The following is a 114,723-nucleotide window of genomic DNA, read 5'->3' on the forward strand; positions in this document are numbered from 1 at the left end:
AACTTCTTTACTTTTTTACTAGTACGAGCCTTTTTAAAATTCTACGCAAAATAACTTTACAGAAGATTCGTTGTATATAATAAAATCAGCTTCAGTATAATGAATTTTTAAATTGCATGTATCTGCATGGGTATGTTAAAGTTGGAATTTAGAAAATAGCATATTTCTTAACTATTTCACAGTTTCCTGTGGGCTAATTGCACACATATATTTCATTACATTTTTATAGAAATAAAATATTCGTAAATCAGTATTCTTTGAAAAATACAAAAATAATCGTTCTCTCAAATACAAAAAAATATGTACAAATAAAATACTTAAAGCCTGAATTAATAGAACAATAATTTAGCTTTAATTTTAAGTATGAATTTTTCAAAAATTTTTGCAATTTCTTACTGCATTTTCTATTCCAGTATAGTCAAATATCCGCAAATAATCTCAAGATTTTAATGTATTCTTAATGTTCTCCACAATATTTCAATGATTAATATTATAGGGATATTAATTCTTGTTGAGTAAAATTCAAATTTATTAAAACGTAATTGTTAATTATTTAGAAAATGTTGTTAAAAATCAGTTAAATTGTATACTGACGTCAACAACTCATTAATATTTTTAGATTTTTTAAGGCGGTAATGATTTGTATGTAGGAATAAAAATCAATTTTTATAAAGTTTTATTTGTGTGCTGATATGAATTTTGTCTATTTACAAATTTCCTTTGTATGTGATAAATTTATTGACCAACAAACGTTACTTAAATGAATGCTAATTATAATCGAGATAAATATAAAACGAAATTCATATGTAACTAAATGAAGAGTTGCCAAAATCGAAAATCAAATAAATAAAAAAATTATTTAATGGAAACCAATAAACAAAAATATATTTTGGTATTTTTCATAATAAATATGATTATATTATTAAGATATTAACAATAAAAAAAATTGTAAACAAAGATTAATTCAGCTTTTATTATAGATAAATTAAATTATACAATTGTAGAGGTAACGTTGTTCTTAATTAAATAGTTACCCAGTAGCTAAGAAGTAATGGTTAATGTAGGAATAAAATTTCGATTAAACGGTTTAAAATTATATAAAAAATGGTTTTTAATTTAAAATTTCTCAATTGACGAAGCTAATAATATTTATAAATATTTTCATAATTTTAAAATTTTTAAATTGCATATATTTCGGGGACCTAGCTTTTCCGATAAAATTTTATTCAATGGCGGCGTTACTTTTGGTCAACGTTTCGTTAGACTCATTTCTTAACGATTACGATATTCTTATAATGTCACCAGAAAAAAAGAATCCTTTTATATGCTTAATATCTTTGATAACACTTTTATCAATTTTGGGGAATACAGCAACATTTATTGTTAACATAAAAAGGTAATTAATAAAAAATATTTTTTTCAAATTAAGAAGAAGTTTTGCTAAAAAATTTCATGAATTCAAACTATTTTCATTTATGTTCTTTTTTCTTGTTTTAAAGGAAAATGCGAGGTTTTTACAGAACGTGTTTATTGTCTTTAGCATTTAGTGATTTAGTAACAACAGTCACCTCAGCAATTCCATTTATTGCACAATTGTCAGCAATAAGTACAGAAATTTGGGTAATATAACATAATATTAATTTAAATTTTCGTTCAGAAAGTACGTTTTAATTTATTTAGATTTTAGGAGAAATTTTGTGTGATGGAATCCCATTTGCATATACAGCCAGTTTACTTATTAATAGTATAACTTTAGCCAGTATTACACTTGTTCGATATATGGCAATTAAAAAAGTATTTAAAAATATTTTTTGGAACCCAGGAACATTTACTTGTATTGCTTTCATAATAGTTAATTATGGTTTGGCAATTATTTTATCAAGTCCAATAATTACAACATTTCACATTAAAAACTCCATTTTGATTATAACAAATCCAAATAATCGTAATGAAATTTGGGAAGAAAGAAAGGTGCAAATATGTACCCCAATTATAAATAAAGAGGTGATTAATTTTTTTATATTGAAAATTAATTTTTTGTTTAAAAATTTTAAAAATATTGTTTTTGGCTTCCTTTACGCAGATACTTAACGATTTATTCCTTTTTCTTTTCTTTTAGGAACCCAGCTTTATATTCTACTTTTTAATATACGGCATTGTCGTGTTACCAATAATATTAGTTTTTTTACTATTAAATTGTATAATAATTAAAGAAATGTGGAAAAAACAAATATGTTTTCGTAAATGTGCATCGTTATCAATAAAAAGTAAAAGTTTTTTAGGTTTTAATATAAAATCAAAACCAAATTCACCAGTTATATGTAAAAAAATTAAAGTATTACGTGCTGCAAATTCTAGAAATGAATTATCCATTAATCGTCCATTGACTTCAACACAACAAATCTATGAAAGTAACCAAGTATTCACACGTCACAATATACGTAATTCTTTTATAAAATTTTATAATAGTTCGAGTTACTTAAAAATAACATTAAATAAAAAAAATAATCGTCTAACATATCAAACTAAACTTTGTTTTATAATAATTGTATTGATGCTAGTTTTTTTAATTTGTCGATTTCCAAGATCAATTTTTCTTATGTTATATTTAGAACGCGTTAATATTACATTTGATGATTGGGCATTAAATTTTTCATTAGAGGTTTTATCATTAATTAGTTGTGTTTTAAATCCACTCTTGTATACATTTATGCCAGAAACATTAAAACTTTTAAATCATATGACAAACTATTTCAAACTTATAGCAATAAAATTAAAAAATTATTGTAAACTTCCAAAATTCATGAAAAATATATTTAATAAATGTAAAAAGGAGCACGATAGTGCCGTATTGAACGGAACAAATAAACATTTTTTAAAAGGCGAAAAGGAATTGTACACCATTTTGGAAGAATACTAAAGTAATCTAAAATGCTTTCGTTTCATAATAAATATTTTGCATGCTAAGGATCAGAAATAAAAACTGAAGAAAATTTAAATTAGTTCAACACATTTTTTTTACTGCTAAGAGTTATTGTTTTCTTATTGAAATTAAATAATCATAACGATTTTTGGAATTGTAAAATTTTTAAAATTCCAAATCTAATTTATTTTTAAATTTAAAATATGTGTACTTTACATTTAAAATATGTGTAATTATCCAACAATTTCATCAATCACTGATATCAAACAAAAATTTTAAAAATTGAATGAATATGAAACTTTAAAATTAAATATTAAGTAGAATAATTAAATTTTTGATATATTAACCATAACAATAATAAATAAATTAAGAAAATGAAACAAAACAATTTTATGGTTAATACACTGAGAGAAAAAATTTGTAATTGAACCGATAAATTGTCAATGAACAACGTTAACAAACAATCAAGTAAACTCCAACTAAGTTTGGCTTAATTTACAATTACTAGGAGTACTGGGTAGTGTTACTACTTACTACCTGGCGTGTTACCTAGTTTCTTCTTAAATTCAAGTGATTAATCCTGAATAAAAATGAATTGCAATTACAATTATAATTTTAAATTTGTTCAAATGTAATTCAAAAATTATCCAGTGTTGATAGAGAATTACAAACTTTTTTCTTTCAGTGCACAAGTAATTGAGTAATCATTTGAGCAGTATAGAAGTAAACGACAACTTAATTTATAACGTTCTATATTTAATATTGGTATGGATATTTTAGAAACGAATAAAATATTGTTCGAATAAGTTTAAAAACAAAAATAAATTTGGTTACAAGATTTTGATGGGCTATACAATTTTGGTAATTTTTGGTAATACACGATTTTTGCTCTATTAAGATTGTTGTGTTTCACTTAAAGGTCGTATATGGTATCAATCACCTAGAAATTCATATATTAAAAATATTTTTAATATAAAATAAATAAAACACACTTTTAAATTAGATTTTTATTTTTATTTGTTTTTTTGCTTATAATGTACTTTTATTTATTATATTCAATCCTTATTGTCTTTTTTTGTTGTTTTAAATTTTATTTCAAAATATAATTTACATCTTCATTACATTTATATTTATATAATTATTTAAAAATTTATGTAATATTTTATTTAATATTTTTAAGTGTAATATATATGAACTTTTCTCAAACAAGTTAGTTGTATTTATATAATATAGCAATTAATCAATGTATATGATAGTTTATAGTGTTAATATTAAATAATTTTATTAGAAATATCTCAAATGCATTAAATTTTATGATAACAAAGAAAAAAAAAATAAATATTTTTTTTATGTATTTTCTAAAGTAGGTAAGTGTAAATGTATATCCATTTCTGATTTAATTTCTTATTATAAATTTTAGTTCAAACTGTGAAAGTTTTGTTAATATTAAGTAGTATAATAATTATATCAAAAATGAAATATGAAAAAGATTTTGAGTAAAAATGATCAAAATAATGCATCCAATAAGTTTGAAAAATTTTTAAAAAAAGTTTTAATTTTCTTTCACATAATTTTAATACGAATTTGAAAATTTAATAAAATATAAAGGAAAAATTTAATAATCTTTAAAGATTTTATTAGAATAAATTTGAAATTTTTTCTAAATTTTCCCGTTTAAATTAAATTTAACTATTTTTTTAGTTAAATTTAGTTCACATAAGTTTTTTAAAGCAATTGCAGTGATTTTTTAAATATTTTGTACTTGCAGCATTTTTCAAAATATTCTTGCTTTTTTGATCTCTACTTTTTAATTTTATAATAATTTTCTATATAAAAAATAAAATAATAACTAACAATAATGAAAAAAGAAATATTTAAAATTGTGAGGAAAAATAAAAAAATTTTCAAAATAATTAAAAGTTAAAATTAATAATAGTATTAATATTTTATGGCTAAGTAAATTATAAACGTTAGTAATAAACTGGCCATAAACTATAGCCATCACTTTATTTAACATAAAATTTGTAAAATTCATGATAAATTTTTCATGGTAGATTTTTATTTATTGGGAAAATAAATTGAGTAAAACGAAAGAGTAACTTTCTTTTTTTGTTATTTACTATCTATTTAATCGTTTAGTTTACTATCTGTTAAAGAAGTCATTTATGAAATCTCATTTTAATTCTCATGAAAATTTAACAGTTCAAAAACAACAAATTGATAAAATCTTATTTAGTGTGTAAATCAAATAGTTAACAAAATTGCAAATTTTGGTAAAAATTTTCTCAATTATATTTTTAAACTTTCAAGCAGAAAACTTTTTTTGATTTATTTATTCTAATTTAGTTGATTGAATAAGAATGCCAAAAAGGAACTTAGAAAAACACATGAAAACTTTAAATTTTTTTTTTTTTAATTTCACTTTTAAAAACCATACTCACTTATATATCTTAATTTTAATATAAAGCCGAAAATGCTTTTAAGAAATTTTTGCTTGGATCATTGACGTTCGAGAAACTGTTCAAAAGACGCCAGCTTCTTATTTAAAGTCACTAATCAATTGTACTTAAGTTTTTAATGATCGAAAGCTCCTCGCTTCAAAATTTGGATAAATCTAAATATTTGTGTAATTTATTTGAATTACATATTTTGTATTAAACAGTCAATGAATGCTTTTTAATGTTTTTATCTTTTGATTTCGAAAATTTTCAATAATTTCTCGATATTGTTATAATATATTAACTTATTTAAAATTTTTCAATTATACTTAATAAATAATATAATAATTATAATTGTTGTATAACAGAAAAAACAAATATTTATACATCTTTAAAGATTTGAAAAAATAAATACAAAATTTTCTAATTTTTTTTTTTTAAATTCATTAAATTTTGCGTAAAGGTGTTGTACAATTTAAATGTGTTTATATATTAATTAGAGAATATTAATAAATTTTTTATCTTACAAATGCAAATTTTTTTTTAATAATTTTATAAGCATTTCATATATTACTGTGTATAAAATTTTATAATACAATATTTATTATAATTGAAGCAGTAAGTGGACAAAGGGGTTAACTTACATTTGCATCTTGACAATTTTTTTTATTAACAAATTGTAAAAATATTAATTTTTTTGTTACTTAACTCTTATGGGCACTGTCAATCTCATCTTCTATTAAGTTTTTAGGTATAAGAGTAATCACATTTGAAAGTATATGCATTTTCTGTCCGAAAAGCTTGATTTTTGCCAAAATGTTAGTTAGCCCCTCTGTCCACTTACCTCTCAAATTCATATCCTTCAAAAATTAATACTTAGAATCGAGTTTAATTTTAATTTAATTATAATATTTCAATATTGTCTATATAAAATAAAATTAAAATTATTTAAAACTATTAAAATTAGAAAAAAAACGTGAATAATATTTTAAAAATAATTTTTATTTATAATTAATTTATTAGAAAATTAAATTTTACAAAATAACCTTAAAATATTTAATTTTAAGAAAGTAAATAATATTTTACAATTAACTTATATAATAGCAATAAAAATATTTCATGTCTTATTTTAATGTTTTTTTTTTGTTTATATTTTTTAATAATTTAAAAATTATTTTAAATTAATTTTTTAAAACTAAAATGCTATATAATACATGAATAATGAATTTAAAAAAATGTTTTATTTCTTAATGTGTTTTTTTTTTAAATTTCTGCATTTTTAGTAAAAAAATTTTATGTATATATAGAAGCGAACTATTTTTGTTTTTAACAATTCATTTATTTTTTAATATAATTTTATTACAGAGGAAAAATATTAAGCATTGCGAGTATAATTTTCCATATTTTAAGAGAATATTGCAATTTAAGCATTTTTGTTTACTCTTTTCGTGTTTTAATATGTCATATAAATTTTATTCTCAATTTTTATTTATGAAGTTTTATGAAATATATAAAAAAATTTCAAAAACTAAATACAATAAATTACAAGTGAACATAATCAATTCGAGTTTTAAATATTAGGACGTATATAACACATGAACAATTCTGATATTTTCTAATATTTCTAGCACATTAAAAATTTTTGAACAAATTTAATATTTCTCACAAATTTAAAACGGACACTGACATTCTTGCTGATTTTAGTAAAGTTGTCTTGATTGAAAATTTGTGAATTTTGATATTAAAGTAAAAAATCGCGAAAAATTATTTTTATTTCAATAAATAAAAACAACCCTTGTTTATGAACCGAGGTGATTGTTTTCATGGACACACAAATTCGTTAGCGTTCCGAATTCTCTTAAGTTGGCGAATTTGCTAGCATTTGCTACTACGTATGGCGAATAATATCATGTATTATTTGACTATTTTTTTCATTGCAATGGCAGTATTTTTAGCAAATTAAAGTAAATAAATTTGCGTATCCGTTAGATCATAATTTTATTTGTTAGGATTTTCTTGATTTTGCAATTTCGCCATTAATAACCCTGAAGTGTCAAATGTAACAGATTCGCCAGGTTTTTATTGAATTCGCCATACTTTTATTGAATAAGCATTGATGACTTAACGTATTATTTAAAGTATATTATATTCTCATATCACATTTATTTTTATTAATTTGCAAACTTTTTTTATTATTGAATTAAATAATTTATTATTTGTGCAAATTTATTATTTTAAGGGGACATTTATGCTACCCCTGGCGGATTAATTTTTGCTTTGCCAGACCATTCTAATATATTATTATGCAAAATTAAAAAATATTAATTATTCATGTGATATTTGTAAAGGATTCAAGTGAGAAATCAGTTCGGTCATAATAAGCATAATTGAGGTCAAAGTAAGTAAACATTAATTAGTACACTATTTTTGGCTTAAAAATATTTCTATCATAATCTACTTTTACGAATATTGTCTATATTATTAGCTAAATTGTTTTTACAAATATACAAACATAAATACATACATATACATTTACTGATTCATACAAGTACACAAATACATAGTTTTGGTTAATAATTTTTTATAGTGGTATTATTTTTTTTTTTGTTTTTACAATAATAATTAATATATATGTAATATTTATGTGTTATGTAGGTAATATTTAAGCAGGTAAACATTTAATTAATATATTTCAAAAATTTTAATGAAATTTTGAAATATATTTTGGACAGAATTATTTTAGGATTTTTTTTTCTATATTATTTCAATAAATTACTCGTGCATACAGATTTAGATATACATACATAAATATATATAATCTTATTTATATATAAATATCAAATTGCATTTTAATTAATATCAAAACATGCTATTTTAAGTGTTTTAAGCTTCTTAATATTTGATTAATTAAATTTTGATTATTTATAATTTTTCTTAACACAGATTTTTACATTTTAAATTTAATCCTTATACACCATTTTGTTTTATTTTCTAAATGTTTGTATTTGTTTTTGTTTTTTTTCTTAAATAGCAATATAAATTTCATGTTATTATCTTAAATCGTGTTTTTTAATTAATTGTGTTTGAAAAAACACTTAAATTCTATAAAAATTTTATTGAAATTTGGAATATTTTGTTAAGTAGATGTAATTGTAATTTCAAAGGAATTAAAAGCGATTCTCCTGTATTCAAACTAATCATACACAATATGTCAAATTATTACACAAAAAACTCCAATACTTTTCAAAATAAATAAAACAGTGAGATTCTTTGTCGTAGTTTTAAAACGTTTTAGAGAAGCAAGATGCTTCCAACCATTGCTTTGAGTTTGAAATGAACGCTTAGCTTATAATTGAAACTTATACAGTTTGTTTATTTGGAAATTTTTGGTAAAATGAATTGTATAGCAATAAAGAAATAAATTTTGTGCTAAATTGTCAATTAACTACATAGTGGCACAAAACTTTTATTTCAGTAATCAAAAATTTCTTTTAAAAAAGTATTTTTATACATATTTTTCCGAAATTGTTATTTATTGAAGAAAAATTTCTCTAATACACATTTATTTAGGGAATGTAAGTCTACTTGCAAAACTTAAGAGAAAAAGTAAGGTAGCTCGGATCACAAAAGTTCAAGAGAGTTTTTTAATTTTCGTTACTACTGGAATTAGATTTCTGGAAATAGTGGTTAACTTTTGATTTCTTGCGCGGAGGTACGAACTTTATTGAAATTTTTGTCAATTCTAACAAAAATGTAAGGAATACCAGTGCTGAGAAGATTTAATGCCTTGATTATTTAAAATTAAGATGGACTGATTGTGTAATTATATATTTTAAAAATATCACATAAAATATTCGTATGTATGTCTAGAAGAAAGTTACAACACATGAATAAAACGATCAAAGAAAAAAATTGTTAATGATTGCTCAATTTATATTGCATTCACAGTATAAGGGTATGAGTAATTTTTATTACATAAGTACAACGAAATTTAATTGATTTTTGCATATGATTAGTAATGAATAGTACTTGTGTGATTATATATATATATAGTAATGTTGTAATAGAAATATTGCACCATGCACTTACTGCATATATAATTCATACATACAAAATTATCTCTTAAGCACACTTAAATATATATATTATAATATTCTTTGTCTTTGCTAAATTTTTGTGTCTTAATTGTAGACTTAATTTATTATAAAAAAAAAATATAAAAGAAATTTAATTATTTAATAATATAGATGGCAGTCTAATTACTTTTTTAAAATACTTCTTTACCCTCAAATTGTATTTTAAATTTAAATTTTGGTTTATCTCTTGTTTTCTCTTTTTGTGTTTGTATTGAATTAATAATCATAAGTTGATGGTGTCACTGATGTTGTATTTATGCAATCGCTATTAAAGTTATAATTAATTTTTATACTTTCATAAGGAATTGCTTTGTTTGCGATTACTTCATTTTTAACTAATCTGATTGTTACATAAACAATGTAAGAGTATTCTGGTATAAAATTATACAACTGTAATGTTTCTATATTCCTGTAAACAAAAAATAAAAAATTTTATTTAAAGTTTTTATTAAACTTATTAAAATTTTTAAAATCCGTACAAAAGAAGGTTAATTTTATTGTCTTTAAAGAATTATAAGAGCTTTAGAGAACAGAATAGAGAACAGCTAGTGTAAAGTAAATTCATAAATGATTACGGGATTTGTAATCAAAAGTGTTTTAATAATATTGTGATTTTAAAGAAATAAATTCATTTGGCTCTGTATACCTTATCTCCGATGTGTGAGTAAAGTATAATGATAAGAATTTTGAAGTTGAACGGTAAGTACGAGTTTTTTCGGTATTTTAGTTCTTAGCTAGATTTGACATACAGTATGTTTTTTATTGAAGAACTGCAAATTTGTAGTGTTCGATTTTGAAGTATTGTTTTGCAGCATATTCTATAGCCCATGCTGCACGTAAAATTTTGAAGTAAAATTTTGAATTATCTTTTTTTCATTTATGCCCTGAAATAATTGCGTTTTCAACAAATTTGTAATAAATTCACGTCCCATTTTTTTTTAATTCTTTATTTGAAATTGATTTAATAAACAAACAGCTGACTTTAATTTTGACATATTTACGCAACATAAAAGTGGTAGCGTCAAACTTTGTAGTATTTCAAATATTGTAGAAAAACTCTTTCCTGCATTAAATCCCTGAAATATTGTAAAAAGCTCAGAACTTGCAGCTCATCATGCAATACCGAAAAAGCCCGACTTTGCTGATTAGTTAAAGCTGAAACCCAGAATCAGTTTGACCTAAGCTATTATTTTCAATTAGATTAATAAGCTATATATTTCAATTAGATTAATTTGGATCACACTGATAAAATTGATAAGGTTTTAAAAATTTTTCGCTACGTAAAATCGTAATATTTTTTGTATATAAACAGGCACTTAAATGAAAATAAATAAATACTTTACCTACAAATTTTTAAAGAATGCTTTTTCTTCAAAAAAATATTATATGCATGTGCGGAAATTTTAAATTTATACAAACTCATTTCAAAACACTTAAGAATTAATAGCATCCGTTGCGTTGTGTATTTATTTTTGTGACAAATGATTTTATGGTTAACAATACTAATTTAAAAACTTACGTGTATTCACCGGGAACGCATTTCATATAATGAAACAGTGGATGGCGTTTGATATTATCTCGACTAAAATCCATACAGTAATTTGTTTCACTTGAACTACGTTGAATTTTCGGGAATTTCAAAACAATTGCACAATATCTGAAATTAAATTTTTATTTGTATATTTATAAGAAAATAATAAATATGTTTATAGTCTTTAAAAATATATGGTTTAGATTTTTTGCCCCTTGAATCTCGCGAAAATAGATTTGAATCATCTACAATTTTTTTTTATATAAAGGTTGTTTTGAAGAAGGAAAACAACGCTATTGGAATCTGGCCACATGGACTGAGTAAGAAAAATGAAATACTTTTAAATTAATATAGATATAATGCTCATTATACTTTATAGAGATTTACATATTTGATACAAATTTGTTAAAATTAATAGAGTAATAGAGTAGAGATATATATCAATTCCTATAGCAAACATTAACCAATATACTTACTCAATTTCTCGACTATCTGGTGAACCATACCAAGCAATTTTTGTTGTGTTATCACATGTCCTGGCCGAACGTATTTCTGTAATTGTTGTATCATTTGGCATTTGTGGTATGTAATCCCGAAAATTATCCGTTGATACGGCAACCTGGGATGACAAAATATTCTTTAAGAAACTTACTGAATTGAACTTTTTTTTAAGAATTAAAATTTTCTTTTTTTAAATTTTTACTTTAGAAATACTTACACCAACTTTATTTGCTTTTAAAATTTCATCAACATTGCTCGGTGTTATCCTTAAAATATATCGACCATTACGTTCTACACCATTTGATAATGTTACAAAAGTTGGTTTATAAATGTTAGTCTCTAATAAAAGTTTTGTACGATTACGTAAAATTTTTGCATCAACCTGACTACCACCACATGGTAGGATTAAATAAGTTAATTGGGTAACGCTTGAATAAGATGGAATCTGCATATATACAAAAAAAAAGTGTAAGTTTTTAAAAAAGGGACCAAGGTAAAATAATATTTGTAGGATTATCCTAATTCTAAAGAAAACTGAACTACCCAAAGGATATTTTTTCTATACAAAATAATTTTATTATTATACGTTTTGTTATAAAACTAATTTAAAAATTATGGAAATATACAGAAATTTTTTTACTTTACCTTAAAACTAAATACGGAATTCGATGTTATACCAGATATTTTCTCAATGGTTAATGAATTATCCTTGAGAACTATTGGATGGGTTTTATTAAACCAGACTACTGTTGATTTTAATAGGAATGGTAAGTTTCTATAACCTAAATGTATTCCAAATATATCAACATAATATTTCTGATTAACTTCCAACGCGCTAATAATCTGTTGTGTTTTTTTACCAGTACAAATTATATTTGTAAAATTTTTATCTGAAAATATTTTGAAATTTATTAATAAAAAATTATTGATTATTAGTTTTTGCAAAAATATTCTTAGTTTTACACAATATTCACAAAACGTACTTACAAATTTCTTTAATTTTTTTTCTTTGCTTAAACCAAATACCGTCAGGTGTCAAGTAACTACAATCACCGCGTACTCTATAATAGCGTTTCTGTAATGAATCTCCCACAGATTCACAAAAGTTTTCTCTTGGCTTTATATCGTTTACTATCATGCAATATTGAACATTATGAACATCCAGTTTGCTGTTTACAAAATTTATAATCAAACATTATTATTCAAGCTAAATTTTTGATATTTTTGAAAAAAATCACCTTTTACTCCATTTTAAAATCATTTGTTTTTTTTGAATACGATTTTGTGTTCGCAGTTTAACTTCAACACTTCGATTACGTAAAGACCATTGCTCGGACGGATGAGCATCAATAGCTTCAATTTTAACATTTAAACGTTTTTTAGTTTTTAATGTTGTTCTAAATGATAGAACAATATCGTAAATTCCTGGTATTGCACATGGTATAAAAATATCTCTTGAATCATTCTTAATAACTGATTTAGTAAATAGAAGAAAAAAATTAAAATGTCAAGTTTTAAAAATCACATTCGGTTTTCAACTTCATTAAAAATCTTAGATCTTAGGTATTATTAAATACAATATAATTTAAAATTATTCACTTACTTGAATTGTTATAGTAGAGAAACTTATCTACAAATATTGCCTTTTCTTGAATATCTTGTTGTGTTCTAATTGATATTTCCAATGGTGTGATTTCAGTTAAAAGTAAAGTAAACCTGAAAAGAAATAAAAGATTATTAACAACTGCATTGTCTATATATTTTATAAAAACTGACTATTTTGCACAGACAAAACTTTTAATCATATATAAATTTATTTAGTCTTGGTTTCCTACAAGTCAGGGAAAAAAACCCTTGATAAATTAAACATAAGAAAATTTAATAGTGATATCTCAGATGTGAATTTAGTGTAAAAGATATTGAGTAAATTTTTACTTCTTATTTGACCGCAAGTAGGGGATCTTTCCCCTACTTTATTTATACACTTTACCCATATTTTTATTTCAATTCTAAATATTAAAAAAAAACACGGCGAAACGTTTGTTTTATACAATAGGAATTATTACTGAGGTATAGAATAGACAACGCAAATATCTTATGTCTTTTCCAATAAATTGCAATGAATTCCAATTTTCCAATGAATTCCGATAAATTGCAGAGAAATAAAGTTTTGAAAATGTAACTAATAAATTCTTGATATTAAAGTTATAGTGCTTCATTAATTCAGAAAAAGTTGTCTGTTGACGAAAAATTTTACGTTCGGTCTAATACTTCCCGCATTTTTAGTAAACGTAGTATTCATGTTGAAATATGTTATAAAAATATTGTACAATTTCTGATTTATGCCAGTGTTATAAAAATTAAAGACCAAGAAAAATATAATACCAAATTTTCTTTTATAACAAAATTTACTTACACATTTATAAACATTATTAATATTATGTAATATTTATCCATTATAACTTGTCATTCTCAACACATCCTATATTTACATATAAATATTAGAATACGAGTAATAAAAGTTGAGTGTTTTTGTTTCTAAAGTTTAACTTGATTTTGCTTCATTTAAATGTAATTTTCACAGTAATCTTTCAACATGATGTTAAAAAGATTTTTCAATCTTTCAATCATATAAGAGCACATGTTTGTACCTATATTGTTGTCATATATAGAACGAGTCGAAAAGCATAAATTTACAGTAAGATCTTTGGAAATCAACTATGTATTACTATTAGAATATGAGAAAAATTAAATAATTTTTTCAATCCTTTAAAATGATAAAAGTGAAGCTCAAAAATGGTTGGACATTTTATATTTGATTGTTGCATATACACAGGCGAAAACTTAAGAAAAATTTAAAATGAAATTTTCACACATTGCAGAATATGGATTATTATAATTAAATATGGGATTTGCCAAATATAGTCAACAGAATAAATGAAATATTAAATTTAAAAATAGAATCAATAAAAGAATTTACAAAATTAACAAATTAAGTGATTAAATCGTAAGCTAATCAAATATTCAAAAATATTTTATAAAATAGAATGATAATTTTCCCAATCTGCAATTTCTTGAATATTTTAAAATTAAAAAGAAACTGCCTTTGGTTTATGCTAACATATATTTATTTCGTGTACTACACACGGATTTTATCAAAGCTGATTTTTCTCTACTTAAGAAAGCTGTTCAAGTAGTTTTCATGTCAAAAAGGAAATAAAATTATATTAAAAATTAAAAGTAGTTTGCAGCAAAAAATGTGAAGCTTTTTAAAAACAGGAAGTTTTATGGCAATATTTCAAAGCTCAAAGATTCCTTGCAACTCACACTTAGAAAAGGAATTTACTAATATTTTTTCTCTCATACTTTGGGCATCAATTTAGTTTAATTACTTAAAGTTACATAAGTTGCTGGTGCAATTAAACGTCAAGTCGGTAAACTCTCACAATTTTTTTTTGCAAATACAAGCTAGCAAATTTGATGGATTCAACTGTAGACATTCACACATTAGAATCTGACAGTAATTTTCTTCTATATTTCCTTATTGTTATTTAATGTTTTCATAATTTAAAAAAGTCTTTCCCTACGTTTCGGGAATACAGGATACCATAGAATGGGAGTGTAGATTGTAGAAGAGTTAAGAACATTTTTATCAACAAATTTCTTTTTTAATTTTTCCTCAGTTTTTATTTTTCATTTCTTTCTTGTTTTAGAAAGTGTCAATGTGTCATTCATAATTCTTGTTTGTTTTTATTTTTTAGCTTTCCTTATTGTTGTTGTTTTTATGGAAAATTAGAAAATAGAAAAAAAAATGGTTACTAAAATATTGAATATGCACGACAATTTTGTATGAAGTTTCTGTTAGAAACAAGTAAACTAAAATTTATTATATATATATATATATATATATATATATATTTATTGTATGTACATTGTGTATGATTGCGTATTCTGTATTATTTGGATGCTATACAAGTTTGATGGTACGTCATTTATTTATTCTATAAGTGTATGCAAAGATGCCGTAAAAGAAATTATTTTCGATTTATATGTATGATATGAGGAAGATTGAGAAAAGTAGAGTTGCGTTCAATTATTTGAATGTGAGCATTTACTGAAAAATTTTAATAAGTTCAAACGAATAGTTTTAATTAATTTACGAGAAAAATATTAATTTACGTAAATGTTAAGTAAAAAACTGTAGCAAATTTACAAACAAAATTGTAAAAGAAATTGGTTTTAGTTGTTAAATTTATTTATAAGCACACACATTTAAATATATAGACTCCGTCCTCCCAAACATTCTATTAGTATTTCGACTATTTACAAAATAAGAATTTTATGAGAACGAAGAAGGAATTTATTTCTCCGTCCTAATTTTTTAAAGTTATATTTCCTGTAAGTCCTAAAACTGTCGGTTTTCGACCTATCAAGTTAACGTCTGTCGCAACTGCGAAAATTTTAATTTTCGACTAACTATTTTTTCAAAACTATATAAATTTTCCAGTTTCCTTTAGAAGTTAAGGTTTAATTAGATAATATTGTGTATTTTAAATAATTTTGGCTGTGGAATTCGAAGATTATTTTAAAAACAGTTATGTACGTAGATGTCGTAATGTTTAAAGTAAATAAAATCTCGTTTATTTTAAAAATAGGTTTTGTATGATTTTTTATGCTTAGAGAGATTTTACAATCTAATGATGCTTTGATTCTAACTCAATCTAAAAGATTTTGAAATCAACTTGAATCTAAAAAAAATGTTTTAGTCGCAATTGCTCTTTTGAATTCTAAGTATGAATTGAATTTATATTCTAAATTTTTATTTAAGACAATTTTTTAAAATCTAATCGCATATTCTTGTCAGTTTTTCGTTTTAAATTGAATTATTCGTTTTCTTTTGAAGCCGCCTACATTACACTTTTCTTTTGCAACTTTTCTGAAACCTTTGATCCTTGATAAAAATTTAAAAAAACAATTAGTTTATGAGAAAATAAGTGAAGGATAATATGCACAAACCTTTGCTTTTTTAAAATTTTATAAAATTACACGTATTTCGTTACAAATTTTTGTAATATTTTTCAATTCCAAAATATATTTACTCGTAGATGTTTATTGTAAAAAACATTAGCACTCCAGGCTGGTTTTAAGTTTCTTTAGGAATTCCAAGTTAGTTTTTAAGTGAATTTTTAATAGGTTTTATTCTATGGCAAGTGGAACCAAATATTTCAATATCAGGTGACAGTGATTCAGGAAAAAATATTCCAAGACTCTAAACAAAATCATTGAATAAAAATTAAATGTAAAACGAGTTAAAAAATCGTTCATTTTCCATAAGTTGGTTGTACATACTTGTATTTCAGCAGTTTCAAATTTTTAAAATGAATTTATTTCGATGAATTTTCCCCATTCAAATTTTCTTCATATACAAAATACATACATTAATATTATAAAAGAGGGAAACCTTTTTTTTCTGTTTGTGAAAAATTGTTGCAGAATTTGTCGTGCTCTTTCCTATTGTCTTTTTCATTCATTCTTTTGTAAAATGTTGCTGTATATACGTACATGCATAGTGTGTTTCGTCAATCATTTTAATGATGCTTAAGTTAAGTGACAGTATGATAATAATTCATTAGGAAGTGAATACTTTGTATACAAAATTATTTTCATTTGAATGAAGTCAACATCTACAGCACCGCTCCAGAAAAAAAAGAAAAACAAACCATAAAAATAAAAATAAGAAAAAAAAGGTTATAATTTTGTTTTGCTCCTAATTTAATTTATTTTCCGTTTCCGTTTCAAGTAACAATGGATGGGGCATTGTTTTTCTTTTACAAAATTACAAATTCAAAATTCATAAGTTCCAAATATATTTTCTAATTCTGTTAGTCGTAATAAAGTACAAAAATAGCGTATACTTTTATGTAAATTGTAAATGAAATTGTTTTTTTTTATTTGATTTTAAAATTTAGTTACATTTTTCCAAGAATTTTAAAGGGTCTAACTTGTATTAGATAATTATGAATTTCAGTCCTATTTTCACTTGAATTATAAATTGTTAATTACGTTCATTAATGTTTTATGTTTTAGTTTATTTTAATAAATTAAAACAGTTTAATAAAATAAACAGTCTGGAATTAGAGATATTTTCGAATGTTTTAAATTTGACAATTAACAACCATTTAAAACAAATGAGATAAAAACTATTGTGTGGGTAAAATAGTATCACATTTATCTTAATTTTAATAGTAATTTTTTAATAGTATTTGTTTTATCACATTTTCCACCATACGGTATTGTGTTTGGCACGTTGCAAATATTTTTCCAATAACAGGAATACTAGAGTAATGGATGTATAACAGTACAAATATTTTTTTTTAAAAGAAGAATTAAGATTTTTAGATTTATTACGATGACTGCCAAATTAAGAACGATATGAATCATCAAAGTGAATCATCAAATGAAGATAAATTGTGCCGTTATCTTGCGTAATCGATCGAATCCTGACGGATTCTAAGTCTACCAAATCATTGAATAAAAATTAAAATTTAAATTCTATTATGTAACTACAATTTTATTATACAGGACTTTGTTTCATTCATTCCAAAAACAAAATCCAGCATAACATATCTAAAATCAGTCAAATATGATTTCACTGTTTTGAAGTAGAGCACAATCAAAATCTATATTTTTATTAATAGAAAATCTTCAAAGACAATTCAAAGATTCATTTAAAAAATAAAGAACTTAATTTTTTTGTTTTACCATAATTTAATTAATTCTTTTGAAGTATTTTTCAATAATTTTGTAAAACCAAAAATTCTGAAAATGTTATTACAACTGATATTTTTTCCCTATACTAAAAATTTCACTGAATACAACAACAACAAAAAAAAGAAAAGAAAAGTTTGTACAAAAACTTGTAAAACCGATTACAAGAATTTTATTTCATTTCTTTTCATCTTTAAAAACAAATAAACTCAAAAGTTTTCTCTTGTTTTTATTACTTAAAAAAATTCCTGATTATTAAAATAAAATCTTTCATTCATATTTTATTTGTTTTTCTTTTTTGTTTTTCATTTTCGAAATCCTTCATCTGCAGAATAATTCAATTTTTGTATTTTTCAACCATTTTTACCACCTGCAATAATGGTTACATTGAAAAAATACAAAAAAATTTATAGAAATAAATGTTCAATAATTCAATTTTTATAGAATGACTCATGCACATTTAGCACATACATACATACAAATATAATATAATATATTAATATGTACAAGAGAAAATCAATTTAATTCCATTCAAGTTTTTATCATTTAAAAATTTTTCAATATCTTATCGAATTATTATTATTTTTTTTTTGCTTTGTTTCAACATTGTAAAATGAAATTTTTCCTCAGGACATAAAATGTCCAGAAGTTTACTAAACGGGAATGATAACGATATAGAAATGGCATAATATAAAAAAAATAAGAAAAATAAAAAAAAATTCCAATAGAAATTCCAACAAACTTTCATTCTGTTTTTTGTTTTACTCTCTCTCTACTTTACCCCAACTTTTACACAACCCTCATATTTACAGATAACTATGTAAAAAAAAAATTTCAATTCTATTTTATATAAGGAAATCAAAGAATGAATAAAAAAAAATTCACTGACATTAAAAAAAAAGAATTGGAAATAAAAATAATAGAATTTTTCTTCAAGTTTATTATAAAAAAAAATGAAAGAAAAAGGACATAAAAAGGATATGAACAATTTCTATACGTTTACCTAAATCAGATACATTATAAAATTTTAGACTGACCATAGGTAATGAATTTTGTACTGAAAGTTTAATAAAAGTAGTGTTTTGCATGGTTTTTGTCATATACACGAGCATGTTATACGTATGATATAACATGGTCGTTTATATGTTATAAAAAAAGTAGGAGCACATACTACAATCTTTTTAATTATCTTAAAGATTACGAAATTTTTTATTCTTTCTAAGGTGAGGAGACCGCAGCTTCAATTTTTAATTAAAAAGTATTTACCAATTTATTGCTCTTTTATCATGTTTTTCTCACTGATTCAGTGAAAAGTGCCAAAATATGAATTGGAAACCCAAAATAAAGCATTATGAATCAGTAAATTTCTTTTTGTTAAACACAATAAAACCCGCTTAAAAGAATTTTAACTTGTCCACTCATATTTGTTTCTTATAAAATGGTTTCTTTCACAAGAGTAAGAAAACTTTGAAATTAATGTAAAATGATAAGTGCGTGCTCATTCAAAGTTTATTCAAAGCAGGAATATTCTTTTATATGAGGGTTGCTTATACGCGGTTTATTCGATGTAATACAAATTATGATGATTTTCCTATTAAAATAATGTAGATTACAAATACTTTAAAGTTTTGGTGTTGGTGCTAAACATTGATTATAAATGATTTAACAATTATTTGCACTTTTGATTTATCAAAATGCAACATATGTACATATGTAAATGTAAATTTTACAATTCGTCTGTTTGGAGTAGAACTATTCTAATTCAATTTTTCTCAAAAAAATATTTTTTAAGTAACATCCTATGCCAGTTGCCCCATATGTAGTTCGGCTTAAATATCATTCGCGCTTAATAATTCTGAAAATAATTTTAATTATATATGTAGGCATAGGATTTTCATCTAAAACTTCAATAAGTGTTCGTTATCGTTTAAAGCTGTTATCGAGAATTTAAATAGAAATTAAATGTGTTGAACGATATGCAAATTGTGATTGAAAATATTTCCACTTTAGACGCACGAATGGAACACTTAATTTTTCATTTTATAATTCAGTTATATTTACGAATGGACAATAGTGTTTCTATATCTATATTTTGTCTGACCTTTTGAAAGTATAATACAATATTTTTAAAATTTATGTTTTTTTTTTTGAGGTATAGATTAAATGGATTATAGATTAGGCCTAAATCAATACAATTTATTATTAATATTATATTAACAATATAAGTATAAGTAAATTTCATTACTCTACTTATTTAATATATATATGTACCTTAAAATTTTTACATTTCCCCCTTCAGATTATTAGATGATGTAAGTTCGACAAATGGCAGTTATAGATTATCATTATTTAAGTTCTGCATTAAGATATTTTTTTCGAGATATATTTGTGTTTTCAATGACGCATCATAATGTTACCTTCTTATTATAAAAAGTATATATGAGTATAATATGTACACAAGTAGCTATTTGTACTAGAAAATATTATAATTAAATTTCTTCCTTTATGTTTCCACACATTACAGCGCCTTTGTCTTTAATTATTCAACTATGCAATTTGAATTCATATACAAAATCATAATAATTATTAATCTGTCCCGCCTTCATATGTAATTAAAGATGGTATATTTCATATGATAGTATATTTCAAATGTAAGTAAGTGTATTACATAAAAACGATGCTATATATTATACTTTATTATAAATATATAAGTTATATTTGTGCAGGCATGTATAAGAAAACCGACACGAGACAGAAGACAAAATGATTACAAAACAAATTATATAAAAAATTTAACCTACGTATTAGACATTTATGTAGAGAAAAGCTAAGAAAAATTGAAGAAAAATTTGAGAAATTCCATAAGGAACTCTTTTTTAATATATTGAGAATGCTTTTCTGACAGGACAGTAAAAATGAAGGCGAGAAAATAAGGATCAAAAACAAAAATATGAAACTAAATAAAAAAAATACATGATTTGCGGAGTTTTTTTTTCCCATCTCTGATTTTTTCGTCTTCTCTTTTCAGTTTTGAGTGTTGATTTCATTTGTTATTTTTAAGTGTTAAAAGGTGTGGTCGCGTCTCAGGAAAACCACTTGATTATCTAAAAGTTTAAAATCTTCGTCCGATAATAACTTTTTCGTAAAGATATCGTTTTATATCGATATCTTTTTTCGTTTTTTACGGAAAGTAATATTTACAAGTTTAAAATTATTAAAAGACTGCAAATTGAAGTTGTTCTTAGATCAGTTCTAATAGCTATTAGTCATAATACTCACAATATAAAAAATAGAAAAAATTTTACGTTAGTGTTACAAAAAAAAGCGATAATAAAAATAATTTATTTTATTTTCATTAAAAGACTTTTATTGCTAGATTTGATTGATTGCTGAAAACGGGCAGCGCTTTGATAAAAAAAAATTTTTTAAATTTTAACAGAAGTTGCCAAACATTGCAAAGAGTTGGCAAACTTGCCCAAATCTTCTTCTATACAAAAAAAAAATTATTTTAATTTTTAAAAAATCACAATCTTTGTTATTAAAATCCACTCTTGTTAGATAATGATCATCTTCTACATTTTTTATAAAAAAAAATTATAAATACACGGTAGCACTAATTGTAGATGAAACAATTGATGATGGGCAAAAGAAATTTGAAGAGTTAAGAACAACACTAGAGAAGGCGATTTACTACAGAGAATATAATTTAGTACAGATCATATAGGATTTATAAATTGTAAAGAGAAAAAAAAATTGTTGGCGGTTAGTGAACGATGGGGATGGTATAGTAATTTAGTACTTTGAGTTAAAAAATGTGATATATTTGGGTGTTGTTTTTGATGGGTGGATTAATATTACATTTTTTCATTTTTCTAGAATTTTTTGCCGTTTCGTCTTTTAAATCTCTTGTTTTTTTTCCTTTTCGCTTGCTGGTGAATTCATCTTGAGGTTAGAAATTGTAGATACTTCCTCTTCTTATTGTTTTATGCTTTATATATAGTCCATCATCCATATTGTATCACATTTTTATTATGAGCATACGAATTTTATTTTAAGTACATTATGAATATTTTATTCCATTTAAGATGGCAATAATTGTCATCTTTGTCAATTTGAAATTCATAAAATGTTCATAGCATCTAATAGCCAAAAATTAATTAATCATTTACTAAATAGACGCAAATCAAAATGTGTACATATTATAAGATCTATGGTAATAGAGGGTAATTACATTATTTAGTACAAGTAATTTTGGATAAATTAACTTTAAAAATAGTTTAAAATAATTTTTGGAAAAAAAAATGGAAGACCGTTGTTAAACCGAATTGTTAAACTTTGCACTAATTTTTTACCAATCTTAGAGTAAATATGAGACACACGAAACTGGTAGATAAAAGATGTTTTCAAAGAAAATTTATAAACCTGTTTATGATCTTTTCAAATATCGTTCGCAAAATGGTTATATTCGATAATTTTTTTTATACAGATGCTTTAAAAATTTTTGGGGCCTAGGGCCTCTCATAATCCATTTTCAAAAATTTCTATGAACAAAAGTTGTAGGGCTCTCTGCTAATCACTTGTGTCGCACATTTTGGCTAAGTTTTTTCAGGCATTTCTTGCCTTATCCTGAAACTTGATTAAGACCTGAAGAATCTTGAAAATCTCGCAGGATTTTCAAAGAAGTTGCTAAACAAAATTTGCAGTGCACTATATCACTTGTACTCGTATGCTGAATGAATGTTTTACGTCTGTTCAAAAAATTTTTCTTTAAAAATTTTTTAAGTATATAAAAAGAAAAAACGCTCTTTTCTTCGGAATAAAATACATTTATTTTTCATAATATGTATATATTTAGTGCGCACGTTATCGAAGCTGATTTTTCTATCAAACATTCATACGCCTAAAAAAATTTTTGGTACGAGTATCTATTTTAGACCAGAAAAATTCCAATACCAAAGTTCTCAGGAGCTCTTCTCTCTAAATCATATCGAATGCTCTTTGTTCTAAGTCTCAAGGTCACTTAGATCTTGCTCAATTTTTTAGTTGTTCTTAATAAAAGGTAAGAAAAATAAAGGATAGGTTCCCATATCAAAAAACACATTATGCAAAATAAAATCAACCAACATGAAATATGCGGAACAGAATTTTATAAATAAATATTTGGATTATGTGACCAACAAAAGTACACAAATATTATTGCTATGTACGTTTATTGTTTTTGTACTCATTAATGGTTAACATTTCGGACACCACTAGCATGATGTTGTGTTAAAAAAAACTTCAACTATTTCATAAATTCAGAAGACAAAAATTTTACTTCGATAGCAAACATTCATTGACATTTCTCTTGATTATCATTATATTTATTGCTAAGTAATGGTATTTGTATTTGTGTGTATGTAGAATAGATAAAAATATTTTTATGTATTTAAGAAGATTTGTAATTTTGTTGTCCATTGTTTCAGTTTTTCCGGATTTTTTGTGTTTTATTTAATGACATATCCTTTTTATTGTTATTTCTATTTCTACTCCATCTTCATTTTTCTTTTTTGTTTTTCTATTATATTGTATATCCGCATTATTTAGGCGTTTCAAAGAATTTTTCTGCGTTTAATTTCCTACACACTAAAGAACAATAAAATCTCTGTTTTAATGTGAAAAAAAAAATGCTGTGTGTGTTGGTTTATATATGTATGTATGTATGTATGTATGTATGATATTTGTAGATATATGTAATTACGTATTATTGTGTGAGCAAAATAAAATAAATGGTTAACAGAGCAACAAAAATAAGTAGTTATATGTATATAAGGAAAGCGTATTAAGTCTTAAGAAGTTTGGTTTGTTTTCAGTGATTTATGAACTTTGATTTTCGAAGAGCTATTTCCAAAAAAAGAAAAAAAATAAGAAATCAACTAGAAAAGTTTTGTTTTGTGTTTTGTTTTGTTATAAGGACAGAAAATTCTTTGTTTTGCCTATTTTATTTTAAATTCTTTTTTTTAGGAATTGAGCCAAAATTTCATTCTTGATTGAGGAAATTGTTATAATGTATCTCTGAGCATAAGCACATCTACAAATATGTTAAAATGAATTTAAATGAAAATATATATGTATATATTTATATATGTATTCATATAAGGACATTCATTTAAAACAAATACAAAAAAAAACAGAAAAACCAATTTTTTGTCTCTTACTCTAGCCTCTGATTTTATATAAATTGACTTCTTAATGGTATTGTTGCCATTCAGAATGAAAAATGAACATATCCTGTAAATTATATGGGCAGTAAAAAATAAAAAATAAAAAATTAAATAAAAATCCAAAGAAAAAAAAACAAAATCAAGCAAAATGTCAAATAAAAGAATAATAAACTAGAAAGGATAAAAATAGAGAATACAAAAAAAAACGAGAAAATAAATCTGAAATTAAAAAATCCTTTTTTTTTTTATTTTACGAGTTGAAATTTTAAAATTTTCAGGGAAAATTACATATGTATGTACATATGTCCTTATTTGTGTCTGTTGTTCTTGTTCATTTCAGGTCATCACTGTTATACGACCCTAACCATTCTTAATTGGTATAGTCGCAAAAGATATTGAAATTCTCCTTCTATATTATAGTCTAAATTCTAAAACAATTTATTATAAATCATAGTACTTAATTGAAAACTTCATAATACTTAAATTAGTAGTTTAGAAAACAATGCAACAAAAACCTTCATCATAAGAATTATCAGATTATTCACTTTCTAAAATTTTTACAAACAGGCTATTCACGCACCATAAATATGACTAAAATGAGTAAACCTAAAAATAAATTTAATTGTTAAGTCAATTAAATTTCTCTATTTCTTTTTCTGATACATCCTTTAACATTTTAAATCGATTTGGCATAAACTGACATTGGTTATTGCCGTAACTTTTAAATAACAAGTGATGTAAAAATTATTAATTATCAAAATTTCTAATTTATTTCACTTTATAAAATTTTTATACAAAATATATAATATCTTCTTTGTTGCATTTTTTTCTAAATTTCTAAATAAGTTTAACAAAAAGCATTTTGGTTATAATAAATTGTTTTAGAATTCACCTGAATATTAAAGGAAACTGTTATTACCGTTACATAATTATGAACCTATACACCAATTAATAATTGTTAGGGCTTGTAATAGTATTTTTTTATCAACTAAAGTTGTATGCATGACTTCAAATATTTTGTTATTACGAATATTTAAAAATAATATTAAATACGATGAAAACATCAATAAACAAATTTGAGAATTTTCATACTTAATAAAATAAAATTTTGAAAACTATGTCATAATGTTTACCATGACGTATCAATAAATTATAAAAAAGTTTATTTAATGGTTGAATTGCTTTGGAAGAGTACAATACTATTAAAAATTTAATAAACATGAAAAAGACAAGGATTCACTCAAACAATAAAGTTTTCTTTACATATTTGACCAATAACTGGTCTGAAGATTTTTTCATTTTTAATACTTTTTTGACGCATACTTAAAAATTTAATACGCTTAATTAAGAGAAATTTATTAAAAAAGTTTTCTCACATTACTCAACGAAAAAAAAATTAGTAAATTTTTCGGAAACCATCCCTATTTCTCTATTTCATTTCCTCTAAATAAATTTTCCAGATAAAATTTTTTATTTTCTAAAATTTTAATTTATGCCTTTTTATTATATTTTTATTTTTTGTTTTAATTTATAAAATTTATTGAGACATTTTCCAGGAAAGTTTAAGGACATATAAAATACACACATATACACATATGTATATGAAAAGCAAATCAAATTAAAAAGTATAAAAGCCAACATGAAACAATGCCAAATTTTTAACAAAAGAAAAAAAGAAACAAAAAATATAAAAATAATAAAAGTTCTAAATTTTATGATCCTTCAGGACATTTAATTTTTTATTTCTACAGAAACAAAAATTTTCAAATTAAACAAAAAAAAACAAGACTCTAGAAGTAACAAAAAACATCCTTACAACTTTGAAACACCAAGATATCCTTTATGTTATGAAGAAACTTTATAGAGAACTGACCATATCAAGTGGATTTCTTACAAAATTATTTCCGCTAATTTTAATTAAGTCCAAATATACATTAGCGAATTAAAGTTAAGGACAATGTACGTGTACGAATAAAGAAGATGGTGCTTTCGAGAGAGATAAAACGTGTAAGGACTATTTCACGGTCTAAAAAAATTTTGGTTTTCCTTTTTTTCTTTTGAATTTCTCGAGCAAAACAGGAAAAGATTTTAATTTTGTAGTTGGTGTTTAATAAAAGATATTACATTTATATGAAATGAGACGCATACAAGACAGTAGGTTATTTACTCATTAGCTTGTATAACAGTAGAGTATTCAATTATAACGCTTTTTTTGGCTATTTTATTTGTGGAGCTAATTTCAAATAGAATTGAAAATTGATTACGTTTTATTTTATATTCAAAGAAGTTTAAAATTAAAAGTGTATTCAGATTTGTTCATTGAGATGTTTTTCAAGATTGAAAATTGATTACATAATTTTCAGACCTATTATTTAAGTATTTTGGTAAATAATTAGCACACTTCGGTTAGTATATTGGGTGTTATATTGAGAGATTGTTAATATACCACCACAGAAAAGCACAATTTTCAAATCAAATAAGAATTAGGAGTATTTAAAGCTCAAAAATAATGCAACAGGGTAAGTCACGTACTCTAATAATATCACAATCTGGTACGGTATATGGGCAGATAATATCTATTAGTTAATATAGAAATTCCGAGGTTGAAAATAGTAGTACATTGACTTTAAGAGGTTTACGTTAGAAAATTCCTTATTTATTAAACTCGAAGACATTCAAGGAGTATGATTTTATAACAACATAACCAATCGCTTTGCAACAAACAATTCTTTGTAACCGTATTATTTCAAGATTTTGAGATGTTAATTAGAGTATGCGGAAACAAATCTCGAATACTGAATAAATTACAGACACCATAATAAATAAAATTAATCAAAATACTTGAAATGCAGCCATGCGTTATATTTAAGAACTTTTATGGAACTAAATTCTTTATCAATATATTGAGTGAAGAAAATCATAATATACTTGAATAAAGGAGTCATTTACAAAGTTTCTATATAATAATATTCTATAAAAATTCAAAATGTTCTACTGGCATTGTATGGTACAAAATTTAACAAAAAAATTATCAACCGACCGAGAAAATTTTATATTACTGTTAATTTATTTTTTTTTTTAAATAAATTTTCACTTCCATTTATTGTCTTCTTTCAAATTCAGTTTAATAATCGGCTAAAGGATGTGTGTTTCTCAAATAAAAATGGCGAACAGGATATGATTTTAAGTTGCAAAAAAACAATGTTTTTATTCTTTAGCTTTTGAATTGTTTATTATTGCTTTTGTTTTTTTTACGAATTCATATTGCAAAGAGGAGTTTACATGATTTACAAATGTATGAAAAAATTTAATTCTTCAAGTTGATCTAAAGTGAGCGAAACTACAAAATGAAAAAGAAACACTGAAATCGTTTTGTGTACCAGGAATACCATAAACCATAGCTAGTAATTTAGTAATTGGAGACTTAATGGAAAATTTTAATAACTTTCCATCAGACAAGAGTAAAATTTATAAGGCTACTTTTTTTCAGTCACAAGATAACAACCCAATTTATTGTAAAATTTAAATGAAAAATACATGTATGTGTGCATGTATGTTTGAAAATAAGATTCTAAATTAATAAATTCAGCATTTTATTTCAGCATGTTTTTAATACAAAATTGTTAAAGAGAGAATTACTAACGATGAAGGAAATAAAAGTACTTTAAGAAATCCAGTGCTAGCATTGCCCATATATAGGCTGAATGAAGTTCTTATAGTTTATATAGATTAGGTAAAAAAATGAAAAAAAGAGCAACTTAATTAAAAAATCGTCTTATTAGTTAAAGTAACATACACAATTATTTGCTTTTTCAAATCTCTTTTAAGGAGTTAATTAATTGTTGGCAATTTTTTATTCGAGCAAATTGACAATACACCATTTTTTTACTTCTTTGAAAATTTAACTTGAATTTCTAATAAACCTAGGACCCATGGCATGATGTTTGCGGCTATAATTATTTTATTTATGCCACTTATATAAAAACGAAAAATCTTTCTATTTTAAAATAATTCACGGAAATTCACGAGAATTTCTCGAGAATTTAATCTTGTAATTGTCCGACATATTCTCGGAATTTTTTTTTAAAATTTCAAAATAGAAAGATTTTTTGTTGTTAAAAAATTGCGAAAATTCTCGCAAGAAATTGCAATAGTTATTCTCGAGAATTCCCGCGAATTTCGCGTGAATTTCCGTGATTTATTTGCATAAACTCTAAAGAAATCCCAAGAATATGTTCTCGGGAATTAACGGGGAGTTTTTGATAAAAACTATCTTAATGAAAAAACTACTTATTTCCGAGAACCTAAACTTGTGCAAATTTCTCGAGAATTTAACATGGGAAATTTTCTCACGAATTCTCAAACCAAATTTAGAAATACAAACATTTTTCCTTGTTTAAAAATTGTGAAGAGAATTCTCGAGAATTCAAATTTGAGAATTATTCTCGGGAATTCTTAACAGCAACATAAAAGTAAAAAATTTTGAATTTTCAAGAACATAAAATTAGAAAATATTTTTCGAAAGTTTAAATTCTCGAGAATTCAAATTTTGTAAATATTCTCGGGAATACTTGAGAAAATAATGGAAGCAAAAAAATTTCTTATTCCCGAGAAAATTTCCTAAATATGATTTCTCGAGAATTTTAATTTGTGAAAAATATTTTCTAAATTTAAATTCCCGAAAATTCCCGAGAATTTAAGCTTGTGCAAATTTCTCGAGAATTTAACATGGGAAAATTTCTCACGAATTCTCAAACCAAATTTAGAAACACAAAGATTTTTCCTTGTTTAAAAATTGTGAAGAGAATTCTCGAGAATTCATATTTGAGAATTATTCTCGGGAATCTGAGAAAAAGATAAAAGTAAAAAATTTGAATTTTCAAGAACTTAAATTTAGAAAATATTTTTCAAAAGTTTATATTCTAGAGAATTCAAATTTTGTAAATATTCTCGGGAATATGTACTTGAGAAAATAATGGAAGCAGAAAAATTTCTTATTCCCGAGAAAATTTCCCAAATATGAATTCTCGAGAATTTTAATTTGTGAAAAATATTTTCTAAATTTAAATTCCCGAAAATTCCCGAGAATTTAAGCTTGTGAAAATTTCTCGAGAATTTAACATGAGAAATTTTCTCACGAATTATCAAACCAAATTTAGAAACACAAAGATTTTTCCTTGTTTGAAAATTGTGAAGAGAATTCTCGAGAATCCAAATTTGAGAATTATTCTCGGGAATTCTTGAGAAAAAGATAAAAGTAAAAAATTTGAATTTTCAAAAATTTAAATTTAGAAAATATTTCTCACAAATTTAAAATCTCGAGAATTCAAATTTTGAAAATATTCTCGGGAATACTTGAGAAAAGAATGGAAGCAAAAAAATTTCTTATTTCCAAAAAATTTCCCAAATATGAATTCTCGAGAATTTTAATTTGTGAAATATATTTTCTAAATTTAAATTCCCGAAAATTCCCGAGAATTTAAGCTTGTGCAAATTTCTCGAGAATTTAACATGGGAAATTTTCTCACGAATTCTCAAACCAAATTTAGAAATACAAAGATTTTTCCTTGTTTAAAAATTGTGAAGAAAATTCTCGAGAATTCAAATTTGAGAATTATTCTCGGGAATTCTTGAGAAAATTTGAATTCTCAAACCAAATTTAGAACACAAAGATTTTTCCTTGTTTAAAAATTGTGAAGAGAATTCTCGAGAATTCAAATTTGAGAATTATTCTCGGGAATTCTTGAGAAAAAGATAAAAATAAAAAATTTGAATTTTCAAGAACTTAAATTTAGAAAATATTTTTCAAAAGCTTAAATTCTCGAGAATTCAAATTTTGTAAATATTCTCGGGAATACTTAAAAAAATAATGGAAGCAGAAAAATTTCCCAAATATGAATTCTCGATAATTTTAATTTGTGAAAAATATTTTCTAAATTTAAATTCCCGAAAATTCCCGAGAATTTAAGCTTGTGAAAATTTCACGAGAATTTAACATGAGAAATTTTCTCACGAATTATCAAACCAAATTTAGAAACACAAAGATTTTTCCTTGTTTGAAAATTGTGAAGAGAATTCTCGAGAATCCAAATTTGAGAATTATTCTCGGGAATTCTTGAGAAAAAGATAAAAGTAAAAAATTTGAATTTTCAAAAATTTAAATTTAGAAAATATTTTTCACAAATTTAAAATCTCGAGAATTTAAATTTTGAAAATATTCTCGGGAATACTTGAGAAAATAATGGAAGCAAAAAAATTTCTTATTTCCGAGAAAATTTCCCAAATATGAATTCTCGAGAATTTTAATTTGTGAAAAATATTTTCTAAATTTAATTTCCCGAAAATTCCCGAGAATTTAAGCTTGTGAAAATTTCTCGAGAATTTAACATGGTAAATTTTCTCACTAATTCTCAAACCAAATTTAGAAATACAAACATTTTTCCTTGTTTAAAAATTGTGAAGAAAATTCTCGAGAATTCAAATTTGAAAATTATTCTCGGGAATTCTTGAGAAAAAGATAAAAGTGAAAAAATGGATTCTAAAGAATTTAAATTTAGAAAATGTTTTTCACAATATAAAGTGTCGAGGGTTTTCGCAATTCCCGAGAAAAGTTTTAAATTTTCCATCATATTCCAGAATTTAAATTAATGAAAAATACACGAGAATTTAAACCTGGGAAATATTCTCGGGGATTAGGCCAAGATTAAATTCTCGAGAATTTTCGCAATTTTTCAACAACGAAAAATTTTTCTAATTCGAAATTTTGTTAGACAGTTTCCGAGAATTTGTTGGACACTTCTCGAAAAATTTGGACAAGATTAAATTCTCGGAAGCAAGATTTTATTTATTGCTATTGTTTTTTTCGAGAATTCCCGAGAATTCCGCGTGAAATTCCTTGAATTATTTGGATAAATTCTCGAAGAACCTAAACTTTTGCAAATTTCTCGAGAATTCAACATAGGAAATTTTCTCACAATTCTCAAACCAAATTTAGAAACACAACGATTTTTCCTTGTTTAAAAATTGTGAAGAGAATTCTCGAGGATTCAAATTTGAGTATTATTCTCGGGAATTCTTGAGAAAAAGATAAAAGTAAAAAAATGGATTCTAAAGAATTTAAATTTAGAAAATATTTCTCACAAATTTAAAATCTCGAGAATTCAAATTTTGAAAATATTCTCGGGAATACTTGAGAAAAGAATGGAAGCAAAAAAATTTCTTATTTCCAAAAAATTTCCCAAATATGAATTCTCGAGAATTTTAATTTGTGAAATATATTTTCTAAATTTAAATTCCCGAAAATTCCCGAGAATTTAAGCTTGTGCAAATTTCTCGAGAATTTAACATGGTAAATTTAATCACGAATTCTCAAACCAAATTTAGAAATATGTACAAAGATTTTTCCTTGTTTAAAAATTGTGAAGAGAATTCTCGAGAATTCAAATTTGAGAATTATTCTCGGTAATTCTTGAGAAAAAGATAAAAGTAAAAAAAGGATTGTAAAGAATTTAAATTTAGAAAATATTTCTCACAAATTTAAAATCTCGAGAATTCAAATTTTGAAAATATTCTCGGGAATACTTGAGAAAATAATGGAAGCAAAAAAATTTCTTATTCCCGAGAAAATTTCCTAAATATGAATTCTCGAGAATTTTAATTTGAGAAAAATATTTTCTAAATTTCAATTCCCGAAAATTCCCGAGAATTGAAGCCTGTGCAAATTTCTCGAGAATTTAAAATGGGAAATTTTCTCACGAATTCTCAAACCAAATTTAGAAACAACGATTTTTCCTTGTTTAAAAATTGTGAAGAGAATTCTCGAGAATTCAAATTTGAAAATTATTCTTGGGAATTCTTGAGAAAAAGATAAAAGTAAAAAAATGTTTTTCACAAGTTTAAAGAGTCGAGAATTCCGCGTTAAATTCCGTTAATTATTTGGATAAATTATCGAGAAATCCCAAGAATTATTTCTCGGGAATTCACGGGGAATATTCGATTGAAACTATCTTAATAAAAAACTACTTATTTCCGAGAACCTAAACTTGTGCAAATTTCTCGAGAATTCAACATGAGAAATTTTCTCGGTAATTCTCAAACAAAATTTAGAAACACAAAGAGTTTTTCTTGTTTAAAAATTGTGAAGAGAATTCTCGAGAATTCAAATTTGAGAATTATTCTCGGGAATTCTTGAGAAAAAGATAAAAATAAAAAATTTGAATTTTCAAGAACTTAAATTTAGAAAATATTTTTCAAAAGCTTAAATTCTCGAGAATTCAAATTTTGTAAATATTCTCGGTAATACTTGAGAAAATAATGGAAGCAGAAAAATTTCCCAAATATGAATTCTCGATAATTTTAATTTGTGAAAAATATTTTCTAAATTTAAATTCCCGAAAATTCCCGAGAATTTAAGCTTGTGAAAATTTCTCGAGAATTTAACATGAGAAATTTTCTCACGAATTATCAAACCAAATTTAGAAACACAAAGATTTTTCCTTGTTTGAAAATTGTGAAGAGAATTCTCGAGAATCCAAATTTGAGAATTATTCTCGGGAATTCTTGAGAAAAAGATAAAAGTAAAAAATTTGAATTTTCAAAAATTTAAATTTAGAAAATATTTCTCACAAATTTAAAATCTCGAGAATTCAAATTTTGAAAATATTCTCGGGAATACTTGAGAAAAGAATGGAAGCAAAAAAATTTCTTATTTCCAAAAAATTTCCCAAATATGAATTCTCGAGAATTTTAATTTGTGAAATATATTTTCTAAATTTAAATTCCCGAAAATTCCCGAGAATTTAAGCTTGTGCAAATTTCTCGAGAATTTAACATGGGAAATTTTCTCACGAATTCTCAAACCAAATTTAGAAATACAAAGATTTTTCCTTGTTTAAAAATTGTGAAGAAAATTCTCGAGAATTCAAATTTGAGAATTATTCTCGGGAATTCTTGAGAAAATTTGAATTTTCAAACCAAATTTAGAACACAAAGATTTTTCCTTGTTTAAAAATTGTGAAGAGAATTCTCGAGAATTCAAATTTGAGAATTATTCTCGGGAATTCTTGAGAAAAAGATAAAAATAAAAAATTTGAATTTTCAAGAACTTAAATTTAGAAAATATTTTTCAAAAGCTTAAATTCTCGAGAATTCAATTTTTGTAAATATTCTCGGGAATACTTAAAAAAATAATGGAAGCAGAAAAATTTCCCAAATATGAATTCTCGATAATTTTAATTTGTGAAAAATATTTTCTAAATTTAAATTCCCGAAAATTCCCGAGAATTTAAGCTTGTGAAAATTTCACGAGAATTTAACATGAGAAATTTTCTCACTAATTCTCAAACCAAATTTAGAAATACAAACATTTTTCCTTGTTTAAAAATTGTGAAGAAAATTCTCGAGAATTCAAATTTGAGAATTATTCTCGGGAATTCTTGAGAAAAAGATAAAAGTGAAAAAATGGATTCTAAAGAATTTAAATTTAGAAAATGTTTTTCACAATATAAAGAGTCGAGGGTTTTCGCAATTCCCGAGAAAAGTTTTAAATTTTCGATCATATTCCAGAATTTAAATTAATGAAAAATACACGAGAATTTAAACCTGGGAAATATTCTCGGGGATTAGGCCAAGATTAAATTCTCGAGAATTTTCGCAATTTTTCAACAACGAAAAATTTTTCTAATTCGAAATTTTGTTAGACAGTTTCCGAGAATTTGTTGGACACTTCTCGAAAAATTTGGACAAGATTAAATTCTCGGAAGCAAGATTTTATTTATTGCTATTGTTTTTTTCGAGAATTCCCGAGAATTCCGCGTGAAATTCCTTGAATTATTTGGATAAATTCTCGAAGAACCTAAACTTTTGCAAATTTCTCGAGAATTCAACATGGTAAATTTAATCACGAATTCTCAAACCAAATTTAGAAATATGTACAAAGATTTTTCCTTGTTTAAAAATTGTGAAGAGAATTCCCGAGAATTCAAATTTGAGAATTATTCTCGGGAATTCTTGAGAAAAAGATAAAAGTAAAAAAAGGATTGTAAAGAATTTAAATTTAGAAAATATTTCTCACAAATTTAAAATCTCGAGAATTCAAATTTTGAAAATATTCTCGGGAATACTTGAGAAAATAATGGAAGCAAAAAAATTTCTTATTCCCGAGAAAATTTCCTAAATATGAATTCTCGAGAATTTTAATTTGAGAAAAATATTTTCTAAATTTCAATTCCCGAAAATTCCCGAGAATTGAAGCCTGTGCAAATTTCTCGAGAATTTAAAATGGGAAATTTTCTCACGAATTCTCAAACCAAATTTAGAAACAACGATTTTTCCTTGTTCAAAAATTGTGAAGAGAATTCTCGAGAATTCAAATTTGAAAATTATTCTTGGGAATTCTTGAGAAAAAGATAAAAGTAAAAAAATGTTTTTCACAAGTTTAAAGAGTCGAGAATTCCGCGTTAAATTCCGTTAATTATTTGGATAAATTATCGAGAAATCCCAAGAATTATTTCTCGGGAATTCACGGGGAATATTCGATTGAAACTATCTTAATAAAAAACTACTTATTTCCGAGAACCTAAACTTGTGCAAATTTCTCGAGAATTCAACATGAGAAATTTTCTCGGTAATTCTCAAACAAAATTTAGAAACACAAAGAGTTTTTCTTGTTTAAAAATTGTGAAGAGAATTCTCGAGAATTCAAATTTGAGAATTATTCTCGGGAATTCTTGAGAAAAAGATAAAAATAAAAAATTTGAATTTTCAAGAACTTAAATTTAGAAAATATTTTTCAAAAGCTTAAATTCTCGAGAATTCAAATTTTGTAAATATTCTCGGTAATACTTGAGAAAATAATGGAAGCAGAAAAATTTCCCAAATATGAATTCTCGATAATTTTAATTTGTGAAAAATATTTTCTAAATTTAAATTCCCGAAAATTCCCGAGAATTTAAGCTTGTGAAAATTTCTCGAGAATTTAACATGAGAAATTTTCTCAAGAATTATCAAACCAAATTTAGAAACACAAAGATTTTTCCTTGTTTGAAAATTGTGAAGAGAATTCTCGAGAATCCAAATTTGAGAATTATTCTCGGGAATTCTTGAGAAAAAGATAAAAGTGAAAAAATGGATTCTAAAGAATTTAAATTTAGAAAATGTTTTTCACAATATAAAGAGTCGAGGGTTTTCGCAATTCCCGAGAAAAGTTTTAAATTTTCGATCATATTCGAGAATTTAAATTAATGAAAAATACACGAGAATTTAAACCTGGGAAATATTCTCGGGGATTAGGCCAAGATTAAATTCTCGAGAATTTTCGCAATTTTTCAACAACGAAAAATTTTTCTAATTCGAAATTTTGTTAGACAGTTTCCGAGAATTTGTTGGACACTTCTCGAAAAATTTGGACAAGATTAAATTCTCGGAAGCAAGATTTTATTTATTGCTATTGTTTTTTTCGAGAATTCCCGAGAATTCCGCGTGAAATTCCTTGAATTATTTGGATAAATTCTCGAAGAACCTAAACTTTTGCAAATTTCTCGAGAATTCAACATAGGAAATTTTCTCACAATTCTCAAACCAAATTTAGAAACACAACGATTTTTCCTTGTTTAAAAATTGTGAAGAGAATTCTCGAGAATTCAAATTTGAGTATTATTCTCGGGAATTCTTGAGAAAAAGATAAAAGTAAAAAAAGGATTGTAAAGAATTTAAATTTAGAAAATATTTCTCACAAATTTAAAATCTCGAGAATTCAAATTTTGAAAATATTCTCGGGAATACTTGAGAAAATAATGGAAGCAAAAAAATTTCTTATTCCCGAGAAAATTTCCTAAATATGAATTCTCGAGAATTTTAATTTGAGAAAAATATTTTCTAAATTTCAATTCCCGAAAATTCCCGAGAATTGAAGCCTGTGCAAATTTCTCGAGAATTTAAAATGGGAAATTTTCTCACGAATTCTCAAACCAAATTTAGAAACAACGATTTTTCCTTGTTTAAAAATTGTGAAGAGAATTCTCGAGAATTCAAATTTGAAAATTATTCTTGGGAATTCTTGAGAAAAAGATAAAAGTAAAAAAATGTTTTTCACAAGTTTAAAGAGTCGAGAATTCCGCGTTAAATTCCGTTAATTATTTGGATAAATTATCGAGAAATCCCAAGAATTATTTCTCGGGAATTCACGGGGAATATTCGATTGAAACTATCTTAATAAAAAACTACTTATTTCCGAGAACCTAAACTTGTGCAAATTTCTCGAGAATTCAACATGAGAAATTTTCTCGGTAATTCTCAAACAAAATTTAGAAACACAAAGAGTTTTTCTTGTTTAAAAATTGTGAAGAGAATTCTCGAGAATTCAAATTTGAGAATTATTCTCGGGAATTCTTGAGAAAAAGATAAAAATAAAAAATTTGAATTTTCAAGAACTTAAATTTAGAAAATATTTTTCAAAAGCTTAAATTCTCGAGAATTCAAATTTTGTAAATATTCTCGGTAATACTTGAGAAAATAATGGAAGCAGAAAAATTTCCCAAATATGAATTCTCGATAATTTTAATTTGTGAAAAATATTTTCTAAATTTAAATTCCCGAAAATTCCCGAGAATTTAAGCTTGTGAAAATTTCTCGAGAATTTAACATGAGAAATTTTCTCACGAATTATCAAACCAAATTTAGAAACACAAAGATTTTTCCTTGTTTGAAAATTGTGAAGAGAATTCTCGAGAATCCAAATTTGAGAATTATTCTCGGGAATTCTTGAGAAAAAGATAAAAGTAAAAAATTTGAATTTTCAAAAATTTAAATTTAGAAAATATTTCTCACAAATTTAAAATCTCGAGAATTCAAATTTTGAAAATATTCTCGGGAATACTTGAGAAAAGAATGGAAGCAAAAAAATTTCTTATTTCCAAAAAATTTCCCAAATATGAATTCTCGAGAATTTTAATTTGTGAAATATATTTTCTAAATTTAAATTCCCGAAAATTCCCGAGAATTTAAGCTTGTGCAAATTTCTCGAGAATTTAACATGGGAAATTTTCTCACGAATTCTCAAACCAAATTTAGAAATACAAAGATTTTTCCTTGTTTAAAAATTGTGAAGAAAATTCTCGAGAATTCAAATTTGAGAATTGTTCTCGGGAATTCTTGAGAAAATTTGAATTCTCAAACCAAATTTAGAACACAAAGATTTTTCCTTGTTTAAAAATTGTGAAGAGAATTCTCGAGAATTCAAATTTGAGAATTATTCTCGGGAATTCTTGAGAAAAAGATAAAAATAAAAAATTTGAATTTTCAAGAACTTAAATTTAGAAAATATTTTTCAAAAGCTTAAATTCTCGAGAATTCAAATTTTGTAAATATTCTCGGGAATACTTAAAAAAATAATGGAAGCAGAAAAATTTCCCAAATATGAATTCTCGATAATTTTAATTTGTGAAAAATATTTTCTAAATTTAAATTCCCGAAAATTCCCGAGAATTTAAGCTTGTGAAAATTTCACGAGAATTTAACATGAGAAATTTTCTCACGAATTATCAAACCAAATTTAGAAACACAAAGATTTTTCCTTGTTTGAAAATTGTGAAGAGAATTCTCGAGAATCCAAATTTGAGAATTATTCTCGGGAATTCTTGAGAAAAAGATAAAAGTGAAAAAATGGATTCTAAAGAATTTAAATTTAGAAAATGTTTTTCACAATATAAAGAGTCGAGGGTTTTCGCAATTCCCGAGAAAAGTTTTAAATTTTCGATCATATTCGAGAATTTAAATTAATGAAAAATACACGAGAATTTAAACCTGGGAAATATTCTCGGGGATTAGGCCAAGATTAAATTCTCGAGAATTTTCGCAATTTTTCAACAACGAAAAATTTTTCTAATTCAAAATTTTGTTAGACAGTTTCCGAGAATTTGTTGGACACTTCTCGAAAAATTTGGACAAGATTAAATTCTCGGAAGCAAGATTTTATTTATTGCTATTGTTTTTTTCGAGAATTCCCGAGAATTCCGCGTGAAATTCCTTGAATTATTTGGATAAATTCTCGAAGAACCTAAACTTTTGCAAATTTCTCGAGAATTCAACATAGGAAATTTTCTCACAATTCTCAAACCAAATTTAGAAACACAACGATTTTTCCTTGTTTAAAAATTGTGAAGAGAATTCTCGAGAATTCAAATTTGAGTATTATTCTCGGGAATTCTTGAGAAAAAGATAAAAGTAAAAAAATGGATTCTAAAGAATTTAAATTTAGAAAATATTTCTCACAAATTTAAAATCTCGAGAATTCAAATTTTGAAAATATTCTCGGGAATACTTGAGAAAATAATGGAAACAAAAAAATTTCTTATTCACGAGAAAATTTCCCAAATATGAATTCTCGAGAATTTTATTTTGCGAAAAATATTTTCTAAATTTACATTCCCGAAATTTCCCGAGAATTTAAGCCTGTGCAAATTTCTCGAGAATTTAACATGGTAAATTTTCTCACGAATTATCAAACCAAATTTAGAAACACAAAGATTTTTCCTTGTTTAAAAATTGTGAAGAGAATTCTCGAGAATCCAAATTTGAGAATTATTCTCGGTAATTCTTGGGAAAAAGATAAAAGTAAAAAAATGGATTCTAAAGAATTTAAATTTAGAAAATATTTCTCACAAATTTAAAATCTCGAGAATTCAAATTTTGAAAATATTCTCGGGAATACTTGAGAAAATAATGGAAACAAAAAAATTTCTTATTCACGAGAAAATTTCCCAAATATGAATTCTCGAGAATTTTAATTTGCGAAAAATATTTTCTAAATTTAAATTCCCGAAATTTCCCAAGAATTTAAGCCTGTGCAAATTTCTCGTGAATTTAACATGGTAAATTTTCTCACGAATTCTCAAACCAAATTTAGAAATATGTACAAAGATTTTTCCTTGTTTAAAAATTGTGAAGAGAATTCTCGAGAATTCAAATTTGAGAATTATTCTCGGGAATTCTTGAGAAAAAGATAAAAGTAAAAAAAGGATTGTAAAGAATTTAAATTTAGAAAATATTTCTCACAAATTTAAAATCTCGAGAATTCAAATTTTGAAAATATTCTCGGGAATACTTGAGAAAATAATGGAAGCAAAAAAATTTCTTATTCCCGAGAAAATTTCCCAAATATGAATTCTCGAGAATTTTAATCTGAGAAAAATATTTTCTAAATTTCAATTCCCGAAAATTCCCGAGAATTGAATCCCTGTGCAAATTTCTCGAGAATTTAAAATGGGAAATTTTCTCACGAATTCTCAAACCAAATTTAGAAACAACGATTTTTCCTTGTTTAAAAATTGTGAAGAGAATTCTCGAGAATTCAAATTTGAAAATTATTCTTGGGAATTCTTGAGAAAAAGATAAAAGTAAAAAAATGTTTTTCACAAGTTTAAAGAGTCGAGAATTCCGCGTTAAATTCCGTTAATTATTTGGATAAATTATCGAGAAATCCCAAGAATTATTTCTCGGGAATTCACGGGGAATATTCGATTGAAACTATCTTAATGAAAAACTACTTATTTCCGAGAACCTAAACTTTTGCAAATTTCTCGAGAATTCAACATAGGAAATGTTCTCACGAATTCTCAAACCAAACTTAGAAATACAAAGAGTTTAAAAATTCTGAAGAGAATTCTCGAGAATTCAAATTTGAGAATTATTTGCGGGAATTCTTCAGAAAAAGATAAAAGTAAAAAATGGATTATAAAGAATTTAAATTTAGAAAATATTTCTCACAAATTTAAAATCTCGAGAATTCAAATTTTGAAAATATTCTCGGGAATACTTGAGAAAATAATGGAAACAAAAAAATTTCTTATTCACGAGAAAATTTCCCAAATATGAATTCTCGAGAATTTTAATTTGCGAAAAATATTTTCTAAATTTAAATTCCCGAAATTTCCCGAGAATTTAAGCCTGTGCAAATTTCTCGAGAATTTAACATGGTAAATTTTCTCACGAATTCTCAAACCAAATTTAGAAATATGTACAAAGATTTTTCCTTGTTTAAAAATTGTGAAGAGAATTCTCGAGAATTCAAATTTGAGAATTATTCTCGGGAATTCTTCAGAAAAAGATAAAAGTAAAAAATGGATTATAAAGAATTTAAATTTAGAAAATATTTTTCACAAATTTAAAATCTCGAGAATTCAAATTTTGAAAATATTCTCGGGAAAACTTGAGAAAATAATGGAAACAAAAAAATTTCTTATTCACGAGAAAATTTCCCAAATATGAATTCTCGAGAATTTTAATTTGCGAAAAATATTTTCTAAATTTAAATTCCCGAAATTTCCCGAGAATTTAAGCCTGTGCAAATTTCTCGAGAATTTAACATGGTAAATTTTCTCACGAATTCTCAAACCAAATTTAGAAATATGTACAAAGATTTTTCCTTGTTTAAAAATTGTGAAGAGAATTCTCGAGAATTCAAATTTGAGAATTATTCTCGGGAATTCTTGAGAAAAAGATAAAAGTAAAAAAAGGATTGTAAAGAATTTAAATTTAGAAAATATTTCTCACAAATTTAAAATCTCGAGAATTCAAATTTTGAAAATATTCTCGGGAATACTTGAGAAAATAATGGAAGCAAAAAAATTTTTTATTCCCGAGAAAATTTCCCAAATATGAATTCTCGAGAATTTTAATTTGAGAAAAATATTTTCTAAATTTCAATTCCCGAAAATTCCCGAGAATTGAAGCCTGTGCAAATTTCTCGAGAATTTAAAATGGGAAATTTTCTCACGAATTCTCAAACCAAATTTAGAAACAACGATTTTTCCTTGTTTAAAAATTGTGAAGAGAATTCTCGAGAATTCAAATTTGAAAATTATTCTTGGGAATTCTTGAAAAAAAGATAAAAGTAAAAAAATGTTTTTCACAAGTTTAAAGAGTCGAGAATTCCGCGTTAAATTCCGTTAATTATTTGGATAAATTATCGAGAAATCCCAAGAATTATTTCTCGGGAATTCACGGGGAATATTCGATTGAAACTATCTTAATAAAAAACTACTTATTTCCGAGAACCTAAACTTGTGCAAATTTCTCGAGAATTCAACATGAGAAATTTTCTCGGTAATTCTCAAACAAAATTTAGAAACACAAAGAGTTTTTCTTGTTTAAAAATTGTGAAGAGAATTCTCGAGAATTCAAATTTGGGAATTATTCTCGGGAATTCTTTAGAACAAGATAAAAATAAAAAATTTGAATTTTCAAGAACTTAAATTTAGAAAATATTTTTCAAAAGTTTAAATTCTCGAGAATTCAAATTTTGTAAATATTCTCGGAAATACTTGAGAAAATAATGGAAGCAAAAAAATTTCTTATTCCCGAGAAAATTTCCCAAATATGAATTCTCGAGAATTTTAATTTGTGAAAAATATTTTCTAAATTTAAATTCCCGAAAATTCCCGAGAATTTAAGCTTGTGCAAATTTCTCGAGAATTTAACATGGGAAATTTTCTCACGAATTCTCAAACCAAACTTAGAAATACAAAGAGTTTAAAAATCCTGAAGAGAATTCTCGAGAATTCAAATTTGAGAATTATTTGCGGGAATTCTTCAGAAAAAGATAAAAGTAAAAAATGGATTACAAAGAATTTAAATTTAGAAAATATTTCTGACAAATTTAAAATCTCGAGAATTCAAATTTTGAAAATATTCTCGGGAATACTTGAAAAAATAATGGAAGCAACAAAATTTCTTATTTCCGAAGCAACAAATTCTCGAGAATTCTAATTTTGTAAATATTCTCGGGAAAACTTGAGAAAATAATGGAAGCAAAAAAATTTCCTATTCCCGAAAAAATTTCCCAAATATGAATTCTCGAGAATTTTAATTTGTGAAAAATATTTTCTAAATTTAAATTCCCGAAAATTCCCGAGAATTTAAGCCTGTGCAAATTTCTCGAGAATTTAACATGGGAAATTTTCACACGAATTCTCAAACAAAATTTAGAAATACAAAGATTTTTCCTTGTTTAAAAATTGTGAAGAGAATTCTCGTGAATTCAAATTTGAGAATTATTCTCGGGAATTCTTGAGAAAAAGATAAAAGTAAAAAATTTGAATTTTCAAAAATTTAAATTTAGAAAATATTTCTCACAAATTTAAAATCTCGAGAATTCAAATTTTGAAAATATTCTAGGGAATACTTGAGAAAATAATGGAAGCAGAAAAATTTCCCAAATATGAATTCTCGAGAATTTTAATTTGCGAAAAATATTTTCTAAATTAAAATTCCCGAAAATTCCCGAGAATTTAAGCCTGTGCAAATTTCTCGAGAATTAAACATGGGAAAATTTCTCACGAATTCTCAAACCAAATTTAGAAATACAAAGATTTTTCCTTGTTTTAAAATTGTGAAAAGAATTCTCGAGAATTCAGATTTGAGAATTATTCTCGGGAATTCTTGAGAAAAAGATAAAAGTAAAAAAATGTTTTTCACAAATTTAAAGAGTCGAGGGTTTTCGCAATTCCCGAGAAAAATTTTAAATTTTCGATGATATTCGAGAATTTAAATTAATGAAAAATACACGAGAATACACACCTGGGAAATATTCTCGGCCAAGATTAAATTCTCGAGAATTTTCGCAATTTTTCAACAACGAAAAATTTTTCTAATTCGAAATTTTGTTAGACAGTTTCCGAGAATTTGTTGGACACTTTTCGAAAAATTTGGACAAGATTAAATTCTCGGAAGCAAGATTTTATTTATTGCTATGGTTTTTTCGAGAATTCCCGAGAATTCCGCGTGAAATTCCGTGAATTATTTGGATAAATTCTCGAGAATTCCCAAGAATTATTTCTCGGGAATTCACGGGGAATTTTCGATTAAAACTATCTTAATGAAAAAACTACTTATTTCCGAGAACCTAAACTTTTGCAAATTTCTCGAGAATCCGACATAGGAAATTTTCTCACGAATTCTCAACCAAATTTAGAAACACAAAGATTTTTCCTTGTTTAAAAATTGTGAAGAGAATTCTCGAGAATTCAAATTTGAGAATTATTCTCGGGAATTCTTGAGAAAAAGATAAAAATAAAAAATTTGAATTTTCAAGAACTTAAATTTAGAAAATATTTTTCAAAAGCTTAAATTCTCGAGAATTCAAATTTTGTAAATATTCTCGGGAATACTTGAGAAAAGAATGGAAGCAAAAAAATTTCTTATTTCCAAAAAATTTCCCAAATATGAATTCTCGAGAATTTTAATTTGTGAAATATATTTTCTAAATTTAAATTCCCGAAAATTCCCGAGAATTTAAGCTTGTGCAAATTTCTCGAGAATTTAACATGGGAAATTTTCTCACGAATTCTCAAACCAAATTTAGAAACACAACGATTTTTCCTTGTTTAAAAATTGTGAAGAGAATTCTCGAGAATTCAAATTTGAGAATTATTCTCGGGAATTCTTGAGAAAAAGATAAAAGTAAAAAATTTGAATTTTCAAAAATTTAAATTTAGAAAATATTTCTCACAAATTTAAAATCTCGAGAATTTAAATTTTGAAAATATTCTCGGGAATACTTGAGAAAATAATGGAAGCAGAAAAATTTCCCAAATATGAATTCTCGATAATTTAAATTTGTGAAAAATATTTTCTAAATTTAAATTCCCGAAAATTCCCGAGAATTTAAGCTTGTGAAAATTTCTCGAGAATTTAACATGAGAAATTTTCTCACGAATTATCAAACCAAATTTAGAAACACAAAGATTTTTCCTTGTTTGAAAATTGTGAAGAGAATTCTCGAGAATCCAAATTTGAGAATTATTCTCGGGAATACTTGAGAAAAAGATAAAAGTAAAAAATTTGAATTTTCAAAAATTTAAATTTAGAAAATATTTCTCACAAATTTAAAATCTCGAGAATTTAAATTTTGAAAATATTCTCGGGAATACTTGAGAAAATAATGGAAGCAAAAAAATTTCTTATTTCCGAGAAAATTTCCCAAATATGAATTCTCGAGAATTTTAATTTGTGAAAAATATTTTCTAAATTTAATTTCCCGAAAATTCCCGAGAATTTAAGCTTGTGAAAATTTCTCGAGAATTTAACATGGGAAATTTTCTCACCAATTCTCAAACCAAATTTAGAAATACAAACATTTTTCCTTGTTTAAAAATTGTGAAGAGAATTCTCGAGAATTCAAATTTGAAAATTATTCTTGGGAATTCTTGAGAAAAAGATAAAAGTAAAAAAATGTTTTTCACAAGTTTAAAGAGTCGAGAATTCCGCGTTAAATTCCGTTAATTATTTGGATAAATTATCGAGAAATCCCAAGAATTATTTCTCGGGAATTCACGGGGAATATTCGATTGAAACTATCTTAATAAAAAACTACTTATTTCCGAGAACCTAAACTTGTGCAAATTTCTCGAGAATTCAACATGAGAAATTTTCTCGGTAATTCTCAAACAAAATTTAGAAACACAAAGAGTTTTTCTTGTTTAAAAATTGTGAAGAGAATTCTCGAGAATTCAAATTTGGGAATTATTCTCGGGAATTCTTTAGAACAAGATAAAAATAAAAAATTTGAATTTTCAAGAACTTAAATTTAGAAAATATTTTTCAAAAGTTTAAATTCTCGAGAATTCAAATTTTGTAAATATTCTCGGAAATACTTGAGAAAATAATGGAAGCAAAAAAATTTCTTATTCCCGAGAAAATTTCCCAAATATGAATTCTCGAGAATTTTAATTTGTGAAAAATATTTTCTAAATTTAAATTCCCGAAAATTCCCGAGAATTTAAGCTTGTGCAAATTTCTCGAGAATTTAACATGGGAAATTTTCTCACGAATTCTCAAACCAAACTTAGAAATACAAAGAGTTTAAAAATTCTGAAGAGAATTCTCGAGAATTCAAATTTGAGAATTATTTGCGGGAATTCTTCAGAAAAAGATAAAAGTAAAAAATGGATTATAAAGAATTTAAATTTAGAAAATATTTCTCACAAATTTAAAATCTCGAGAATTCAAATTTTGAAAATATTCTAGGGAATACTTGAGAAAATAATGGAAGCAACAAAATTTCTTATTTCCGAAGCAACAAATTCTCGAGAATTCTAATTTTGTAAATATTCTCGGGAAAACTTGAGAAAATAATGGAAGCAAAAAAATTTCCTATTCCCGAAAAAATTTCCCAAATATGAATTCTCGAGAATTTTAATTTGTGAAAAATATTTTCTAAATTTAAATTCCCGAAAATTCCCGAGAATTTAAGCCTGTGCAAATTTCTCGAGAATTTAACATGGGAAATTTTCCCACGAATTCTCAAACAAAATTTAGAAATACAAAGATTTTTCCTTGTTTAAAAATTGTGAAGAGAATTCTCGTGAATTCAAATTTGAGAATTATTCTCGGGAATTCTTGAGAAAAAGATAAAAGTAAAAAAATGGATTCTAAAGAATTTAAATTTAAAAAATGTTTTTCACAAGTTTAAAGAGTCGAGGGTTTTCGCAATTCCCGAGAAAAATTTTAAATTTTCGATGATATTCGAGAATTTAAATTAATGAAAAATTTAAATTAATGAAGAATTTAAACCTGGGAAATATTCTCGGGGATGAGGAAATTTTTCCTTACATTATTTTCTAAAGTACTCACGAGGTTATTTCCCAAGTTTGAATTCTCGATTTTTCAACAACGAAAAATCTTTTTATTTCGAAATTTTGTTAGACAGTTTCCGAGACTTTGTCGGACACTTCTCGAAAAATTTGGACAAGATTAAATTCTCGGAAGCAAGATTTTATTTATTGCTATGGTTTTTTTCGAGAATTATTTGGATAAATTCTCGAGAATTCCCAAGAATTATTTCTCGGGAATTCACGGGTAATGTTCGATTAAAACTATCTTAATGAAAGAACAACTTATTTCCGAGAACTTAAACTTGGGCAAAATTCTCGAGAATTAAACATGAGAAATTTTCTCGGGAATACTCAAACAAAATTTAGAAACACAAAGAGAAAAATTGTGAAGAAAATTCTCGAGAATTCAAATTTGAGAATTATTCTCGGGAATTCTTCAGAACAAGATAAAAGTAAAAAATTTGAATTTTCAAGAACTTAAATTTAGAAAATATTTTTCAAAAGTTTAAATTCTCGAGAATTTTAATTTGTGAAAAATATTTTCTAAATTTAAATTCCCTAAAATTCCCGAGAATTTAAACTTGTGAAAAATTCTCGAGAATTTAAATTTGGAAAATATTTTCTGGTATTCTTGAGAAAAAGATGAAAATAAAAAATTTTCTCATTGCTGGGAATTTAGAGCTTTCAAAAAATTTTTGGGAATTCAAGAATATTTTCTAAATTTATTTTCACGAGAATGTTTCACAAGTTTAAACTCTCGAGAATTTTTGCAATTTTTCAGCAACGAATATCTTTCTATTTCGAAATTTTGTTAGACAGTTTCCGAGAACTTGTTGCACAATTCTCGAAAAATTTGCACAGGTTTAGATTCTCGGAAGCAAGATTTTTTTTATTGCAATGTTTTTTTGGAGAATTCCCGAGAATTCCGCGTGAATTTCTGTGAATTATTTACATAAATTTTGGAGAAATCCAAAGAATTATTTCTCGGGAATTCACGGGGAATTTTCAATAAAAACTATCCTAATGAAAAAACTACTTATTTCCGAGAACATAAACTCGTGCAAATTTCTCGAGAATTTAACATGGGAAACTTTCTCGGAAATTCGCAAACAAAATTTAGAAATACAAAGATTTTTCCTTGTTTCAAAATTTTGAAGAGAATTTTCGAGAATTTTAATTTGCGAAAAATATTTTCTAAATTTAAATTTCTCGAGAATTTAACATGGGAAATTTTTCTCGCGAATTCTCAAACAAAATTTAGAAATACAAAGATTTTTCGTTCTTTAAAAATTGTGAATAGAATTCTCTAGAATTCAAATTTGAGAATTATTCTCGGGAGTTCTTGAGAAAAAGATAAAAGTAAAAAATTTGAATTTTCAAAAATTTAAATTTAGAAAATATTTCTCACAAATTTAAAATCTCGAGAATTCAAATTTTGAAAATATTCTCGGGAATACTTGAGAAAATAATGGAAGCAACAAAATTTCTTATTTCCGAAGCAACAAATTCTCGAGAATTCTAATTTCGTAAATATTCTCGGGAATACTTGAGAAAATAATGGAAGCAAAAAAATTTCCTATTCCCGAAAAAATTTCCCAAATATGAATTCTCGAGAATTTTAATTTGTGAAAAATATTTTCTAAATTTAAATTCCCGAAAATTCCCGAGAATTTAAGCTTGTGCAAATTTCTCGAGAATTGAACATGGGAAATTTTTCTCGCGAATTCTCAAACAAAATTTAGAAATACAAAGATTTTTCGTTCTTTAAAAATTGTGAATAGAATTCTCTAGAATTCAAATTTGAGAATTATTCTCGGGAGTTCTTGAGAAAAAGATAAAAGTAAAAAACTTGAATTCTCAAGAATTTAAATTTAGAAAATGTTTTTCACAAATTTAAAGCCTTAAATTTAAACCTGGGAAATATTTTCGGGAATGAGAAAGTACTCGTTAAGTAAGCTAAAGAAATTTCTCTTCCCAGAGAATTTTTCTTTTTTTCAGAGACAAGTTTAAATTCTTGCACAAGTTTAAATTCTCGGAGATAAGAACCTTCCTCATTACGACAGTTTTTCTCAAGATTTCCCGAGAATTCCATCCGAATTCCCGAGAATAATTGGCAAAATTTATTTTTTCAAGAATTACGCTTTCAAAGTTTTTCTCAAGATTTTCAAACAAGTTTTCTTTAAGTTTAAATGTTAGAGAAGTAGAATTTTTTTATTTCGAGGGGTTGTTATTGAAAAGATTTTTCAATTCTAAGTTTTTCTCGATATTTCTCAAAATTTTCTATTATTACTCGAGAATAATGAGGTGGGAGGATATAGATAAAAATCTTCTACGGAAAAAAGTTTCTAGTAAAGATCTATTTATATTATATAAAATTTCAGCTTTCTATTCAGATTTAAAGTTTCCGATTTTTTTAAAGAATGTAGAAGTTTTGTAAACAGGATGGCCTGATAAACAATTTTTTTCAAAATATTTTAGAAAACTGCTAAACACTAAAACACGTGTATATTATCAATTAAGAAGAGTAGTCTTATATTTTTTAAAGAATTTAAAGTAAAGTTATGTCGGTTGTAACTGTAAGTTTTAAAATTTAAGAATAATTTTTAAGTAAATTAAGCTTGCTACTTACAATGATTTTAAAGATTATATAAAGTCATGACGAAGAAGTTGTGGTGTATAATAAAAATTGAATTTAACAATTAATTTTGGATTGTAGATTTGTAGGTTTGTATAACGGGGGCAACAGTGCACCTCGACCACGTATAAGGATCTATTGTGCGCCCCCATCCGATTGCGGGGCATGCCCTACAACACACGCTCGAAACCCTGATGAATTTAAGCAACTTGTGAGGACCAGAAGACCGTAACTTCGCCACCGTTAGAGCAAAGCCTTCCAGCATCTCCCTCCTCCTACGATCAACAGCATCATACTCCCCCAGGAGGTGTCCCGAGGTCTCTCCATACTCCCCACAGAATCTGCAAGTATCCTCATTTTCCAGGCCAAGCCGACTGAGGTGTCCCCTAAGCCTGCAGTGACCCGTCAAAATGCCGGTGAAGAGTCTCACCTGGTTCTTGCCCATCCCTATAATTTTCTTAAATCGCTTCTGGTTATAATCTCCCAGGAGCTCGTTGGCTTGCCGCAGCTCCGGAAGACTTCTCCAGCGCTCCGACCGCCTTCTTTCAGATTACTTCCGTAATTCCCAACGAATAGTATGTGGTCGGATTCCCCAGAAGGGCTCCAGCCCACGAAGAGGTGTGTTTACCCCCTTCCTTGCAAGCGCATCAGCGACCTCATTTCCTTCCACGCCCACATGGCCTGGCACCCAACACAGTGTGACCCGGCTGCATCTGCCTAACATATTGAGCTTCTCAATACAGTCCCATACTGCCGCGGAGGATACTGAATACGAGTTCAGTGCTCCTATCGCATCCCGACTATCCGACATAATCATTATTTCAATAATTTGGATTATTGAATCAATAATTTTGGATTAGACTGAAAAAATCTAAAATTTTGAAAATATGCATTGGAAAAAATTTTACACATTGAGCTCTAATGTGTTCAAAGCGGTAAATTATATGTGTATTTGTTAAGAAAATTTATAATAAATTGTACGATATTCTGTTGCTTTTGTAACATTTCTAAAAACTTAAATTCTAAATTTTCTACAACTTTGTCTTTATTGTGAATGTCAATGTAATTATTTTTGTTTTCGAATTTCTACCTTAATTATTAATCATTTTAGTTTCGTCTCACAAAAAAAGGTTGAAAGAAAGAATTCAAGTATCTTAACTAACATAGACGCTCACAAACAATTAAAGTCGAGAAGAGAAAGCTGTGAACGTGAAATTTTTATTGCAACTTTTCAATGGATTTTTCTTTAATTTTTTTTCGTTTTTCATTTAATATTTCATTTTTGCTCTTTTTTTTATTGCTGGTATTTTAAACTTTTTCTTCGACTTATAAATATTGAAAATAACAAGACAAAAAAGGGCATTCTTTGTATTATTATTATTATAAAATGTTCAATATATCTTTGATAGCCCATAGTCTGTCTAGTTTTAACATAAATCTTATTATTATTATACTTAATTTTTTTTTTCTTTGTAAATTCTTATTGTTTTATCTCTTTTCTATAGAATTTTAATAATATTTTATAGTATGGAGAGATGGTAAACCAAATTGAATTCAGTTCAACAACTATTTGAATGTCTCCATACATTAAACATAATACATAAATGAAATGTGTGGAGGTGGAAAGCATTATGTTATTTTAATGAAAATCGCTGTCTTTTTTGTTTTAAACAATATAGAAAATATTGAATAAAAATAAAATGAAAGAAAAGGACTACGTTACGAAATTCTTGAACATCCTCAATATAATGTATTAAATGTTAAATTTCTATTATATATGGTTTGTAAAATATCCTTATATTCTTAGAAATTTTTTTATTTCCAAGGAATTTATGCAAGGATACATATTATATATTTAGGTATTTTTGTGTTTTTATATAAAACGCAGTACATATTTCAGAATAAAGCAACATAGTTGTCAATTTATTATAATGACGTATTACAAAGAATAACAAAAATTCAAATAAAGGATAAAAAAATTTATATTTCCGGGACTATGTATACTTACAGTTTAATAATATATAATTTTAGTTTTATACAAAAGACTGTGCATAAATAGGTATATACACATATTCTTAAAATCTAAATATGTAAGTAAAATTAAAGCAACAAGATTTGTAAATTAGCACATTTCCATTTAACAATTTAAGTCTAGTGCTTGTATTTATATAATTTTGAGTTAATTTGAAAATGATCTATTGAAATAATTCTTTTATTGTAATGGCAAGTATACCAATACAAATTTTCGTAAATTTTATATAAGTGACATAAAACCTGAACTGTATTGCTAAATAACTTAGCTACGGCTATTATATTCGTTGTTTTTATTAGTCAGACGAACAAATAGAAATTTTTGGAATATTTTTAGAAATTTTTAGAAAAGAGATTTTTATACAGTAATTGTGAAAATTTAAATCGATTTTAACAGAATATTTTTGTTCTTTTACTTCAGATAGTTTCCGTACCCATTATAAATTCAAATTTGATTTATTAAATGATTAGCAAGGCACCTCTGGTTTTAACAGTAAAATATTGAGTAATTTACTAATTTCGAAATTTTTAAACTTCTTCAAATCTTCTTCGATAGCCTTATACCTTAAGAATCTTAAGACTGCAGTTTACGAATTAAATAAGTGTGCAAGCAAATTTTACCAAGGCCTTAATATTTAATGACTTTCTAATTGCTTAAAAGAGGAACTTTAAATGAAAATTCAGATATTTATTTGAAATTATGAACTTTCAATGAAAATTTAGCTTATATTTTTCAAATACATAATTATATATACAGAATATATGTATTTGAAATTAAATACGTATCACAGGATGAAATTAAAAATATGACGGATGAAATTTTATCTTTTTTCAAATAAAAAAAAATTTTAACATTAAACATAATATAGAAATAGTGGAAGGGAAAACTTAGTCTCATTTATAGCAATTTTTTTTTAAAAATTTTTTTTAAAAATTACTATAAATAAGAAAAATAAAAAGAAAAAAACAAAAATGAACTCCGATGAGACAATGGAGAAGTTTTCATGTGCCACCAGCAATTAAATTGAATTTATGATCTCTTTTAATATCGTTTTTTTTTTGTTTTCTCAAGGAATATCCACACACACACACTCAGATATGAATATTTTATGGCGGTATGTTATATGGTTTGGCATTGGTTCTTATATATCTACATAAATTTTTTTGTTTTTAAGTTGTATACAATTATGTACAAAGTAAATAATATATTCACCAATATTATTTTATTACTTGCTCATACACACATATCAACTAATATATCATTATGTATAAAAAAAAACATTAAAATAAATGGTCGCGCGAACTTTATTTATCATCATAAAAATAAAAATTCAAGAGACCATAATATTTTTTTTTTTATGCTTTTATGTTAAATTTTTTTATTTTTTTTTATTTTTATTTTGTTTTTCACTTATCCTTATTTATTTTCGAAGCAACATATTGAAATAAAATGTTATTTAGTTGAAATTAAACTCAAAATGTTATTATCCTTACAATATGTGAATTACATGTTTTTATTTCAGTATTACCAGATTGAAAGTGAGCAAATATTGAATGTGATGCCGAGTAACATATTTAACAATAATTTACTTTCAAAATTTAAAATATTTTTAATAGAATTCGAAAAATTATCGTATTTGAATCCTCAGATTGAATATACAAATTAACTAAAAATAATTGAAATTCGAATTCAACATTAACAGCCTAATCATGTATCTCACTTTTTCATCTCAATTTTTATTCACTTTCAAATCAGAATGCTTCCTTTTTCTAAAGGATATTTTAATTGCAGTTGTGCATTTTTTATTAAATTATCGACTAAACGTCTTACCTTAAAAACAAAGTGAATAAATTTTATATAAACTTTAGAAAAAAACGAGATACACAGTACGGAATAATGAGGGGCTCAGAAGCAAAGTGGCGTAACCTCCCCTCAAAAAATTTTTGCGTTCACATTATGTGGGTTAGGCCACTTTTGCACTGGGAAAAATTAAATTTTGGGTTTAGGGCAAAAAAATAAGGGAATATTTGACTTTTTTTTGGATAAAATTAAAAGGGGGACATAATTTTACAAATACATTTCTAAGAAAAAAAAAACAAAAATTTTGGAAGTGAGGGTTAGAACTTCTTGTTTCTGACCCTCTCTTCTTCTCACTCAAAAATTACATTATGAAAATATATGATAGTTATTCACTTTCTTCTCACTTTATTTGTGGCACATTTTAGTTGTGAATTAGTTGTGAACAAATAGCGAAATTTTCTCTTTTTGACTCCACCGATTTGATATTGAATTTTTATTATGAACATTTTCAATTTAAATAGATTCTATTTTAATAAAAACTAAATTCTGAGAACAACACTGTGATTTCAATATTTTAAATGATAATCAGAAAAAACTAAAGAGCACGTACATAATCGCAAAGCCAAAACTTGCTCAACTAAACTTCATTTTGAATTTAATTACTTATATGATTTTTGTGTTAATTTGCGAATTTGCACAAATTTGATGAAAAAAATTTATTAAATAGAACCAAAAATATTTAGAGTATCTTATTTGTACCGGTTTTTTTAAATTGTGTGGTTACTACTGATTCAACGATAATTTAAACGGATAATATTTTTTTTATTTATTGAGTATTTTTTATATTTTTTTGTATCAATTTAGAAAGTATAGAAGGAACCAGAAATAAAATTTATTGCCAAATATAAAATCATTCGTCTCAAAGGAGTTGTTAAAATCTTGTGAAGTTTTTCTTGAAAATAACAAAAATAAATAAAGTTTAGAATGGGTACATTTTTTCTACATAAGCACATGTGATATACAGGGAGTCCAATTGACAAACTTATTACAATTATCTCTCTATCTATAAAACAAACGTTAAGTCCAAATTTTTAATTCGCTATATATATAAAAATTCTCATTTTCTGACTCGAGTCTTCCTGATTCGTCGTAGCAATACTTTATGGTTTGTCATTTTCAATTAACTGGAATTAGTCGCATTCTCACTGGTTTTATTGCAAAAATGAGATTCGCATAATCAAAAATACTACTTTTCCTTACACACTTACTTGCTTCTAGACCAATGTGCATTAAGTGTACAGAGTAAAATTCTTATAGCATAAAACTATAAATTTTTTAATTAAAGAAGGCAAACCCAATACCTTTAAAAAAATACCTATAATTAAAACATACAATATTCTTAAGTATACTGGACTGAAAAAAATAGGGTAACATGAACACTTTGTACTTTATATTATCAGGACCTTCAATGCTTTAAAAATTATATAGCTTTAGTGTTATACACATTTATATACACATGTGAATGTACATAAGCCATATTTCAATTTTATGGATTTTAACATGATTTATTTTGATTGTACCAGTCATCGTATACACGATCAAATATTTATTTTATTAATGTACTATACGTATATATTATGTAATATATAGAAAAATAAATAAAATATATAAGAAATATTGTGACAATATGTTAGATTTATTTCATTGTTATTTTATTACAATTGAACTTACAATAAATTTCTGTATCCTATAGCAGAATAAAAAGAAAGCAAAAAATTGACAAAATCTCATGAAATTTTCTTCGATTTAACAAGAGTCTAGTGGATTTTAATCAAATTTTTCTTCTTTGTAATGGTGTAAACCTTATAGATTTTATTTCAGTATTATTTAATTTACTAATTTCGTATTGCCTTTGCAAAGAACTCCAAATTCTAGTTTTATGTTTTCTTTTATCCGAAAATAATTCCCTAATTATTCTTATTTGTTTAAAAATATTTTTAATATTTTTTGTAATATTTTTAAAAATATTTTTATATTCAAATTGCTTAGATTTTTTATTCTCACATAAATTATTGTTTTCTCTTCGGCGATGTGCAACTGCTCTTAAATCACGTCCCCTTAACACGATATGACGTCGATGTTTAGGTGTAAATCGAGTTGGAATAAAATTGGGATTTCTAAATCCATAATATTTGGAACGAAATACAATTGAATTTCTAATTTTCAATTCCAATTCCATTTGTCTTAATTTATTTTCTTCATCTTTGATTTGATTTAAATACAATTCTTGTTCCTGTTTACGCCACCAATATATTTCACCACAAAAGATTAATAAACTTAAAATTATACCAAGGAAAAGAACTGCAAATGCTCCTTGCAAATGATGAATTTTTAAGACGACCATGTGCTCTAAAATAATTCAAATTGATAAGACATTTCATTTAGGAAATTATTTTTATTTAAAAATGTAAGGACAAATAAAAAATCTTGTCAGAATTTTGCATGTGAACAAAATAAATATGAGCATTTTTCTTACGTCTAAAAGTATGCAATAAATTTTGAAAGTTTTTAAGAAAATTTTATTTGCCACTTTACAAGCAGTTGAAATAAGTTTTTGTTCTGAAAAAATCTGTGCATTTTTCCATTTTACGTGTAATACAATCGTTTGCAACTCCATAGACTTTAGAAATATATGCTTATATTTTAATGGGATTGTTTTTTTGGGTTATAGTGTAACAATAACAAGGATATTTTATGTATTTCTTGTGAATTTTTTCATTTTTAATTTAAATGAGCTTTTAATTCTTTAAAGATGTGATCTGAGCAAAATACGAATTTCCTATGTATTTATAATACAAAAAATCTGATATGATGGGCACACACATAACCGCAATCTTCTTTTTTAGAGAAATATTAAGAAATTCTCATATTTATTTATTCTTATTGGTTGGGCGAAAGTCAAAACACTCAAACCCTTCCTTTAAATTTAGAGATTTTTAATTTATCTAGTTTATAACCCTTATTTTAGTAAATGAAAGACAAATTCACTTTCTTTAGCCAAATTTTATTTAATATTGTCGTAAGAACCAGATCGACACACGTTATTTTAACTCTTCTTCACACTTTTTTAAGTATACGAAGTGTATATATAAAAATTTTAAAAAATTCTGGTTCTTGTTTTCGTACAAATGATAAAAAATATGAAATTGGGCCACTAAGATTTATAGGCAAAATAAAATTCAGGTAAAATTTTCAGTTTGGTTTGAAAATTAATATTGCAAAGACCATCGTTTTTTATTAACAGGCAGACAAAACCGGTTTCTTTTATTACCGCTTTTTTATCAAAGGATCTAAGAGCTTTGCTGTAGTGAGCAAATAACGTACATGGATTTCTAATATTTTATATCATACACTTATATTATTCGATATTGCAGGAGCATTTATTAATATTGTTTTTTCTTATAATGTTACTTCGAAATTGAAAAAATGTGAAGCTATAAAATTTTTTTGTAAAAAATCATCTTACATGGTACCAGGACCCCATCTCGAATTTTCTTCAAAGTATTAATTTCAAAATAATATTCATCAAGTAAATGTTGAAAAAAACCGGCATTTCTTAAATTTCTTATTATCCAATTAAAATCTCTTAGAAATGGAAATCCTCTTCTCATAATCATTTCCAAAGGGCTTACGAATACAACTTTGTTCATTCCATATATATAATCCTTATAAGTACTATGAAGAGCATACAATTTATTAATCAAAATTGCACATTTTCCTTCACTAACTGGTTTAAGATTTTCATATTCCTTTGTCATCGTATCATACTTTTCTAATATTTCAGGTTCATTAAGAAACCAATCACTTATTTCTGCTGGTCCACCTTTAATTTTAAATAATTTTTTTTTAATTCAAAACAGATTCTTTTTATTATAACTACGAAGACTTTTCAGTTAAACTTACCAAATGGAATATTATTTTCTATTACTTCAGTAATTGAGTCAATTTGATGTTCTTTTTTCGGGCTAGCGAATACATCAATTAAATTTGATGTATATATACATACAATATTTAATCCGTATATAGTTATGGCAATAAAAAATAATCTTAATGTAATGAATTTTGGTCTTTCTAATATTGAAACACCAATTGTTACAGCCAAACTATTTATAAATGTTAATGATAGTGATTTATGAGAATTATCTTCTGGCAATAATTTACCAAATATTAACCAAAAAATCCATGTTAATATCAATATCAAAATAAAACTTAACCACGTGTTTAAATTGAAAATCATAACTAAACCTTTCCATGGTGGTAGCAGATCAGCTAATTTATAAAACCATTGATATTTATCCCTCAAATATGTATCGGTTGGCCAAAAATCATCATGTACTTCATTATCGGGATAAAAACCACCTAAAATCATTTCACACCCATATGTACCGTTTTTCAAGAAACCTAATAAATCGGACCAAGTATTATTATCATCTTTAACACCACGTGATATATTGAAACATTCTTTATTTAATTTAAAATTTAAATATTTCTGTATTACGTTCATTAATTTTATTTCTAGACCATTACAATCACTTAATATAAATGGTTCAGCGATAGCAGCACATAAATTTAATTCACAATTATTTAAGTCTCTTAATTTAAATTCACCTATTTTAGTATCGAGTTCATCAGCTTTTGACATTGTAGCATTCTTACATACACCATATGTTCTCAAAATTGTGATATTTCGACAACTTTTTTTATGGTAGTAGTTCAAATTCAATATGTCATAAGTTGTTAAGTTAATCGGATAAAGTAGTGCTGCCTTTGTTATGTAAAATGATGACGTAAGTAGTTTGAAAACTTGTACAGCAAGTTGATTTGATTTCTTTAAATATTCGGCATTCTTATTACTCTTATAATATGTTGCAGTTGGTTCATTATAAATGAATATATATCTGGCACCTGGATTCCAGGCTGATGCTTGTGTTATATACTCATTCATTAAATGAAGTAATTTATCATAACTGTCAAAAACAATTATGTAATGATCATGAATTATAATTTCACTTGAATTTACATTTGCCAAAAAATCCATTTTATAATTGTCCGATATTATTCGAACTTGATACATGTTCTTTTTCTTTTTCATTTTATTTGATTCAGTTGTAATATTATTGAAGATTTTTATTAGACCATTTTGAATAGCTTCTGCCGAATATGTCATATTGTTTATATACGACAATACAATATTTCTGGCTCTTGTTAATTTTTCATCTTTATGAAAATAATATTCGGAAAACTTATATACACATTTTATTCCAAAATAAATATTTTGCTCAATTTCTTCTTGTTGTGTAAAATTTATTTTTAAAATATTTTCACGCCATGGAACCGGGTTTTCTAGCTTATATTTCTTGTAGAGCGCTTCTACAACTGGGTCCGAGTAAACTGAATTATTAGTAATTAGAAAAATTTGAATGAATAATCTAAACCATTTCTTCGTCAAATTCATTTTTCCAAAATAAATAAAAACTGAAAAGGATGAAAAATTCTTAATGAAATCGAAAATTAATTTTTTAATCCGAATTTTTTTTCTATTGTTAGCTCGTATTGGAAGAAAACTAAAAGTTTTTTTTTTAAAAATGTAGGTTACATTACTTTCAATTCGTTGATAAAAATTAATAAAATTAAATTTTAATTATTGTTCTGCTAACAAGCTATTGAAATACAATCAAAAGACAGGGTGATATAAAAAATATTATAAAAAACGTGATTTTTAAAAAGTATTAATGAAAAAAATTTTGTGACTCTATTCAAATTATCCGCAATTTGAATATGAAATCTGAAATTACTTAAGTAAAAATTTTCAATTTTGGGCAATTTCTAAGCAAAATGTGTAAAAACAATTTCCAAAATCGTAAACAACCATACTTCTTTCATAATGTTTGAAAATCGATTCAGTGTTTAGAAGTAACTGTCTATGTATGTAGTTAAAACAAAATTCAAAAACAAAATTTAATTCACATTTCCACTCTTTTCAATCATGTTAACATGACAGTTGAATTCTGTCAACTGCAAAGAAAATTTATAAAATATAATCATACATGTGCATGTCATGCATTTAATATAACAATATTTTTCAGAATTTTTGAGGTTTTATTCTAAATAAGAGAAGATGTTTTTCCTTTTAATACTTTTAAACAATTATGTAGATGTTTGTATATATCTCAGACTATTTCATACCAAAAGAAAACTCTTTGCGTTTGTGTTTCTTAGCGATAATGGCAACTTTAATAATACGAAGTCATACAAAAATTTTAAGATTGTCTGGCAATCGACTATCTTCACTTGTTAATTTTATGAAAAAAAAAGTACAGACAAATTTCAAAATATTTGTATCGATTTTCACCTATACCGGTTTTCGGAACGCAAAAAAAATCAAAAATTAATGGCTCAATTGCACGGAATTTTCGTCCCGTGTCACCTCCTGCTGGGTTATAGTTACATAAATACTTAAAATTGCAGCACATAAGATTTTTTAATTATGTTATTTCAAAGTTTTCAAAAATTATTGCAAGTATCTGTGCTTAGATTATGTTCCAAATCATGCCCCTGCTTTTATTTTGTTTCGAAGAATTTTTTTTTGAACTGGCTGCAACAGATTTGAAAAGTTGAAAGACAATAATATTGAAATTTAATATAAAAATAAAAATTTTTGTACAAAAGGAAATAAATTAAAAAATTTTCTCTTGGGTTAGCGACGTTTTGGAGGGATTCAATCGCAGGGAGGCGTTTTTACGAACTAGAGCAATATATTTGAGTTTTCAACAATAAAGTACGAGAATGTAAAAATATATTTAAAACATTTTTATTTCAGGTTCATAACAATATATTATTTAAGCTGCCCAACTGTTCAACAAATATTTTAAAGTTGCCCAATTATTTTTAAAATTAATTTTTATATTTTATTATAACATTTATTAAATTAAATATAAAGTTGAATATTTTACATCTCTTATGGTACATAAAAATTTTGAAACCAAAAACAAACGAGACAAAATTTTTTATACAAATTTTACTTCCCCCAGTTTGATTCAAGACAAGTTACATTTTTCATTTCCTGAATTGTTATCATGATCAATTCGAAAATCCCGATTAAAATTTTTACTTATCAAAACTACAAAACAAAATTTTGTGAATTAAAACCGAAGTTTCGTGAGTTAAAATTGTTTTAATAATTTCTCTCCTTTATATAAAATATGCAAAAATTGTTAGTTCTACTTAAACAGCAATAAAAAAGAGGAAAACAACAATTAAAAAAAAACCGGATAATAATAATTTATTATTGTTATCCTTTTTATTTATTGCCAGAACCTCGCACTTATATTACATAATTTCTAGTGTGCTAGGATCGCAACTAAAACTTCAACTTTTTTTCAACTTTATTTTAGAATATTTTTGCTCCTGGTTTTTATTTGCGTTCCCTATTTCAATTGTTTTCTATTTATTTATTCTATTTCGGGTTTTTTTTTTTTGGTTTTTTTAAATCATCCTGTCTGAAATGATTAAATAATGAATTGAAATGAGTATTCATGTTAGAAAAATAAAATAGAAATTTTATTTTGCAATTTGTTGGTTTTTATATATATATATACATATATATTTTTGTTCTCTTGCGTTTTTTTTTTGTTGAAACTGCAGCAAATAACTGCGGAAAAAATTTTTAATTATTTGTTTAAAATGAAATGATAAAGCAAATATCCTTTTATTTTTCTTTCTGTTGTTCCTATTCACATAGAATACACATGTATATATGCATGTACATATTAACAATTTGTTTACTCTTGTTTTCATATTATATTTATTTTTTAATTTTTGGCACGGAAGATCTGCACTTGAAATTGAAGCCATTTATTTAATCAAAAAAAAAATAGAATAAAGACTAGATATACATACAATACACGAGTCGTATGAAATTATGCATGCACACAAGGACGTACACCCTTCTGTTTTTTTTTTTGTTCTTTTATTTTATAATATATTAAAAATTTTTTATTACTGTATATTCTATGGAAATGCGAATACATATTTAAATGTTAATGACAATAATAAAACAAAATATTTTAAACAGCATATATAGGGGAAATTCAAAGGATGAAATTCCATCATTTTGGTGTCATGAAAATATATGGGTATAAAAACACTTGCCCATAATATTATAAATAAAGTCCAACACCTGTATACAATAATTTTATACATATTTATATACAAATGTAAACTATGATTTTTAGTGCTTTAATAATGTTGTTAAAATTTGATTATTAACATGATTTAACAAGGGATTAAATACTAAATTATCTACAAGCATATATGCATATGAAATCTTTATATACCCCTTTTTATAATTCGATAATTCTATATACGTATATATATGCATATAAATTATAATTATATGCATATAAATTTTTATAGGAATTTTAGTATTACATAAGTTTTTCGTACACGTTTTTGTACACCTGTAAATCTAGAAAATAAAACATTCATTATTGATTTTAGTCGCATGAAATTGAAGCAAAGTATGAAAATATGAAATTGATACAAGGGATTATTGAATAATAATCGGATTTGTTATTTTATTACGTACAAATATTAAGATTGTCGTTTTGTTTTTCGATTTATTTTCCCTTCACTTTTTTTTATTTTCAGGTGATTAAATTCATTATTTATAAAAAAGGGGGGATTTTTTGTGTTTTACATGCATTATTTTGTTCATTATTTATGCCTCAATAAACGTGTGTGTAAATTGAAGTTTTTAATTTTTAATATCATAATTTTGAAAAATTAATTTTAATTATCGCAAATCTAATAAAATTAGATGGAATTTCAAAAGAAAGTTCATTGAAATTGGGTTTATAATCTTATAGTTTGTACAAAATTTGAATCTGATGTTATCCTATTACGACCTATTCGAAAATACGTGTTCTTCTTCCATAAACATATTATTATTTATAAGATCATAAATTTTGTGCAATTGTATGTATGTAATTTGTTTTATAAACATTAAAAAATTTAAAAAAAAAAATTCACGTAAAGTCGAAAATGTGCTACTTTCAAATAAAAATTTTAGGTCTTAAATTTAGGTCTGGATCTCATGTAGTTTAACATAAAATTAAATAATTTTATAAAATAAAATGATAATTTATGTAGTTTAATATCTTCGTGGCTGTATTGCAATAATTATTTCACTATCATATAAATTTGCATAAGTTTAGGGGAAATTTTTATGTAGCAATAAGATTGAGCAAAAAATTATAATTTTTGGATTAAAGACGAACGATGTTGCATTTCTGCTTTTGCAGAATTTTACTAGAATTAATTGTGTCGGAAAATCAGGGGCCAGAAACTTAATATTTTCCCAAATTTTATTCAAATCTTAGTAAAAGAGTCTTTGAAATTTTGAAAAATTTCAAAATACCAAAATAGTTAACCTTAACACGCTATTGTTAAGGCTGACTATTTGTACGAATTTTTTATTGTTATTGTTATCAAAAAATTGCATTGTAGCAAGTTTTAGCCATAAAATCATCAGATTCAAATTATTTTACTTAAAAAACAAATAATTATAAAAGCGGAAAAGAAAGATTTCTAGCACAAAGCACCAATTTTAATCCGAAGAAGCAATTATTTAAAGTACTCCATAATTTGTAAGGTCTATAAGAGTTATTAAGGAGAGAAAATATTAAATATTTTCAAAATGTGCAAATACCAATATCCAATTCGGTTAATTCTTAAAAAACAGGAGATGGAGAATAGTACGAGAAAAGTTCGTATTAGAGAAAAAATAAGTGAAACCAAAATTAAAAGTAAAATTTTAGATTTCCGACAAAGCATATTTCTAGGAGTTGAAAATTAAAAATTTTTATCATGAAAGTAATTTTTAACGCTTACAAATAACCAGTGTGTGAGAACCTAAATAAATTAAAACAACAATACAATTACCAACGTAGAAAAGAATTAAACTTATAATTTTTAATACCTACGCAAAAATAAAAACAAAAAGCATCTTATGAGCCCTTCTTATATTATTTTACTTGATTGAATTTTTTAAACTGCAAGTACTCATATGTTGTCAGTGTATTTATTAAAGCGTTTTTAATAATCACATATGTAAACATGTGTAATACGTATAATAAACACTTATTACAGTAAGCTGAAAAACATTTTCCACTTTATGGCAAAAAGCAAAAAAACAAAAAAAAACAAAAAAGAAAACTGCTATGTCTACAGTAAAAAAAGCGAAACGGCAAAAAAAATATTACTTATATAGGTAAGTAGACGACTTTGTTGTTTTTTAAGCTTCTTAAAAAATTTGCTTAAGTATTATTTATCAAACTTGAATATAATATGTAGGTTTCAGTTACGTATAGTTAGAAATTTAGTAAAAGAAATCGCCGAACGAATTTAAGATGATTTTCATATAAAAGACCCTATTTTCCGTTAAATACTTCGATACTTTGTGGTGAATTATAAAAAGTTTCGACTTCGAAAATTTATAGCTGTTTTTGAACCAAGGTTTACAAGCAATTTTGTTGCACTGTCATTTTGAATACTACGGTTGCATTATTCTGAATTTTATAAATTCTTCGAATTTATTGGGATTCAGACAATACATCTAATTAACTGCACCTAAATTGAATAGAATAATAAGACAATTCTTTTAGATTTTTTAATTAACTGGAACGAACGCACGAACAATTATAACTAAGTTAATGCAAAATTAGATGATGAACAAGCTATTACTTACTACACCCCTGACAGGGTATGGAAAATTTAACAAATTATACATACAGTAATGCTCTTTTCTTACTTTTCTTCTCTAAAATTTTTTTATTTTTATTATTTTTCTCACCTAAAACATGTGATCATTGTAAACTAAAGTAAATTAAACACTTTTATTTCCTCTGAGGTGTACAAGGTTGATGGATTTTACACATTTTTATATTGCATTAATTCTATATATGCATTTGACCCGATATATAAATGTAAATTGTACTTGAGCGAATTTTACACGAAAAAAAATATAAAAGAAATTGTGACTGGCTTCACATTACTATGCGTACACGTACGCAAAATGAAAAATACGCATAATAAAAAAAAATATGAAAACTATTTTTAAAGTATGTTTGTTTTATTGTGTGGTATAATAAGAACCAATATGGCAAAATAAGTAAACCAATACAATATTATAAATAGAAAGAGTTTCCCTCACTCTTTGACCCTGTTCTGGGAGACTATGAAGATAAACTAGGAAGAATATCGAAAGTTGATTTTTCGTTTCTCTTTTTATATTACCTGTAATTAAATGTTTATTTTACGTGTAGCATAATTTTTTCTATATTGTATTTCATCTATAATATTATGAAGGCAAAGTAATTACCTTCATTTTGTATAGCATTAAAACTAAATTAAGTTGTAAATACAATTGTTAAATTGAATTTTCATTTTATGAATACATTAATCTTGTTATTAGATTGATTATAGTATATATAACATTAATTCTATATTAATACCCGATAGATAAGCACAAATGAAATAAAATTTATTAAAACTAACTTGAGTCATTGAATTCGATTTTTATAATAAGATAAATATTGATTTTAGATTTTTTTATTATTGCATTTAACAATCGCAATAGCACATACATTGCTATTCGCCATCCTATATAAATACAGGCAAAAATGAAATGAATACGAAACCAAAAACGAATAAACTAAAGATTAACACTTGTTTTAAGGATTGTAAAATGAACCTTATAAGTATATTCATATATGTATGTATATACACACGAGTACAAAATAACACTGAAAATTCCTTAAAAAATTTAGGAATATGCTTATTTAGTCTCTCTCATAAATCTATATGTATGACACTTAAAATGAAAAAGTAGTAAAGCTTACGTAACTAAATAGGATAAAATTAAATGAAAACCAAACTAGTTTTGCATGTGAAAAAGAATTGGTGTTGAATGGTTAGTAAAAAATAAAAGGTAAAAAAAAATTTTTAGTTAGACAGGGATAAAGGAATTTCCAAATACACAAATATATGTAAATTTATGTTTTGTATGTGAATGAAAAAAAATTATGCAAAAGAAATCTATATTGAATTCCAACACGTCTTTATCTTGAAGACCAAGTCGTTTAAAACTCCTGTTTTTAAATAATTTAATTGTTAATAAATAGTTTTTGTAGGTTTAATATAGAAAATGGTGTAAGCAATAATATTTGTACATACGGAAATTTGGAAAATTAATTTTTTCATTCATATAAAAAACGTTTCCCTTAGAGAACAATGAATATTTGGAGTTTTTAATAAAATAACAATAATTTACCGAATTTTATTTAATAACTTTTGAATTATATCAATATAGAATTTTTATAATTATACTTAAAATAAAATTTTGCAATATTATGTTCAAACATTTGTATTATGTAATTCTTTATATGAATTGGTGTATCATAAATATTATAAATTCGAGTGTATTTAAAAATCTCCAATTAATTTTCAAATTTTCAATATGTATGCGTTCTCATTCACCAAAAAACTTCAAAGGAACTGCTATATTTTAAAAGGGGAGAGCAAATAATTTGTAAAAAAACATGGCTAAATTAATTTTAATCATTTCATCTGATCTTTGAAGTTTTGATAGTTTAAAAGTTAAAAATTTTTAAAAATTGTGTATGAAAGCTAGATATCAGGTGGCAAAATATAAAAATTTCGCTTCATCATCTTAAGCAGATAATCAAATATTGTTATACGATAATATAATAATTAACTTTATAATTTTGTATTTATTACATATGAAAATTTTGTAACACTTGATCAAATAATAAAGTGTTTTAAAATGAGAAAAACGATTACAAATTTTCATAATATTTAATGAAAATGTTGCACAATTCTAGTGTCCATGAACTAGTTTAGTAAAAATGATTAGTTATGAAAACAAACTTATAAACACTGCTTTCTCTCTTCAAAGAAATTGGGCTTACTTTATGCGATCTGAATTCGTTAGCTAGTTCCGCTGAAAACAGAAGTGATGTAATAAAATTTTAAGAAATTACGGCAATTAGTTCCTTAAATATGGTAAAAAATTTAAAACAAAAAAAATTTCAATTAATGCTTCCGGCAAGTGATGTTTGGTACAAACACATAACCTCTTGTTATATGGACATAACCCCTTGGCCGGCACAAATAATAATTCCTATCTCAATTTTATTTAAAATTTCAATCATTCAAGTCTGATACAAATATAGTTTGTATTTTCAATTGATATTCTCAATTTTAATCCTCTTTTTTACTATACTTATGCTCCTCTGTAAATAAATCAAAAAGTTTAAGTATCTACTTAATTTAGTAAATGATAAAAATTCAAATATTAATTAATTGAATAATTATAATATTAAATTTAATTAACATTCGAACTGCAAAACCGGTTAATATACTCAAATTAAATTAAATGATGTCATCTTAAAATTCCCGAATAATTTTGAATATTTTTTCATAATTTTTGAAATGAAATTGCCGTTTTTTATATAATTTTCAATTCTAATAAATCATAAAATTTTCCCATGTCATTTAAATTTAATAAGCAAAACCATAAAGGAATAAAAAAATAAAAAATTTCTTAAAGCTAAGAAATTGAAAACCTTAAATTAAACGTTAAATTAAACAAAAACTACTCTAATTTCTAATTTATCTTTAAACATTGTCTTCTTTTTATTATTCTGATTTTTTATTTAATTCCCAATTGAATTGAACCATTAAATAGCGAAATTATAAATCATTTTTTTAAGATGAATGCGTTATACACTTTTATAGAATTCTTTTTTGTTTTTTGGTCTTTTTTAGTCAATTTTAATTTCATGTTCTTCTTTATTTTAGTACGAGTACATGATCCAAAAATAAATTAATTTAATTTGAGAATTTGTTTCATTTTTTTATTTGAAAATTTTATACTTGTGTTGTGTACGCAAGTTTCACACAAGTTGGTAATATTGCCGTTACACGATTCGTTGAATGACACAAGTTCAACGTTGTTATGATTAATGATCAAGGAATTAAAATTTTGATATTCTTGAAGTATTTTAACTATTCCTAGGATTGCATATATTTAGGATACAGTCTTTGAAATAAAGAAAAAATCAATATAAAGTGGGGTTAACATAATGCTCGATTTTAAGGGTTAATTGTGTGACTTAAGGAAAATAATTATATTTTTTAATGTCATGGAATTTACCGTTAGCTTTTTGTGTTTATAGAAATTTGAAAAAGCTCGCGGTTTCGGAAATATAAGGTGTCAAAAATTCAAATTTTATAAATTTCAAGAGGCGATAACTTGAGAGGGGGTGGAGATGGAAAAAAATTTTCTTCTAACGAAATCAACTATTTGTTAATGTCTAAAAGTCCCTAAAATTTCAAGCTTTTACAAGCTGGGTTTTAGAAGTGCTAAAAATGAAATATTTTTCGGAAATAATTCATTTGACCTCCTTCCTCCATATAATTAACAAAGTTTAACGCAATTTAATATCAAATACTTAATATACAAATGAGACACAATTTTAAAAATATTATTTCCACTTACTTGAAATACTAAAACACTGTTAGTAAGTAAAACTGTTATATATAAATTATTAAATTAGTTCAGGCACTCTCAATTCTCACTAGTTCATTCTCACTCTCAAGCCTACATTTTAAACAAGCAAAAATTTTGTTTACACATAAAAGCATGTACTTGAATTTTATACAAATTTATAGTTCAATACGTATTTTGCCAACAAATTTTAAAATATAGAAATGGTGTAAGCGTCGCATAAATAAAAGGCACAAGCATAGTAATTTGACTTTTTTTCCTTTTCTTAAATATTATATAGTGGCCGACATCCCGAATATCGTAAATTCATTCACTTACAATTATTGTTCGCTTGTTTTTTTTTTGTTTTCCTTTTTATTTGTTGTACTCTTCTTTTTATGTCATTTTTTCAACTAACACTAAAAATAATTATTGTATACATAATATAAAATTTAATGATATTAAAATTAACGAAAACAAACTTTAATCGTTTATTAAATAGGATCGTTATATTTTTTTAAACATACTAAAAAAAAGTTTAATTCGTCTGCATAATTTTTGTGCATTACGCCTGAATATATGCAATTTTACTATAAATATTTAAAAAATACTGAATAATATTCAACAAAATTTTTGAATCATGAGAGTGAATGCGCACTACTGCAATTTCGTACTTAGGATAAAACAGCAATAAAGGCCAAAAGGCTTTCAAAATAAGCGAAACTGGTAAAATGCCTATTTTTCACTTCAAAACCTCGTTTTATACCTTTGTACTTGTTTCAATACCTTTGACAATAACAGCTTTTATTTTAAGAACAAATTTTTGAAGAAAAATTAATTTATGAAACCGTAAAAAAGGGAATTATTTGGGACAAAATCATAATCACTGCTGCCTAAGCGCTCAAATAAAGCTCTCATTAAAAACATAATATTGAAATTTACAAACCAGTATTTAATTTTGTTAGCAGTGAACCTTTCATAATTTACAGTTATATTTTACTAATAAATTTGCCTAATATTTGACAATTGGACAGCGAAATAAAATAGAATGAATAAAAAATAGCACCTAAATAGAGAAATTTGACAATATCGTACAAAAGCATTCACATATCATGACAAATGCAACATCTGTGATCTTAAATTTTTTCTCTTTCCTCATATTATAATTTTTTTTCTCTCTTTTTGATGTTTTATTTTAAATCCCGCCACAAAATAAACTAAACAAAAAACACGTACCCTAAAACTAAAGAAATAATAAAGAACAAAGATACCAAAAAAAAGTCTTAATTAGTATTGAAATGCGGAAGGCTCTAGTAGACTTTATGGCGCGAATTAGAAAAAGGAAGAAAATGGCTAGTCCCATTACCATAAAGCAACAAACGGTTATAGTTCTCTTTCATTTTTTCTGAAGCATAATATTCTACCTATTTACCGAAATGATTAATAGTTTTTTTTAGAGTAGGATGGAATGATATTATAAAAGAGGAAGATTAGTTGACGTCATGTTGTTTCTTTTGTTGCTATCTCTTTTATTCTTTATTGTATAGATAATGCTAACAGATAGCGCTTGTGATGATGTTTTTTTGAATAGAATAATTACATATAAAAAAACTAAAATTAGAAACAATTTTTTTGCTTTTATAAATTTTTCTTTTTCTTCAGAAAATAGTATCATTAGTGTTGTTTGCCATGCAATCCAATGTATTTTAAAAAATGCACAAATTTTATGATTAACACGTGGTGAAAATTTTTCTATAATAATTAATTTTTTTTTCTTTTTTTGGCTTTTGTTTCTCTTGATTCATTTTTGCAAAATAAAGAACTGAAAATATTTTCAAAAAATTTTCAAACATTCATTTAAAAGTTTATTCAGAAAATTTATTGCTTCAAACATTTTACACTTTTTAAATATTCTAAATTAAAATAATAAAACTAGAAAAAAAAATTTTTCTTGTTTTTGGCTTCCGTGAAATTAAAAACAACAAAAGACAGACGACGCACATTACTTTACTCTTTACATTGTAATAAAAATAATTATGTACCGAAACAAAAATATTTTAATTATTTCATATTTAATTTGACAGAATAGATCGGATGCTGTTTTAAGAGTGGGCGAATGCAAAACATATCACTAATATAATCAATCTAGAATATTATTTTAAAAAAATACAGGGTGACTTTAAACATAATTACAAATTCACGTTTGGTATTAAATTCGACAAAAAATTCAGAATCTTAAGTGGAACATTAGCAATTAAGCCTAATTAAGATAAAGATTCGACTTAACTTTAGAGTCATTCTTTAGTAAAGTGAGAAGAAAGTAAGTAACTATCATATACTGATCTATCATAGTAACTATCATATATGTAATTTTTGAGCAAAAAGAATTGTTTGGTATAACGTATCTCGTTTTTAATGCATACAAAACTTATTCATTTTGTTTTTGACAGTAAGACGTTCAGTCAATAATTTGAGAAAAAATGCAAAAATCCAATTAAAAAATTGAGTAATCTAATTGGAAAAGTGAAACATCCATTAAAAAATAAAAAGAACTCTGACTTGAAAGTGAATAAGAAGTGAGTAAAAAAGCAAGATACACGATCAGGATATTAAGCTATATAACACTGAATACAATTTTTAGTGCCCTTACTAAGGTTGGAAATCAATTAAAGGTCCAGTGTCATAGTCGCTGCGACATTAGTCACATTATAATTTATCATAGATTATTATTAGTTATATCTATATATGAATAAATTAAGTAAGTCTTAAATTAGTAGTAAGTCTATAAAGCGACTGGGAAAGAGAAAACGCGATTAGCAGTACCACGTTATAGCTAAATTCCATATTCTTAATGCGAAGGTTTCTATGAGATGTTTTGCGTAACTGACCCAACAAAACAATGTTATGACAAAAATACCTTCAAAGGTTTTCCGAAAACTAAAAACTATTATAATACAAAAGACCGTAAAAAATAACGGTGTAGTTTTCTCTATTAAACTTAAGGGGAAAAGTGTAAAAGATTTTTTTTTATATAAAAAGCGTCTTCGGAGTTTTAACTTTTAAATATTGAAAGAAACTATTATTTTTAGAAATGATCAACATGAAAAATGTTATTGGAGACGCCAGAGATTATGAACACATATATTATATTCATTCGGCAGATTAACCATTTCAAAGCAAAGGTAAACATTTTTTATTGTCTCCACAACTATTACTAATACTCATTCGAAACTTTTTTGGTTTACTCTGTCTTTAAATTGTACATTACATTTTAATAATGGTTTAATAATTTCTAGACATAATGTTAAAAAATGTGATGAATAAATAGAAAATTGCATACAATGTCACTCACTTTAAATGCCACTAGATTTTCGAAATTGACTCATAATAAGTATGAATAATATTAAACATGAATAGAAAAATTTTTATTTTGTACGATGAATGCCATGCGAAACTAATGATTTTACTTAACCGTATTGTAGACAAAACATTTTTGGTGCCTGTGTAAGCTGTTCAAGTGTAAGTTATTCAAAAAATTTTAAAAAATAATAAGCAATACAGAGCAAAGTATCCAACGTGTCTAACCTAATTAGACATAATTTTGTTTTTTGTAACTAAATAATTTTATTCGTTGTTTACAAAATAAGACAGAATTAATACGGAATATTGAAGAAAATTTGTTAGATTTATAGTTTCAATGAATTTCAAAAAAAAGATGCGTTCATTTTTACACATAACTGACTTTAAATTTGCACTAAATATTGATATTTGAAATAAGACAAAATTATATTACGGCTTAGATTTAAATTAAACCCAACTCAAAACCCAGCAGGCGTTAATTTGTAAATTACACAATGTATTTTATATTAGCAACAATAAGCAAAAAACCATTTAATAAAATTATTAGATCATATTTTTTAAACTTGCAGAAATCACAAGGAAAAACCTTTGTCTTAAGGCACTTTTAATTCATATGAAAGCAAGTATGCAATTTCTATTTAAAAGTATTTATTAATAAATTTTTCTGAATAAAATTAATTTCAATAATCTTAACTTTGAATTAATTTTAAATTAATCAACCCTTCAATATATTGTCTTTAAACCTGTCAATCGTTGACATGATGACAAGTGATTCATTGCTGAAAATGCCATATTTAAATGATATAAATCATTAAAAATATTTTAACATTACGATTATCTTTTACATACATACATTATTATTTGCTAGGTCATAAGAGTCATGTTGGTTGAATATCATACCTGCCGTTTCATTTATGACACTGAGAAATAATGGCGTATATGATACATAAATTATTAAATATTCTTGCTCAACGTAAATTTTGAGTCGACTTACCTATTACTACCATATTTATCTGCTCGTCAATTCGTGTTAATGATAAGCGGGAAACCGAATGAATTAATACCGACTCAAAATTAATTTTAACAAATGATTTATAATACGTATAGTAGGTGCCAACATTTTTTAAAGATATCGACAAAAAGGCAATTTGGTCATATTGCAAAAACTACTGAGATGTGTAGTAATAGTTTTTGTATATTTAGTCATATTTTGAAATTAACCACAATTTTGTATCACAGAGACTCCACCTAATACTCATTTTCATTGTAGATAAATGAAACGTTAGAGTTGATATTAGATTCAATCGAATCTAATAATTAACATAATTAAAAATAAGACCAATTTTATAATTAGCTTCGCCTATTACATCAAATGCATGCAGTAATAGGAAATTCAAGAAGAAAAAGAAATAATTCAGAAACTTTATATTTTGCTTCTAATATTCAATATGTAGTTGCATGTCCAGTAAAAGCTTAAAAAATAAATTTATTACCAATATTGTAAATATCTATAATACGTACGTAAATGAAACTGTGTGTATTATCTGTGATATGTATGTATGTATTGAACTATATATAGGTGTGCTATTTACAAACAATTACTCATAACGCACTTGTTACTAAAATCGATATATCAGATCACGAATCTTTTAAAACAAAACCAATAAAATGAAATTGAATACTTGATGATAATTTTTTTTTCAACTGCAAATACAACGCTATGGATTTGAAATAACACACAAGTTTTATATAATATTAGAATTTTTCTCAAACGTGATTTATCTAAATTAATGTCAAATGATGTTGGTTAGTACTGCACTGGACTATTTTTTTTTTAATTTATTTTTAATTTAATTATTTATTTGCACCTGCCAGTTCAATTTGTTCATATTTCAAGGGCGCTAAATTAAGAAATAAAAATACATAATGCGCATATGTATGTCGCGCGTAAGTAATTTTTCTCGTTTTCAAATTCAAAATATAAAATACTGCACATTTATTAGTACACATTTAAAGTAGTGATAAGAAATTTTTTTTCTACAGTTTGTTTACGTTTTTACTCAAAGATTTTGCCGCTCGTATATTAAAAATGACATTTTTTGTCAAACACTAACCTTTATAGTAAAATAATTATTATACTGTGCTCCTTCCCAAAATAAAGTAAAATAACCATCATGTATCGAACCAATAATTACCGACCATATTGCATACAATAAAGGAGGATATGATTTAATATTTAAAATCGAAGTGTTAAAACAAGAAACTATAAATTTTTAAAGCTCCGAAATCAAACTATCTCTACGGGGCATTTTACATTTTTGTTAAACTATATAGGAAACTAGTGAACCGTATTTCTCATAATTTAAGGTTTGAGTTATGTGTGCTACCACAACTAAATGGCGATTGGTTATGTGCTGATCACATTCGATTTTTTTTTTTTTTTGAAATAATGTCCTGTTGAATTTTTTTTCTGGCTAGTTTGTGATAGTACCAAATAAATACAATTTTTTGAATCTTGACTAATTCTGAGAGAATTTTTTAAAAACAGTTTCCAAAGAACACTTTAATATTTTCTTTAAAACAAATTTAACAAAAGTATAAGAAGCCCAATATTTCGAATTCGCAGTATTTTAGTTTTTTTAATGCTTTTAACATATTAGTATATTCTGAAAACTTTAATTTAAAAAATATTTTTTTAAAATGCGGTGTTTCAATTCTAGAAACGAAAACTTTCAAAATAAATGTCATTTACCTTTCATATGAGCGAGAAATAGCATAAATGAAATCTCACAAAACCGTATTCAATTGCATGACAATCTTACGATTTCATGAACGATTCACAATTGAGTACTCTGTTTTTCTATGTATTTGCCCCTTTTAATTTTTTTCTTATAACTAGAAAACTTTAATTTCTAAGTTAAATTTTTTTATAAATTTCTATTTTGAGATTTTTTTTTTTTAACAAAAATCTTAAAACAATTTTTTTCTGGCATCGCGAATTTTTTATGGGTTATGAGTGAAAACTGCTTTATTAAGTTTTTCGTTTTGTTTTAAATTTTTATTTTAACTTTTTTTTTTGTTACTCCTTGCTGTGATTATTATTGTTGTCGTTGCTGTTACAGTAGTAATTGTTACTTTTGTAGATCTTTATGTTATGGTTGTTCTTGTTACCATACAATTTTTTGCAGTTTTATGTTTTATGTATAACAATTCACAACTGAATTGACATTGTTTTTGGCAAAAAAGCACGTTTCAAAAAACATATGGTCCAGAAATTACACGCTCTGTTCGAGTTTTTAATTTCTTTTTGAGTATACAACAGTAAAAGCAGAACACAACGGAAGAAAAAAAATCAAAAAGTTTGCAATAACAACTTTAAAAGTATAACAAAACAGAACAAACGCACACACAATAAATTTTATAAGTTTTTGGTTTATTTTTATTTTTTAACTATAGATTCTTTAATAATCACCGAACCAATATCACCACCATGTGCATACATAAAAGATAAAAAAAACTACACAAAACATTTTCCATTCAACCCGTTAGCAATACACTAACGATAACGACATGAGTATGTTTGTAAATACCATAGAATGGGTGTAATTGTGTGAATGTTTACATGCTTATATGGCAAAAGTGAATGAAAGCGAAAAGTTTTCAAAGTAACACAAGAAAGAAAATTTCTCAAATTAGATGAAAACTTTCGTGACACTAATATCGTTTGTCAACGAGAGAGAATAATTTATAAATACCACCTCTGTTCGACCTTTAAGATTGCAAGATCAAAATAATACAAATTTTGTTTCTGAAATCGATTGGTTATTGTTTTTGGTCTTTAATTTATTAATCATGCAACACATTATTACAAGGTAGTTTATAATTATAAACAGTGCGGTTATTTAATTATAAAGTAAAGATGCTGAATGATATCACTACTACAAGTTCTAAGAGTTTTTTTTAACAAAACACAAAAACAAACATACAATTGATTAAGCGTTTGAATACAATATTCAATATGATTGCTGTATCAAGAAAGTCTCCTAACAATTTTCATGTCAAAAGAGTTGTTGAAATACCGAGATACTACGACACAGTGGATAAAGGTTAAGTTAACCCACATTTTCGTATAATCTAGCAGAAAAAAATCACACAGAGGTAAATTTTTCAAATGTGTCCCTAGCTTTACGGAACGAAAAACACCAAAATTCCAAAATGATCAAATATCTAAAATTTTTAATATTTAAATCAATTATTTTTTAAACCACTGTTCTTCTGACTATTTTTAAATACCCTTGACTTCACTTGAATTTTCCTGATGACTTTTTTTTTCCTAATGTCAATATTTTGAAATTCTCAGATTACTTAGCAACCTGATTGGAAAACTTTCGATGGCAGCTTCAATTATTTTTTTCGAAATCTTAGATGTTTAATAATACACTAGAAGGGCACACTCGTTGCAAAGGTCTAGAAGGCGGGTTCAATTCTATTCACTTTACTTTCACTCTTAAATTTTCGTCTTAAACTATTACATGGGAGTTAGTGGGAGCAATTTAAGAGCAAAGCACCTACTAATTTTCAGTACAAATCACACATACATATTTAAGAATATTGACACATCACAGAGGTATTTCAGAATTTTGTTTCTTAATTCAAAAATATTCCAACAATGAAATTCGATACTTTAAACAAACCTGGAAAACTTGATCACTACTAGTTAAAAACGGAACTATTATTATATAATAAGAACCTGATAATTTAATATTTTTCAGTCGAAAACCAATATCATTCCAAAATACAAATGGTGTAACTGCATACGTACACATGTACAAATTTCAAATGCTCATCATTGGACCATTAAGAGTTTTCAAAAATATCGAAATAGTATTGCATTGTACATAAAGTGTGACGAAAAGAATTCTAATTTCCGAATATTTTTAAGAATTTCTTCCTTCTTTACCACAACTGCTTTTTACACACAACTGATTGCATATACACATAGGTATATATGCCATTTGTGTATACAATAATTATGTTGAATATTGCTATATAAAAACATTATGTAATTAAGATTTGGTTTTAATAATATTCTTGTAATATTATTAAAAACAAACATTTCTTGAAATTCAGCAATATTAATTATCGAAGGGAAGTTCATGCGACAATTTTAAACGCAATTACATGGTATTAACACATTAGTTAATGTTACTTTAACAATAATTACATAACAACTTTAATTTAAGTGGTTATGTGGTTTGTTATACAAAATTCAAATTAAACTCTTTCGAATTGCATTTAAATATGTACATATATATGGTCTTTATAAACTTGTAAAATCAAAAATAAGAGAGAGACCTTGATAACATACATGTGTATGTATTTATAAAAATGTTAGAAAATGAACATAATTTGAATGTAAATATACACATGTACGTGTGTAGTCACTTAAGTACTTTTTAATGTACATATTATTGATATAATTTTATACATACACATAAATTTATGGGCGTATTATGTATTTTAAGCGGAAACATTACAACACGTTCTACTCATTGCAATTAAAATGAATGAATGTTTTTTTGAAAATAGAACTGCAATGTTTCATTAATTTGTTAAGATTGACTGGTATACGTTATGTATGCAAGTGTTGAAAATAATTGTCAATTAAATGGCATATTCTTTACATACATACATGCAAGTATTAAGATATTAATAATTTAATAGGAACATTTTAAGAGCTTTCTATATAGCCAAAGAACATAGACGGGGTTTCATAATTTCGATGATAAATTGAAAGCTCCAATTTTACCTACACAAATCCACATTTGTGAATAGATTTCACGTCAATAAAAAAATTTATATAAAGTCAAAAAGCATTTTCATTTATAAAATACGGTCATTTTTGCATTCACTTTGACTTCATTTAATCATTGTTCTTTATAATGCTTTGGTTTTTTTGAAATAGTTTTAAAATTTTAGTAGTTTACAATATTCTTTTTCAAAATGACTTTGTCTCAAATACTAATATAAAATGCAAAAGCGAAATTTTATAAAAGAAATTGTGCAGTGCAGAAGCTTTTTTAAAAAAAAGCCCCTTGCTTGAAAAATACTTACACAACAAGGAGAAAAATTTATTAAGGATTTTATAGAAAAAGAAAATATTTTTTTCTAATTGTTCAAAAAGCAAAGCTATTTTAGAAAAAGACTTTAAAAGACGAAATAACAAACAATAAGTAGAATGTTATAGAAAATTAAAATTTAGAAGACCCTAATTTCTAGGGGAAAAGTATTTGAACAAATTATAATTAAATTTTTACTAATTTGTCCATGGAATTGAATACTGCATGTATATACATATACACACCAAATAGAAACTTATATTTCTTAAATTAATTCGAAGATTATTAATGAAATCGTATTGTTCTCAATTCTTTGTTCCCTTCTCTATTAAGAGAAACAAGAATAATAAAAACTTCAAGGATTTTAATCATTGTTGTAATAAAATTCTCGAAATACCAAAAATTTTGTTTTTTCAGCATTGACAACAAAGGATCACTAGACATAAAGTTCTAAAGAAATTTTATTTTTTCAATACAAATAACTAATTATGAACGATATTTTTAACACTTTCCAAAAAAAATTGGTAAAAAGTACTAACATTAATTTACATGAGTCCGTCCTAAAAAATTTATTGCAAAATTATTTTTTGGAAGAAAATTTTTACTTATCCTCCCCCTTTAAATGTAATAGCCCCCTAAACTTTTAAGAATACCATTTATTCCAACTATTTACTGCATCAAAACTACAAAAAATTATTAAATTCCGAAGAAGCAGTAAAGTAGCGACATGGTTCCTCTACTGCGGAACAGCATGCTTAAAACATTAAATAGACAAAATGGCAGTCAAAATTAATATACCGAAAGCCTGTATTTTTCAATTTTCTTATGGGTTCTCTTCAAGGCGGCAAATTGTAGGATTGTGAAATTTTAGCAACTTTTATAAACTAATTAACAATTTATTTCATTAAATTCAAAAAATTGTTTCTTAAGTAAATGCCTCTTTAAGAAATCTGCAAAATTAAAAAATTTAAAATTAAGGGCCTGATTGTAAAGCTGCCCATTTTATTCGGAAAATGAGAAGAAAGTAAGTAACTATCACATATTTGTATAATTTCATTTTTGAGTAAGAAGAATTATTCGGTATTACGTATTTTGTTTTCTTCTAAAATTTATACAAAATTGATTCAGTTTATTTTTAAAAGAGAGACGCTTAGTCGATAGTTTTAGAAAAATTGCAAAAATCTAATTGAAAAAATTAAAAATCCATTAGAAAAATGGTGAATTCTGATTTGAAAGTGAATTATAAGTACGTAAGAATGCGAGATACACGATTAGGCTGTAAACCGAAGAAAATTTAAAATTGAAATGTGAAGTTGAAGGTGTTATTGAGTAATTTATTTATTTATTTTTTAAATTTATATGTAAATTTTTAAATTCATGTAAAAATATTCTAATGAATTTAATTAAACTTCAAATTGATTCGTTTATAACGGTAATTTTTTTTTATTTATACAGAATCCCAATTTTAAAGCACAAATTTTTTAATATATTTGCCAATAAATGCAATCTGATTACTTTTAAAACATTGCCACATACAATTTTCCCTCTCATTTCCTTCTTATTCTAATTTTCCCTTTCTTATTTGAAGCATACTTTGGCATTCAGCTATCAAAATGAAGGAACTTTTTTAATATTTGCCAAAAATATTCTCCCCTTCCTTCTCTTTAACATTAAATATTATTCCCAAATATGCATATGACTATAAATAAAAACAAAATTTTTGATATAAAAAAATTTAAATATATAATTTTTTTGGAAAAGGATAAGCAAGGAGAATAAAAAATTCAACCCCATAGCGAAGGGAATGTTACCATTTAAATTGTGCTTAAAAGTATTGTGAACCTACTTTAAACATTTTAAACAAAACCTTAAACTCCTTAAAAGTGTTATTAAGTCAATATGAAAATAGAAGTGTAAGTTATGTTGGTGGTGAATGAGAAAGTGATTCTAAGACAAAAGAAAATTTTTCTTCTTTTTTTTGTTAACTGCCTTTGTTTTTTATTATCTATGGATGTAGTTTTCCCGGCAATTGAAGGAATAAATTTACAGTGTTATAACATGAAATTTTGGTTGATGGAACGTGAATTTTTGTTGATTTAGTCAAAATAGATCTAACAATACGGGTAATGGTTAGGTAAAGATACTGTGCAATTAATGTATATTTGTAGCACTTTTTAAAAAAAAGATTTTAAAAAATTGCTTATTAATTTCACTCTGCCGAATGTCCGTCTGTGCACCTATTTACAAAACTTCTGTACCCTTGAATATAGAAAGCTGAAATTTTATGTGTACATAGATCTTTACTAGAAATTTATTTCCGTAAAAGAAAATTTTTACCTAGCTCCCCGCTCTTAAAAAGTATAACTCCCCAAAACCCTAAAAATGTCATTTTTTATTTATTTACTGTCGCGAAACAATATGCATTTTTGAAATTTTACAGCGAAAAATGCAGAAAAGTAGTTTATTTTATCACAGCATACAATATTTAAACTTTAAAAAAACAAAATGGCTGTTAAAATGGCCATCTCTTCGAGTTATCGCCTCTCCAAATATGCAAAATTTGTATTTTCGGTATCTTATATTTCCAAAGCTGCAAACCAAATTTATATAAATACAGAAAGCTAACGGTAAATTCTATGTCATTAAAATATATAATTATTTTCTTTAACTGACGCAATTAACCCTTAAATTCGAGCATTATGTTAACGCCACTTCCAATTTGAGTTAAGCTCATCCTAAATGTATGCAATACTTGAAAAAGTTTTGTATATGAATAAAAGTAGTGTATAAAAAGATTATTTTTAAAAGCAGTAATCTCACTTGCTGAAGGGAATCTTACATGATTAGTAAAGCTTGTGTGTCAATGATTTGGGGCTAAGTAGTAGGATGAGCCGTGTACTATAATGTATTGCAAAATATAAAATAATGTGGATCTAGCTTAAACCAATCGGGAAAATTACATTTACTTGAATTAATTCGTTTATAGAAGAATGTCGCCATATTATAAGACTTTAAGAAAAAACAAAATTCAAGGAAAAATTCCGCTAAGGATTATGGGTAACCAAATAAAAAAACAACGAAACAAAAACGAAAAAAGTGTTCTTGCTGTGTTTATCTTTTTAATTTTTTTTGCTCATTATTTTTCTTCTGATATTCCATTTAATGGAGTAATGGAATGTGAATTGCTCACTTAAATATTCGTGCTCATTGTCCCAATTTGCAAAAATTTCCTTCTTTTTTCTTGGTTGCTGCCTGATTTTTTACCAAGGAATTATCCAATAAAAAAAATGTATTATATAAAATTGCACATCAAATTTATATCTTTGATCAACAGTAACATAAAAAGAAGTAAAGAAATTATTTCACTAAGAAGCATTGACTACAAGAAGTAAAAGACAAATAACCGAAAGCCGAAATTTTCCAATAAAAAACATTGAAATAAAAAAATATTGAAAATTCTTATGTTCCACTTCTTCAGTTTCCATTTCGATTTTTTTTCCATTTTATTACCATTTTAATCTTCTTGGTTTCCATTGCAGAATTTTTTAAAAGAAAATATTTCATTTTTATATTGTTGTTACATTGTTTGATAAAAAATATTGCTGACAGTGTATTTATTACAAAAATATTTGTACATACCAAAACTACATAATATTATATAAATTACATAAGAGTGCACATACGTAATAAGTATGTACATTGAATAAAAAAAATGCAGATAAAACTAGAATATTTATATGAAAAAAGGATAAAATGTGGCAGAAAAATTTTAAGAAATAAAAAATAATAACCGGAACAAGAAAAAAAACCTAATATAATGACAATATTGGTTTCATTACTACACTTTCTTCAAGTCGATTTCAAAATATATTGGGGGTAATGACAACAATGACATAAACACAAACAAATTCCAATAGAACATAGAAACTCTGCAGATGACCCACATTTCTAAACCGATATTTCATCAAAAAGTAATAATGCCATATATATGTAATAATAAACTTAAAATATAAAAATAGATAGAAAAATGAACAAAAGAAAAAAACACAATAATAAAATCAAAATTAGAAAAAGAAATCTCAATAAAAAAAGGACAACACTTGCAAGACGAAATAAGACACAAAAGCGATATGACAAAAGCACAACAACCACAAGGCGTTAGAATTTTGTGAAAGATGAAGAGAAAAATAAAAGAAAACAAGAGAGGAAAATACTTGATCATGCCAACTATGAGATAACCAAAACACATTATGATTTAATGAAAGAAAAGAACTAATTTACCCTATAGTGCCCTATAGGGTAAGTTGGTAAAACGATTTTTATCAGATATTCAATATAAAATGAGAAATATAGCGATAACTATAGACTTCTTAGTAAAAATACAAAAACTTATATTATGTAAAACATCTTTAAAACATCTTGATTTGTTTCTTTAAAACATCTTATCATAAACCTCGTTGAAACTCATTGAATAATCTTTCAGAACTCAATGAATAATTTATTGGGAATGACAACCTAGTAAATTTGTCATAAATTGATTAGGTATAAAGAAAATTTTATATAAAAGTAAATGAAATGTCAGAAATTTTGTGTAATAAATTTAAATTCTATAGGAAGAATAGCCCAGTGTTTTAATATTATTTTAGCAATTAAGAATTGGGGTATTTTCGATAATTCAATTGTAGAATAATTCTAACTTGTAAAACGTTCGAAATTGTAGAACGTGCCCACAATATAGATCGTTTGCAAAATACTTGGTATAATAAAATGCGTTCGATAAAATAAATTTCATTCTGTAATAAAGAAAGGTCAGAAATGTAGAGCCGACATCTAGTTTGGATTTTTTCGCTGCTTAATAAGATTTTTGTTTTATTAAATTTAAAAATTTTCTTAAATTTATGTCATTTTTGCCCTTTTCAAACGACTGATTAGTTTGCAGTTTCTGAATTTGCAGACTGCGTAAACTTTAAAAATCTTTACTGAAATTCTTGCGTATTGTGTGTAACATTCAGCTTAGAAATTTAAATTCTAATGTAGAACTTTCAGCGCAACGTGCATACACGAAAACCCATCTAGTTTTTACTTTTCATATTTGTAATTAACTTGAATATGTTTGCATTGAACAAGATTGACTAAAAACCTGCATCTGCTTGTAAATGCGGAAAACAGACATTATAAATCAAAAAATTATTTTACTATATACTGCACTACGTGACTTAGAATGTTGCCATTATACATTGCTGCAGCAATAAAAGTAAGTTGACAAAAATTCAAAAACAAAAAAATATGTGATGTGAGTACCCAAAAAAATTTTGCAAAACTGTGCCATTTAGAGGCTGTAAATTTATAATGCTTTAAAAGCGATTGTATAACTACAATGTTACAATTTTATATTTTTTTTTTTTTGGGAAAATTTTCTGTCAATGTCTACAAATATGGTTTAATTTATGTTTGAATGAATTTTTGATTGTTAAAATGTTGTGCAATATGTAATCACCAAATATTGACGTTATCATTATAATGGAGTGTTCGTTTATTAAATTATCAATGAGGTATATTCATATATACATGTATAAGCATGGGTAACAGAGGTTCATATTGTAGGAAAGAAGAAAACAAACGGGATAAAAGAATAAGTTTTTTGTGTAATTTAAAATTTAAAGTAAATTATTTATTTTTTAAATTAAAATTATTTTTGGAAATTGAACTTTAAATATTTAAAAATATGTTACAAATTTTTGAGAAAAGAAATGATTGTGAGAAATTTTTTTTATTATTAATTATTTTACTAATGGCTAACAGGATTAATGCATAAAGTTTCATTTAACAAAAAAAAATATATTAAATAGTTTGACAAATAAGCCCTGTTATCGGAAATGTGTTTACGACTTCGCGAACACAATATGTTACATCTGCAATGTGACAGCGAAAATTCTACATTGTTTCATGATGGCAGTTCAGCTCATAAAGCAGAATGTGTTTTACGACCAATTTTTGCAGGTTTCGACTGGTTTTTGCCACTAATATGCTGTCAAATCTGATTAATTCACATGCTATTGTTTTATCTTGAAACAACGACAATGATTATTTAAATTTACGTGTTTTTTTAGACATTATGCCAGAATGAAAATTAATGAGCTTACATTTCCCATATTACCGAGGATCTCGACAAATTGCTGTGGGAAATTAAATTTCCTTCGTAAATTTTTTTTATTACCAATATTTTTTCTATCATTAAATTTTTCCCTCTCTACTCATTTTAACGGTACAAATACTAAATTTAACAGCTCTCAGAAACTAAGAATATGCAAAAAGGATTTTTACTAATTGAACTTGAGTACAAATTGAATTTGCACATTATTCACATATTCAAGTGTACCCTATGCATAGAATATATCTATGTATTTTAGTTCTTTGAATTTTATTCCTTCAAGAAGTGTTCACAAAACCGTTGATTTAACGCTCAATTCCATTTTAATGGAAATTTTTCCAAAAGACTTGCTAAACTTGGATCAATAATTAAAAAATAAAAAAAAACTTTTTATAAATTTTCTTTCTCTACAATTATTTGAACTTTTTTTTTCGTAATTAAATCTTTAATTTTAATTTTTTCTTATAATAAAATTTTATTATCATTAAAAACTTTAATATTAATTCGTTAAATTTTCCATTTATTCTATTTCAGCAATAATTCTGGAAATTTGAAACTTGGTAAGAATTTCATTTCTCATTTTATCATTCATTAAAAATTTTTTCCAATTTTTCTTTGCTATTTAAAATATAAGCAATTATTAGAAAAAAAATTATTCATATTTTGTGAACGTTCTTAAATAATTTTCCAAGTACTTCAGAAACTTACAACACTTGAACAAATCTAAGGAATTTAATATTAAAATGTAACATTGAGTCCAAAATGATTTAAAAATTTAAATGTGGTTTGTTTTCAATTTGACTAAGTTTCTTTTATTCTTAACATTATATTTTCGCTCCCATTCAAACGTATATGTATGTATATTGTATATACAAGCTGTAAGCATATAATGTAAAAGTATTAATTTGTTAACGTCCACTGTTATACACTATATTTAACATAAATAATATGTATATCATATTTATATACATATATGTAACTACGAGTAGGTATGTGGTTATTCGGGAAAGTTTTTCATAATATAATTTTTAGTGCTTAGCCAATTTATTTGAGTTTACTATGTACGTAAATTATAAAAGTCTGACTTTTTTTTCTAATAAGAATCAGCTGTTCATAACATAATCACAATTAAAAGAATTTAAAGACCAAATTAAATTTTAGTCTGAATACTACCCCACTAAAGTATTTCTCTCATTATTTCGAAAATTATTATGGAGTCTCAAGAGATATTGCTGAAATTTTTTAAAAACTCTTTGTTTTTATTTTAACTAAATCAGTAGCATTGAAAGAACCTTGCATAGAAATTTTACAAGAGACAAACTTAATACGCCAGTAATCTATAATATTTCTAGCGCTATATTCAAACATAATTAACTTCTTTATATCATGACAAGTTAATCATATATAAAATTGGTACTTTAATTTGTATTTCAGTGATATAAAATGAATTCCAACAATTAATCTAAAAATATTTTGCAATATTGACAATATTTTTATATAGGTAAGTACGTAAATTTGAATATTCTGAATTGTAACCGAATAGAATTGTATAGTTTTAATTCACTTATAACGCATAATACAATCAAATTTTCGCCACTTATTTATTTTAAACAAACTTACAATGATGATGACAAATGATTAAGAACAATTAAAAAATAGAAGAAGGGTCACTATTAAAAAACTCATATCTTAGATAAAAATCATATTTTAAGTGCCTAGGCTCTTGCGAACTATATACACTAGCTCTAATTAAATACATCAGTTTTGCGCAAGGGACCGAAATATTTTTACGGTGTAGACAGGTTTTCAAAGGATAGACTGTGTTTGTTAGACTAAAATTCAACATTTTTTAAATTTTTGATCTTTAGAGTATTCGTAAAATATTCTTCGTGATAATTTTTGTTCAATTTCAAAATATTTTGTATATCCATTTCCTCAAAGAAAACTATAAGCCAGCACAGAAATAAAAATCAGTTTTGACATAGACAGGTTAAATATATTCAGAAAATATTTTGATATACATAGTTTTATTTGAAATGTACTTCTTTTTGTTTCGAATATTAGAGTTGCAAAACAGAAAACTCCATTTAAAAGCAGTTCTATTTACAAGGTGGTTAATCAACTGATTTCTGACACATCCCCTTAATATTAAATCATTTTTTATATCTTGTTAAATTTATATTTTTATAAAACTTATATTCGATATGTTAATTAAATATATTTTTGCTGTATTTACAAATCAAATAAAAATATATATTTAAAAACTTACCTTTTCGGTTGATCCCTCTTCAATGTAACAGCAACTTGTACACGTAAATTTAATATTTGACCCATATCGTTATCATTAATATCACTTTTAAAACTATTTATAGGAACTAAACGTCTTGCTGGACATTTTCGTGTCAATAATGCGGACGATGATCCGGATGACGAAGTTAATGTAAATTTTGATTCACAATAAGCACAATTCAAAATAATTAAAAATAAAATTGTAAAACTATTGTAAATGATAATTTGTAATTTCACCATATTGCAATTATTATTTTTTATTTCAAACAAATATTTTAAAATTATAAAAACTCTTGTAAAATAAATTTGTAAAGAAATTTAACTTTTTTTTTTTATTTTGTTTTTACTTTTTTTTTTATATCAATATTATTAATTTTCTCTTCAATAATATTTATTTATAAATTCTGAAAATGTCTATGAACTTTGTCCATTAATTTTTTTTCTTTTTTATTATTGGTATTGGTATTCTGTATCAACAAAACTTTCCAAATGACAGCACAAAAGCCTCCTCTCCTTTCTTTTTTATTTTAATCTATCAAAAAGTTTAAAAGTGTTTTATTTTGACAGTCTTTTTTAAATCAATTTTTGGAAAAGGATCTATCCATAAAAATTGACTTCTCAACATTAATATATACATATGTATGTAGGTGTTGGTATAAATGATATTATTACATATATACATATAGAGGCATACATATATGATATAAATATGTACAAATAGAAACTAAAATGCCACATGTACGTACCAAACATATATACATATAAAATTACTAATGATAAAAAAGAAAACAAAAAAAAACAAAGGGCGCAGATTGTCATTTAATATCACACACACATGTCAGCCTATCATGTATAATATAAAAGATTTTTTAAAAGAAACTTTTATTGCTTTGAAGGATCTACGAATTACGTATATCCCGTCGGCGTTTAAAACTGAACACAAGAAATACATTAAATTCCTTCGAAATGTACAGAGCTTACTATTAAGAAATTTAAGTTTTTTGAGTGGATTAGAATAAAATTTGTTTGAAAATAAAAGTGTGTAACCAAAGCACCCATAGTTTTTTTTATTAACGAACCCAATTTCCGTTTTATCCTCCCACAACTTCAATTCATCAAATAAAATTTGATTGACGTTAAAGTTTCACGTGTCTTAAATTGTGAATTAATGAAATTTCAAATAATTACCAACACATCATACGACATGCGTTCTACATGAATGTGAAATTTTAATAATAATAATAAAAAAAAACATCTTTACATACAAATTTTTACTTGCAACTTGTTAGTCAACATGTCAGTAGCTATATTCTTCTTTTATAAATTTAATGTAATTTGATTTGAATACAATTTGTTTTATAGGTAAACGTTATATTTCTACATATATTCAATTTTTATAAAAAGAAACCTGTAAACAATATTGTTTGATGTCCAAACATTGCATTAATTATGAAAATGTGGATATACTTAATGTAAATTTGAAACACTTCGTATTGAGCTCTTCAAACTTCCTTAAGAATATATGCAATTTAGAACATTTTCGGTCCTACTACTAAAACTATTATATTCCTTTAAAAGAAATCTATTTTTACAGACTGAAAACCCGTTACCAATAGAATAAAGCATAGATTCGAAAAAGTCCTTGAATTTATTACCTACGCAATATCTGCATGCATACACATACATATGTTAAAAACATAATATATTGTATGTAAAATCTATAACGTATGTATAAAAAATGTGTCCAGCATATATATGAACATATTGTGCTTCTTTCACATTATAACAAAACACGTGACACAATTCTTTTTCTATTCTAAAGTTTTTTATTTTTTTTTTCTTGATTTCTTTTTTTTTTGGTATTTTCTTAAATATAGCAAAATAGGCGAAAAAAACTGCACCAAATATCCTTTTTTAAGAATTTTGACTTTTTTGACTTTGAAAGAGAATAATAAATAGTGTGAAGATACACCTATGTACACATAACGTATAATACTTATGTAAGTCCAAATAGTTTGTTTCTATATGATAGGAGAAACAATAAAAGAGAGAGAAGAACTGAATGTAAATATCAAAAATATTTTTGTTAGACACTTTGACACTTTGTGACAGGAGTTTATGCTGAAAATAGAATATAACATGCAATCAATTGACATAATTAGAGCGAAGGTGAATTTTTATTCCTTTCTCAATTTCATTTTTGTTTCTAAACTGATTGAAAAACAGAATGAGAATAACAATATTGTAATTTTATTGAAGACAATGTTAAAAATCCGTAAGGATTATCTAACTAGATGAGGAACTTTGTACAGATGAAGATGGTTAAACGAAAATTGTATGTCATTAATATGCTTAAAACCACCAAAATGTAAGCTGATAAAGTAAGAAAATGAATTGAATTTCTTATTTTCATTTTTAGCTCAAATTTTATTTTATTGAAATGAAATTGCAAATCAACATGCTCAAATCTTAATTTGATAAAAAAATTAATTTGAAAGCTCGCACTTTCCTTTTTGTGATTTAACGTACGCATGTACTCGTACCTACAATTAAATATAATTCAACTGAAAATAATATGTTAAAGATTGAGGTTCCAACAAAATCAGTATAAATTTTCTTAAGTAAGCAAATTTATTTTGCGTGGTATTTAGTAAAAATTTAAGCCTATGAATTACATTTATATTTTTAAATTTTTTATGTTTATTTAAACTAAATTACTGAGTTAATCACGTACGTTTGTAAATGATTACGCTGAATAGCAATAAATTAAACTTTAATGCATACGGCTTTATTATTTTTACAAGCTTCAATATTTATATGAAATACAATAATAACATGGTTTCAAAAACTTCTAGTTTGAGATTATGCGATTGGAAAAGAAAATGTTTAGTTTTATTTTACATGATTCCAAGAAACCCTTAAACTGCAAGACTTTGTGAAAGTAGAAATTTTTTCAAAGAAATTTTCTAAATTATTCAAATAAAACTTAAACACATATTTAAATACTTTTTAAACACTTCTTGTACAACTCTAGAAGCTGTGGCATATACAAAACTATAATTTACAGTTAACAATTATGTATTGTTCAATTTTCATCTCTTAGATCTAGTAGTTTTTTTGAAATAATACGTAATAGAGTAAAAACAGGAAGAATGTAAACAAGTTTCGACTCTTAAAATATTATATACAAATCGGTGGTCTCCAAAATAATCACCACTTCATACATTTGGCAAATAGGCCTTATATAAATGTGGCGAATGCAGAACGGAATTTATATTTCAGTTGCGCGAATGCAGATTTGATTACCTTGCAATTTAAAATTAATTGTATATGTAAATAACATTACAAAATTGTCGCCTAGTTATTTATATAAAATTGTTGTTTAATTTTAATCGCATCACTGTATATATATTGAAAATTAAAATGAACTTCCCGAGATACAATAGTAACTTCAAAATTATTTTAAATAGCAAAAGTAACTTCAGTAATAATTTTACGTTTGCCTCTTACTAGTGTCAAATTTACTAGTGTCGCCTCAATATAAACTTGACATACTTGAAAAAATATTCTTGATTTATTATATTTAATGTGGCAATAGAAACTATTAAAGAATATCGTAAATCAGTTTAGATAAAATAAATGAAAATTCACTTTATATGTACCTATGAGAAAACCCATAAAATAAAAATTATTTATTAAAACTATATTAATTTTTTCAATTAATGGAACCGAACTTTCTAAATTTGAAATGAACTAAGAGGTCATACAAATTCTGAATTTTCCCAGCTGTAAATACTCTCAAAGTACCAAAGTAATAACTAAAAGCAAAAGAGAAAAAAAACTTGAAAACTCTTTAAAAAAATTTCCTGGAAATCCTTTTCAATTTTCTAAGTTCATGTCACTCCAATTAATATTTAATTTATATTCAAACAAAAAACAAAAATAAAAGCAAATAGCCAGAAACATAATCAAAAAAATATTTTAAAAAATTAATAAAATTTATCGTAAATTGGTTTTAACTAATTCTTTGTAATAAGTTCAAAAAATATGAAAAAGAAAAAATAAATAATAAAAAAAGAATTATTAACTGCCTTGAGCTGAAATTCTTCCTAAATTAATTATCTTATCAAAATTCCAGAATTCGCAAATTTAACGAAAACCACACCAGCGCGCTCTTCTTAAAACCTGATAATTTTCAATCAGTTTATAAAACTTTCTTTTCGTTTTTTTTTTCATATTTTTATTCTTACATTTTTTCTCCCTTTTTTCTTTTTATTTTCTTAATCCTTTTTTTTTTGTCTTTAACGTATTCCTTATTAGAAAAAATTCATCCTTCTTCTTATCCACTCTTCAAAAAGTTTGTTTTACTTTGATTTATTTCATTTCACCGATATGATCGTGAATTTTTATTTGGTGGAGGTCTTCATCAACCAATTGGTAAAAAAAATAATTTCCTAGAATTTCAAAATTTACATAAGTTTCTCAAATAAAACCAATTATGATAAAAAAAAATTATATTTTTTTTTCATTTTTGTTTTTGTTATTTTCTTTATATTTTCTAAACTACAATACATAATATTAATATGGTGAGTAACTGACAATAAAGATTATTAAAAGAGGGGACGATGAATAGCTTTTTTGTTGCTCTCTTGTCTTTATTAGCGTAATAATTTCATTCAACCATATATTTGTACATATGTATGTATATACACACATTGTTATGCGCTATTTTATGGGTTTAGTTTTAGTTGATGATTTAAGACGATTTCAGTGATTAACATATCAATGATTGACGAATCTTATAGTAAAAAACTTAACAGTTAACAAGAGGGCACTACAAAAAATTAAAATTTCTTCAATAGGTTTAAAACAAAGTAGAATAAAAATATCATAGAATTATGATTGAGCAAGAGAAATGCGTTACTACCGAAAATTGGATGTGCAAAATTTAATGCCATCACATAACCTCCTTTATTAGAAACAATGTGGTCGGTAAAAACTTGAAGACTCGAAGAATTTAAACTTAATGTACAAGTAAGTAAGTAGATTTGTAAATTTCTTCATAAGATGTACATATATATATAAATCATTACAGTATTAGCAAATAAACTATATAGAAATTAACGATCAAATCATGAAAGTTACTTACAAAATTATTTAAAAATTATTTAGACCATATAACCCCAACTATAAATTCCATATTATTTTTATACCTCAGATATATTGCATATACATTAGATAATTCAGAAGAGGAAGTTCTGTTTGTTTTTTCCCTTGGAATATATTCAATTAAAATTCTTAAATTATTATTACGACAGTAAATTATGATATTACAATAGTAATTATTAAAGAAGAGAAATAATGCGAATAAAAAAATTGTTATGTAAGAAAAAAGAGAGTAATGCGAGTATCCATCACTAACATGTTTTTGAGCGATGGTAGCAATAATGACGGGTTATGCTATTTTGAGATAGAGTAAGAAATCGTAAGTATGTATAATGTATACAACATGATATCATAAGATTAGCTGCTGTCTATACTTACATATTATTCATACATATGTATAAATATTGACTCGAATAACTAAATTTCCGAAGTTCTAATTTCATGTTTTTTTGTTTTTATATATTTTATTTTTACTGTTTATTGAATAATTTTAGGGTAGACAAACTTTTGGAGCAAAAAAGAAACAAACTTTCATTTTTTTTCCTCTTGTTTTTTTCACTTTGTTATACAGTATGTATATAAATTTTTTCATTAGAAAATATCAAAAATCCTACTAATTGAATATAATTAAGTAATATTCAAGTTATAAATCATACTGCAGAAGTTACGGCATCAAAACAATGCCAAATTTTATTGAATATTAAAAAAAACGAGTAAAATCTATATACATATATCGGCACATATAAAATGGATTAATACACTTGTACACTGAGCAAAATGAAAATATATTATAAAAATATTTAAAAAATGTGATTCTAATTTTCTACTGAATAAACCACGATCTTACGAAATGGCAAATGTTCCACAAAATTAGAATTTACTTATTTTTATTATATTTTTCGGTGCTTTGAGCAGATATGATTTAAGTTTTATATGGATTAGTTACGAGTTTTTTGAAATAAAAATCTTGAGTTCATATTGGCAACGTGTTAGTTATTGCTGAATATCTTCTATTAATCAATTGTGAATTAGTGCCGAAAATAAGATTTTGTTGTGTTCTTCAATAACGACATGGAAATTCATTTTCAAACAAAAAATGCAGCAAAATTTGTTGAAACTTCTTATTATTAAAATATCATAAATGTAGATATATTATGTTTAAAAAGATTTTTTTGGTTTTTTTGCAGTTGTGAACAAACCCAGTAATTGTGAAATGGCACATTTCTCTATAAAAGTTTAAGTATAAAGCTTATATTCATATAGTTTTAGGTTTCTAAATACAGAAAAGAGTCTATTAAGATTATTATCTGATTTCCTTGTTAGTTTGCATAAATTTAGGAGCAATGTGAGAATAAAAACATTTATACTAATATTATAATCTTTTTAATTTTATTTCTATTTTAATCAGGGCATGATGGTATACATTTGTTTAAGAAGAGAGTTTGGATAAAGAGACGGTTCTTTTTTTTCCCAACTAGAAGTAATTCCCAACCTTTTTGAGTTTACAGAAAACTGCTTTTCTAAACTGATTAAACTCAAAGACTGCAATTTTTCAGTAACTTATTTTTAAGACTCTTTGAAACTATAACGTTGATGGAACGCATACGATTTTCAATCATTTATCTATTAATTTATTTCTAATCTTAGAACAATTCTCATTTTAGAAAATAAAAGTTCAATTTTTCATGTAACCTTATGAAAAGAAATATGAGCTTTCATGTTTTAAAGTAAAATTATGCAAAATTTTTGTTGAATTTTTTTGCTCTGTGTATAGCTAATGTAATTAATTACGAGTTCGAAAAATTTCATTTTCGTAGTTAACAAACTGAATAATTAAAAGTTTCGAAAAACAAAATCATTTTTTTTTTTTGTATAGTGGTTTTTCTACTTCTAAATTTCGAAAAAGTTTTCATTAAGAACTTTTATTAACATTTTCATAAATATATTTTTTTCTAGATAGAAATTATAGAAATATCCCACAAATTGACAGTAATTAAATTAGAATGATTGTAAAGACCTGTAAATTGTAAATATTATAAAACTTTTTAAATTTTGTTAAAATTCATGGATAAATTTTTAGAACTTTGCTTTAAAAATGTCAATGTGAAGTAAAGCATTACATGCAAAAAAATATTTTTTAAATGATTTTTGAATGTTGTAGCGATCCTTCTCATTAGCAATTGCATGGCATTAAGACTTGTCCTTTGTCTTACCGGAAATTTATGTTTTATAAGTATGTGTGACCGAAATTTGTCGTTTTAGTACATTGAGTTTTCACAGATCAGTTTCATAAGTACGGTGGTAAATTTTTGAAAAAAAAGACATTTAAATTAATAATTTTGGCGTTTCCACTTTAATGAATAAAAATTACATTACACCAACAATCGCTTTTAATTTTTTTTTTTATTAGAATAATTAAAAAACAATGAAATAATTCTAGAAAAATATAAGAAAATTTATAAGATTTTTCATTCTTTAAAACTAAAATCTTACAATATTTAATTTTTTTTTAAAAAAAAACCTTGTAAAACCTTACATCAAAGTACATACAAAGTAATACAAAATAAAAGAGAAAAAAAAACAAGTAATGAAAAGTTTTGTATGGTTTGAAAAATAATTAATAATTTTTAGTAAATGAGCCGTGACATAATTCTTAAATTAAGTGAGAATTAAACAGAATAACAAAAGAAAATAAAATCTATTTTCTTCTTCTTGTTCTTTCTTCTTTTATTTCATCCTGGCACGAAGCCATCACCATTTGTTTTAAAATTAAAAAAAAAAAACAAGAAAAACAACAATTGTAACAAATTTGATAATTGAATTTCAAAAAGAGAAAAATTATTCAACAAGAAATTGTAAATTATCCTGAGCCTATTTTAAACAATAATTATATTTTAAGAATATGTACATGCATATACTTCCTATATCCATACCCACACATATTTTTAAAATAATTATAGGCATTATGCATTCTCAATTACACGTATATTTCTATAGTACATAGGTACTCGTACATATAAAATGTGTATGTTCTTATCTATTTACTAAGTATATAATGTAATAGAAAATTATTTAGTATAAGAATTATTAGAAAAATAAAATAAAATCTAAAAAAAAAAATTTTATTTGACGCATTGCAGTGAATTTTTAAATGATTCTAAATGCATCCACCTTAAATTATATATAACATATGTAAATATGTATATATATATATATATATATATTCATCTAAGTATTACATATTTTGTACAAACGGAATGACTATAATTATAAAATTATTATTCACATTGTAAAAAAAACTTTTACTTCCTTTCTTCCTGTGCAAAATGCATGATATGCAACTTTTTATGAAATACGAATTTTTCATTACCATTTTTAACATTCATTTGAAATATTTTAGAGGGTCACGGATTAGAAATTTTGTATGAAAAATTTAAAAACACAAAATATGCACAAAATGGAATTAATATATAAAAACAAAATTGAAAAATCTTATTAAAATTCCCTTCTAGCGTTCAGAGCACTAGAGGATTATGTGATAGATTTTTGATCTCAGCTTTGCTAGGATATTTTGATAGAAATATGATTTTGAAAGGAATTTTAACAAAAGCAGATTTTAAACGCAGGAAAGATTTTTTTTTTGCTTTATCTTTCCTCGTTTCTTTTTAAGTAAATTTTATGACATTCGATTACAGTAAGTATACAATTTTCTTCACATTTTCTAAGAATAATATTAAACAGTTTGTTTCATACAAAGGTTGTTTTAGGATCATAGGTAAGAACATAGATTTTAAAATCGGGTCACCTGTAAAGGGTTAAATCAAATAATTTTTATACCTATGCATTTTTTGACAAATACCATAAGTTTTGCTCAATAAATTTCTATTTCTAATTCTCAATAAATTTCTAGAGATGCAATCGAAAGTTGCATTAATAGGATTACACATTGTTTTGTAATTCTCACGTTTTTTTTTACAAAAGTATCATGGCGATATTTCTCATTTTTGTAGCTTTCGTTGTGCACCAAAATTATCTTTCCATAATCAAGAAGATATAAATCATTTGATGCCTTTCAAATAACCCTGTATAGGAAATCAAAGAATCTATCTACATATGCGTATGGTAATCATATTTACATATCACAAATTGTTATGATCAACAAAGTAATTATGTATTTATTTATATGCCTCTTTTATAATAAAGTTATATTTTAAATTTAAATAACTGTTATGATATTAGAAGAGCAAAGATGAACTATTTTTATAGCTATTTGGTTTTTTCTTTTGTTTTAACTTAAACTGTACTCATATTATGCAAATATATTTTGCTATAAATATTTTTGCCATGTGGTCATATGCAATTTTACTTACCATGGTCATATGCAATGCTTGTTTATAGTTAAAAAAAAATTTGTGAAGCTTTTAAAGAAGTATATATTGACTACATCTATATCTACATATTTAATTATTTATATATATCTAGCGTTATTACATCCTGTAAATTACATTAAAACTATAACTAGTTAATTGACTTTCATGATAATTTGTCACGCGTAATTTTATTTTTTCTTATTTTTCTCTATGTTTTTTTTTTGTCAAAATTACTTGCATATTAAATGTGACGGTTGTATATTATATTATTTTGTATTATAACTTATAAAATGAAAATATTTCAATTTAAATAACATATATAAAATAAATATATTGAATAATTTAAAAGAAAACGAGGATGAATAGCAGAGAGGTGTACTTACTAATTATGAGATAAAATTAAAAGTATATTTTGAATACAATTGCAGTAACTATAAGATCATAACAATATTATAAAATAGGTTTTAAAAAATATTATACAACTTATTTTAGTATTGCACTTTACACTATGCTATTTTTAACATAAAAAATGATAAATGATTAGCCATTATTCAGAATTCGAATTTTAATATTTAAGCATTTTAATTGATTGAGGATTTTAAAATACTATTGTGAGGGACAAATATAACGGTAACAAAAACTAAAATTCTCTCAATACAATTGCTCTCCCTTCCAGCTATTTACATAATAATTACAATATTATACAAATATTTCAATTTATCATCACAATATAACAAACAGATTGGCAAATTTCTAATACCTATTCATAATTGTATTGCAATATATAAACATATTGCAATACAAGTATAAATACATATTTGAAGAAAACCCTCCGGACATAAAATATTTAAGAACCTGTTGATTAATTTATTAAATAATATTAAAAATTATCGGAATTTATATAGCATTAAATACAGTAATTTCATGTGAAAGTATGAATATATATGTATAGGTACTATTGGTTGATTTTTTTCTTCTTTTCCATATATTTAAATGATTTAATAAACTATTAATTAATTAAAAGATCTTAATAAAAATGATATACATATGCAATGTTAGAGTGCATGATAAAATTCAATTTAAATTCAAAAATATTTATAATAAGTTATCCAAATTTTGTTTTAATTACAAAATAATTTAGAGTGATTATAAATTAAAATTTCGTAATATAATATTGTCATTTTATGACAACAATTTATCTTTAAAACAAAATTGAAATCATTCACACACATATACATAAATTATATGTGTATACACATATACATGTAATACATATAATTATTATATGTGTATTTATATATTTATATAAGACTATAACATCACTATATGAGAATTTAGCGTGTTAGTTGGTAGTTTTAACGCTCACGCTATTTTACAAAATTTTGATGTAAATTTGAAAATAATAGTGTTAAAGCGAATGTGAAATTAGTTAATTAAGTGATGGTAACAATTTGTTGGCACAATAAACAAAATGTGAACTAAAAATATGATTTTTGATATTTTTGCTTTTCTTTTATTCACTTACATATATATGTAATATATAAATTTATTTCATGTGAGTATATGATATTCATTTTTAAAATTTAATCTAATTTTTAATAGGAATTAATAATAAATAATAATAATATAATAATGAATTTTTCTCTGTGTATCAAATTTAATGATATTTTGTTATTAAAATTTTTATTATTTTAAAATTATAAAAAGGAAATTGTATAACATGTCTACTTTTTATGAAGCAATCAACCTAAAAATAAATTTAATAAGATTTCTGAATTATTAATTAACAAATTCTACATTAAATAAATATGTAATCATATTAAAATTATTTGTTTGATATATGTATAAGAAACTTCACATAAAATTTAAAAAAGAAGCATATATTTTTCGAAAAATTAAAAACAAAAGTCTTCCAATTTTAATCTGCTTCTGAATTTGAGGCGAAACATAAACTAATTCCAGTCATGGAGGTCATAAAACATACATTAATTACACTACATAGAAGTCAAATTCACAAATTTTCCGCAAATGTAGATCCGCAGTTATACATTTAAATTTTGGAAAATGAAGAATTTGGCAATCTACCGAATATTTTAATTGAATAACATATTGATTCGTCATATGCATACAGAATATTAAAAGGTGGTTAAATGGTGAGTGGCTTAATATTGAAAATAACATATTGAGAATCATTAAGAATCAACTGATCGGGAAAATATAAACTATTGATTAAGGAGAAAATATATATTATAATCAAAAGATTAACGATTCAATTTATATACCCGTTAATCACAAGATTAACGGGTATATAAATCTTACTCAAAAATATACCTTTGAAAAAATTCCTTTTGCGATTTTGGTGCAATATTAATCATAAAACATTTATTTCTATTGAATGCAACAATTTCTTGAGCCTTAGAAGAAGTTTATAAAATATACAGCGTTTAAGTTTTGAAAAATGAGTCACAACAAAATTTCTAATTTGTTCACTAAAATTGAATTTTTCTCATGTTTCCCAATTTTATCCATAATTGAATTTGATATTATAAAATTTTATTGTATTATACTTTGCAAGAATTTAATATGCGTATTGTAATTTGTATTTGAACCTGATAAAGTCCTAAAGGAATCTAAATGCTATGAAAAAATTTATAATAAATAAATTTCAAGAATTTTGACAATTTGTATAATATAATATTATTTTCTTTACATAATTGTTTTAAACTATCATAATATTCTAACGAAATAAAAAGAAATTTAATTTTCCTTAGTAATTAACAAAAATTATTAATTGCAATAAAAGGAAAATCGAAAAAATTTAAAAGCGCCCAATCATATGCAAAATTTTCTTTTTTTCATAAATTTTTACTAACATGGAAGTAATATAAGTTAGATTTGCAAGTAACAAATTTTTACTTTTAAGGTTACGCTTTCCGAAAAAAAATATGAAGTATTGTTAAAAATAATTGTATTGTACTAAATTAAATTAATTTTTTTTGAAACGCAGTTTTTTATACAATATATGGTGCATGAGAAAATTTCCTAAGAACAGTTAACATAATTAATTGAACAATTCAAATATATTTGCATATCAGAGGAGCTAAATGTGTACGTAAGATGGTTTAATGAACTACAGTAACTGATATTATATGTAACTAATTTCAGGTTCCACTAACCAATTGATATCAAAACTACATTTGAAATTATAATGAACAATTGAATTAAAATAATCCAAAACTTATATATTAAAGTCAATTAAAAGTTCCCTAAAACTAACAGTAATGCCAATTATTGTAAGAAACATGAATTTTTCTGGACAAAAATTCACTTTTTCTTTAAAATTAAACAGTTACATTATTATTTTGAACTATTATCTTAGTATGGACTACCAAAGCAATTTAATAATTTTTACAGTTTTAATTATTAAATTTTAGTTCAATTTACCGCAATATTACAATTTTATAGAACAAATTATTTTAGCACAATTAAATAATTGAAATTTTATTCAAATAGCTTTCAAAATGAAATTAAAGAATTTCCTAAAATATTTGCCATATTACTTGTAAATTAAAATTATTTAGTCCTAACAATCATCACTTTTCATATAAAAAATAAAAAATGTTAAAAATTTTGATATTAAATTTTTCAAACCAAAATTTTTAAATAAAATTTTAAGTATTTAACAAAAATAAATATAAAACTATAAAAACTAAATTTTTATCATTACAAATTGTCAAAAATAACAATTATGAATTTCCGTTTTAATTACACAGCCATTCATATTTAAAGAGCAACATTTTGTTATTTTTTTTATAATCCTTTAATTATTCTGTAAATTTTATTTAATGCTTCCTTTCTCTTTACGAAAATCTTTAAATTTTTCTTTAATAAAGTTTAAGAGAAAAATAAATAAGATTTTTTCTTCTCTTTATTTTACTTTATTTTTATTTTATGTAATTAACTTAAAGTAAAAAGTAATTAAACAAAATTGTAAAAAATCACTACTGCAATAACATTTTCAAAATATTTTTGAAAAAGTTAATTAATTATTGTATAATTTTGTTATGTTATATACATATTTATATTTACATAAAAATTGTATATAGTAACAAATATTCATACATGCTTATAAAAAAGACGTTAATCAAAATGTTATTCTTTTCGTCCTTTCCATCATTTCCTTTAATAATAATAATAATAATAATAAACCCAAATATGAATTATATATAAAAATATATTTTCGATCGACAAAAAAAAAACGAAATACCGCTCTTATCAAACTCTTCAAAAATTATCAAAACATGCCAAAAACAAAGTAACATAAATAAATAAAAATTAAATATTCTTGTATACACACATACATGTATTTCTACATAATTTTCTTATCAATTTAGGTAACACATACATACATACGCACGTAATTCACGCATAACATATAATATACTCAAAAAAATAACCTTATAGGTACATACATACATACATATTAATATTATTATATTTACGTTATATCCGCACAAAGTTTTCTTATTTTTTTGTACTTATATGAAAAGCAAAATTTTCTACTTTAATCCACAAGAATTCTTAATAATTTTCTTTAATTTTATTTTCCTTTTTTCTGTTGTTTTTTTTTTCTTTTTGGTTGGTTCCTTTATATTATTATTATTTTTAATTTTTTCCTTCTTTCTTTATTTATTTATATTTTATTTATTTACGGAAGAACTTTATTATTAATCCGTACAACATGCGAACTTCTAAACATTCACAAATAAAATAAAAATAGTATAGTAAAAGAAATGTAGAGTATATAAGAATAAGAACAACAATAAAATAACAATTTACAACAAACACGAATGAAAAATAAAGTGAAAAACTGAAAAAAAACAGTAATGTTTTTTTTTCTCTTATTATTTTTCTTTTTTATTCTAAAGTAGAAAAATTTTTTTGTGAAAATTCTTCGTTTCTCGCAAAATAAATAATTTTCATATTACGCGATACACCACCGACCGTCTGAGTACAACTGAAAAAGAAAAATTTTTGTTTTTCCCTATATGCTACTAGCTACAACTCTTGTTCGTATCAGAAATCATATCAGCCAGCCAACAGCAACATAAAAACACAAACAATAATAATCATAATAAAACAAAAATAAAAGAAAAAAACAAAAAATAAAAATGAAAATATTATTTGTAGTATTTATATTTGTTTATACATACATACATACATATATGCATACGTATATACAACCCCATACAATATTATTTGATAGTCAGCAGCACTGATTCACTCATTTGGTTTATTTCAACTATTGTACTGAGTCATCAGCAGTCAGCTCACTTGTTTTTACAAGAAGGCTACAATATTCAGTTTTGTATCATCTACTCGCATTAATAAAAAATAAATCAGCCATAGCTGACATAAACTGCTAAGCAGTCGATCATAAACAGAAGTCAACTATTATACTAGTTCAGATAATAATATAAAAATGAAAATATAATATACGCATATTTTCATAGCTCATACATACATACATATTATTACGTATATGTATTTGATGTAGCAGAATAGCCTCACTCTTGACAAACATATATTTTTACAAAACAAGAATGAATGTGTTAGAATGAAATATTTGGAAAATTAAAAAGAGGAAAATAAAAAGAAAATAACAGTTATTGAGGAAAATTTGGTTTGTTTACAAAATTCTTTGAATGTATTTGTATCTCAATTCCCTCGTATAATTTTCTAAAAATGTTGCAAGAACATGTTTCTAAACATTATTTGAAACTAATAACGTTTTTAGTAAAAATATTTCTGTTGCAAAAAAATATTATTTTGTTGCTGATTTGTTTTTAAAAGAAATGTAAAAATTTTGTCAACAATGTAAAAAATCTTAAAATTCTAATTGGTACATTCCTAGGGTTGTTAACAAATGTTAAAAATTTGTATTTTAATCGTATAATTTTAAATAAAATTTTTGCAACTGGAATTTTTTGAATTTACACAAATCACATTGGCCTTAGGTTACCCAAAAAATACATACTTGAAAGTACTTGTCTTCTGACATTCATTTCAATTTTAAATTTAAATTTGAATAGGAACTACTATGGCATACCGCAAAATTGTAAGGCAGATACCAAAGAATCAAAAAGTATGCGTACATTTATGTATGTGAATCCATTAATCTTTTCTTAAAAGTAGTAATAAACTTTAAGCAGAGGAAATTGTCTTAATCCCAACAGTTAGCTTCGTGTTTATTATAGGTTAGGTTTAAATATTCAAAAATAATTTTTGAAAAAAAAAATTTATTAAAATCATTTTCATAAAATTTTGATTATTGAGTTGAAAAATTATTAAAAATGGACTTATTAATTTCCCCTATCTCTGTTCCGTCTGTTTTATATATTTTAAATTATTTACTTTTAAATTACTCCTGACTATATGCAGTATAATGTAAAGTTAACAAAATTTTTTTAATAAAACATCATTTATTATAAAACCTAAACCAATAGATATAAAAGTTTTAAACTTAAATTGTTACAGGGAAATGTTTCATTTTACAAACCATGGTCGAACTATAAGCACATTTCGAAATCAATTTTGATAAAAATAGCAATTTGACCATTATTTATGTAATACTGTTAATTTTGTTGATGCCATATTTCTCACTTTAATTTGTTCACCTTGGAATTTAGATATTATATTATCTTAATTTTGCAATTGAGTTTTTATAATCGAAACAGTATAATTATAGAAAGCTTTATTTTAGAAATGATTTGAAGGTATAACTAAATTTTTTTTTAAATGAGAAGCTTATAGTTTGAATAGCATTTAATTTTTATTTCGAAAGCGATAAATCGTAAGGTACTCGTGAATTTTGCAACCTGACCTCTCTATGTTGTTTAGCATAATTATTCAAATATTCTTCTTCCTTTGAAACTAAATATTTAAATATTTATTTCAGATTAAAAATTCCATAATTTCCTGCAAGACATTCAACTTTGATCTTTTTCACGGAAATAAATTTTTAGGGCGATTCAATATAATATTATAAATAATTTCCTGCGAACTTTTATAATGAAACAAAATTATTCAAACAACACTTTACAGTCGTAACTTCTAATACGTAGCATCATAAAACAGCGTAAATAGAAATGAATGCCTACGAGAAGCGATTGATTTTGAAAATGTAAAAACATATTTGTTAACTTCAAGATTCATGATTTTTACGACATCCGTCCTCTCAAATTCGCATGTTACGGCAAATATTTATACTGAAAATTTAAAATTGATTTTTTAAGCAATAATTTCTATTCTCCATATATGTGATTTTTTAACCATTTTCTTCTTTGTTTAATTCTATAATTTTATTTTTTCTATTTAACATAGAATACTTTCAAATTGCAAGTATTCTCAGAAAATTTTCCAAAAAAATTCATACATAACAATCTCAGCATAAAGTTCAATTCAAATAGAAACAAATTAAAGAAACTTTTTTATTTTTTACTTTTTTTTATTTTGTTAGAGAGAATTTAAATGCACTAGACAGTCTCAGATTTCTCGAATAAAACTTTAAAAAAAAACTTTCGGCACGAGTTAATTTCATTTGTTTTAAAGAAAGAATTGGTTTTCTAATTTGATTTTTTTTATTTTGTAACTTTTTTTTTTTGCTTTTCGCAATCAAGTTTTAAAGTTCTTTAATACACAAGTGAAACAAAAAACGAAACAAAAAATTTCGAAATTCTTAAAAAAGTTGCAAAATTTAAAATTTTTTCGGAATCAAGAAAAAATAAATAATTTGCGCAAATAAGCGGATTTAAAAAGCATTTCAATTTAATTGGAAGATTTCTATTAATTATGTGATATGAGAGCTGAAATTTTAGGAATGTCAATCAGTTATGTCAGGCAGTTATGACTCGCTTACCAAAAATGTAACATATTTAACTAATTTGAATACGAAGTACATATATTGAGGGTTCTAATCAAGACTAATGCTTTCCTGCCTTGCTTTTTTTTAGATTAAATTCAGATTACATTAGGGATAAAAAATGAATATTTGGATGTGATACGACATAAAACGAGCAATCCGAAAATCGCTTGTACCAAAACAAAATGATTTCAAAATTATTTCAAATTAGTTTCAATCAAATTTCAATTAGTTTAGTCAAATTTCAGATTAGTTGCTTGCATTTAATGCAAGAAGAAAGGAACACAAAAATTTTAAACTCTTCAATTTATGAGTATTATCCTATAATAGTCATAACAAACGATTTTAAATTCAAGTTATATTCACATTTCATTCACATTCAATTACTACTTTATTCACACATTTGATCTTATACACACATATATATTTATATGCAGTTAGTCTACATCTGCAACCAAAATTTTTCTCTAAGATTCTTAGAAAATTTTAGAAAGGTCAAAGTACTATAAACTTTTTTTTATGGTTTTAACCGTGAGAATTTAATATATATATATATTAAATAACATAATTAAAAAATAAATAGTTAGACATATTATGTAATCTAATACTAGAATACATGAACTATTTTATGTAATTAACCAAAAAAAAAATAGGAACAAGACCTACAAAAAAAAAAATTTGTGTCTTATAGAATTTCGTCTGTTAAAACTTTATGGTGTACAGAAAATAGTAAAACTTCAAATTCTAGCATTTTATTTTAGTTTTTTTTTTGCTAAATCGGAGTCATATTTCTAACAAATTTTTTATTGTTCAAATAATGCCAATACAAATGAACTTGAAAATTTTAATTGTGAATTATTCCAGGCACCTACTACAACATATTGAATTACAGTCTACCTCATTCCATTACTTTTGTGTCATTATTTTTTAATTTCACTTAACTATTTTAGAGCAGTTAATTATGATTATAAAGCTTTTTTTTATTTTTGAACTTCTACAATATCAAATTATACTAGAATGCATTAGGTGCGCGCAATACATGCGCAATAAATGCGTACACAACACAATTCGCGTCATAATATTCTCTTATATAAACTCAACTACGTGTAGAAATTGAAAATTAAAAAATAATTTAAAATGCATATGGTTTAATTAAAACGACTAAATTAGTTAGTATAAATTTGAATATGTCAAATTAATTTTAAACAATTTACTTAAATTTGTGAGACTAATTCATACAAACACGAAAATGTTCAACTATGTAAGATGTAAACAAATTTCTAGAAACTCTCTATATATCTACTTTTATTCTTATAATGTGATGACACCGTCTAGGATGCCCAGCAGAAAAATAAAATATATAAAAGATTTATCTGATGAGTACATAAATCAGAGCATTACAAAGCAATATGACAAAAACTATAAAGTAAAAAAACAAAAACAATTGCGCAACAAAGTTTTTGAAATACAAAAAAAAAGCGCATCATACGTATAAAACGCAAGCAGGTACACATGAAGCAAAAAAAGAACAGAAAAGTAAAACAAAACAACGAGAGAAATAAATTTAAGAAAAACTTTTAAATCATTACAAGGAAGGTAATGATAACCTTAACCACCCAGAAGTCGGACAGTAACTGTTTTTAAAATGTTTTTTTTTGCCCTTTTTTTTCCGTTGATTTTCATAAGGCTTTTTTTCATATTACAATTATTGCATTCATCATTTAATCATATTACATTCGTATGTTTGTACTTAAATACGCGTATATGCTAGATTCATAAACATACATACATAGGTACGAAATATATTATGATTATTTGTATGAATGTGTATTTGATATTATTAAATGGGCGCATTTACCGATCGCCGATCTCATATTGTTTCTGAAAAAAAAAAACGCTAAGCATATTTTTGTTTTTCACTTTGTTCTCGTTTCTGCTTTAACCGACTGCATTGCAGAAAATAAGGGAGGTCATGTGATATCACCAAATTTCGCATGTCGCGTTTTTGGTCATACAGTTCTCCAGTATGTAAATAGACTGTCTGTTCGTTTGAGTCAACTTCAATTATGTGACAGATTCATTAGCATTTGGGATACGTCAGGGGTCAACAAATACTTTTATTATAATTTGTTTTGACTATTTTTAAAAAAATAATAAACGAATTTTCTTGAAATCTTATATATGTAGAAGCTCTGCTAAGGGCCAAATTTAATCCATTAAAAGTTTACGTATGTACTTAAATTTTGAAGTAAGTGTTTGAATCCATAATGCCTTAAAAATTATGAAAATAATTTAATAAGGATTTTTTGATTTAGTTCAAATAATTTACATTGCCGTCGGTTATGTGCTGACCACATCCGATTTTTTTTATTAAGTTATATCGAATATTATTAGTATAGAACAAATGAATTTGTAAACGATAAATGTTAGTCGCAATATTCTTTGTTTTGATAATTTATTTTTATTTGTTTGTTTTTTTTATTTAATTTATTTAGTTGTTAAATGAATCGAAAAGGATGAATGGATTTTTTTTGTGTGTTTTTTTAGTTTACCAAAAAAAGTAGGAAACACATGGGAATTACAATAAAATTAATTCTTTTTATGCCTAAATATAATATAAATAATCCAATATGAAGCTAAATAGACAGAAAGAATCGAATATTAGATTAATTATGTGAAAATATTATGAATTAATATTATTCTTTTTTTGCAAATTTCTAACAAAATAGAAAAAAATGTTCATATTTGCTTTAATCTATCAGTTTAACGCTCCATACCCCGATTTACAAAGCCTTTACACCCTTCAAGATAAAATGCTAAAGTCATTGTACCAAGAGAGTAAATTTTTTCTCTCAAAGAAAATATTTACCTACCAACCCGTTTCTAAAAGTTGCATTTAAAAAAATTTATTATATCAAAAGCCAATTCCATTCTTCATTAAATCCCGCAAATGCAGAAAAAAAAAATACTTATTTCATCCACTAATAACTAGTATAAGTAAAAATAACAGTGATAAAATAACCATTTAAAGTTCAATCAGTTCAACTATTTATAAACATCATATTTAGAAATAAAAATATTTTGCATCCCTTCAAATTAGAAATATTTCAATTTTCAAGTTATTATTTTTGCCGAAATTGCATTCTTTTCCAATTTTGTACAATTGAAAAATATATTTATTTTAACTCACATAATTAACCATCGGATTGGGCAATTATGTTAACGAATCTTTTAGTTTTGTTCTGCAAGATATTGCATCCTGGAAATATGCAATAATTTTATATTGCAATATACCATTTTCAAAAAGATTTCCACGGTTGTGCTTATACACCACTTCATTAAAAATGGCAAAGTATTTTGTAAATTAATAGTTTAGTAAAAAAATTTTTTAAAAATTTTAAGAAATTTAAACGTCTCGGCATGCTCTTCTTGATTTTTGCAATATTTTCTATTAGAATTGCGTATCATTTATCTTAAACTTAGCCTCATGTTTCACCTAGTCAATACTTTTTAGTAAATTTTGATAATTTGCCACTTGACGGTTTAAGTAGTTCCATAAATTTACACTCGTGCTCATAAACGGACTCTGTGAGTTTATATTCATACCACTATTTCAAAACTTTAAGAATTGAGCCAACTTTTAAAAATTTTAGTCAATTGTTAAGGATCATTCAACATCCTGTTGAAAAACAAGTCTGTTGCTATTTAAGCTCATCATGGCAATTTTTTTTTTTTCCTTCTTCACTCCTAGGAGGAGTATAGGGCTAGTGCATGATATCTATCATGCCCTAGTTTCTATAGTCATAGAGAGTTAGCTAGCTAGGTGACTAGCCTACCGTAGTTTTTTTATTTATATTAAATATTTCAGTTTATTAATATTTACTGTTTATTTTTCTTAGTCTTTAGTATCGAATATTATGAATATTTGAAAATTACTTGTATAATATTTATTAAAATTGCATATTAAGTTATATAATATTGAATATAATTTTTATAGTGACCTGACCGGGGTTTGAACACGAGACCCTTCGGTTAAAGGGCCGGTGCCATAACCACTGCACCAATGGTCAGATTAGATGGTATCATGGCAATAGCAGTAATTATCATGTTAGGGTAAATTTTCCTGCAAAATTGTGAGGCAGCCGTCCTTTTTCACTATCGCATTTATTTTGACAGTAAATTAATCAAACTGTCAATAAAAGTTATGTCAATATAAGCCGACAATTTTCATTCATAAAAACAAGTTATATAGTTACGTCAAAAAAATGGTAGTCGCTTCCAATGGACTTAAATAACAAAAATTTTTGTGATCTTTCAAAATAAGCCTTTTTTTCTAATCTACACGTTCTGTAAAAAACTGTTTAAAAAATCTCTTCTACTATTTTCATTGGAATCACGCATATTATGTATACGCAAAAGCAGCCTTAATTATTTTTTACCATTTCCAATATAATTAAGCAACTTAAATCCATACAAAAAGAATAAAACATTAAAATAAACACATACTTTTATTCGTGTGCTAAATGCTTCTGACTATAACTAGTTAACCATAGATACAAACATTCTTACTTTATTCCAGAACAGATCAAATGAATACTTTCAATAATATAAAATGAATTAATTATAAAGATGTTGAACTATAAAACATCATTATTTTCATCATCATTCTCATCCCATTTTAATTCCAATTTTCAATAACACCAGTAATAATAAAAATATTTTAAAAAATACAAAAGAAAAAAAAATTATAAGGTATAAACGTTTAACATCTTCACTACTATTCCCCAATAATAACATCTTTACCAATTCAACAAAAACTTTTTTAAAATAAATTCCTGATTGATTTGAGCACCAATCACCACACAACAAAAAAAGTATAAAAAAACAAATAAATTTAAGTAGATTTTTATTTTTATAACATATTCACACACATATGTACATAATATGTATGTATATGCTTAAAGATCAGTCAGCCCAAACCATAATAATGTTTGATTGATCCCGCGCGCCTATTACTTGAATCGTGAGCATAACGAAAATTCTATGCCACTAAAAAAAATTTAGAAGAAACGAGAAAAAAAATAGAGTTGACCTTGTCAACTCTGTGATACCCGTACGAATTTGTTATCCTATGTGCGAATAACTAATGTGCCATAACTAACTATGGGGCAGACTATGACTTTAAGCTGCCGCATTAACATATTAATTTATGCAAAATTTCAGTACTATGTGTTTTTCAAAATACTCGTTGTGCCAAACTACTATTGAAGTTGTATGGCAGCTACCAGAAATAGTCAAGAAATTTTAGCAAATTTTATCAAGCACATCGGCCCTACTAATATATTCGCTTGTGTGAAATTTCAATACCACAGCTTTTATAGTTTCTGAGATATAGCCAAATAAATTTTGAAGTTGTATGGCAGCTACCCGAACCGGTACCCCGATCATGTCCAATTTAAATAGGGTTCTGGCACTTACTACAATAAATCATTTGTGAAAATTTGGTGAGCTTAGCTCAATTAGTTTTCGAGTTATCGTTCGGACAGACGGACGGACGGAACGACAGACAAAGCTAAATCAACTCAGAATTTGACGCTGATCAAAAACATACACTTGAGTCTACATCTAAGACCGTTATTTCTTAGCGTTACAAACGGTAAAGTAAATTTAGTATACCCTTCGAACATACGTTCGTACGGGTATAAAAAATAAAAAAACAATGAAAACAAGCATAAACAGAAACATTACAAATCGCAACAATAAGAAATCATTTAAAAAAAAATCACAAGAGCAAAACTTAAAAATTATGTTAACAACGTGATTTATACGCATTCATCGGATACTACAAATCATAAAAATCGAACCAAGAGCAGTAAAAAATGCAACAACAAAAAAAAAAACGAAAATTCACAAATAATTATTTTTCATGAGAAAACATAAACGAAAAAAAAAAAACTTGCAGCAACAATATTCTGAACGAAATGAAGCCGAACGGGATTAAAAGACTAAAAGCAAAAATCGGAAGAAAGGGAATCAAAGTATGAGAAAAAAAACACCAATCCGATGTAGGTCCATTCAATTTGGCATAAACTCAGGCGCGGTTATCAATCGATTATTTTACAAGCGATTTATTGTGCGGTCTACGCGGTCGTTCTCTGTAATGCTAAAAATTGTAAAAAAAACAAAGTTACCAGATCGTTTAACATAAATAAACGAAGAAAAGGATGGTTTATTCGACTTTATCGAAATTGTTAATGTATTATGGGCGCCGATAGTCTTTGAAATTTTCTATCTAAAAAATTTTATTACCAAATAAAAACAAGCTAGTTGAACGACATAGGTACTATAACAAATAGGGTGTTCTAAATGAAAACTAAAGAAAACACATGATGAAACTGTTAAAGGTATAGACGATCGCACAATCATTGTGGCAACTTTCCTATAAAGTTTAAAAGGAGACTAAGAGAAAATTTGACGCAAACACAGAAAAGCTAAATTCTCAGATAAACAAGTTACCGTTATTGTCAACCGCAAAAAGAAACTAAAAATCCTAATTATAGACTACTCCGTGGTTGTAAAGTTTTAAATGTGTCACCTTTCTTCTTCAAGAAGAAAGCCAAACCAAACAAAAACAGCTTTTTTTTTTTTGAATTCTAAATTTAATATAATGACAAATAAATTCAGAATATAGTGAAGTAGATATGAGAAAAAATTATAATCAAAATTTAAGTGATAAGATATTTGATAAATGTCGAGAACACGCCCGAACTTATGCAAATTTTATGTATTGTATGTCATTTGTCAAATTGATCTATATAGACGCGTTTTTACTGTTTTAACTCAATGGAAATTGTTAAATTGAAACTGCAAACGCGGAAAAACCTTTACATTTTTGTGAATTTTCCCCGTAGATTGCAGAATACTATCTATGATTCGATACTCTATATTCAGTGATGCGAGACAACTTAAACACAGCATCACCTTATCTATTTTGTATTTTGAAAATAATAAGCTAGTCATATTTATTAAGCTATCGACAAGCCAAAATAAAGAATTTCTTACCCCTATAAAGGTGGAGTTCTGCTTTTCTATGACTTATATTGGTCACTTTATAATGAAATAATTTAAAAGGAAGCACAAAAAGCCCAATAAAACCATATAATTATCATGTTAGGGTAAATAAAATAAAAACTGATATTTTTTTCTGTTTTATATTTTTTTTTCTCTTCGCAAAGAAAATATATTTAAAGGATGAAAATGAAAACTCGATTTATACTGTAATCATAACCATCCATACTTTTTAACATGGGAATGAATAATTAAAAAGTTTCTAAAAAAAACAAAAGTAAAGAAAACCAATAATAAAAATTTTGCTCCCCCTCTTGGGCACATATGCACAGATATGACAGAATTCAAACGATTATCACTTTAAAAATTCAATAGTAACTGCATTTGTTCGCATGAAAGTGTACGATGCCGTGCCGTGACGATAGTGAAGATGATCATCATCATCACGGTAATGATGAGAATTTAAATGACCTCGTTTAATTAACTGGATTTATTTTTGAATTTTTTTTTTATTTATAATTCTGATTATGTTGATGAATTTACTATTGCATTCATGTATAGCCATTTAATAAAAATTAATTGGTATTGCAATAAAATTGGAGATGAGATCGATTTCAGTTGACGTTTCTTTTGTTTTGACTTCTTTCTTGCTGCCATAAACATACATACACATGTATATTGGATGTCAACTATATTGGTACGGTTTTCTGATGAATTATTAAATTACTTTACAGCTAAAAATAAATACTTATATTTATAAAAAATTATATTGAACTTTTAGCTTCAATGTAAACAACAATTTTAATCCAAATCCTACTGTTTATACGTTTACCTAGAACGCGTAACTTAAACGCATGCTAAAAATTACATGTTGGTGCAGACAAAAACCATGGTCTCTTCAGCTGCTGCTAATCCAAGAAAAAATTGCATAAATTAAAAATGCAGTCACTATGTTTTAGTCATCCTTCATTTTCTACTCTTCGGTACATTGTCTCGTAAAACTGAAACTTTAGCGAAATATAGGAATTGATTTACATCATTGATTTTTACTGTCAGCTCAATTTGGTTTACTATATCAGTTACAGATGTATTAACTCGGAAAACCCCTTTAGGTTTCTGTTACACAAAACTTATGCATGGTCTAATCCGAATAAAAATATTAAATACTTGAGCCACAAATATCTAATCAAATTTATCAGATCGGTTGAGGAGATTGATGAGGCATGAATTGAATGGCTTTACTATTAATACTCCCCTATAGACATTTCTCTTCTGCTGCTTCCGAAGTATTTTCAACTTCATTTTCCCTTTTCAAAATAAAATATAGTCATGTGATTCACGAGATAAAGTGTTATAAACTTTTACAACTTTTGTTTGTGTACTTTTTTATAAGTTAAAGAATCTACCGAGGTATATTAATTAAATTAATCCAAAATATAGGTTAAATATGGAAACCCAATTTTCTTTTTCTTTTTCGATGGTACCCGTAGGCTTTTGAAAGCTTTCATCGAAAACAATACTATATTTGCTAGACCATGACAATCTTTTCACTACAATTTAAAATTCTCATTCAATAAATAAATTATTTATAATTTTCTGATTTTTTTTACGTTTTACGGACATAAACCATGATTTTATTGTATTCAGTGCTTGTGCACGAAAGCTTATTTAAATGAAATTTCATCTACGAGTACTTTTCTGAATATGCAATTGTCTTAAGCATGTTTATTGTTTGTAAATTTTTTAAACCAAAATAATAATTTAATTGTATGGGCTTCATAAAAGAAATAATCGAAATTCTATTATGCTCTATAATTATTTTCAATCTCGTATAAATAATCAAATAATTAATTGTTTTTCCTGTTTCCTTAAGATTTTACTATGTTTTTTAATAAATTTCGAGTAATCTATTCAAAAAAAAAATAAATCACGTCAAATAACATACAAATGCTTTCCACAAACTCATTCTTTAGTTAATCCAATATGACCTAAATACCATTCATTTTGTTTAGTTACACACTCACACATCGTGCTTAAAAAAATTAATTATAATCATTCGCTAATCAAATAATAAAAGTGGAAATGGATTCTACCAAAAATTTAAGCAAAAAATTTTTGAACCCATTATTTTTTTTTTAAAAAAAAAAATTCTAAAAAAATTCTAAAATTAGAAAGTAAGCGTAGATCATTCATAAATTAGCGAAAATATTTAAATTTTTCCTTTCTCTTTTTTTAATAACAATTTTATTTCAAAAATAAAAGGATAACATACAACGTACTTTAACAACAGCAAACACCATAAAAAAACTTTTACCGCAAAAAAATTCCAAAAAATTTTAGCTGAAACCCAAAATGAAAAACGTTCTCAATTTCTGCGAACCAACATCAAAGAGTTTTTAATTTTCCTGTTTCCTTTTTTTCCTGTTCTAAATTCTACACCTTTTTTACATAAAACTTTTTTGACATAGTAATTTTCAAAATGAATGCTTTACAAACAAAACATTTTACCTAAAATACCAAAAAAAAGAAATATTGAAAACGAAATTCTATTTGCACTTGATTGCGCAAACACTGGAAAGCTGAAAAGAACGTAAAAAAAATTATTACTATTTGAAAATACCTTAAAAAATCACGAATTTTACAAAATTTTTAGCTAAGTTTATAGTAAGTTAAAGTACGATAACAATCAAAGTTAAAGGATTAAAGTTAAAAGACAGAAAAATATAAACTTGACCTGTACGAATGTTTGCTAAGTGTTGTATAATGTTGCTGACAAGAATTCTTACGCAATTCATTGTAAAATTTTGGTAGAGCTTATGATATTACAATTTGAATATTGTACCCTTTAATGTTTTTTATTAAAATAATGGCACTGTTACTTAACTATTTTACCTAAAACTCGAATACCGTAGACTTTATTTTTTGAGATATGACCATATAAATTTTGAAGTTCTGCGACAGTAATTATAAAAACTTAACTTCATTATTATGAGAATTATGAGAATTATGAGAATAAATAGTATTTAACATGTAGAGGTGACTGTTTTTCCATTAAAAGAAGTCGTCCAAAAATGATTAATAATTAAAAATTTCAAAGAAATTCAAAAATTAAGAAAAAGAGGCGTTCAAATATTTTAACTGACTTGTAGCTGATCCCACAAGCGAGTACATAATATAATGTACTTTAGTTAAACCAACTCTAATACTGAATGCAAATGCTAGAATGAATTTCTTATTTTCCTTTTAAAAAGCAATTGGAGTTTTTTAGTAAAAACTACAACATTACATAAAAAAAACTTAATTTTCTTTCACATGCGTATACATACATACATAGGTGATAGGTATACCTTATTGAAATTCAATTAATACAGTTGATACAAGAATAAATAGAAACAAAATGACGTCTAACTCCATGATTTTCAACCCTAATAATTACACCAAATCACGTTGTGTTTACACATACTTTTACAAAAGTTTTTACAATTTGTTTATTTTATTAATTTCCCCACTTTTGTATAAAATAATAAAACCCAAGCCATACAATAAAAAAACGATAACCCGAAAATTTTAATCATCATTTTCAGTTTTACTATATTCTTGTTGCTTATGGCTTTGTGTATGTAAATACGAGTATATTGTTTACAATTATGATTGATCAAAATTTAAGATAAATTTCTAAAACTATGTATAACTTAAATGTGTACATACATACATATCTACCATAAAAACATACAAAAACACCATTTAAGATTTAACAATAATATTTAGTTACAATGCCAAATCTCATAAATCCTTTAATAAAATTATTCCAACAAACTAATAAAAAGATATCAAAATTACCACAACGTTTGTAAACGTGTCGATGTTAGATTTGCAATTGCACAAGGATTTTTAGTACGAATAAAATATAGTTATAGAGAAAAAAGAAAACAAACTCTCCCAAAATACTGACATAAAATTATAAAACATGAATACAAAGTTCCCATTTTAAAAAACAACTGAAAAAGAAGGTAATAATAAAATGGGACCAAAATCTTATAAAAGCTACTATTTTACTCTCTGTTTCACTCTCTCACCCTGATTTTCCTCTTATATTTTAAAAATTTTTTTTCATACATATATGTATATATGTTTAAACACAGCAAATCCAACAATATTCAAAAGCAACATACACTTATACGAATAATGGTGCCATATGTTCATGTAAATTATTCGGATCGTAATACTATCGGACTGCGATTTGCGCTATATAAGAAGAGCTCCTCAAAGTGATTTTGAATTTGAAAAGCGCCAATATGCATACATACATATACAATTTTTGTTATTTATTTTATTAAATGAATTTTCTGCCAACGTCAGTTCGTAAAAGAATAAAATTTTAAATCATGGGCTTATCTAACTATTGATTTTGGGTTTGCAAATTTTAGTTTTAATTTGTTGGTACTTACTTATGCACTGGAACATTCAATTGCTTTAGGCGATGTATTTATTAAAACCAACAATTATAGAATTCATATGTGGTTAGGGTTATCATCTTAATTGAGAAAGCATAACAAAGAAATTGTGAAAAGCATTACAAAAAAAAAAAAAAAAACATTTTTTTTTGCTTATTTTAGCAAAAATTTTAACAATACTGGAACGGCCAAAAATATTTGTGTTAAAATACCATGTGGGAATAAATCTTCTAAATTTAGTAATCCTGCAGTAAATCTGTTTTGACTGCAAGAGTTTTAAAATTCAGTTTTGTTTTCACTTATACATGTTTGTTATATCAAAATACAAGCTGAACAGTAGCGTCCCGCTACGATCTCAGAAGAGAGCAAGTGAGTTTTTATTTTTTTATTTTATAGTGATTATAAGTTTATTCCAGTAACCCCAAATGTTTATACTAATATTTTGTTCATGTTTATCAGTTCTTTAAAAAACCCCCTGACCACCAATGAAATTCTGATATATTTCTTTTTAAATTTACAAAACCTATGAATGACGGAGCTGATTACGAAAAATCTCTCACAACAAAAACTGTAGGTCTGGCAGAAATCTTTCTAACACTGCCCCGTATTCCAATATATATT

At 25.1% G+C, this 114,723-nt stretch overlaps 2 protein-coding genes across 7 annotated transcripts; one reads left to right on the forward strand and one right to left on the reverse strand.

Annotated features, from left to right (window-relative positions):
• Positions 1–1,229: 1,229 nt before the first annotated feature.
• LOC129606466 (free fatty acid receptor 4-like) lies at positions 1,230–2,920 on the forward strand. Its single transcript, XM_055516807.1, has 7 exons — positions 1,230–1,396; positions 1,500–1,620; positions 1,681–2,004; positions 2,120–2,267; positions 2,337–2,441; positions 2,502–2,764; positions 2,834–2,920. The coding sequence occupies exons 1-7, from the start codon at positions 1,230–1,232 to the stop codon at positions 2,918–2,920; spliced, it is 1,215 nt and encodes a 404-aa protein (XP_055372782.1).
• A 6,377-nt stretch (positions 2,921–9,297) lies between these two features.
• Positions 9,298–99,657, reverse strand: LOC129606312 (uncharacterized). 6 transcript variants are annotated; one of them, XM_055516571.1, is made up of 10 exons: positions 99,499–99,657; positions 85,104–85,655; positions 13,133–13,245; positions 12,768–13,002; positions 12,517–12,698; positions 12,175–12,419; positions 11,747–11,974; positions 11,505–11,665; positions 11,017–11,154; positions 9,298–9,906 (listed from the first exon to the last, which is right to left on the reverse strand). In XM_055516571.1, the coding sequence occupies exons 2-10, from the start codon at positions 85,361–85,363 to the stop codon at positions 9,714–9,716; spliced, it is 1,755 nt and encodes a 584-aa protein (XP_055372546.1). In that variant the 5' UTR covers positions 85,364–85,655; positions 99,499–99,657; the 3' UTR covers positions 9,298–9,713. The 6 variants fall into 6 exon arrangements, with proteins under 6 accessions (XP_055372546.1, XP_055372547.1, XP_055372541.1 ...); XM_055516572.1 differs by having other exon boundaries at positions 11,505–11,647; positions 99,162–99,657; XM_055516566.1 differs by having other exon boundaries at positions 99,162–99,657.
• Positions 99,658–114,723: the final 15,066 nt, after the last annotated feature.

The sequence above is a fragment of the Condylostylus longicornis genome, unplaced genomic scaffold, assembly GCF_029603195.1.
Source record: "Condylostylus longicornis isolate FDR11 unplaced genomic scaffold, ASM2960319v2 ptg000018l, whole genome shotgun sequence".
Taxonomy (NCBI): domain Eukaryota; kingdom Metazoa; phylum Arthropoda; class Insecta; order Diptera; family Dolichopodidae; genus Condylostylus; species Condylostylus longicornis.

Excerpts from the sequence above, each read along its gene's own strand:
- LOC129606312 (XM_055516571.1), bottom strand. The coding sequence starts at position 85,363 with ATGGTGAAATTACAAATTATCATTTACAATAGTTTTACAATTTTATTT. Across the intron at positions 13,003-13,132 it reads TCTCTACTATAACAATTCAA|TTATTAAGAATGATTCAAGA; the intron begins GTAAGTGAATAA and ends TTACTAAATCAG. Across the intron at positions 12,420-12,516 it reads AAAAAAAATTAAAGAAATTT|ATAAAAATTTTACAAATATA; the intron begins GTAAGTACGTTT and ends AAATATTTTCAG.
- LOC129606466 (XM_055516807.1), top strand. The coding sequence starts at position 1,230 with ATGGCGGCGTTACTTTTGGTCAACGTTTCGTTAGACTCATTTCTTAAC. Across the intron at positions 2,005-2,119 it reads CCCCAATTATAAATAAAGAG|GAACCCAGCTTTATATTCTA; the intron begins GTGATTAATTTT and ends CTTTTCTTTTAG. Across the intron at positions 2,765-2,833 it reads CAAACTATTTCAAACTTATA|GAGCACGATAGTGCCGTATT; the intron begins GCAATAAAATTA and ends AAATGTAAAAAG.